Here is a 140224-nt window from a genome sequence, read left to right on the forward strand (position 1 = left end):
GGTGGTGGGAAAGAATAAATCAAAGACATAATGCTGTATAATGATGGACCAACTGAAATATGCATTCATTATTCAGTGATCATTCAAATGTGCTTGGGGAAAAAAGATTAGTGTAATTTTCATTCAAAGGCACCTCCTTGATAAAAATTTTATATATATAAACAGTTTGCATCATTTGTATTCACTGACTTATTTCATATTTGGGTTATGCTAAAAAACTAATGAAATTGCATTTAATCAAGCAAAAATAAAACACACAATAAGTGCTTATCATTACCTTGAATATCATAAGAAGAAAAAACCTTCAACAGGAAAATTTTAATTTAAAATTGGTAGATTTACTGGAGCAGCAGGGAGGAAAAAACATCCTTTTAGTAGAAAGAAACCTCCATCAAAACTGAAGACAGACATAGGCCTTGATCACTTAGGGATTGAGGGAAAATAAAAGAGAAAAAAAAACAGATCATAGAGAGGACAAAACACGTAGTATGTGAGAAAGAAGATAAAATTCAATTTCATGGCTGCAGTGTAAATATATATATAGCACTAATCATGGCAGCACAAGAACAAGCTCTGAGTACAAGATCCATAGAGGCTGGGGTCTATCACACCAGGCAAGACCCCAGGTGCAGGCTGTGTAAAGATGCCCCAGAGACAATCCAGCACATAACAGCAGGGTGCAAGATGCTAGCAGGCAAGGCATACATGGAACGCCATAACCAAGTGGCCGGCATAGTGTACAGGAACATCTGTGCCGAGTATAACCTGGAAGTCCCGAGGTCAAAATGGGAGATGCCCCCAAGGGTGGTGGAGAATGACCGAGCTAAGATCCTGTGGGACTTCCAGATACAGACGGACAAAATGGTGGTGGCTAACCAACTGGACATAGTGGTGGTAGACAAACAGAAGAAGACGGCCGTAGTGATCGATGTAGCGGTTCCGAATGACAGCAATATCAGGAAGAAGGAACACGAGAAGCTGGAGAAATACCAAGGGCTCAGAGAAGAGCTCGAGAGGATGTGGAGGGTGAAGGTAACGGTGGTCCCCGTGGTAATCGGAGCACTAGGTGCGGTGACTCCCAAGCTAGGCGAGTGGCTCCAGCAGATCCCGGGAACAACATCGGAGATCTCTGTCCAGAAGAGCGCAGTCCTGGGAACAGCTAAGATACTGCGCAGGACCCTCAAGCTCCCAGGCCTTTGGTAGAGGACCCGAGCTTGAAGGATAAACCGCCCGCAGGGGCGTGCTGGGTGTTTTATATATATATATATATATATATATATATATATATACAGTGGGGCAAAAAAGTATTTAGTCAGCCACCGATTGTGCAAGTTCCCCCACCTAAAATGATGACAGAGGTCAGTAATTTGCACCAGAGGTACACTTCAACTGTGAGAGACAGAATGTGAAAAAAAAATCCATGAATCCACATGGTAGGATTTGTAAAGAATTTATTCGTAAATCAGGGTGGAAAATAAGTATTTGGTCAATAACAAAAATACAACTCAATACTTTGTAACATAACCTTTGTTGGCAATAACAGAGGTCAAACGTTTACTATAGGTCTTTACCAGGTTTGCACACACAGTAGCTGGTATTTTGGCCCATTCCTCCATGCAGATCTTCTCGAGAGCAGTGATGTTTTGGGGCTGTCGCCGAGCAACACGGACTTTCAACTCCCGCCACAGATTTTCTATGGGGTTGAGGTCTGGAGACTGGCTAGGCCACTCCAGGACTTTCAAATGCTTCTTACGGAGCCACTCCTTTGTTGCCCGGGCGGTGTGTTTTGGATCATTGTCATGTTGGAAGACCCAGCCTCGTTTCATCTTCAAAGTTCTCACTGATGGAAGGAGGTTTTGGCTCAAAATCTCACGATACATGGCCCCATTCATTCTGTCCTTAACACGGATCAGTCGTCCTGTCCCCTTGGCAGAAAAACAGCCCCATAGCAATATGTTTCCACCCCCATGCTTCACAGTAGGTATGGTGTTCTTGGGATGCAACTCAGTATTCTTCTTCCTCCAAACACGACGAGTTGAGTTTATACCAAAAAGTTCTACTTTGGTTTCATCTGACCACATGACATTCTCCCAATCCTCTGCTGTATCATCCATGTGCTCTCTGGCAAACTTCAGACGGGCCTGGACATGCACTGGCTTCAGCAGCGGAACACGTCTGGCACTGCGGGATTTGATTCCCTGCCGTTGTAGTGTGTTACTGATGGTGACCTTTGTTACTTTGGTCCCAGCTCTCTGCAGGTCATTCACCAGGTCCCCCCGTGTGGTTCTGGGATCTTTGCTCACCGTTCTCATGATCATTTTGACCCCACGGGATGAGATCTTGCGTGGAGCCCCAGATCGAGGGAGATTATCAGTGGTCTTGTATGTCTTCCATTTTCTGATGATTGCTCCCACAGTTGATTTTTTCACACCAAGCTGCTTGCCTATTGTAGATTCACTCTTCCCAGTCTGGTGCAGGTCTACAATACTTTTCCTGGTGTCCTTCGAAAGCTCTTTGGTCTTGGCCATGGCGGAGTTTGGAGTCTGACTGTTTGAGGCTGTGGACAGGTGTCTTTTATACAGATGATGAGTTCAAGCAGGTGCCATTCATACAGGTAACGAGTGGGGGACAGAAAAGCTTCTTACAGAAGACGTTACAGGTCTGTGAGAGCCAGAGATTTTCCTTGTTTGAGGTGACCAAATACTTATTTTCCACCCTAATTTACGAATAAATTCTTTACAAATCCTACCAAGTGGATTCATGGATTTTTTTTTTCACATTCTGTCTCTCACAGTTGAAGTGTACCTCTGGTGCAAATTACTGACCTCTGTCATCATTTTAAGTGGGGGAACTTGCACAATCGGTGGCTGACTAAATACTTTTTTGCCCCACTGTATATATGGGGAATAAAAACGGGGTAGTGGAGGAGTAATATATAGTGACTTATCCAGCCCTAAATATAATGATTATTAAAATGGAAAGCAAACTGAGAGCTGGTTCTATAGGACAGTGTCTGATTAGCTATGCCTCCCATTCTACTTAAACCTACAATCTGAGACTGAAACGTTCTATTAGGGTAATATAATACTAGGAGGTCTTTAAGATGTGATGGGGCCTGATTATTGTAAGATGGATTTTATATTCTATTTAGGATTTAACAGACAGCCAGGGAAGATAAACTAATATGGGAGAATATGATCTTTCTCCCGTCTGTTACCACTCTCACAGCAGTATTTCTGGATAAGTAAAAGCTTTTCAGGGAGCTTTCAGAACTGCCTGATAACAAAGAATTGCAATAGTCCAGCCTAGATGTAATGTGTGTGAATTAGCTTTTCAATATAACTGTTAGAAAGAGCGTTTCTGATCAAATGGTCCTACATACTTGTTTAGTATATGTGCTGAAGGACATATGCTAATCACAAAAACCCACCAAGAATTCTCACAGTGTTACTGGAGGCCAATGCGATGTCATCCAGAGTAAGTTAGGTACCATGTTTTGAAAATTTGTTTAGGGCCAATTATAATACCCTCAGTTATGTCTAAATTCAGAAACAGGAAATTACAGGTCATCCAGCCATTCATGTCTTTAACACATCCCTGTAATTGTAGTAATCAATTTGTGTAATCTGGCATCAAAGATGATTACATAATTTGGTATCATCTGTATGTGAATGAAAAAGTATAAAGTGTTTTCTAATAACATTACTGAAGAGAAGCATGTATAATGTAAGAAGTATTGGTCCTAGTACAGAACCCTGTGGAACTCCATAACTAACTAATGTGTGAAGAAGGCTTCCCAAACTTGATCAACTAAATAAATATAACTGAGACTGTTTTAAGTGCATTTAATTCTTCTAGAACAGCATTACTTGGAAACTTACTAGGAAACTTTATACATTTACTGCGCTTTATCACTTAATTTGACTATCTCAAGGAATTAAAAGCTCTCACCTAGCTGTAACATTAAAGTAGTGTTTATGTGTTGATAGTTATCATATTATTTTGACTCATTGTGCATAAATGGTTTATTTTTTGTAGTTTGTAGATTATATGCACATACTGAAAATGGCCCTGCAGGTGAAAACCACCTAAAAAGTAAACAAAAACAGAAATGTTACTTTAATAGTAATATGTGTTTTATCACATCAACATTCAATGCTGTCATATTAAGCATGTCATATTTTGATTCTGTATATCAAAGAGGAAGAGTTGGGTGTATAAATTGTTATACACTCATGGCCATGACCCCCCTTTTGAATCCAAAATATTTACAATTTGGTGGAAAGATTCCTCTGAGATTTTGGACCATGTTGAGATGATAACATCACACATTTGGTGCAGATTTGTTAGAACAAACATCCATGTGAATCTCCCATTCTATTGCATCTCAATGATGACCCTGAGTACCCTGTGGTTATAAAGGGATGGGAATGTTCATTAGGAATACTCAGGTTGGTTGTGGTGTTTAAACCGTACTCAATTGGTATAAGGGTGCCAATCTGTGCCAATAAGATTACACCAGTAAACACCATCACTGTCACCCTGAACTGTTGATACAATGCATAATCGATCCATGTTTTCATGTTTACATCAAATTTTGACCCTGAATGTGGCAGCGGAAATCAAAATTCATCAAACCAGGCCACATTTTTTCAGCCTTCTAATGTTTAATTTTGGTAAGACCCTGCGAACCGTAACCTCAGTTCTTCGTTCTTAGGTGACAGGCGCAGCACCTGGTGTGGTCTTCTGCTGCTGTAGCCCATCTGCTTTAAGGTTTGACGTGCTGTGCATTCAGAGATGATCTTCTGCATACCTTGACTTCAACAAGTGTCTTTCTTTCTTTGGTTACCGTCGCCTTCCTGTCAGCTTTTAGCAATCTGACCATTCTCCTCAAACCTCTGGTATACAAGGTATTTTTTAAATTACCACTCTCTAGATATTTTCTCGTATGGGCCATTCTCTGTAAACCCCAGAGATGTCAGGCCACTGTGTGTGGCACCAGAAACCATGCCACATAGTATGTCATTTAAATCACCTTTCTTCCCCTTTCTGGTGCTTGGTTTGAACTTAAACTGGTTATTTTCATTACTTTTACAAGTTTAAATGTGAGTGTATACATTTGGGTTTTTAATATTTTACAGACATATCAAGTCATCTAAAAGTAATCTAAAAAGCAAATAGTTATTGCTAAGAAGCACTGTTTTTGTATTGAATTGTAGTGGAGTACAAAACAAGTATATCAGCACTGTATCTAGTTACAGTGATTAAGAAAGGTTTCCACTATGATTATCCTTTAATAAAACTCAATTTCCACAGTATGTACTCAGTGAAAAGGGAACTTTATTACGAAAGTAAAGCAAACAAAGATATGCAGCTGTATTACTTCCAGCTTCATTGCTTTTTTAAACCCCCAAAAGAGACATTTTCACAAATCTTACCAGTCCTAGACAGTAAGGCTTCTAAAGTTTGACTGTAGACTGTAGTCCTTTTTGTACCAATTTAGATTTCATTTTGAATCATTGTCATGTCTGTCTCAAATAGCATTTTTATGCAACCACAAAGGCAGAAGTGAAAGTAGGACGTGACTCCACGAGCCCCATATATCTGCATGTTTTTCTTTTGCTTAGGGAAACACAGCGAGAAGCTCTCGGTTGGAGCACCATGATCACACATCCACATTGACCAGATGCTCATGCATAGTCAATGAGTACAAAAATCGCTGCTTCTCTACACTGTTAACTTCATGAACTGGACGATCATGTGAAATAAGAGATCATCTGGGATGTGGTGGTACAGCTCAACTGCGTTTTGGCCTCTTGACACAAATACAGCCATTTACATGCATGAACTATTAATAAATCTGCACCTTGGGGCTACTACTGCTTTGAAAGTATAATGTTAACTGGGAGTTTCTTGTACTATCCAGATGATTCAAACTCCACTAAAATGCACAAATAAACTGACTCGGTTTTGAAAAAGAAAGAAAAAATACCACAAGTAAAAAACCTATATATAGACATATATAATGTAATTCAGAATTTCATGAAAATATCAAAGACAAAACCTTACAATTCCAAAATATTTTGCACAACAGAAATTATGCCTGAATAGCAATGAGGAAATCAAGCAGATTTTTTAAAACATTTCCTTTTGATCAATATAAGGCATCATTTATTTGTGCTGCCATCTGTATAATGTGCCCACAGGCTCACTCTGGGCAGCATAGGTAAATAGTGCTCAGCTCTCCCTTGCAGAATCTCAATTGCTTTTCTTTCTTTACTTTTTCCATGACTCACAATTCGAGTGCATTTTATTGCCATGGTGTCCTATCTACTGTGATTCCAGAAGAGGGAAGGAAGAAAATTTACTTGTTTCTGTAACTCAAGAAAGCGTCCACCTGAAAAATGACTGTCTCAAGGTAATTTTTCCCTTGAAGGTTTCCCCTTCACTACACACTACAGAAATGTAATTTCATAGGTCTCTATTCATCAGACTTATGCTGTAAGGAACCACATGAATAGAATGACTCCACGTCAAGTTAATGCACCATTTTGCTGATAAGTCAAACTGTTATAGAGAAGAGGCAAATGAATACATATTTTTAGTTGTTTAGTTTTTCAGTTGTAATTATTTAAAATGAAATTTGTCTTTAAGAATATTATTTTTTGGAAAGTCTGTAAAACTTCAAATCACTGGTTTTTCTCAGTAACATTAAAGCTGCTATTATCAGTGGAAAATAGCAGCTTTGGTTATTTTTACGTAATTATTTGAAATTAGGAAAGGAAATAATCTGCCTTGATGAGACTATATGATTGCAGCTTGATTACATTTGATTCTAATGCGTCAGGTTTTCTATTCAAACTCTTTAAAACTGTGAATGAAAGTGTGCAGATACAGTAATGTTTCAAATCATTGAGAAGTGATAAGAAAAAACACAAAGACTGAAATCTCTTGTATTTAATGACCAGGACTGTGAAAACATCAGATCTGAAGGGACCACTTTACTGAGAAAATGAGGAATAGGCAAGATTTTGCCTTAATATCCTCAGATAATATCCAACGGCGACTCACATACTTGAAATGTGCAATTCCCTTGTATTCTTCCATCCATCCATCCATTCGCTTCCGCTTATCCTTTTAAGGGTCACGGGGGGCGCTGGAGCCTATCCCAGCTGTCACAGGGCGAAAGGCAGGGTACACCCTGGACAGGTCGCCAGTCTGTCGCAGGGCCAACACACAGAGACAGACAACCATTCGCACTCACATTCACTCCTAGTGGCAATATGGATTATCCAATTAACCTATCCCCACAAGCTGCATGTCTTTGGATGGTGGGAGGAAGCCGGAATACCCGGATGGAACCCACGCAAACACGGGGAGAACATGCAAACTCCACACAGAAAGACCCCAGCCTGATGGTGGAATTGAACTCAGGACCTTCTTGCTGTGCGGCAACAGTGCTAACCACCATGCTGCCCATGTATTCGTATTCCTATTTATTCTATTTATCCCTTTTGTATACTCTGTATTTATAGATGTGTATATATGGTATATTTCTGCTCACATTCTGTATATTCTGTCGGTGCTGTGCTATTGGAAACCGAATTTCCCGGAGGAACCCACCCGAGGGATTAATAAAGTTTCATCTAAACTAATCTAAGATTTTGATATAAACCCTTTTTTGATATAAAACCTCTTGGAGTCTGCAAAAGACTTGAGACTGTAATTGCAGCAAAAGGTGGTTCTACAAAGTATTGACTCAGGGGGCTGAATAATTACGCACACCCCACTTTTCAGTTATTTATTTGTAAAAAATGTTTGGAATCATGTATGATTTTCGTTCCACTTCTCACGTGTCCACCACTTTGTGTTGGTCTTTCACGTGGAATTCCAATAAAATTGCTTCATGCTTGTGGCTGTAATGTGACAAAATGTGGAAAAGTTCAAGGGGGCCGAATACTTTTGCAAGCCACTGTAAAAGCTGATGTGTACCATAAATCAACGCATACGAGTGAGTATTTAAGGTTTGACACCATCATCCACTGGAGCAGAAACTGGGTGTCATCAGGACGCTACAACACAGAGCGAACACCATCCCCACAGACAGAGTGGCCAGGGAAGCAGAAGAACATCACATCAAGAAGGCCCTGAGTAAATGTGGTTAGGCACCTAAAGAAAGCTCCAGCCGATCGAGGAGAGAAGAAGGACAACTGGTGTTTACGTGAAACCAGGGATTCCTTTTGTGTCAAGGGTATCGGAACAGCTGAGATGGATTTTCTCTAAACACTAAGGTTGGGAAACCTACAGTGAGCTGAAACTGAAGAAGTCACTTGGATGAGTGATGAAACGTATCTCCCACTGAAAACGCTACGTCCAAATGAACAGAATCAACTTTTTGGGTGGCGTCTGAGCTTCTCTGGGAATTGCGCCCTAGCATCTGCATGTAATAAACATTTGAATTATTTATCACTCAATCAGCCACCACAGCACTTTCTGTCACACAGAGTTGTCACAGACTAACTCTGTGTGCTCAGCTCATCAGATTTAATTGCGTTGGAAGCAGTTTTATTTGATAGGATCCACTTGAACAAAGCTTGAAAATACTGACCCAATAGAGAATAATAAAGCCAATATCCTGTAGTGGATTGAAATTATTAGAGTTGAAAAGAAACGTTTCACATGGAACACATCTCATGTGTTGCAGTTTGGAGATAATCTTCCAATCTAAAAGATGTGAGGTTGATGGAAATCAAGAAGAGGATCTGAGACGTCAGAAAATATGCAAATTCTTCTGGAAATATGCAAATTTTCTGGGTCGTGAACAAATCTTTCTCGAGCCTCTCTTTGAAGATTACTAAATTAGCCCATATGGTATTTACTGGATGTGTTACTTAGGTAATCCAGAGGGGGAAGATAAATTATAATGACGAAGACTGCAAATTGTGTGAGTAGTACAAGGCCTTTTTAGATCAAAGGTTTTAGTGTTCCTCGGACTGGGATGGCGGAGTGGGATTTTTTTGTGTCTTTTCTCCCATATCAAAGCCAAAACAGACAGGCAGTGATGTCTTTGTCACTCGCTGAAGGTCTCATCTAAATGAAGGAGCAGTGTGTGGGGGAGAAGCACAGAGGACTTTAATTTGATTTGAATAACAGTAGAACAATGTGCACCTTGAAACAAATTGAGTTTTCAGCCTTGCATGGATCAAAAGCAAATGAAGATCCACTCCTCTGAGTTACTGAATTTGTCACAAGAAACATGATAAAAAACCAAGCCTCTGAAGCTTGTAATGAAATGGCTCCCAGGCGTAGCTTTTAACCTAAAATATTTAGGTAATTGTTTTTTATTTAGTGCTCTTCATATCCGGATGAAGTCACACATTTAACAAGAGGGTCTTCCCCAAGCAGTGCTTCTCACTTATTAAAAGATCAATCAAATATTTATTAGACAAGCGCGCGCGTTACACAAGAGAGTTGAAAGTGCTCACGAATTTTCAGCCTTGAACTAGTTTGACAAAGACCATAAATGATTCTGTCTGCTTCACTAACTCTTCCCTGAATTTTGTAAAAGATTTAATAGTCCGTCATTCAACAGGAAAAAAAAAAACCCATGAAAAACTGAAGGACAATTATTCATTCAGAACTGTATTTGCTCCTGAGGTGCATCATCTGCTAATGTGCGCTGAGTGATTTTGCATTCACAGTGGTGGGATTGTAATTCAAAGGGTTTGAAAAAGTCTTGGTGGGAAAACCCAATTAGACTGCCAAGAAGGGGCATGTAATCAGATTCTGCCACCCTGTAATAGAGTGACAGGACTGGTAATAAGTCGGGCACACGGTGAGTGTTCCCTGCGAGCAGATTTTAGTCAGGGGTGCCCTGGGAAGCATGACTTGGTTCAAAAAGAGCACACAACATCCTCCCCTGCTAGTCTGATAATTATGAGATACACACTGTGCAGTTTTAAGACAGGAGATATTGTGTGAAATACATTCAAATCACATTTTATTGAACTAACCTGACAAAAAACTCCCAAAAAACTAATTAGTGAAATGAATAAATTATCACTGTTTTGACAGGCGGTTGAAAGTCATTTATTTATATTCAAATTATAAACAAAAAATAAAACCATCCAAGCGAGAGATTTTTCTGCTTTTCTCCGTTACACATAACCCCAATCTCTTGAGATCACTGCAGATACGGGTTACACCAAGGTAATTAAAACAGGCCATAGTCTAAACTTTCTATTGATGCTTTTTAAGTGCAATTTTACACAGTTGCATAGTAGCAGCAGGAGTATATGTGCATACATCACAGAACTTGTTAAAGACCGGCTAATACCTGATTCAGCTGTGTCTGATATTTGTGTTCTCACATGTACCTCTGTCACAGAGGTAATCACCGAGCAGTAGTGACTCTTGAAAATACTGTAATGCAAACCAGAAACCGACTGCTCACCTTCAAGGGAAATTTGTCCATTACTGCGGAAATCGGCATCTTTCAAAAGCTGCAACTTTTATTTTTAAAAGTTAACAACTTAGAAAGTAGATAGAGGGTATTTGCAGACAACTTGGCACCCACTACAGCCACCCACAGCAGTTTGCTAGTGACTAAAGCAATCACATACATTTGGTGCAAACCAGTCCAGCGCCATATACCTACTGGGGGTTCACTGACTACTATTCATTAAATCTGTGTGACTGAGGCCTGAAGTTGTCATGTTTCTGTGGACATTCATGACAGGCACTGTTGCAGTGTGAGGAGCATCATTATTCCAGTGATTATATTACACAATCAATGTTTTTTCCACAGTCTTATATTAAGGCCTGTTGTGCCCCTACTTTACTGTTCCCGGTCAGAATCGACCAGTCCGTTTTAACTGCTCTTAAATTAGCACAATACCCATTTATCACCACCAAATTTTTATTCAATATTCTTTAGCTGTGAACAATGTCTCCAAGTGGTGTTTCACATGAATTAATAGAATTAGACATAAAATAACTGCAGTGAAAATACAAATAGACACTGAGAATGTATTACAAAATGAACATGTAATGTAAAAAACTAAATGGAAATAAATGGAAAACCAAAGACCAAACTCAACATGTGTGTGTGTTCATCCACATGAGTGGCATGTGACACTCAGATGAGAGTGGCCTTTGCAAACATAGGCATCACATTTGCAGCATCTCAGGCTTGTTTTGTTGTCTCTACGGGCACAGAGCTCACACCACTTCCTGTTCATGTCCTTGTTGGGGGAGAGCCAGAGCAGTGGCTGGGGCTGGGGCTTGCACCCTTTTAACCAGGCTAGCAGAGGCTGGTGTGGGGGGAATGTGCTGGCGCCGTTGAATAAGAGGAGTCACCAAAGCTTTCCCCAGCTCTGCTAGGAAAAGTCTCGTACTGAAATGCTATCTGTGATTTGAAGGTTGGGTCCATCCATCCTTCTTTATCTCTACTTTAATTTCAGGGCCCTCTTCATGTCCAGAAACCGGACCAGAACCTCTTTGACAGATAACCACTTGGTCAGACGCCTACTCATTGTGGTCAGAGTAAAAGGAGTGCAAGGCAAACACTCCAAACAGACCCCTATATATATGGGGTCTGTGTGAAGATGATGGAAGGTGTGGTTCACATGGGGGATAGGCACATAATTCAGTGGGTCGATCAGTGGATTGTTCAGTGGGTCGTGGGTTGAGTGAATTCCCATTCATTTCCTATGGAGGCAACACCACACCACAGATGTAACAAGGTTGATTAAAATACTCAAAGTTCAATGAAAGAGATGCTCATCACTTTTATATGTTCAAGTGCATAGTGTAGAGGATCCCATAAGGCCTTGAGGCAATCAGATGTAAAACACAATATTTATGAGTGTTATAAGTTGTAAATCGGGGCGATTTGACCGAATCACGACAGGAAGATTAAATCTGGGACTCTCCACCATTTGACCTTAGAACTGAAGAAGCTTCTCGGATGAGAGGTGAAACGTCTTCAAGCAATTTAAAGTCCAGATGCTTGTCTTTCCAAGATCCTTAGACTAGAAGCCACCCTTCTACTCGAATGATAGTTACCTTGAACGTCTACGTTGATGTAACACTGACAAAAGAAAGGAGGAGAGAAAAGACTTTTTGACAAATCCTGGTGTGAACAGGTCTCTTGACCCATATCAAAGGCACACGATTTGAGACACTGCACTAGGTCACCAAACCTCCCATGGTGGATACCTTTAATGCTCATTTCATTTCATTTAAGCCCTGTAAGAGACTTTGCTTGACCTTGGTGGTAGGTACACGGTGAAGGAAAATGGCATACGCTGTAGATTTCCCAATATTATTACACTGTTTTTCGATCTTATTATCTATCATGGCTCTGTGACTAGTTTGAAGTATACTGACCAAATGCAGTAGTTGTGCTAATTGGAGAGGTAAGAAGTCACTCTTTTGTGCCATAGTTTTCATAAAAGTAAAAAGTGAAGAGCAAAAACTACTCCAAATTATGCCCACAAATAATTTTGTAACAAATGTTCCTTTACACCAGAAGACAAGGAACACTCGGGTTTGCTTTGTAATCACGGATGGCCATCTCCCTCACTAACTGGAGACTAATGATATTCCCCCAAGTGCAAGTCTTGTCAGTGCATTAGCTGTTTTAGCATGCCCATCAGCTGCTGGCACTCTAGTCACAGATGGTCAATGTAAAGTGTAGAGGAGGATTATGTAAATGATAAATGGTAAGAATCAAAATTAAAGCAAATATATTCAATAAAATTTTTAACATTTTTTTTAAAGGAGGCAATTTAATTCATTTTTTTTAGTTTAACATCTGCATCTGGACAAAAGGAGTACTGTTACATTTAGTCAATGACTAAGGGTGTAATTAAAGAGAATTTCCATGTATTTTATCTGAAATTGTTAGATATTTATTTTTTTATTTGTATTTTTTTTATTTTTGCTTTTTGTCATATGTTTACCTTTTGTGTGAAAATGAACGTGAGGAGGAAGAGGAAGGTTCTCTGGCCTTTTTCTTTGACGAATGAATTCTCTCTGATGAAAAAGAAAACAAAAAAACTAAACTGTACCAATAAAAGTATTGGTAGTATAGCAATTAGGAACAGTTTCTATAGTTGTGGTTTTGCATATAAATAAAAAAAACTAATTACTCTATAGCAGTCTTTCTTCATTCACATTAATCCAATTATTTTGTACTTTTCTTATAGTTCCTTTAAAAATTCTGCTGCACTGTTTGCTGTTTATTTTTAAGAAAAGAAGAACAGTGGTTTATATAATAATCTAAGAGGAGAGTTCAATAGTGGATGAATGATGCACACTTATATAATGCATAATAAAAATGGAAAAGACAAGGATAAGCCCGTACCCCTAAAACTACAGCATGTATGCCGCTTAAGACGGGGACATTTGGTTTTACCTGGAAATTACTCATTACTTAGTATGCATAATTTATAATTTCTTCTGTCCAATAAAAACTCATTATCTCTTCATAATAGTATTATAAGAAATATCAGTCAGTAAATAGTGGAGTTACACCCTTAGTCATGGGCTGTATTATAAAGTGATGCCATAATAATTATATAAATCAGTTGTAACTAGTGGGAGACATGTACAGTATCTGTTAGCTTGAAATCAGCTTTCCAGCCAGAGCACTGGAGAGTCAATAAGCACTACTGTATCTGCTGTTTTCTGAGTGATCACCACAGGGACTTGCAAGGTAAATAATGCAGAACTAATTGACTGAGCTACTCCCAACTGATTGGGGATGCCAGTGCCAGTGTAAAACACTGCAGAGGTCACTGCCATTGCCATGTGAGAAGAAGACATTTAATAGAAGCTGTTGCATCTTTTCAAAAACTATATTAGACATATATATAGGCCTAATGTGCCATTCTCTCTCAGGTTAATTTAAACCGTGACTGTGGTCCAGATTCATATGAGGTTTTTTCCCCCCTCAAATGCTGCTGGCTGTGCAGTGCTGCTGCTCTGCTCGCAGCTATTACCCTGAAACCAGAATAATCTGCTTGTGAAGTATGGTGAGAGGTGAGGTCAGCATTCATGGTGCAAGTGACTCATTTTCCTGCCTCACCAATTTGTCCCCAAACCATGCAGTGATTAACCTCACCCAGAGGCTGTAAATCAGACTGGCAGGCGTTTAAGGCTCAGGGTGCATACGTATGCAGCGTCTGCTAGTGCTGCATCATTTCCCAGAAGACAGACTGGCATTGTGGCCAGTCTGGGACATGTGCACTCAACGTTTATGCGTTTGGCAGACTGGAGAGCCTGTTTGCTCAGCTGCTTTTTGGGCATTTTTTCCCTTGAAACTGGCAAATGTGTGAGACAGTGTTGTATTGGTTATTATTCTGCAGCACAAATAGCAAATCTGTTCCCAGTTTTGCAATCAAAGGCTTTTAGTCGTGACAAGATCCATTTTCAAAGACTGTCAAAGATAACTAAATGACCCAACTACCCCCTTTTTATTTATTTTACCTAATATAAGCTCTATGGGAGTGTGCCCCCAAGAGGGACATGGACCCCCTAATGATCCTCAACCTAATCACACGAGCCAAGGTGTGAAAACGGGTGTAGGTCACAATCAGCCAAGGTTTCAGGTGACCCCATTGTGAGACTTTGCCCCACCCTATCATGTGATGTCTTGAGGTCAAAAGTCCCAGGATGTGAATGGGCATTAAGGTGTCTGGGAAGGGATCTCTACACTGCATTATAGATGGCAGACAGTTGGTGTTGTAAGCCACCGCCTCTGTTCAAAGAGGATCATTCACAGTGGACATGGATGGCTCGCATGTTAAAATGCACAGCATGCATTTACGGTTTATGCTATGACAGAATGGCAGATGTGATGTTTTTAGGCTATAAAATGTGACTTTTGCAACCATATACAAGCAAACATTCAAGGTACAACTCATAAAAACACAAATCTTTCATAACCACTCTCATCACCATGGAGATACGAACATAAAACTTGACTTTAATGTCATGTGTGCTTGTTTGAAAGAAGCATTGCCTGACAGGGTAGGCTAAAGCACTAATTTACTTTACAATGAAATCCCCTCAACAGCCAAGCATTTTTGTGCATTACACAGACAGGCTTTTAAGTGGCACAATGAGCTCTTGTTCATTACCTGCGGACTGTACTTCAGATTTCTACCACCTGGTGTTGGTTTCCCCTTTAACCCGAGTCTCTCTGTGTATCACAATTGCAAAACCCAGTCCTAGAGACATCAAAATAAAAATCAAGTTTGATGATGGGTGGGCTCTGAAAACTCTCCAACACCGCTCCACACACACAAACTTTAATAGGTACATATTTATAGGTACACGTAAGCAAGAGAAGAACTTTTAAATGCATTGATCTCAAAATGAGATCCAACAGAGGCACAGGAAGTGAAAACAGTGGCTAATGTGACACGAAATATCTACACAGGAGATACTAAGCAGACATTCGCTGTCATTTGATGATTTCCAACACTAAGTGGATTTACTCTTTAACTGACTCACTTCCAGTTTTGCACGGAGACGCTGCAACTCCTTCGCTCTCATCAGTATTCACAGCGTCTCCTGTGTCCTGAAATGCACTTGATAAGACTTGCCACGCTCTAATTTACCATAGAGGGGAAACAGGCAAACGAAATTGCTCCTCAGAATATCATTCCCATGACAAATCAATATTCCAAGAAAAAGCCTGGTACTTTGATTTTTTTCTTTCTTTCCAAGATTGACCTTTTGAACTTTTAACAAAAAAGATGTGAAACCTGTTTGGATGCACAAAGAAATAAAGTGCTCAAGTGCAGCACACTGGCTAAGAGGCTGTTTACGAGTTTTTCAGTGTTTAATTCAGAAATTGCTGCAGTTTTAAAGAGCCTTTTGGTTTTAGGGTTGTGTTTAATTTGTTCCACATGATCAGCAGCTTATGACTTTAGTTTATAGCAAGTATTTCCTCTAACAAAAAATAATAATGAAAGATCACATCTACATAATTGCTGAATTCACAGTGCTTTTTATGAAATCCATAGCATCCTTCTCTGTGATAAAGCCACTGCAGAAACATTATAGTATATGCATGAAATAAGCCGTGTTTTTACACCTTTGTCCTCTCCTAAGGGTGTAAAGTGTTGTTTCACAGAGAGTGCAAGCTGTACAAAAACGAAGATTGAATGAGTATCATGTTTTTTATTGGTTTGTGTTCTCAACTCATATTTCAGGCCGCCTTTCACGACTGAGGTAATCACTCATGTCAAAGGTTCCTTCAGAGCTCAGGACAGTGTCAGCGAAATCTGTGACAGTCAAGACCTGTGATGTTTGCTGACTGACTTATCTACATCCACACAAATTAAAAAAATTTCGTTTTCTCTCCGTTTTGGGCTCCCGTCCACACTGAGACGGCGTTTTCACTCATTGAAAACACAGCATTTACAAAACGCTTTCGAAAACGCATACATTTGAAAATGGTGCTTTCGTGTCGCAGTGTGGACAGCGAAAACGCAGACCTTCTAAAACGATGACGCATGTCAGTCATATGATGCAGTCATGTGACCAATAAAACTAGGATAGTGGAGGGCATTATGCAGCAGTTGTTTTGTTTGCTCTGATTTATGACAGTCCTATTAAAGATTAATATCAGTCTGTATGTGCTCCAGATAGCTTTTCTTCAAATTCTTTAATTCTCACTCACTTTTGCAACTTTGTACTTTTGGGTTACTCGCAGCAACAACTCCACCTCATTGTTAGTCCATTTAAAAAACTCAGTGCTTTCCTCTACATTTTGTAAATAAACGGCAGACAGAAATGAGGCGGGTTGAATCTTCTTGCGTTTCACGCATGCGCAGTACTGGAACGTAACCATTTCAATGTGGACGCGCAACTCTGTGAAAACGCCTGAAAACGCTAGTGTGGACGCGGAGCGTTTTCTAACGAAAACGGCGTTTTCGTTTTCAAATCTATCTGGGCTAGTGTGGACGTAGCCTTAGCAAACATCACAGTTTGCTAAGTCTATGACTTCGTCCTGTGGTGTTGTTACTCGTGTTTAGCAAGTGTGTCATCAACACTGTGACAGTTTTGTGAGTCCCTGGTTTTTTGCACACATTAAGGATGAACCTTTTTGGAGTTTTTTGGTGCCTCCAGTTCTAACACACTAAAATTAAACTATTTAAGGGAAACTTTACATTAAAAATCATATAAGTCTAATATCAAACGTCTCTACAATAACCAGAGGTTTTTATTTTGTTTCCAGATGTGTTGCACACTCAGTCTCCTACCTAAGTCCAACTGCGTGTCAAGATGAGACGCTTAATTCTTAAAGACAAAAATGAAAATAAATTCATACTGACACTTGAAGCACTTTGCTGAGAGTAAAGATATGCGTTTAAATGGAAGTAAAAGCGACCAGACCAACTACACCGCTCTGCATCCTCACTTTCTGACTGCTGAGACTGTGTGTGTAGACAGGTTACATTCATTTTCATTAAGAACGGACAAATTACGTTTGGGAGGGACTTAATCAGATTGTGTGTTCTGTGGAAGTCTGTGGTTTCTTATACAACCTTGTGTTCCATCAGCTGGGTGAAATTTTTAGATTTGATTACTTGATTGATTTGATTACTCTGATTTAATCAACAGAGTAACTACTAAGAAAATTGCTGCAGCTTGTTAAGACTGTCCTTGACTAGGGCAGGTAACAGAAGGAAATTTATGAAAGTGGTTTTTTTAAAAAGCAAAAAAAAAATCACGTCTTTTCATATTTATTGCCAATTCTTGATATTTGATCACCTTCAAAGACCAAAAACTAAACAGATTTATTAAAATTCTTTGACAATGAACTGTTCACAAAGTGAAAAGCAGAAGGAGAGATTTAAGGATGTTTTCACGAGCGGGATAATTTGATTGTTGTTGATCGTCTTGTCCTCAGGTGACCTCGAGTCTATTTACTGTAAAACTGTTCAAAGACACAAGTTTTTTGTGTGTGTTTCAAATCTGATCAAAAATTACATTTCTATGATGACCTGAAATCAACCTCAGAATCACAAATTCATAGTAATGCAGTACTGCGCAAAAGTTTCTTTAAATTTGTTTTCCAAGCAGCAAGACTTTCCCGTCATATTTCAAAAGTGGTTTCGATAAATAGTTCTTCAGACTTATTTTTAGTCAAACCCTCATAAAAAGCCGACTCTAATCAAGGGATGAAAAAATGTCATTTCTGCATATTGTGGGGGCTGCATTTCTGCCAGTGGTGTTGAAAATCTTAAAATTAATGAAATCATAAAGGCACAGAATTACCGGCAGATTTTGATCAACACTGCAGTACCATCTGGAAAGCATGTGATTGGGAACAACTTCATTTTTGAGCATAATAGCGATCCCAATCACACTACCAGTGCCTGGATAGAAAAACACTCTTAGTCATGGATTGGCCTCCCCTGAGTGAGGACTTCAACATTATTGGATCAGTGTGAGATCAGAAAAAGGAGGGCTTTGAACGTTTTTCAAGAAGCCTGGAGAGCCATTCCTGAAGGCCGCTTAAAGAACTCACAAGAACGCGTAACTAAGAGAGTTCAAGTTGTCTTGAAGAATAAGGATGGCCATGTTAAATATTGACTTTGAGTTCATTAGAACTATACAAACTCTATTTTGCATTACATACTATACATATACACATTCCAATAAATCGCGGCATTAGAAAATTATGCCTGCTAAAAAAAAAAAAATATATATATATATATATATATATATATAAAATCTGGTGCATGTTTTTTGTATGTTTTGTTTTCTTAATCAGTAAGAAGTGTTAAATTCTATGTAATTATTTCATGTGTGAACAAAAGAATATGGGAAGATTACAGACACAATGAGCAAGTGATTATTTGAGACAGTGTGATGCAGCATGGGTAATCATGTATAGAAAAAATGAATTATGGTAGTGTAGCATTATTGAAAATCAAACAACATGCAGTGCACAAAAGCAAGATTCTTAAGATAGCAGTGCACCATGGGGAATTTGCTCATTTAGTAATAAGTCACATAGCTCTCCTATGTTGCTTCTGAGGTTACTGCTCCCTGTGCATTAAGCCAACTACATTATGTGATATATGAAATGATATATAAGGACTGCTCTGCAACAACTAGCCAGGATTCAACTAGTATAAGGATGTTACCATAGGAGATCATCAGCCTACATACAAACTGATTCCTCCAGGTCCTGCTATTTCTGGGCACTTAGTTCAAAAGTTATTTGAAGAGAAATCTAAATGCAATAATCACTTAAAATATTGGCCTTGAAACATTGCATTAACCCTTTAAGCCTTTGTTAACCTGTTAAAAGCTTTTTTCTTCTGGCAGTTATATGTCTGTCATCATCTTTACTGGTAAAATATTCAGATTTGATGAAAGTTATCACTATTACAAGTGCAGGACTCAAATGCAGGACTCTGAATGAAAAGTCAAAAGGTGGTTTATTTAAACAGGTGTCACCAGGTGAGATATATACATATATACAGTGCTGGGGGGAGGACCAGGGCAACCAGGGGAAGGTCCAAACTCCTCTTCACACAGTCTGTGACTCACGACAGTCTACACACTAATCCAGTCCAAACTCACGCTCACTCACTCAGGCCAAGTGTGGGAGCAGTCACTGATAATGGACAGCAGGTGAGTAATTATTCATCATAGGTGACAGGTGAAGAGGCTGCACAGGTGAACACTGAGGTGGGGACCAGGGCCAGACTCTGCCCTGGCGGTGAGGATTAAAGGAGAAACAACAACAAACAATCCAGAAAAACCTGGGAACATGACAAAGTGTTGTGTATTTTCAATAAAAAAAGAAAACAAAAGAAAACAAAAAAACAACTGTAAAATAAGTCTTTGTATGAGGGGAAGATGTTGCAGGGCCATCTGTTCATAAGCATGTCTAACCACATTCTTCAAAAGAAAAAAGAAACAAAGACGGACAAAGACCGAGCTGTACTTCTCAGGTGGTAAGAGACAGTCTGACTAGACTTCTATTGTAGGTAGAAACAGCGCTGATGTGCATCCGTCTATATTGCAGCTTTTATAGTCTCATAGTTTTGACCAGGGAGATGATGCCAGGGTTTCAATCCATCTAGAAGTTGAGAAAGTTCATGCCAGAGGGACAGAAATGAGTGATTACACGTATTAAGTGAACTGAAACAGTGCAAGGTTATTTGTGATTTCCACCTTTATTCAGATGTTTTTTTTTTCCTATGCTGGGTGAGCTATAACAATCTTTTCACAACAACTTTGTTTTTTACAGAGATGTGAGAACGGGTCAAATGAAGCCACAACCCAGGAAAAATGAGAATCTGAGAGGCTTAATGAATAACATGGGGTCAGACTCAGAGGCCAGTCTGGAAGTAGTTTTCCGAAGAAAAAGCATGACTTGCTCCTAAAACTGAAGGAGCACTACTTAATCTTGACTCATTCAAGCACTCTTCTTCAAGGTCGACAAGTCACACATGATTTGACTGATTTAGCCACAGTTCCAAAGGCTTTTGTATGTTTTTTGTGATGAAAAAACCCATCTGTTTTCTTGTGAAGCGAATGTGAGATAAGATTTAAAGATATATTTTATTTATTGCAAAAATAGGGAGATTATGCTGTCACAGCAGCCAAAACATTAAACACTTCTTTACTGTCTCATTGCACAAACAACCTTTGCTAAATAAAAACCACAGTCTGCCGATCGTATGGGGAAATTTCTAGAATTTTGGTTGCAGTGAATTTGTGCCTCAGCTTGACCTTCTAGATGTGCTCACATAGCATATTTCCATTAGTATTTCAAGGTAAAAATCCCCCGGTTCAGCGAAAAGAATGAAAGGTCGTCTTACCCGTAGGCTCGGAGACAGTTGGTGATTTCTGGTCAATATTCATGTCCCATAAGCTGATGTGCTGCAGCATGCTAATAACTTCATCGTTATACCAGGGAGCAAGCAGACCTTATGACATCCTTGAGAAAAGCTGCTTTGGCAGACAGGACAAGGCAGGAGAAGATCGGAAGACTCTGAAATATAAACACAATGTAATTATATATATATATTTTTTTTTTATTTCATTTATAGATTTTTAATTTATTTATTAGATTTGAAACAGAGAGTTTCAGAGAGTTGCTGATTCCTTTGTAGGGTAAGATTTAGTTTGGGAACATGTTTAGAAGTGATGAGGTAATTGCCATTACGAGAATTGAAAAACAAGAAGCAGAGGCACAGACGGGGAAGACTAGAAACACTTACAATGCTTTCAAAATTCATTTGTTGGATTGTTAGAAATCCTAGCAGTATTTCAGTTACAAATTTCTGCATCCCCTTGAGCCGAGAAGCTAGCATGCTTAACCTCAGGTTTGTACTGGCTTATTTGCAATCAGAATATTAAAATATTAGATTTTACTGATTAATTCCTTAAGTATAGATGCACAGCAATTTATCCTCTTTAAAGGTGAGGTATTCATATACCCAAGAATCTGGAAAACCAAACTATAAGAGAAAAAGCATAAGCACAGTGCATGTGCTGTAGCATATAAATATTTAAAAAGGCACATATATGCTTCTTACACAACGCTGGGTGAGAGGTGTAACACAAGACGTCTCCACTCTTCTACCCTTAAGGCCTGAAACAGCTGAGGCCACGGGAAACAGATTAAACCAGAGATATTAAAAATGGAGACATTTATACTAAATACAAGAAGTGCTGTTTAAAAATGGATTACCCATAAAGACATGTTCCTTTGTAGCTTTGGCCCCGAGAAAGAAAACGTGTTTTGCTGAGAGCTTAGAGCCAGCGGTGCTGCTCTGGCCCTGTAGGAGATAACAGAAGATTGCTCAGGCGAATCAGCGGGTACAGCACCATTTCAGCTGACACTGGTTTTGTCTCTTTCTGTCAAGAAAATCTATTTGTAAGCTCATTGCCAGATTTCTGCGAGGTCCTAAGGTGAGGTGTAGAGTAGGATGTGTCGGTGTAGTCGGGGTCACTGCCTTTGAGAAGCTCTAATACTTCCGTCTGATAAAGCGAGTGACTTGAACTGAAACAACATGAGTCAACCACCAGCGCTGAAGTTGCTACTGCAGTGTCTGTTGTACTACGGAAAGCAAAAGAAAGAAGGATGTACTCCTTCACGCAATTGGTTTGGTGCTATGTTTAACTGCTTAAGGTAATTTGAAAAGCATTCACCTTTAGATTTCTTTGCATAACACCTTTCAAGTTGCTTCTGAGTTTTCTTGTGCTCCCAGTTTAGCTTCTTGTCTGCTAGGTTCCCTTTTGTGCCTTTTTCTTTGTGTCTCCTATGAGACTCTGTCTTGTCGTTTGTGTTTACACATGTCTTAGTCATGTCTTTGTGTTTCGTCTCCCTCTTCGGTTTCCATGCTCGTACATCCAGGTGTGTTCTCCTAGACCCCTCTCTCTCCGTTTCCCTCCATGTCTCTCGTTCCCTCTCCCCCGCCCTCTGTGTCTAAATCTTGTCACTGTTTTGTCTTCCTTACCGGTTTTCCTCTTCCTCTCCGTGTGTTTCACCTTTTCCCTCCCTGTTTGTTTATCCCCGCTCATGTGTCAAGTTTGAGTCTTTGTGTACTTCCTGTTTTACTTTGGCAGTCTCGTGTCCGGTGTTCAGTGTGTTCAGGTGTTGCTTCCTCATGTCTTGTCATGTTTAACTCGTTCCTGCTGTGTTTCCCGTGTGCTTCCACTTCCCTTGTCACCTTCGTGTGTATAACTGCAAAGCTCTCCAGCGAGTAGTGCGGTGCTCTGAACGGATAATTGGAGGTGAGCTTCCCTCCCTCCAAGACATCTACAGGAAGCGGTGCCTGAGGAAAGCGGGGAGGATCATCAAGGACTCCAGTCACCCCAGCCATAAACTGTTCAGACTACTTCCCTCAGGAAGGAGGTTCTGCAGCATCCGGTCCCGAACCAGCAGACTGAGAGACCGCTTCTTCCACCAGGCCATCAGACTGCTGAACACGTCATAGACACCTCACACAGCAAATCCAGCATGTCCAAATTAACACTGTCGGATTTGATTTCAACACTATTAAAGTGTCTATATGGGTCCACACCAGAGAGTGTTAATTTAACTCTTTTTGGTACGTTAACTCTGATTTAGTGTTAAACACCAAATCTGTCTGGAGTTGATAATTTAACACTTGGTGTTAAGAGTTTATATATTAACTCTCAAAGAGTATTTTAGTTTAACTACGTAAGAGTTATCTTCTAATTCATTCTAAAAAGCGGGAATTTTACTGTTCTGAACTTCTAGAAATTTCTTTTGGAAATAAACATTTACTAAAAAGATGCAATGGTTTTTGAAAAACATTTATTCTGAACTGTGCACCACAATTTCAAAACATTTTCTGAAAGATGTAACAGTGTACATGTTCTCACTTTCATTAGAATTTTGTTTATCAAAAGGTCTGACACGGTAAATGCAAATAACAGCATTCTCATCACTTATTTCTTCAATACAATATGCATGTCCTTCATTCATCCCTTTGTGGAACTTCAACGCACTTCTGCCCCCCCCCCCCCGTATTCCATCTTCACAAGCATATCCTGTGTGGAGATTGAATAAAAATTAGTTGACGCTAATTAATAGCACAAATAATCCAGTAAACAATTGCAGCACAGTAAAAAAAAAAAAAAAAAAAAAAAAGGAATCCTCTTTGAGCCATTACTTGTGTAAAGTATTTTCCCAAAAGACAAGGACACAGGCAACAGGTAATACTGAACTAAATGTAAAACCTCAACCTTTTTAATTTTTACCTAAACCGTGTGCACAAAACTCTGGAGGGATCTATGCTAACATAGAACCCAGTCAGGACGTCTGCTACTCTGCTGTTTGCTCGTTTTTTGTTTTTTTTATGGGCGATCGTTTTCAGGCTTCAAGTAGCACCATTATACCAACATTTCACATTCTAGACATTGTTTTAGGTGTATTTGACCAAAAGTTTGACTGAAAATTCACATGCAAGCTTTTTTTCAGTCGTCGGCCAGTCGTGCACCTCTCAACTTTTGTAACTATACAGTTTAGCCATTGCCACTGCAATTGGACAATGAACGGGTTTGAGGCATGGCTGTGTGAGCAAGTCTGCTTGCACAGACATTTCATGACAGAACAGGGATTCCCAGATAGGCCCTCAGGGAGATTTCTGAAATAGTGCTGGAGAAGATAGACAAATAGACGAAAGCACCACGGTCACATAGAGTATAAAAGAATGTGGTCATGGGCTCTGCATAGAGGTAACATTTTAGATGTTAACCAAACGAGCACATCTTCGGACTGTGGTAGGAAACCAGAGCACCCAGATCTGCTCAGGTTGAGGGAAAACGTGCAAACCTCCACTTAAACCAGGAGCCTTCTTGACTTGGTGAAATTGGTTGGTGGTGCTGGACCAAAAAACCTCCTTGTGATTGTTTTGGTTGTTGGCAGACTGCTATGGTTTTTCATACTAACTAGCTACCAGTTCAACATTAGTAAAAGTTAAAAAGTGCAGCACAAACCAGAAATGGTGAAGGTTAGCTAAAGTCACTTAAACTTTAAATTAAAAGTGATGCCTTTTGAAACATGTTGGCAGCAGCAGCTTTACACTTTTTACTACAGCTGGGAGATTACCTGACTGTAGCAATATGCTAGCAAACAAAGTAAACACAAAGAGGTTTTTACTAACAGCCATCAACCTCCAGCAACCACGCACATTCGACAACTGGTAATTGTCAGATAGTGGGCGGAGCAGTCTCTGTGTCACTGGGGCCTCATTCTTTTGATCCTACACTGATACACAAGATTGTCACACATGCAAAATGACGAATGAGTTAACATTGCATGGTTAAATGCTGCATGGCAGGAAAACCTCAACATGGAAAACACTCAGGCTTGACTGTTTGCTCTCCATGCAAAAATAAGCTCTCAATGAACAGTAGACAGACATCTAATGATAAAATATAACAAATACATAACACGTTGTTATGAAAATAAATGTCCAGTGAATGGGTGATTGACATTTTAGCCTAATACTGAGGTTACTTTCAAACTTTAAATGAAGCTGCCTTCATGGAACCTCTCAGCTCTTGTTCAGACAATTGGTTTATTTGAACAGAGCAGCAGAGAGGTGCAATTATCCAGTAATTATAAAACATTATGCTCTTTGGGGTCATGTGAATGACCTGGTCCTTCAAGCTAACTGGACAGCATATTGTCCAAAGAAGACATAGTAATCAGCCTGGGGGCACCGTCACACAATACAGGTCTGAAGCAATTTACTAGAATTTAGGAGATCCATTAGTTAAGTAGTCAACTAAACAAAATGAGCCACAGACCTGCGGTTTAATAATGAGATGAATGTTGACACTGAATAGCCTACAGTTAATAATGCTGCCAAAATGAAAATGGAGTGCACAAAGCATTCCCAGCTGATATATGTATTCAGCCAGTTCTTCATTTATTATTAAGTAGTATGAGCATCAAGGGTAAATTATATAAGATTACAGTCCAGTTATGGGAGCTCAAGAGGCATGTAATTTGTTTAGATACCACCAGATCCCAAAATTCTTCACCACATGAGCGTAAACAACCTAATGAGGAGTATCGCTTTAAATTTAATGTTTTGCTCTTACTCAGAGGAATATTTTGAAGCTAGGGAAGATAAGGATTTGTTCCGAATGCATCAGTGATTAATTAAACAAAAGAATCAAGGCCTGTGTCTTTATAAGACGCATTATTGGAGGAGGCTGGGCTTAGCAGTGCTGCTGCTGCACAGCAGGAGCGTATTGAAAGTAAGCACAGAGGTCTGGTCTTATATGCAAAGCATACACTCCCTGAATAGCTACATACGCACATGCTCTCTCATCCAGAACACATACTGTACATGCACACAAGCTTTGCTCTCAGAGGTTAACTCGCAACCACTGTTCATTCATGCATGTATGAAACATATTGTTTATCAAGGAACAGTGCCCATGCACCATCTTTAACTGTAAACACTTATAGTTCATGCAGATCCACACCTGATCTCACACTCTTCCCGTTTGCTGCTGGAAGCCGCAATGAATGAAACATGAATTCTACAGTTTCCAAGCTCACTGTTCATTTCTGAGTGAAGCATGCCTCATTACTTCATTTGGCCTCACAAAGAAAACAGTGATATTCATCATCTCTTACTGAGAGATTCGCTGTGTCTGAGAAGTGAACAGCTAAATGGAGTTTCGGACTCAAGCTGACCTTTGAACCTTGATGTTTACCTGCTGAAGGTTGGAGGCAAAGTGATGACGTCTCTCTGTTGTCTTCTTCGTGTGTTACTCATCCATAAACACAGTGCTCATTAATAATGTAACAGGTGCACAGTGTGCTTGGCTTAGCTGAGGGCTTATACCAAACTGTCAATATTGCACAGATGAAGCCCTCTCCATGTGCATGTTGGGATTTCTGGCTTTGTGAGCCTCTCTATGTATGTCTGTCTAATCCAAACCTTTAAAAGGTCTTTCCAAAAACCGTTTTTACCCTCAAAGTCCACTATGTACGGCCTTACAAATACATAAAATACACATGCACACACACACACCGAATAACCTGGAGATCGTACATCTTCCCTGTTCATGCTTGTCACAACTGTTTAGTGTTGTTTGTCACAGACATTAAAGCCCTAATCCATGAAGTTGTTGTATGTTTGTTTCACTACATACTAATATTTCTGTTCTTGATTATATACAGTTTTCTGTAATCTGTGGATTCTCCACAGAAGTCGAGTACAGCGGAGAGAGAGACTATCCTTGTAGGGCACCACAATTAATCACATTTCAGATCTGAATCATAATTTTGGCTTCCCACATTTAAAGGAAAGAAACTGAACAATATTGAAAATGTGTGCTCCACCAATAGAAAGCGAGCACTCCCTAAATCACAGCCGTTCCCTGCACCGTGCAGCTTGAAATATCCTGGACAAGTCTAGATGTGTAACACTATGTTAAAAGGCAGATATACAACAAAATTCAAATGTCTGGCGCAGCCGAAGGCGAAGAGCTCGTCCTTCAAAGCAGTTCATTATCCACTGTTTGAAAATACTGTTGGATTTACTACAAGCTTTGTTTAACAAGAGCAAATCCAATGCAAAGAGTGATGTAGAGTTATGTCTTATTCACCCAGCTGTCAGTGTGTTTATCGGCTCTCAAAGACACACTGAAATCACAAATAGGTCTACATGCCCTATATTACTGACTGTGTTCAGTGGACACGGTCAGTAATGAAGGCTTCAGGAAAATGCTCAGCACAGTGGACAGCAGCTGTGTGGCTCAAGAGTTGGGTGTTCGTCTTGTAATCGGAAGGTTGTTGTGTCCTTGGGCAAGACACTTCACCTACCGCCTACTGGTGATGGCCAGAGGGGCCGATGGCGTGATATGGCAGCCTCGCCTCTGTCAGTCTGCCCCAGGGCAGCTGTGGCTACAACTGTAGCTTGTCTTTACCAGTGTATGAATGTGAGCGTGAATGAATAGTGGTATTGTAAAGCGCTTTGAGGGGTCCCAAAAAGCGCTATATAAATACAATCCATTATTATTATTATTATTTATTATCTCCTGAGGCAATTATTTTTCTAAATAATTGCAATATCCACACTGCATCCAAGATTTAGTCACATCCAGCTGTGAATGGAGTGAAAGACTATTCTGCTTCTACCAGGTAAACTCAAGTCAGGGGACTAAAGACCTGATTTTTTATGATTTTATTTAAATTAACAAAACTGTAGCACAGTGAAAAGATGCAATCAGTGCCCTTTTGCTCAAGATTTTTCTGGTACAGTATTTAAAATGTGTGTGTGTGTTTTTTAATTTTTCTTGTGCACTGTATTACTAAGATAAGATGAATGAGGAATATTATTTATTTTGATGCATTTGTCTCATTATCAGGAATGCACCACTTTTAACATGGATGTTAAAGGACATTTTTCACCACTAAAATCAACGAGTAAACACACTGAAAGCAAATCACTTTCCAGTCCAGTGGGAGATGGTGGTACACCTTACACACACCAACACAGGACTAACACAGAGCGGCAGACAAGCATTTATCCTCACATTCACACCTACTGTCAATTTAGAGTCGCTAGTTAACTTAACAAGCATATCTTTGGACTCTGCACCTTGTTCCTGTGAGGCAGCAATGCTAAAGTACTCTGTGCTCTTTGAGGCAGTATTATGAAATTTGTGCAGCAGCTGCATTTCACCTGGGACAGCTAATCCTCCTTTACAAAGACAAACACGAAAATCAAATGTCAGTTTAATAAAAATCATGAAAAATAAAGTGGAGGCTGGTATAATCTTCTGATACGTGACACTACCATATGGCGTCACATGCTGTATTCTCATTTATGCTTTTCCAGAATTTAGTTGACTATTATTCTTTTCATAGATTTAAAAGAAAATCCTTACCCTTGTGTTTGTTCAAAGTTCTTTAAATTCAGTACAAACCTTCATTGTGACTCAAGGATGAAGTATTAAAAGTTTGTTGGTCAAAAGTAAAGGTCATTATGACTTCAAAAAAAAACCCCTTTTTAACCAAAACTCAAGAATAAATTCCTCTTATGATGATAAAATGTCACACAGATGTCTAAGAGGATAATATGATGAAGCGATTACAGGCTTTTTCAAGCTGTTATTTAAAAAAATACTCCAGGAACAGAAGGGGAGATTGTGGCCATATTTCACATTTTCTTGGATAATGGCCAATAATCTTTGGTGCCAACCAATAAAAGTCCTCCAAAGTCCATAAAAGTTTTTACTAAAACTATATAAACACTACATATCCGTCCTGAGATCTCTCATCGTTGGCAACACTTTTTCTCAACATCTACTGCAAGAGTAAAGCAGACTACGGCAGTGAAAGACCAAAGCAATCTCGCAAATGCCTAAAACTCAAGTGAACTGTTGTGATTGTCCACCAGGGGAGCTGTTGTATTGAATCTTCACACTAGTTATCTAGATCTTAAATCCGAGTCACTGCGGCAGCATTTATGAGCGAAGGGAGACCCAGTTCACGCACACGAAAGTACAGTATGAGCTGAACGAAAACAGACACTCAGTGACTCATGAGTAAATAACCTTAATTATGTCCTCAGAGCAAATGACAACAAAGGCTGGCACAGGAAACCACAAAACACACAAGCAATAATATGGATTTCATATGAAGGAATTGCAATAGGCAGGGGATGAATAAACGCAGAAACGGAGTGAGCGCTAATTCCCTGTTATACTCCCACCCACCCCACCCCATCCCCTTCCCCACTTGTCGATGTGCAATTAGATAAGCAAGTGTTCGATGAGGCACTTGGCGCCCACATGCTTCCATTTCAGAGCTGCTTTCATAACAGCAAAGCTCAACTCTACCAGTCCACTTTGACCAAACTCTATCAAACAGAGCCCCTTATCCCTCTCCAACGCAGGGAGTCACATCCCGGCCGCCCACTCCAAACTAACTCATTTCCCCCTGCTGTCACACATCATCCAACCTAATGGAAGTGCTCCCCCCTCCCTCTCCTGTAATTCACTCGGATTCAGCTAAACCACCTCGTGTTATGGAGCAGTTCAAATTTACTTTGAAAATCTAATTCGCTTTTCTTTTTTTCCCTTAATGGGTGCAGAAAGTCAATATTTGAGAGCTGAGCTGTTTGATGGTTTTGATTAGATTTTCATTTCCAAATGTCATCACTGAAAACATCTTTTAATAAGGTTTTGGAAAGGAAAGTGTTTAATTTAGCCCGAGGAAGAATGGGCCAATCATTCAGTGAATTTAAAATTCACTTTTTAAAATGTAAAGCATCATTTAAACAACGTTTTGTTTGTTTGTTTGTTTGTTTGTTTGTTTTTTAATTTTCTTCCCAGCATTTGTAGTGAGACGAGATAAAATGACTCCTCCTGAAAAACTGTTTCTTATCTCTGAAATGTCAATAAGCAATTTTAAATGTAGGCAGTAATTGTCTATGTAGGTAGACAATTACATTTACCTTAAAAATACAACTAACCAAGTACAATTTTATATCCCTTAATAAAAGTGTCAGCCTGCCTTAAACTGCTCTGTTTTCCTCATTTGCACAGTTATTAGACAGTGATCCACTACATGTGCAGAGGTTAAAATTAAATGCTCCCTCCAGTCACTTTTCATGCATTCAAAAAAGTGCAGTAGCATGAAGACACTGGAGGACAGTGTGCCTGAATGTGTCCCCTGTTGTCCCCATTTTGATGACTCATCTCACTGCTCAGTTATGGCAGTTTCTCTCCCACCTTCAGCTATAAACAGTTCTGCCCTCAGGCGTGTTTAGACACTTCACAGAAATTATTAAGGCTAGTTTGAAGACTCTTAAAACTATAGGTGTTACCACCACAAAAGGAGGATGACAAACCTGGGATGCATCGATGGTACAAAAGCCTGATTGCTTTTATGTTTTGCATAAGCCCCTTGCAGACATGAGCTCCTTCCCATTAATCTGACAGGATCTGAACATGGCTTTATGTCTGAATGTACCGAGCTGCAGTGGAGGGAGCTTTTGATGGCTGCAAAACTTCAAACTACAGCAGTGAGCAATATGCAACATTTGCAGTGACAGTCGGAGAGACCTGACCTCCCTATGGGGGCCCCACTTGACCGCACTCACTTCAGTTGCAAGTGGCCTGCATGATTCTGTTTAAACAAACCCAATTTCAATGAGGAAAGCCACTCAATGAAAACGAAGGGTATTATCTTTCTCAGAGTGATAAGAGAAAGGATAAAAAGAGAAAGAGTCTGGGTGTAAAGATAAAACTAACTAACTAAATGCTTCTAGTCCAGCTTTAACTGTTAAGGCTAAGTGACAGATACTTGAGTAATGTAAGTTCTACGAGCATCACATTACTTCTTCTGTTTACTTTGATGGTCAGCATCAAACATAGGTTAGCTAAGTTAAGGTAGTTAGCCTAAGTCAGGGGTGCCCAATCCCGGTCCTCGAGAGCTACCGTCCTGCAGCTTTTAGATGCATCCCTACTCCAACACAGCTGAATCAAATGGTTTGATTACCTCTTCAGCATGCCATCGTGTTTGGCAAAGGCCTGATAACAAGCCATTCATTTGATTCAGCTGTGTTGGAGTAGGGATGCATCTAAAAGCTGCAGGATAGTAGCTCTCGAGGACTGGGATTGGGCAGCCCTGGCCTAAGTTATCCAACCTAGCAGAGCAGCAGTGTGTCCAGTACCACAGATGACTTGTTAACATCACAGAAACACTGTAAACGGGTTACTGTCAATTTTAGAGTATTCACTGGCTGCTAGCTGCCAATAAAGTTACTGCAAAAAACTATTTACAGTAACTTCACTGTAATTTTATATTTTTTGCTATACTGTCATTTCAGGCTGAACGACAGTAAGCTTTTAGTAACAGTAATCTACATCTGACAGTCAGTCAGACAGAACTCCAAAACACAACCTTAGCAACATAGTGTATGCTGTACAGTGTAGCAAAGAATGCTCAGACCTCTACATTGGAGAGACCAATCAGCCACTTCATAAACGCATGGCACAACATAGAAGACAAGACTTGGTGGGCTATATGGTGGGGCTAGGTATCACAACGGATTCTCCCGAAACCTTGGCTGATTGTCACCTACACCCGTTTTCACACCTTGGCTCATGTGATTAGGTAGGACGTCCATGTCCCTCTTGGAGGAAACTCCCATAGGGCTTAAATCTGGGACTGTCCACCATTTACCTTAGAACTGAAGAAGCTTCATGGATGAGAGGTGAAACGTCTTCAAGCAACTCAAAGAAGTCCTTTTCTTTCCAAGCTCCTTAGACTACGATAACCTGGATGACTGAGAACCTTCACAGACAGTATGCCACATCGTTTGATGGAAAGAAAAACTATCAACTTGCAGAGGGATGAATTTAAAGACATCACGAGAGTCAAAGTAAAAAACTGACATGGTCGGCATTAGATAGATTGAATCAAAATGTCAAAGGTGTCCTGCTGGATTTTTGTCAGGTGTGCTAGGGGCCAGAAAATGGTATCAGTTCATTCATCATGCAGGAACTTACTGCATATTCTCACCACTTAAGGCCAGGAATTGTGTGCAGGAACCCACAACCCAGCCTAGAATTTGGCAGTGGGATCAAGGATTTCATTCTGATAGCTAATGGCAGTCATGTTGCTGTTGCCTGTAAAGGCCTGTTGGTGCTCCGCATGGATATGCCTCCACAGACCATCACTGAACCCCTGCCAAATCGGTCATGCTGAATGATGTTACAGGCAGCATAATTTTCTCCTTGGCTTTTCCAGACTCTTCCACACCTGCCACATGCCAATCAGACTCCATGGTGCCAGGTAGTGAGCACAGGGCACACTAGAGGACAGTAGCCCCTAATGAAGTCTGTTTCTGATTGTTTGACCATAGACATTTACACCATTGGGCTCATGGAAGTCCTTTGGTAGCTCTAGCAATCAGCATCCTTGTACAAAAGAGCAGAGACTGGTCCTCCAGATGAGTTGAGTACCTTCCACGGCCTTCTCCAGCCCTCCTAGAGCAACTGCCTGTCTCCTTGAATCTGCTGCATGTTCTTGAGACTATGTTGGAAGACACAGCAAACCTTCTCACAAAGGTATGCACATGTACCATTCTGGATACCTGTGCAACCTCTGTAGGGTCCATGTATCGCCTCACACTACGAGTAAGGACACTGGCCCAACTCAGTGGCCTCTACCTGTAAAATGTTTCCTGTTTGGGGGGTTGTCTCACTGTCACTATCACTGTCATCAACACTGAAGCAGCTGAAACTGATCAGCACCCCCATCTGCTACCTGACCGACCAGATCAATGTCTCGGAATTTTAACTGGCCTGATGTTATACTGGCAAAGCAGTTTTTGTGACTAGTCCTCTCCAAACACTTTCCTACTGAGCTAATAGGCTTAGTCATTTGTTTTGGGTGAAATTAAATAAAACGCATTAAGTCCATTTTGTAAATCCTGCTCGTACTATGTTTCAAAATGGAGACGTTCATTGATATTACTGGGCCTAAGAACATTTTAATATCATCATGTCATGATAATAACAACAAAGCTGCAGTAGCAGAGAGGTGTAAACCAATAAGTAAATCCTAAACCCTCATGCTGTCCTTAAGTTTCTGTAGTTTTTGTTTAATGACAGCAGGGACTCTCTGTGATGACATTAAAAACACTGATTGGCTGAAGCAGTATTTACCCTGGGGGAAATCATACAAATGTTAATTTCAGGACAGCAGCTTGGTTGAATCAGGAGCTGTGAGAGACAGTAATATAAAAGTGACCTGTGCCAATGATGCTAACAATGTTATGTATCCTATGTCTAAAAGGAGCTATAAAGATATAGCTCATAAAGACTCAAGGGTAAAGTGACCTTATGCAACTGCACACTCTTGCCTGACTTTAAGTGATCCTGAGTCACTACAAATAAAATTATCAGAAGGTGTGGGCATCATCTCCTCTTCTGTAACATAAATCTAAGTAAAAAATTACAGTAAGGAAGATAATTGTGTTCTCCTGTTAGCTATGCCCTTCTTCTGCCTCTCCCTTTGTGTCCATCTCATCACATTACCCAAGCAGGGGACTTCTGTCAGATTTTACCATAACCCGTGTCTCACACCCAGTCATTAGGTTGCTTTCTCTGCTGCTGTCAGCTGTCATTTCAGTGTCATATTGATGCGGTGCTCTCCCCTTTCACCTCCAGTTTTCATCACCAGTGATGTCCATGTGTCCGTCCAATCAGCTTCACGTCACTATCTATCTTCAGCATCATTCTGTTTCTAGACGTCATTGTGTGAATATTTCTGCACATTGCTACCCTGGATGATATGTTAAAATACATTTTCTCTAGCCTAAACACTGAAGGTTGCATGTGGACAAACCTTAAACAATGCTGCTCAGAGCTTTAACGCCCGGCGAATTTGCACAACCTCTGTCGACTCAGTGCTCCCTCTTAATGAATCATCTTGTATAAGTCAGCATAAAATTAGCCCTTTTGATAGTTTAATTCCCACTGCAGCTAACCCTGAGGAAGGTGGATGCACTGCATTGCAGGATACAATGAAATGTGTTAACTGTGATCCCCAGAGGCCGCAGATCCTCTCGCAAACTTTATTGCACTTGCGCTTTAGATCCTGGCAGTGGCAGATGAATGTGTGGAAGGGCACCTTGAGGGTCGATGGAGGGGCCGCTGCCCTTCCAGAGGCTGACAGAGTCATTTGTCAAACGGAGAAGGCCGTGAATTTACTGCACTCGCTGTCTTATCCGCATGTTTAACCCCATGTGCTCCTAACACACATACACATATACACACACACACACACACACACGCACGCACGCGCGCACGCACGCACGCACACACACACACACACACACACACACACACACACACACACACACACACACACACACATCTCCTGCCCCTGCAATGTACGCAAAGGGATCCGGATCTGATGGAATTAGAGTGAGACAGAGGGAGAGAGCGGGCTATGGAGCAGACAGGGAGAGACAGTTTATTTAATTATAGAGACACAGGAAGAGAACTGAGTGACATCATTTCAATGTCGCCTCTGTCGCTCTCCCCCCCTCACCCCCAAACTGTTCACTGTCAAGAGCTCCATCTGGTAGACACATGACGCACACACACATTCACGTCCACACGTATATTCACATGGACAGACTCATGCTCTGATACTCTGCGTGCTCCTCTTCACTGAGTCAGTAGTTCAAAAAAGAAAAAAAAGAAAGCTTCTGCATTTCACATCCGAGCTATTCATCATGGGTTTCACTCCCACCACACAGTCTGATTTTTAACCCATGTCCCTGTTCATGGAGGGGTTCATAAAGCCAGGACTGTAAGTGACACATGTGACACATTCATGCAAGATGCAGGACTATGAGGATGTCTCATGGATCAATATGGGAATGGAGTCTTATACTGATAATGTTCTTGTAAGTCTGCACACTCAATGCACGACAGACACGACAGAGTTGATCAGCCACTTCGTAATACTGGGGGGTTAGCATCTTGCCCCAGGACACTTTGTCACATGGACTTGATCAAAACACCAACCTTCCAATTAGCAGGCAACCTGCTCTGCCTACTGAGCTACAGCTGCACCTTTAATAAAACATATGACACATTTGTAATGAATTTTTTTGGTGATGATAAGTTAGATCTTGAAAGCTGAAAGTCAAAATATTATTTATTGGAAAAATGATATAAAGATACATATCTGTGTTCAAAACATTTTAACCGTTTTTTTCAGCAATTAATTAAATAAGATTTAATAAATAATTGTTGCCAGCCCTGGACATCAACCTAAAGTAGTTTAAGCTCATTTGTTTTGTCTCCTGATATTCCACCACATGACAATTTCTTCAGGACTCAGTTCACTGATAGGTGCTCTGACATTTTCCCATAGAATTTGGTAAATGGACTGGTGCTTGTACAGTGTAGTGTGTTTCAAACTGAGCACTCAAAGCACTTTACTACGCAAGTTTTACTCTACGCCTTTAAATGCTTTCCAGCTATCACACATGCACATATTCACACTCTGATGGATGCATTGGGAGCAGTTTGGGGTTTTCTGGGTCAACACTTTAACACCTTTGTGACAACACGCACCCATTTGCTGGTATAATTCATTGCTTCATCAGAAATGGTCGCCCTATATATGAAGCAAAACAGGCTCAGACCATGACATCAACACCACCATGGTTCGCAGGTTGAATGAGGTACTAATGGTGGAATTCAGTGTTCGCTTCTCTCGAGACATAAAGTACAGATACTTTTGACTGCTACGTTATTTGCAAAGGGTCACAGCATGTTTTGATATGGCAGAGTTTTATACTGGATGCTCTTCCTGGCACAACCCTAGAGAGATTTTTGTCTGCTCTCAGGGTTGAACTGAGGTTCTTTTTTCCTTAGTACCAAATGTATAAACCATGATACAACGAAAAAAAATTCTCATACAAAACATTGTTGACGTTCAACAAACTCTGGACAAAGCTCTTTATGGAGGCCAGATGCTTTCTCCTGTCTTCCTGCCAATGCATGTGCAGCACAGTAACTTATTCACTTTTTAAAAAATTATTATCATTTTAGCTGTGGTTTAAAAAGACTAAATTATTATAATTTTTAGTTCTTAACTTGCTTTGACATTTAGTCACAGGCTTAAGTAAAGTGAAGTTTGTTAAAGCCTGATCAAACAAATTTATATCTGTATATAAATTTATGTATTAGTACAGTCAGCGTTAATCTCGTTAAAATGACAAATCTCTGTTAGCGAGTTAACGTGGATCGCCCCGTGCGTGGGGAACAATCAGCTGAGACTGCAAGACCAGACTGACAAACCTGTGCACTGCCTGGATTGATCACAAGAAGGCCTATAACTCAATGCCCCACATATGGATCCTGGAATCCCTAGAACTATACAAGATCAACAGGACCCTAAGAGCCTTCATCAGGAACTCAGTGGGGATGTGGCGTACAACACTAGAGACCAACTTCAAGCCCATAGCACATAGCGGTCCTGAATGATGGCAAAATCAGGAAGAAGGAACACGAGAAGCTCGAGAAATACCAAGAGCTCAGAGAAGAGCTCGAGAAGATGTGGAGGGTGAAGGTAACGGTGGTCCCCGTGGTAATCGGAGCACTAGGTGCGGTGACTCCCAAGCTAGGCGAGTGGCTCCAGCAGATCCCGGGAACAACATCGGAGATCTCTGTCCAGAAGAGCGCAGTCCTGGGAACAGCTAAGATACTGCGCAGGACCCTCAAGCTCCCAGGCCTCTGGTAGAGGACCCAAGCTTGAAGGATAAACCACCCGAAGGGGCGTGCTGGGTGTTTATATATGTATGTGTATGTGTGTGTCTATCTGTGTTTTTAATGTTCCTCATACATATCTAAAAGATCATTTATGGGGGGAAATGCCCAACAGAGTACTGATAAAGACACTGTTAGTTCATCTAACATTTAGCATCTACTAACCAACAATAAACAATACATATCTCAAAAACCATGCCATTCATAAAGAGGATACAGCTGTCTGCTAAATAGATAAAAATTAAATAGTAAATATAGGACTAGGAAAAAGTGGAAAGAAATGCAACAATAAAAAAGGGTTTGATTAATTCTAGCTATGTGACACTAATAACTGATCTCCAGTAGCCCCCAGTTTGTATGGAGTACTGTGATAGTGAGGAAATAATCAAAGCATAAAATACATAATAAAAATAACCTATTATCTGTTCAGTTCTAAGGTTTTGCACATGAGGCTATAATGAAAAATTATCTGGCCCTAAGCACGTCTTAGAATTAGGTAAACACAACCTCAAATGAACAAAGGCAGATGAAATGCTAAATAGAAAACAAGAAAGGATGTAACATATGTTTTTACCAAGTTTTAATACCTGCCAAGATCATATATTTCATTTGGAAACAACACCTCAGTACCTTATTTTGTTAGATTTCCATTAAAGGTGTGTATTTATCTTCTGTGTCATATGCAGATGGAATGAACAGCGTTGTATTTTAGACTCCAACTATCCCAGCCGCACTGCAGAGCCATTGTAGCATAGCAGCACTGAGTCCCAGAAGCGTACAGCAGTGAATCTTCAGACAGTGAATCCTGCAGCACCTGCTGCATGAATGCTGAAGCCATTCTCTATTTCAGGGCAGTAAACACATGTGTTGTGTCAACCAGCATCTCTGCATGTATAACCAAGTGTGTTAGTAAGTAGTGTAAGTGAATGTGGGGGTGTGCATGTGTGTCATGTGTGTACATCTCAGCACGGAGTGGGTAGGTTGAGAACCACACAGGACGTGAAGTGTGCAGTGAAGTGTGGAGCATGTGGTGTGCATGTGTTACATGTACAGTATTAATGGAGGAGTGAACCTCCCATGGCTGGATCAGTAGCTAACCGCAGGGGACGAGGTGTCCAGGAGAGCTGTCAGTTTTATCCAGCACGAGCGCATTTGACGCATGAGCAGGTGACATTTATTGGATCAACTCTGTTTACACAATTGCCAAATATAACACATTTGTTCAAGACTAAGTAAGTAAAATTTATACCTTGACAGAAATCGCATTAACTGTTTGAGGAGATTTCAAAACCAGATTTGGACGGACTGAATTGGATATATGTTATACCTGAAGCATGTTACGAGGTTACAAAATCTTACAGGTAACAAATTAACAGGCTCTGTTCCATTTATCTAATCTCTACAAAAACCAAAGGACACAACTGACAGTGATAATGTCAGCGTCAGTTTGTCATTGCTCAGTGTGCTACACCTGGGAAGGCTTCATCATTAAACTCCCATACAAGCTCTTTAAAATCTATAGGCTCCTCCTGTTTGTATTTTAAAGTTGGGCAGATAGAACCAAATAGCAATAGTATCAATACCAATGCTGTTATGTGATTTAGTGGACATTAAAATGTATTCAGAATTTGCAAATTGATCATGGTTCATCTCATGGATCATGACGCACTGCTCTCCTCTTCATAAGCTGCCTTTGTGGGTTAAAAACTCTCAGTATCGGTATTGGTAGTGGCAGTATCAGCCCTATATTTAATAGGTATCAGATCAACACCAAAATTTGCCTTATTGAATAGCACCATTGTAGTTTTCTTTTTCTTTTATTTTGTCTGTTTATTCATTTTTATCATCATCCACAGTGTAACATGGCAATGCCAGAGGTGACAGGAAGGAAAAAAGTCCGGCTGTCTCTCCAATAGTTTGCACTTTGTCCGTTCTCCCTCTGCGCTCTTTCCCCGACCTCTAACCAATTGCAGTGATTGGCTGCCCCTCCCTGAGCCTGGTTCTGCTGAAGGTTTTTTCCTTTTAAAAGGGAGTTTTTCCTGCTCAGCAGAGACTCACTGCTCCAGACCAAGAAACTGTCATAAAAAAAATCCTGACTGTCATCTTCATACTTCATTTAATATAAACATTGGCATGAAAGGAAATCAACACAAGTATTTCTTTAATGAAAAGGCAAGTTATTAGCATTTTTGTTGACCACTGAATGTCATAAATGAGACAGCTTCAAAAAGCATTTAATGCTGAAGGTCTCATGAAGCTTTGTGAATGTGAAGCATGCACTTCTAAATGCATTCAGACTTCCATACAAGAAGTTCAAAGCTCCTCATTGAAGTTTTTATTTAAATTTCTATTTATAAGAAACTTCAAGAATGACTCTAAGGAATTTCCAATACAGCCAATAATTTAATAACGGGAAAACTTTTTTTGTTGTTGCTGCACTGCTCTTAGGAAAAAGGTTGGATACATGTATTCATAATAGATAAATGCCCATATGCATGCATGTGTGCGCCCTATAATGTATATAAAAGATGGATGATGGGGCTCCACTTGCTGAGACCATACATTTCATAGTTTCAGACCTTGCTGTCTTTGGCTTCCAGGGTCTGTGCAGGAGTGCTCCGGGCTGGACTTTATTCATTTGAATTCAAATTGATGGCAGTGTATACTAACTATACTAACTACTAACTATTTTAACAAGGCACAAATTTGTACATACTCTTGTTTTATGTACATAATTTATTTAGCTCCTGCTGTCAGTATGGAGCTGGTTTGGCAGATGTGTTGAGAAGGTTAACAGGCCGTATTTCAATGTATTTCATTCAAAACTGTGATTAAATTATAGTTGCCTATAAATAATAAAAAGTAGACACACAAGAAAAAGGGGGTAACAACTCTGTTTTTTACAGGAAACAGAAATGTTTATACCGTAAGTAGATTTAAGTACTGTTCAAAAATGTTTAATTAGTGTGCAGTTTCATGTTAACTTATATATAATCTTACATGATAAAGACGCTGTACATTTCGGGGGGCGGGCCATATTATTGAGTGGATTTATCTAGCCTTTTTGCATTTTTATTTAATATTAATTATGTTGATGTGTATGTATACTGTTCTCTCTTACTAACGTACATGAAAAAATAAACACTATCACATTTCTCAGGTCTATGTGATTTTATAACAATGGAGTAAAGTCTAACTTAAATTTTCTTTCACAATTACTGTTCAAAGATCAAAAGGAAATACCTAAAATACTTACATAATAATATATGTACTGTATACTTTCCTGTAAATTAAATGAGGTTCTACAATACTTAAAATTACTTGTGATTTATTCAAAATTACCTGCAAACTGTTTAATTTTACTTATAGTATAATGATTTTTCCCTTTCAAAACTTAAGTTGCTACCCCTTTATTCTAGTGCATATATCTTTAACTAATTGTAGATAGATATAATTACATTGTAATTTAATTTAAATTCAGGGGTCTTGCAACCCTACATACAGGCCGTATTATAAAGTGCTGCTGAGTCATTGTGGGATTAAATCTGTGTTTCAAGTGTGACCAGCAAAGTGATTCAGATGGACTTTTCCAACCTTTGATTGTTTGCACATGGGCAGGAATCCCTAATTACAAGACCAATCCAATGAAATGTGTTTTGTTGATGTAAATGAAAACAGGAAGTGGAGTAAAATGGGTGGGGTTTTTGTGTCCAGGATCAAACAGACTTATGTTTTAACCCTTTGCACTGACATGTCACAAACTCACAGAATAGCCTTCTTCCCACATCGTGAAATCTCTGCCCCAGAATTACAGGTCGACCTTGGGGTCAGGCTGAGATGGATCAGGGCCATGTGTAACGAAAAAAATGCACCCAGGCAGCAGGAGTAGAAATCACCAGGGAGGCTGTGAAACAGCAGGAAATGGTTTTGGTCATAACCTCTTGTCAGGAGAGGTCACAGCACAGATTATTTCACAAACGTGTCAAAGTAAGGAGGTGCTATTATGGGAAATGTACGCTGGCAGGTGGAAACAGAGGTATGACTGTAATATATTTGCCTGCAATAAACTTCTTTGATAGTGTAACCTGGACGTGTGTCCCTCTATCCCAATAAAGTGATCCACCCTACTGGCCCCAAGTGTAATACTTACAGCCCTCATCTGGTAGTTTAATTTCCGGGTTTGCCCTGGAGGCATCACCTGCAGCTCAGGTGGGGCCGAAAAACAGGAGTACGAGCGGGGAGAGCGAAGGGAAGCACGGGTTGTCCAATTCGTGGGGAAGGAAAACTTTCCGTGGAGTGTAACACTTACATTGTATGGGTCTAGGGCCTTCCAGTGTAGAATCACCACAAGGCTACTCCGATTCGCACTCACTAACCCACTAGGTTCCGAAAGGAGATTGGCCGTAGCCGACTAAATGGAAGCAAATAAGGCCTCCAGCCCACACAACACACGCTGATGAACAGGAAATTTCTTTATGATGCATTCAAAGAACCCTGTACTTTTGAGTGCTGTGAATCTAACCAGGTTTACAATAGCAAAGGGTTGTAATGAACACCGCGAGGGTGGGACAAAGTGAGGAAGAGGAAACACAGCAGCACCACAGAGAATACCAACTGGCTCGCCGGAGCTGAAATTGAGTTTTTTCTCGTACCAAATTGTCGCCGTTGTATCACATTTATTACATCACTGTGATATATAACACAATAGAGGATTCTGCCAAAGCAAATCTCCCTGAACATTTGTAGATATTAAAGAGAAAGCAAATAATGAAAAATCTAAATCATCTTGCAGACGTCTCACCTTCACATTCCCTGCTTAAACATGAGTAGTCGGCGTTACAAATAAAAGCAGAGACGCGAGAGCCAAGACGTCACGCCGCTTGCAGAAAATTACACTCGGGGGAAAGCTGAAGTACAGCAGAGGAAATAAACAAAAGGTTTTGAGCTGAGAGCAAGGGCTGGCTCTTTGATGTCATTAAAGTTTGTGATGTGCTTGTCTGAGGAAACACTTTACTGTATCCATGTTCTGCAGATATGTGAAGATGAACAAAGATTAGGAAAGAATGCATTCAGCCTGCTTCTGTGTGTGTGTACAGTGTGTTAAATATTTTGCAATTTCGCCTGCTACCCGTGTGCACTGATATGTTGGGGGATTTGAGTTGATTGCTTGAGCTCAACACTTCCTCACGAGCTCAGAAAGGATCCATTATCCTTCAGTCGGGTAATGTCAGTCGTGCCAATTAACACAGAGCTTAATGCTTCACTGTTACACACTGTGACACCTCATTCATCACAATTACAGAGCTGCTATCATTTTAAATCGCGCTGTGATCCTCATCAGAAGCGTGCAATTAAACAATGATTTCTTCTTTTTTTTTTTTCACCCCCACTTCTACAGCCTGTGACACTTTCAAACACATTTTTCACAAATGGGAAAAGTCTGTTAAGGGAACCCATTCGAGGCAATTATAGAGCAGTTTTTGACGGTAAATCAGATTAGCGTCTGATTTAGCGTCAGACGCTAATCTTTGTTTCTTGATCAAGCAACAAAGAACTCATGCACCCAGTTAACAAAATCCAGTGTCTCAAGAGAAACCCGAGGCCTTTATGCTGCACAAATGAGACTAAAGTCCTCCTATCCAGGGAAAGACTCTTTGTCAGAGGTGTAAGAAATCAAGAAATCAAGGCTACATTATGTTTTTTTCTCTGATCTTAAAGTTCAGATGCTGGGGTTTGGCATGGAGCTAGAAAATAGTTTTCAACTGTTGCTGCCGCTGATTGTTAAAGATTCAGAGGAGATGGAGAAGGCGAGCATGGAGGGCAAAAGAAAAGAAGATGGAGGCTGACAGATTGAGAGAGAAAGTGAGAGGCAAAGAGAGAGAGAGAATAGATATACAAAGATTGAAAAAAAATGGATCGGGTGGGGGAAGATGAGGTGGTGGGGAAATGAGAGGGAGGAAGAACGGATACCAGAGAAAAACACTTTTGGAAATGATACACATAATCTGGCTGATGCACTGTGAAACACCTGCAGGGATGCTGAAACTCATATAGCTCAGATAAAAGAAAATACGCCCTCTTTCATTTCTAATGTTTTACATATCAATAAAAAATCATCTTATTCTCAGCAGGTCTTACAATTATTCCAGCACAAGCTCAGACACCGAGTCTTTACTTATTTTAAAATCATGCATCCTTACTGCCTCCATAGGAGTTAAGATGAGGGTAAGTAGGAGACGTGAGCACTTCTGTGAAAGGAGATTTTTTTGGGCTGTTTGCTGGTTTGGAGCATACGGGTGTGTGTTAACACAATGCCAAAAAGGAAAGACATCACAAATGATCGTAGAGAAGAAACTGCTGCTGCATGCCAATCTGTAAAAGGTTACAAGGACATTTCCAAATAATCCAATTCCATCATTCTACAGTGAGAAACATTATTCACAAGCTGAAAACATTCAAGGCAGGTATCAGTGTTCCCGTTCACTCACACAAGTTAGGCCCATGCAATATTCAGAGAATCTGAATCACAATTAGAAAAACACTGAACAAGTGTGGCTTGTTTGGAAGGGCCGCCAGGAGAAAGCATCTTCTCTCTAAAAAAAACAACATGGCAGCACAGCTTAGGTTTACAAAGTTGCATCCGAACAAACTGCAAGACTTCTCGTCTGTCCTTCTAGAGTCAAATGTGAGGCCATCTGTCTGACAGCTGAAGCTTGGCACAAAGTGGGTCATGCAACAGGACAATGATCCCGAGCACAGCAACAAATCTACAACAGAATGGCTGAAAAAGAAAAGAATCAATGTGCTGCAACGGCCCGGTCAAAGTCCAGCCCTCAGTCTGTGGCGGGACCTGAAGAGACCGGTTCTACAAGCTACTATGAGGTGTGCTTGTGTTTACACACACTACTTGGCTTTTAATAAATAAATAATGACACTATGTAATATCTCATGTGTTGCTGTTCATCTGAGCTTGGACTTAAATCATTTTAGCACCTGGTAAAGACCAGAAAATGTTTTATTATTTCCTGATATGTAAAACGTTAGATACGACTGGGTTGAGTTGTAGCAGCATGAAAGTTTCTGTTTCAGTACACGAGTGTAACTGTGTGCAGGTAGTGAACCACACAGGCGAAGGTAAACAGAACTGTAAAGGCAATTTCACAGCATCTGCATGGGCATTTGTATAAAACCACAGGAGGGATATAAAGGTGTGCATACTGTTGATACAGATAATTAGGAAGTCTGCTGTAAGAGATACTGGAAAATAAGGCTAATGTAGGAAGAAACATCAAAGCACTTACCTACAAAATAGATGACTACATACTAAACACACACACACACACACACACACACAGATTTTATATGCATCTGTCCTCATTTTACACTGATTTTATTATATTTAATAAACAAGCTGTCACCAAACCCTCAGCAGCTTCAAATGAGAAACCCACCATTTTTGTTTGTGTGTAAAAATCCATGAAAAAGGAAAAAAAGTTTAGAGTGTTTTGAAGTGCAGATCAGATTAAATGAAATGCTCATTTAAGTCAGTCATGTATACAAATCAGTCAATTAGGCTATATTATTTAGTATACTTCAACACTACTTCTTCTTGTGAGTTAGCTGATAGCCTAAATAAATCATTCAACTTAGCATTAGACTGAAAACAGGTTAAGAAAATTCACCTATTTGACAATAATTGCAAGAGCTGTGACCCACCTGATAACAGGTTATCGCCACCTCTGCTCAAGAAGCAGTCTGACACACACCTTGGCACCGAACAGTCAGGCTTGCTGTTTTCAGTTTTTAAGTTAAGCTAAGATAAGCAGTGCAGGCTGTAATTATCATTTTAATTAGTTTTTTTTATCCCAAATTTTAAGATATGTGACATCATAGGCACAAAACAGACAGAGGGATGATGAGCAAAGTGGATGATGCTGCCATGCACAAAAATTAAACACTTTTCATTTTACATGATTGCTTCTGAGAGCGTTTGCTCGGGTTGAGGAGTGGGTGACACGGTGCAGAAAACTGTTATTTTGCAGTAAAACAGTTCATGTAATAAACAGCAAGCAGAGAGGCACTTCAGGATGAGGGGAGTGACAGTGAGTAAGAAAGACGAAGTGATAGCAGGACAGCGACGGCGCCCTCACAGAAATAATTCAGTTTCCTCTGCCACGCTGAAGGTCACTCAGTAAGAAACAGTGGACAACCCCGTTTAGCTGTGCCAAAGACCCAGGTGTGCTTAGTGAGAATTAGAAATATCAAGCACATAAATCTACAGACAGAACAAGGATAGGCGAGACCCAACATCGTACGGAGGTTGTGGTTTAATTACAAAGCCGTCTTTTCATATTAAAACCCCACAGAGACGTGTTGGCCTGGGAAGAACTGTATTAATTTCACATTTTTCTCAGCCTGCTTTGAACCTCTGAGATTAGCAAAGCTCAGTGACAGCAGACTGTCTGTTTCTATTGGTGTCAGACATACATTATAGTAACACGTCTTACATTATAGTAACTGAGGTTTTGATTGTCACCCTTGTGATTTTCCATAGTTACAGTCACAGGATTGTTTTTAGACAGTGCTTTTATTTATTCTTGCATTAGCCTACATTTACTGTGTTGGAATGTTTGATAGAACTTTATTATATAGCCCAGGACTCCTGTAGAAATCTCAGAGAATTAAAGGGAATTTCAAGGAATGTTACCTGAAATGAACAGAAATGAATGACATCATGTAATCATGCATTTTCCTACATATTTCCCAGCAGATACACTATAATAACAATTCAGGTTTTCACAAAAAGGAAGAAAAAATAGATTGTAAGTAATTTTAAGAACTGCATAAATAATAGTACTGTGTAATTTGAAGTACCACATAACTTCAGGAATTGCTGCTAAATTACCCACAGTTACACACTTATTTAAGTTACTTCCTGCGTCATTTTTTCTATAAAATATTACTTTTTTCTTCCTATAAAAGGCTGAATTGTTACCCCATTTTTTGAATGTACCTATTGGTAAGGCTTTGTAGTTAAATATAGTAATTTCAGATAAAATACAAATACATTTGTAGGGGAATTAAGCCTTAAATGTGTGCATGTTGATGACAATGGTTGTTGTCATTGTCAGTTAAAAAGATAAGCAGCTCTTTGCCACAGTGCTAATAATATCAAAGCTAAACAATGTTACTTTACAAGTATAACTATGTTTAGAATGTTAGCATGCTAGAGTTAGGCATGAAGTAAGACTGAACCGGTGGTGATGTCATTATTTTGACAAGCACTGAGTCATTAACCAGCGTTAGAGAAACTTACATTTTGAAATGAAAATTGTGCCAGACTTTTCCACATACTGAATGCGGAATAGCTGTTGCTAGTTCCTGGTACCAGCTACTGTTTTGGTACCTACTCCACCCGGCTTCCAAGCGATCCGAGGAGATCCAAAAATGTGACATCAGCAGACTGCATGGCACTGATTGGCTGGTCGGTGGTGTTACTCCTTCACCAAATTTAAAACCGCTGTTTTAGAAACTTGGCAACGAAGGAAACAGCTACAAAAAACAACGCTGTGGGGGATGCCACAAGATGGGAGGTTGAGGGGTTGAAGGTTCCCAGAACTTTGACTGTTTTCATCATTTCTCCGCTTTAGAAAAATGAAACGAGCACCAAAATGTAATTACAGCTGCTAAATCAAAGTGAAGAGTGCCGAATGCTGCCTTCAGCGGGATGTGAAAGAATGCACCCGTGTTTCCTTCTTAGAGCTGGTGTCAGCAGATCATTTACCTGTTTTTGTTCCAAAATGATCCAAAATATTTGAAAGCCAAGGAATAAAGTTGATGTAAGCAGCACCTGGCAGTCGCCCCTGTCACAAACTGCATCCTGATCCTGAAGGAGGAGAAGACCACAGGCAACTGTAACAAACAAACCAGTAATTTTATGGTAATTCTTGAGGGAAAGTCAGGGCTTCACACAGTAAACAGTAAATATTGATCCCTGGTGGTTCTAACATCATATCATGTGTTGATGATTTGGGATCAGATGCTCCCGATTCCTCTGGGGACATTTTCCCAATCCAGCTAAAAACCTGTGATGTTTCAGGATGAAGAAAAGTGGCGTCTGTCTGACGAACACTACCATCCCTAAATGGATAAACTACGACTTCCACTAAGCATGATCATGGATATTAAAACGCAGCCGGCTGCTTTCTTCTCTACTGAGTCAGTCTCCCACATAATCTGTTCACATTTTCTACTCATTCCACTGTAAACCACAGAAAGCTGTTCTTTCAGCAGTCTTTTAGCAATATGCACATCACACCAGTAATTTTCAACTAAGGCTCTATGGCTTTGTTGTCCTCAATGAAGGAAATAATATGCCAACCAGAGAAAAAAAAAAGTTTTTTAAACCCTTCTGCAGTGCATATGTGATTTTAGGTTCTTTTTATGAGCTCCATTATTTTCAAGGCTGGAACAAGAAGCTGTACAGCCTCGACCCTGCCACTTCTTCTACTGGACATCTTTTAGTGACCTGCAAGTTTTTCTTGTGCTAGTGTCTCTGAATAAGGGCCTTTTAAATCAGCATAGACAATAAGGTCATGTGTGCTTTTAAATCCTTCTGTCCACGAAAACTGACGCACCAAATCAGAAACAAGAGCACCAGATGTTTGATTTCTGCCTGAAATGTGTGTAGGATGGACAAAAACAAAATAAAGAACTGAAATATTTTAGCATTTAAAAGTGCCTGTACTGTTTTCAATTCAGAGCATTATATTAAAGTTCGTTTTTTTAACGTCAGCTCGTTGGCTGAAAACGGGATCTAAAAACTGTTTAAAAAAGAGATGTTAAAAGTGCTGCTTTGGTTTATTCAAATCGTAGTCGTTTAAACAGAAAGAAGACAAAAAAACAACAACTTGCACATCTCACACACACACACACTCACATGTTTGGGATTAGTAGAGCTGCTTCCACTGAGCCAACCGCTGAAGTGAGCATTTATATTGTGTGATGTAAAATGTCAGCGGGTATTTCCAGGCAGCAGATGGTGACAGTTTGCCTACTTAACTTTAACACAATGCATCTGAACACACTTACACACACACGTAAGCACAGGGACCCAAACTCCAACTTTCACCATAAAAACAAAACAAAAAACCCCTATACGTTCTCAGTCCCATATTCCCATCTGAAAATAGCAGGTACTGCATGCCATTTAAATGCAAACACCCAAACGCACGCGCACACACACACACACATTTACCAGCGACAAAAGCCTGCCTCTATCGACCATGACATCAGTGCCGTTTCCCACAGATGATACAGGAACTGCAGATGACAGATTGATTGAAAAGATCTTCCTCTCTCTCTCATACATCACTCTGGCCTCTTTATCATCGTCTTGCTGCTCAATCCATCTGCTGGAAAGAGAAGAGAATTCCATTTAGGCCAGCCCTGACCACCAGAGCAGCTTTATGCATCATATCCAAAGCAAGACAGCCATGATTTCTTCTCCTTTAATTCTACTTTGCCCTCCTCCTGACGATGGAAACGACTGGATGCTATTAGCCTTGTGAAGTTTGAGCTGCTTGATAATCTAATGCCAAAAGTTCTGTACTTTTGAGAGGTTGGGAGAAGCCTAAAATTTAATCTAAAGTCGTGGAGGGATTTGTCTGAGCTCCTCTGAAATGTTTGGAAGTTTCTTTTTAAAAATCTATTCGCCTTGGCAATATGTTTAGAAAAAACGAGAGAAATGGAGAAAATTTTTATAATGCAAAGAAGATACAATATACCGTATGTATATATGTGAGGCGAAGCTCTAACTTCTGTATCACACTTATCTCTGTTGTAATGTCACCATAATGAGCAACTGCACGGATCAACACAGGCAGACTTTTGGAGATGACAGAAATGAAACACCTACGCAGCAACTCTGCAGGCAAACATATGCAAAATGATTCAGTAGCTACAAGCAAGTTTAAGAAGACTGACTCTTTTGGATTAACTTGGCTTTTCACTGTAATGCTTGCACATCATTTAAGTACGTCTGAGCATCTTTAGATATTTTGTGGACATGTGACCACTTATTATGTGACGTTAACTTCCTCTGCTATTTTGCATGTGTGACAACTATGGTGGCAGTATATGATAATATAAATAAGGTCTCATAACACAGCTGGTCTGTGACCATCTGGCAATCAACAATCAGGAGGGAAAACTGAGTAGTTGCAGCCAGTACCCAAGTGGTTGCTGTAATGGCAGTTGCTGGAAAAATGATTGCTATAAAGCAACATTTAAGCAGGCCTACAGACTGGTCAGTGACACTCTGGCAAAAATATGCAATCCTCAACTGGTTTGGCAAGTGATTGCAACACACTGCTAGCTATCACAAGGTGCAAAAAACCCTCCTTGTGATTGTTTTAGTCACTAGCAGATTTCCATGGTTGCCAATAGCCAACTTATCTGCGAACGCTCGCCATTTAATCTCTGAGCTGCATTGAAGATTGTGTAGTGTAAAGCACTTTGGGGTCCTTAGGGACTAAGTAAAAGAGCTATACAAATACAGGCCATTTACCATTTAAGATTGAAAAAATGTGCTGCAAACAGGAAACGAATAAAGTTCACCTTCAAAGTAAAAGTTCTTTATTTCCAATTTGCATGGTGCATTTCACATTTTTACTATTGCTTGGCATGTATTTGATGTTTGCAGACAAATCGCCATCTTCCATGCAAACTGGTGGCCATGAGGGCACCAGTTTAGTTCACTGGTTGAGCTGGTGTCTGTATTACCCAAGGCTGAAATGCAGCAGCCTGGTTATGCCTGGTCTGACCTCTGGGTACGAGTCTGAAAAAAACAACAACCCAAAAAACCAAAAACGAAGCAGTGACGAAAAACCCTGTAGTTTTTCAGTGCATAAAGAAATTCCATTTTGCAATTGGTTTTGTGGTACTGACTGCCAGCAACTGGCCGTACAACATAGTTGCCAGGGGGAATACAAATTTTTTACTGACCAGTGGTTGCCAAGTGGTTGCCAGACAGTTGCAGACTAGTCTCTGTATCAGTGTGACTGTAATCACAAGGACACCCTCTTTGTGATTCCACTGAGCAACCAACAACACATTTTTCGCCAACTGTTTGGGTTATACCCGAGATTCCAGAGGAACTGAAGGTTTCCACAGGATCAGTGGCTTCTGATTCTCCTTTCTGCAGTTTCATGGAAACTAAAAGAAACTACTCTGATGACACTGACTAGAAAAGAGACAGCAGATTTTTATTCATATTTCTTTTGTTAATATTCCCTTTAATAGACATGTGATGCATAACAATCACTGTAAGATAAAATTCAATGTCTTGAAAAACTTTCAGACTAATCTGAAATGGTTCGAGGTGTTTTAATATGAGTCATACCTCATAGATCAAAGCATATTGTGAGGAGAATGAATTAGACAGCTCCGTACATTAATCCTGCAGCTCTCCAGCAGTCTCAGAGAAGTTACTAAATTTCATCTCAGTAGCAGAAATCCAAAGACAGAGCACTGCTGGGAGAGAAGCCAGGGAGCAACATTGATTAGCAGCATTATCACCTCTATTCCTACCAGTTGTGCGCACACACATCGACACACACACACACACACACACACACACAGGCACTTCCAAGGTTATTGCAGGTTTCTTTCACTTTGATATTGGCTGCTGCACTCAGAGTGACAATGAATTTTTCAAAGCGTTGGATTTCTCACATACAAACAAGATTTTTTTTTCTTTCTTTCTTTTTTTTTCTCCTTTCAAATGAGCCAGATAGAACTGTTTTGTGAGTTATTAAAATCTGAAGAACTCACTTGTCTTGTCCATAAGGGGCTGCTATCTGATGCTTCAAATGATATGCATGATAGTATAAGAAAGCCTCTAAAAAGCCAGAGTGTAAACATACAGTCCACAGCATATGAGGATTGATTGGCTCATCACACACAATCAGTTCTTCTAAAATGTCTCCTGGGAAGACTTTTGGTGGAGTGTTTTTTCTTTTGATAGCCTGTTATATTGATGTTCTCAGCTCGTGCAGAGCAATTAGATAAGATAAGATAAGATAGAACTTTATTAATCCCTCGGGTGGGTTCCTCTGGGAAATTCGACTTCCAAAAAAAGCACAGCAACGACCAAAGTTACAGTTACAGAACTGTTATATATATATACACACACACACACACACACACACACACACACATATATATAAATACAGAGACAAATATAAATAAATTATGACTTCATCCCATCTTTCAGCATAAAAGGTAAACTAACTAAAATGAGAAAAAAAATACGCTGAGGCTATTTTTGTATCCTTTGTAAGTCTTGCAATTGGAACACAGAGCTCTGCGTTCACTTGGGAACTGATCACAAGGATAGCGTTAGCAATTTGAATGGCTGAGGTAAAAATGCAACAAATAACACAAAAAATCCAGTCTGGCAGTGGCAAAAGTAAAAAAAAAAAAAAAAATACTGGTAAAATTGTAGTGTTACACATAGTCTCAACTGTTTTTATTTATCCACTTTTTAAGACAAAAAATTAAAATAGGATTGGTTTGAATTTTTGATTCAAAGCTACTTTACAAAAATATAACAACAAAACAATGAAAGTAAGCATATATTTTAAGGCTCTGTCCAACAGCCAGATATTTAACATAGTTCAACTGTTTGTCAGTAATTTGGTTAAATATGACATTTATCAGATTTTAAAAAAAATTATAAACTGAGATTAGAGCAGTTTCTTGGTTGGAAGCAGCTGACGGCAACTAGCTAAAACTCCAGGGCGTTCCTCATCCAGGCCCAAGATATAATCTGGGAATGTTTCATTCCTGCGCTTAAGTTTAGTTTAGAACTTATTGCTAACCAGTGAGCTTACAAGTGCTTGTAGGAAAATTACAATATCTTTAATTGGAGGTAGGCTATAACACTTTAAACAAGTGTTTGAGCTAAGATAAGCTAAGCTAAGTTAAACATGTACTAGCTGCATCTTCCTGCATAACCTAGCTGGGTGTGTCCTTATGAACTGGATGGGCAACAAACGTCGACAGAGGAGTATTTGTTTCTAGTCACTTGCACATTGTATATGTACAAACTCGGGGTGTAAAGTAAGAACTCTTAAATTTTCTTAATTCTTAATTTCTTCTTCAGACTGAGTTTAGTTCATGTTTTTCCAGCTGAGGCCCAGCTCCGTCATCTAACATCCAGGACATCATTAGTCAAGCTAATCTGCTTTGTATTAGCATCGGCTTTGTTTGTCTGCATGTCAGCCACATCGTGGGCTGCTGTGGCACCTGAGCCAGAAGGCAGAACGATGCAGGTGATTAATGCAAGCCACAGTTTATGATAAATAAACCCACCGGCCTCTCATCTCTCTGCTGTTGGAGGAGCAATGACAGCATTCTGTAATCTGTTGTAGAGAAAGCTTTACTGCCGCATTCTTGTTGGCGTCTATATGAAATGAGAATGTAGATAAGCGATGAGGTGGTGAGTGTGTAATCCATATGGTGCACATCTATCTGGGTTTGTTTTGCTTGTCAGTGACCCTGAGAGTGTGAGGCACAGATGTACTGCATCCTAAATGAGCAGGTGTTGTCCAAAACAGCTATTCCAATGCATGAGTCAGGCAGGCAGGCATGACAAATATTCATGACTGCTGTTGACATGGTGTTGAAGAAATTTCCAGAACATCCGCCTACAAATGAAACTTTCATCTGGCAAGTTTGTTTTTAAAGTTTCTTGTTCTGCTCGTCAGCTTTTAAATATTTATGAACGAAAAGGCTGGAGAGATTTGTAGGGGGGAGAAAACACAGTGTTTAAACAGGAGTGAAGGTTGGCCAGACAGACAGCACCCTCTTCTGGTCACTTCTAAAAACTGCAGATTGCAAAGGCGTGTCAGAACAGACAGGTCTCTGGACATCAGTATAGTGGTTTTAAAAATAAGAATCTATTAAATTAACATTTTTGTTTAATAGTGTTTTGTTTAATGACTAACATATTGACATGATAGCATCACACAGTTGCTGCAAATTTGTTGACTGCACATCCATGACCTCACTCTTCTCTATGAGGTGCCGTAAGGGACATTATTACTGAAACGCTCTCACACACACTACTGAAATTTTAGCTCTCACACACACTACTGAAATTTTAGCTCTCACACACACAACTGAAACGCTCTCACACACACTACTGAAACGCTCTCACACACACTACTGAAATTTTAGCTCTCACACACACTACTGAAACGCTCTCACACACACTACTGAAACGTTCTCACATACACTACTGAAATTTTAGCTCTCACACACACTACTGAAACGCTCTCACACACACTACTGAAACGTTCTCACACACACTACTGAAACGTTCTCACACACACTACTGAAATTTTAGCTCTCACACACACTACTGAAACGCTCTCACACACACTACTGAAACGCTCTCACACACACTACTGAAACGCTCTCACACACACAACTGAAACACTCTCACACACACAACTGAAACGCTCTCACACACACTACTGAAATTTTAGCTCTCACACACACTACTGAAACGCTCTCACACACACTACTGAAACGCTCTCACACACACAACTGAAACACTCTCACACACACAACTGAAACGCTCTCACACACACTACTGAAATTTTAGCTCTCACACACACTACTGAAACGCTCTCACACACACTACTGAAACGCTCTCACACACACTACTGAAATTTTAGCTCTCACACACACTACTGAAACGCTCTCACACACACTACTGAAACGCTCTCACACACACTACTGAAATTTTAGCTCTCACACACACTACTGAAACGCTCTCACACACACAACTGAAACGCTCTCACACACACTACTGAAACGCTCTCACACACACTACTGAAACGTTCTCACACACACTACTGAAACGCTCTCACACACACTACTGAAACGTTCTCACACACACTACTGAAACGCTCTCACACACACTACTGAAACGCTCTCACACACACTACTGAAACGCTCTCACACACACTACTGAAACGCTCTCACACACACTACTGAAACGCTCTCACACACACAACTGAAACGCTCTCACACACACTACTGAAATTTTAGCTCTCACACACACAACTGAAACGCTCTCACACACACTACTGAAATTTTAGCTCTCACACACACTACTGAAACGCTCTCACACACACTACTGAAATTTTAGCTCTCACACACACTACTGAAACGCTCTCACACACACTACTGAAATTTTAGCTCTCACACACACTACTGAAACACTCTCACACACACTACTGAAACGCTCTCACATACACTACTGAAACGCTCTCACACACACTACTGAAACGCTCTCACACACACTACTGAAACGCTCTCACACACACTACTGAAACGCTCTCACACACACTACTGAAATGCTCTCACACACACTACTGAAACGTTCTCACATACACTACTGAAATTTTAGCTCTCACATACACTACTGAAATTTTAGCTCTCACACACACTACTGAAACGTTCTCACATACACTACTGAAATTTTAGCTCTCACATACACTACTGAAATTTTAGCTCTCACACACACTACTGAAACACTCTCACACACACTACTGAAACGCTCTCACATACACTACTGAAACGCTCTCACACACACTACTGAAACGCTCTCACACACACTACTGAAACGCTCTCACACACACTACTGAAACGCTCTCACACACACTACTGAAATTTTAGCTCTCACACACACTACTGAAACGCTCTCACACACACTACTGAAACGCTCTCACACACACTACTGAAACCCTCTCACACACACAACTGAAACGCTCTCACACACACTACTGAAATTTTAGCTCTCACACACACAACTGAAACGCTCTCACACACACTACTGAAACGCTCTCACACACACTACTGAAATTTTAGCTCTCACACACACTACTGAAACGCTCTCACACACACTACTGAAACGCTCTCACACACACTACTGAAACGCTCTCACACACACTACTGAAACGTTCTCACACACACTACTGAAACGTTCTCACACACACTACTGAAATTTTAGCTCTCACACACACTACTGAAACGCTCTCACACACACTACTGAAACGCTCTCACACACACTACTGAAATTTTAGCTCTCACACACACTACTGAAACGCTCTCACACACACTACTGAAACGCTCTCACACACACTACTGAAATGCTCTCACACACACTACTGAAACGTTCTCACACACACTACTGAAATTTTAGCTCTCACACACACTACTGAAACGCTCTCACACACACTACTGAAACGCTCTCACACACACTACTGAAATGCTCTCACACACACTACTGAAACGCTCTCACACACACTACTGAAACGCTCTCACACACACTACTGAAATGCTCTCACACACACTACTGAAACGTTCTCACACACACTACTGAAATTTTAGCTCTCACACACACTACTGAAACGCTCTCACACACACTACTGAAACGCTCTCACACACACTACTGAAATGCTCTCACACACACTACTGAAACGTTCTCACACACACTACTGAAACGCTCTCACACACACTACTGAAATTTTAGCTCTCACACACACTACTGAAACGCTCTCACACACACTACTGAAATGCTCTCACACACACTACTGAAACGTTCTCACACACACTACTGAAACGTTCTCACACACACTACTGAAATGCTCTCACACACACAACTGAAATGCTCTCACACACACAACTGAAACGCTCTCACACACACAACTGAAACACTCTCACACACACAACTGAAACACTCTCACACACACAACTGAAACGCTCTCACACACACTACTGAAATTTTAGCTCTCACACACACTACTGAAACGCTCTCACACACACAACTGAAACGCTCTCACACACACTACTGAAATTTTAGCTCTCACACACACTACTGAAACGCTCTCACACACACTACTGAAAAACCAAGTCATTTCAGTGAACAGGAAGGCATTTCAGTTAAACAGGAAGGTGTTTCAGTTGAACAGGAAGGCGTTTCAGTTGAACAGGAAGGTGTTTCAGTTGAACAGGAAGGCATTTCAGTTAAACAGGAAGGTGTTTCAGTTGAACAGGAAGGCATTTCAGTTAAACAGGAAGTTAATTCTTGACAAGGAAACTGAAGGAAAAAGTGTTAGATTTCAAACAAACCACTACACAGATGTCTACTCAGCAACCTGTTAGTTACGGGTGGGTTTTTATAATCGATTAAAATCGATTCTGGCTTGGATAACGTGAAATCGATTCATTAAAATCCTGAATCGATTTTTTAATATAAATTTATTTTGCCCGAAATGCCAGAATCTCTGGTGAAACCTCACAAAATTTCAACAACCACCAAACAGCTAAGACAGTAAATGAGAGCAGGTACACGGCTTCTGCACAAAGACGTAAACACACAGCGCGGACCCGCGGATCAGAATCAGTGAGATGTCGCCTTTCTCACCCGACAGCACGGACACGGTCGGGGCTGAAAGCCGACAGCTCGCTGACTCTGATCTGTCGGCAGGTCCGCGCTTTGTTTTCACGCCGTTTTTTGCGCCGATTCTAAAGCTGTTAGTTTTATCTCTCTCCAAACAATATTGACTGAACCAGCAGCAAAAGAAGATCCAAACTGCGCTTCACATAAACATCGTCATGAATTCCCTCACTGTTTTGCTTCCACCACGATAAAATCGCACGTCATGCACAGCCCTCTCTCTCTCTCTTTCTCTCTCTCTGTACTTCAAGAACAGTTTCCCGTCTAAAAATCTGTTTTCTGTATTATTCGCTTGCTTGTTAGGCACAAGTCTACTGTTGTTTACAGCGCAGTCGGCCGCTGTTTTTTTTTTTTCTTTCATTTTACATACTTCCGAAAAGAAAACCTAATTTCTGCCATTCAATACTGAATAAATTTAAACTTTTTAAAATTATGCAGAATGCAAAACGTTAGCCGTGTCTCTAATAAAACCGCTGTAACGTCAGAGGTAACGTTCATATGTTGATTAATGGTTTTCTTTCGTTTTTGATGTACTGCAGAATATTTTTTATAAAATCCCAGGTCAGGAAAACCACCTTCATGTTTTTATGTGTTTTATCTTCAGCTACTTTGACACAAAGGCATCTGCTGTGATGCTCACACCTTTGATAAAGTCTTGCGTGTGTCAGCTTCCTTTTTTTTAAATACAAAAATATGTAAATGTACTGATCTGAATTATAATATTTCTGACTGTCAAAATTCCCCATAATCGAATTGAATTGAATCGAATCCTGGAACAAATCGATTCTGGACCTTAGTGAGACAGCTGCATTACTTAACAATATATTAGCCTCAGCATAAGTCAAAATTTAGAATAGCGGGAGACGTGCATTATCCTGGTTATTTTTTTGGCATATGTGCTTTTTGTCTTTTTTAGCAAAGAAAAATATCTTAAAATCATCAATAAAACCAGGGAGAGAAGGCTTAGCGTTCCTCCATTTAGCACAATGGATATGATATTTACTCAAAAGTATGATGATGTTAATAATGTCTGAGACATCCAATGCTAGATGATCCATATAAAAAAAATTATGATGTAATTCAAACAGTGGCACATCATTAATATTTAGGGAAATCCAATTTTTTAAGTTGCACCAAATACATTGTGTGATAGGGCATAGAAAAAAAAAGATGTTCTAGGGTTTCATTTTCATCAGTACAAAAAGAACACTGATCCACCTCAAAGCCAAATCTCTTTTTTTAGAAATTCTGCCACAGTATTAGTTTTGTTTAAAGTGTGTTTCTTTAACTTTAGGTAGAATAGGCTATTTCATAAATTTTTAGTATGCTTTATCCAGTGTATATGAAATAACTAAACTAGAACCATGCCATGTAACCATTCTGTTGTAACTATGAAATATTTTGTCTTTGAAGAAACTACTAACAAATTTCTTATTGCATTTTTATCAAACAGCTGACATTGCCCTAGCAATAAATTTGGGAGCACTGATGAGAAATTATTGTATATCATAAAAATTTTAATCAAATGAAGCAGAGGCAGTGGGACCAGTTCACAAAATTTGTTATATTCTCTTTGAGAACAGTTTAGACAATATTTTTCTGAAAAGTCTGTGTAACTTAGAATGACACCTTTATCATCCAACAAATCTGTTATGAATATAATATTTTTGTTCAAACCAGTCACTCTTGAAAATAGATTTTTGATTAAGTGTTATTACCCTATTATTCCATAAATGCAACAAAAATGCAACGTCTGTTTTGGAAAGTTTGATATCTTTATGGGGATTTTATTTGCCGCAAAATCACATTTCAAAATAAAGTCTAATCCTGTATACTATTTTATTAAACAAGAATCATGGGATGTGGGGCTAAGTAGAGTCTGGCTGTGACAGACAAGATTTTAACCATTTAATTCTAAGGGTGCCAACCATAAATTCCAATTCTGGAGTTTTGATACCACCTTTATTGTATCCCTTCACAAGCTGAGATCTTTCTATGTAATGGGTTTTATTCCTCCACAAAAATTCGAACACATTTCTATTTATGGTTTTCATGGTATTTATCGTTTTTTTATTTTTATATCGTTTACGTGGCGCAAAAAAGGTTGGGGACTGCTGTACTAGCAGGTTGCTGAGTAGAAATCCTTGTAGTGTTTTGAAATATACCACTTTTTCCATCAGTTTCCTTGTCAGGAAACAACTTCCTGTTCAGCGGAAATGCCTCTGGTTTCAGTGGTGTGTGTGAGAGCGTTTCAGTAGTGTGTGTGAGAGCTAAAATTTCAGTAGTGTGTGTGAGAGCGTTTCAGTAGTGTGTGTGAGAGCTAAAATTTCAGTAGTGTGTGTGAGAGCGTTTCAGTAGTGTGTGTGAGAGCTAAAATTTCAGTAGTGTGTGTGAGAGCGTTTCAGTAGTGTGTGTGAGAGCGTTTCAGTAGTGTGTGTGAGAGCGTTTCAGTTGTGTGTGTGAGAGCTAAAATTTCAGTAGTGTGTGTGAGAGCTAAAATTTCAGTAGTGTGTGTGAGAGTGTTTCAGTAGTGTGTGTGAGAGCGTTTCAGTAGTGTGTGTGAGAGCTAAAATTTCAGTAGTGTGTGTGAGAGCTAAAATTTCAGTAGTGTGTGTGAGAGCGTTTCAGTAGTGTGTGTGAGAGCTAAAATTTCAGTAGTGTGTGTGAGAGCGTTTCAGTAGTGTGTGTGAGAGCGTTTCAGTAGTGTGTGTGAGAGTGTTTCAGTAGTGTGTGTGAGAGTGTTTCAGTAGTGTGTGTGAGAGCTAAAGTTTCAGTAGTGTGTGTGAGAGCGTTTCAGTAGTGTGTGTGAGAGCGTTTCAGTAGTGTGTGTGAGAGCTAAAATTTCAGTAGTGTGTGTGAGAGCGTTTCAGTAGTGTGTGTGAGAGCTAAAATTTCAGTAGTGTGTGTGAGAGCGTTTCAGTTGTGTGTGTGAGAGCGTTTCAGTAGTGTGTGTGAGAGCTAAAGTTTCAGTAGTGTGTGTGAGAGCGTTTCAGTAGTGTGTGTGAGAGCTAAAATTTCAGTAGTGTGTGTGAGAGCGTTTCAGTTGTGTGTGTGAGAGCGTTTCAGTAGTGTGTGTGAGAGCTAAAATTTCAGTAGTGTGTGTGAGAGCGTTTCAGTTGTGTGTGTGAGAGCTAAAATTTCAGTAGTGTGTGTGAGAGCGTTTCAGTAGTGTGTGTGAGAGCGTTTCAGTAGTGTGTGTGAGAGTGTTTCAGTAGTGTGTGTGAGAGTGTTTCAGTAGTGTGTGTGAGAGCGTTTCAGTAGTGTGTGTGAGAGTGTTTCAGTAGTGTGTGTGAGAGCTAAAGTTTCAGTAGTGTGTGTGAGAGCGTTTCAGTAGTGTGTGTGAGAGCTAAAATTTCAGTAGTGTGTGTGAGAGCGTTTCAGTAGTGTGTGTGAGAGCGTTTCAGTTGTGTGTGTGAGAGCGTTTCAGTAGTGTGTGTGAGAGCGTTTCAGTAGTGTGTGTGAGAGCTAAAATTTCAGTAGTGTGTGTGAGAGCGTTTCAGTAGTGTGTGTGAGAGCTAAAATTTCAGTAGTGTGTGTGAGAGCGTTTCAGTAGTGTGTGTGAGAGCTAAAATTTCAGTAGTGTGTGTGAGAGCGTTTCAGTTGTGTGTGTGAGAGCGTTTCAGTAGTGTGTGTGAGAGCTAAAATTTCAGTAGTGTGTGTGAGAGCGTTTCAGTAGTGTGTGTGAGAGCGTTTTAGTAATAATGTCCCTTACGGCACCTCATACTTCTCTTCCACGACATCCCAAAGGTGCTCTATTAGATTGAGATTTGGTGACTGTGGAGGCCATTTGAGTACAGTGAACTCATGGTCATGTTCAAGAAAACAGTCTGAGATTATATAAGCTTTGTAAGATGGTGAGTTATCCTGCTGTAGGCAGCCATCAGATACTGGATATATTTTGGTCAGAGATGGAAATGGTCAGCAACAATACCCCCAAAAAGTGCCAAGAACATATTCCCAATATCATTACACCACCACCACCACCAGCCTGGCTATATGGCAGGATGGGTCCATTCTGACCCTACAATCCAAATGTTGCAGCAGAAATTGAGACTCATCACACCAGGCAATGTTTTCCCAACCATATGTTGTCCAAATGTGCTGACCTTGAGTGTTTAGTCTTACTTTCCTGTTCTTAGCTGACAGTCTGGTCTTCTGCTGCTGCAGCTCATCTGCTTCATGGTTTGACACGTTAAGGCTTCAGAGATGCTTTTCTGCACACCTTGGTTGTAACAACTGGTTAGTTACTGTTGCCCTCATTGGAACCCATTTTTGCCCAGAGAACTGCCACTCACTGGATATTTTCTCTTTCTCGGACCATTCTCTGTAAACTACAGAGATTATGTGATCAGTAGATCAGCAGTTTCTGAAATACTCAGAGGAGCCCCTCTGGCTTCCAACATTTTAAAGTCAACAGATCATCCTGACCACATCACATCTACATACCTAGAAGCACCGAGTAGCTGCCATGTGATTTCCTGACTAGCAGATGAATAGGTTTACCTACGACACGTTCTCATCCTGACGCGTAAAATACAGACGATTGTGACAAGTCGATATTTTACACGTTGGGAATGAGAGCTGGTTGGAATGAATCTGTTTTACGTGTGAAATGAAAATGATAAACCTGTCAAAGCATGATGTACGTTAAATCTGTTCACTTTCAGATCCTGAATCACTATGTGATGGCCACAACATGAAGCTATTTTATTGTTGAATTATGAGTGATACTTTGTGTTTGTGTTGGAATGGACGGCTGGAGCCTCTGCTCGAAGCGTCTCATCGTATTATCACTGGATTGTGCAGTTTCCCCTCTATATCTATCTCTCTATCTACTTTTGTTTATGAGGCTAACAATGAGAGTGATGATGAAATTATTCCCAATACTCTGAATAATTACATCAGAATACATAATTTTTTTAATACATTTTATTTGAAAAGGGAATACTGAGCATCTCATTTCCAAACCACCAAACTTATTTTATGTGCTGGCCCCAAACAAATCATACAGATCTTATTTAATCACAAAAAAGATGCATATTGCAACATAATGAATGCATGATTGTGAACACCATGCAGAGAGTGTTCTAGTTCAGACGTGACAGGCAGCTTTACTACCAGCATGCTGTATATACCATCATATCATTACAGGGAGTACGTTTGCATTACAGGCAGTTATGCAGCACAGTTTCTCTCAGTCTCTCTTCACAACACACACCTAATACTTTTAAAAGTTGCACCCTTGCTCACAAAAAAAAAAATCACACATACACAGAAAAACATAAATGAGACAAAGCTTAGATTTGGTCCCAGATAACCAGAGGGGCAGTTAATTATAAGAACAAACTAATCGATATTAATGATCAACGAGGAAATTTTTGGGGGGAGAGTTTTGCAGATTGCTTTGTTGCTCATGCGTCTGCACAAATTTAAAAATGCTAAAAACTGAATATTTTTCTGTGTGTGAATCAGACGTCTGTATCAACACTCTGGTTAAAGAGCAGCAGAGAATCATAGATTACAGGAATTGTGCACAGACCTTCAATTTTTCTTCCTCTGTTCTCAAAATATGTCGATATGTCATATTTCTGCTGTGCAATTGTTTTTCTTAACACAGAGGTGGCTTTTCCATGATGCATTTCAAAAAAAAAAAAAAAAAAAGAAAGAAAGAAAAGGAGTAAATAAAATTCCCAAAGTATAAAGACCACAGGCATTTTTTCATAAACAAACACAGTTTTAAATGAGAAATAAAACTGATAAAAAACATTTATGGTATATTACATATTTATAATATGAGGATAAATGTAAAACAAAACATTTCTATTAACCCTTGTGTGGTGTTCGTATTTTTGTTACTCAGCCAGTGTTCATGGGTCTGGTGGACCCGCTAGAGTTTTGGCTTTCCAAATTAACACTATCAAACAATTTTATGTTAAATTACTCAACAGATGTTTACTTCATCCCAATTACAAGACATATGAACAGCAAACATGGTTAATTTTTTCCCTTTACCTTTGTTAGATCACATTTATGAATTAATGTGCTTCTCGTTTTTCTTTTATATAAAATGTTATAAATAAATCAGTTATAATCAAGTGGAGTGAGTGGAAAGACACAACACATTTACACGTGAAAAAAATAATTAATTGTTTAATTTTTCTTTTGAAAAAAACTGAACACGGGTCTCACAGACCCGAACACCATACAAGGGTTAAAAAAAAAAAAGGTTAGCAATTGCACATAGGCTAGAATGTTTCACTGATAAAGGGGGAAAATGGCACTGTTTTTTAAAAATAGATCAACATTTGAACAAAATTGTACATTTGCTTTTCCTAAGTCTTTCTACAAAATGAGGCCTGTTTGTTTTTAATAAAACACGTTAAAAATAAAAAAGACCCAACAGATACGTGAAGAAAACGATGCGGTTTTAAAACAGACCCTTGCTTTTCTTCAGATTCTTTTGCTTCCAGTTTGGCAGAGCGTTGAACTCAACGCGACTCATCTCAAGAAGTTTCTATAAAACATTAAAAGTGAGCGGAAAAATAAATGTCGGCATTTATAACATTTTTCTTTATTTACTGAATTTAAATGTAACAAATAATTCTAATGGCCACGGAGCGAGTCCTACCTTGAAGTCCTGGTCTGAGAGGTAATCCTCCAGACGCAGAGGGTCCACTCCCTCTGGCAGCGGTTTCCTGGTCAGCTCCTCGATGGAGTACTGCTGCTTACTGAGCTTGGACAGGGCCTCTTTCACCAAGATCACTTTTTTGGAGAGCCCAGCCTGTGAACACAGAGGCAGAAATACTCTACTTTCTATTTTTTTCCCACATTTAAGCTCAAACTCTGTCTTTTTGCAACACATTTAATCAAACATAACACCTGAATAAAAGGATAGAAAACAGCACTGCACTCTTGCTGCGATGCTTAGGACAAAATAATCTCCAGTTCAAGCTGTGACAGCTCCCTGACACCAACACTTCATAAGACAGACTGCAGTAAAAGACAAGCCATCACCCACCTTTGAAGCGATATTGGGGTCCTTCTCCCAGTATGGGAAGATGTTGGTGAAGGTCAGGGGTTCACAGCCTGCTAGGATCAAATAGGCCAGAGGGGGGCGCCGAGGATTCTTCTCTGTAGGTCAATGTTGTATTGAAAAACAGAAGGAAAACATAAGCCAAAAAAGAGACCGGACATTTAAGTACAGAATATTAGAGACTTTACATAAGAACAACATTACTCAGACAAACACGTTACTACGAAAATCATTCCTGCATGACTCGACTGTTAAAGTGAAATCTGTGATCTGAAGATTTTTATGGCCTCTCTCTTTGATTTCTCTTCTTTTCTTATATTTAAAAATGATGATGAAGTATTTGTGAAGAATATTGCAAAACTTTAAATAAAATGTTCAAAATGCTTGTGTGTGACCTCTGACCTTTGCAGTACTGCAGCACAGTTTCCATGGCGCACTTCCTCTCGCTGTCCCAGCGCATTTTCGCAGATCCGGTGCACTGTGTGTCTTCAGGCTGCCAGCCCTGCCACAGATACACCTCCATACGGTTGTCGAGCAGAAACAAGGCTGAAGAAGAAATAGTGATGTGATAAGATAGCAAGCCATAACATGATTACATTGAACTTTTGTGTTGCGTTTGAACTGTTGCAAAATATTTGTGATGCATGTGGCATAAGCAGGCGTTCCTCTTGATTCCATCTTTCTTCATATCTGTAGATGTTTGCTGAAGATAAGCCTGAACTTGCTTCGCTAACTTTAAACTTTCTTTAAGAACTGAAATGTAGAAATAACTGAAATGCGACATTGCTCGCAGCTTGTGTTACCTGGTTGTTGTGCTGCGTAGAGGTTCTCCTGCAGGAAAGGCATCGCCATGACTCCTTCTGCTACCCTGGCGGGATACAGCACCTCCTCCCCTTCAAACACCCCGGAGCTCGCACTTAAGCTGAAGAGCCGCGGTGTGTGGTTGTACTTTCCTGGATCTGCAACACACACACACACACACACACACACACACACACACACACACACACACACACACACACACACACACACACACACACACACACACACATTATCTCTCTATCTACATTCTGCTAAACACCTGGATAGTTGCTAAGCAGCGCATGTTGGGCCGTACCATCCAGCATACAGTCGTAGGCCTTCTTGTCTTTCAGACCCAGAGCCTTCACAAACTCCGCAGGTTCAGATCCTTCCTCCACCTCCTCCACTCTCACGCTGCTGCTGAGGCTCAGGCCTAACTCTGATGGATGCCTTGAAGACACAGACACGTGTTGATCCGCAGCCGCAGCCAAACATCCATTCATACATTTACACATCCTGTGCCTTACCTCTGGGTTAGTTTGTCCACTGCTCTTTTGGCCACCTGCTTGGCGCTTGCATGAGCTTTGCAGCCGTGCCACAAGTAGAGCTGGCCTTTCTCAGCATTAAGCAACACCAGGCTGCCACGAGAGCGCAGACTGCTATGCTGGCAGTCCACCTCCACCAGCAAGGCCTCTGACTCTGCCTCACCACGGACACAAAACAACCTCCAGGCTTCTGCAGAGGTGAAACAGACGTGGCATGCTTTCATGTTTTCTACCAGAACCACCTAAATAATTCATTCGGTTTATGAAGTATTGTGAGGCTTTAATCTTTTACAACAAGTCAAAGTTTCAACATGACATTTTTTTGGTTACCTGTGTTGTTGGTGTTGTTCTCTCTGCTGCCCTTATGGATGATCAGACCTCCCTGGAAGAGCTGCAGGAAGCAAGGAGGTTCTTTTCCCTGAGTCACCAACACCTGGAGAGCCACCCGCAAAGAAAAAGGTGAACAAAGCTGGATCTAAATTTACTTTCAACAAGCAGGGATTGTGATTCTAACACTTATTGTGGTTATTTTTGGTGCATCTGTGACTCACCTGTGACCCCCTGTGGCTTCCGAGCTCCACCGTCATGAGAGCGGAGGTTCCTTTCTCACTGGCGCTGGAGTGGCGGCCCTGCCAGAAAAAATACGCAGCCCTCTCTCTCCCAGGACCTCCAGCGCTCAGCTCCCCAGGTTTCTGCCGCTTCCCCACTGGAAGAACAGAGCACAGAAAACCTTCTGCTTATTCGGTTCAGGCTTTCAGTGACATAACAGTCAGCTTTTCTTCACATGCTGTTCTGATGAATGTGTGCCAACATGGTAAGCATGTGAAGCCACACAAATTTATTATTATTATTTTTGCTCGCATCTTCTTCCACTATTTATTCTGAGGCTGTGCCAAAATGTGACTCACCGAGCGTGGTGACAGAGTACTTCCAGCGGATGATGTAGGCGTCGCCCTCGTGCAGCTGGCCCAGGCTTTCCTCAGGCACTTCCTCCTCTCCGTGCTCTCTTATGTGCCACGCCTCTACGGCCACGGTTGCTAACTCTGCCTGCCTCCCATCCTCCGTCCTCACCAGGCCGTGACCCCGCTGGACATTGATGCCCTCCAGAATGGTCTTCACCGGCTCCGGCTCATTGTTCAGCAGATCTTTAGCGTCACATGGGTGGAGCTCCAAGTCAAGTGGGGCGCGCACAGTGGAGTGGACTGGGCTCTGAGCAAACCAGGACACTTTTAATTAGCTTTAAATTTGTTACTTTAAAAAAAAAAAAAAAAAAAACAAACCCAAACAAACAAAACAAATCTCCTCTACCTTAACTTCCTCAGCTTGAGCCGCTTCCTCTTTCTTCCTCTCAGCCCAGTCCAGGAACTTCTCTCTGAACAGGGACGTCTCATTGTGCTCTGACAAACGACCAAACAGAGCCCAGCTCGGACGACCTTCCCCTTTCCTACATGTCACACACATGAAAGTTACCTTTAGTATTTTTAGTGTCTTCTCTGTGTGGCTGTACATGCACAGTGAGACCACTAGGGGCTGCAATATAACTAAAAATCTAACATAGCTCCCCGCTTGAACAGACAATAGAGGTTTCTGGCACAACTTCACCTACTTCCAAAGTGCATAGAGAAGAACAAGAGTCTGAAGAGGTTGAAGCTCCAGCTGCGCATGCAGTTTAAAGAACAGCTTTATTACTTAACCAAACAATAAAGCTGTTCTTTAAACTACGTGTGCTGCTGAAGCTCCAAACTTCTTAAACCATTTATAGCTGCTTTAAATGTGAGATGACCACATCATGCATTTAAAAAGCACCCCACAGAGGACAGAATACAGGATTAACATGTCACACTCACTGAGGCGTGTTCTGGTCTGTGCAGGAAGCATCCAGCGGGTTGACTCTGCAGTGGCTGTAATCGTAGCTGCCGCTGTAGAGCTGTTTGCCTAGTTTGACGGCCACTTTTCTGTCACTCAAGGGCACATCTTTCCCGTGCCACACGTACACTTCGCTGCCAAAATCAAACACCAACACCTGGTGTGAGACAACAGCAGCAAGAGGAAGGAGGAGAGAGAGACCTTGGTTAAGTGTTTACTGAAATCTCTGTCTTGACTTTTATGGACGTGTCCTAAAGATCTTCAGCTTCCTGTAAGCTTTTAAAGACTTAAGGCTTGTAGGAGAATGAAATGGACTGAGTTTCTATTCCACTTATCAGAACTTCCCAGACATATGAGTGACATCACCTCTTTAGAGTCGAGCAAGGACACACTTGGGATAGAGGCCCAGGCGTCTTCGTGAGGCACCAGCTTGTCTCCCTGGAGTCTGTACACGCCATTAGAGTCCACCACGCCACTCTCGTACAGCTCATCCTCCTCTGGCTCTCCCGCCCCTACAATCAAAAACAGGGTAAGCACATGTGTGTGGTGGAGTGGGGGCTCAGTGGTTAGACAGATAATCCTTCAAGAGGATAAGAGAAGTGCTCTAAGGAGAGTTTGACAGAATATCTACTGGTACTAGTCAGTATTATTAGAGATACAGATGTCAGAGACTGTGTTGGTGTTTACTTATGAAAATGTGTGCACGTACCTCTGTATTTGGTCTTTCCACCCAGCAGGGTCCAGAACTCTTTGGCCCATCTGCTCTCAGTGTTGATGCCCTCCTCCAGCACCGTCACCTGAGGGGCCTTACAGCCGAGGTCCCTCTTAGCCTGAACGAACGCCGCCATCTCCGACGCCTGTCCACACAAAGCACACGTTACAGCAAATACACAGCAGTCACATTTTTTTCTAAATGTGTAAGAGCAGACACATATTAGCTCATTTAATCCATCTGTAGTGATCGGACTTTGTGAAAATGAGAACACAAAGCAGTTACACTATGCTAACTTGTGTGAGAATAGCACAGGCAACACTTGTGGCTGTCCCACATTCTGCAGGCCCTACTCAGACAGGGCCCTCACCCAACCAAATCAAGTATTCCCAGTAGTGAGAAAAGAAATGATGAAATAGAGGTGGAGGAATCATCTGAACCTGTCTCAGCCGGTGTCTTATTAATTCAGCAATTCTCTAACCACAAGAATCCGTCACCCTGTAGTGTCAGCTCTCCAGCTCAGGCACAGCCTTTGATCTACTGATGAAATTCAGCTGATATAAACACTGACACCATTGTCTACTTACCTGTATATGTTTGAGGGTTCAACGTATCCCTGTTTATATATTTTATGTTTTTATGTTCAATATTTTACATTTGGAAACAAACATGTTTTAGGTTGAACTCCTAAAACCAAAGTGGTTCTCTGTTGCATCTCTTTGGTGTGATGATTGTTTGAGTCACAGATCAAACAGTGTAAAGACGTCTTTATGTCAGAGACCTTATTTTGGTTTCATGGATTTTAAGATTTTTGGTTGAGACCTCAGGATCTTCAGAGACAAATTTGTTAAACTCATTTTTCACGTGAAGATACTGACATATAATAACTGAAAAAGTTCACATAACATGAACGTCTGACAAGCTTTTTTGATTTCAGTGGCAGAAACAAGCTTTCATACATTACACAATGCAATAAACACGAGAGCAGCAGAGATCACCTCCCACGGGACAGTGTCCCTTTGGTAGGTATAGTTAAAGCCTTTTATAATCCGTTTGTTTCAACTCTGAATATATCAAACATCAAACTTGATCCTGCAGTTCATGATGGAAACAGCCCGTCAATGCACAACATTATCTGCTCTGAATCTCTTTGTTTTTTCAAATGTGGTCATTAGGGTGCTGATTCAGTGTGTGAGGTTCACTACCTTTGCTTTCTCAATGACATTGGCGAACTCTCCACTCCACATGTAGCAGTGCTTTGGTGTTATCAGAAGAAAGCAGTCACCACTGTTTAGAGACTGAGCTGTGGGCTCCACCAACCGAACCTGGACGTGCCTCCGGCCTTCACAAAGTAACAAAAAAAGACCTTTTACTTATTTGAAACATTAAAGGGATTTAAACTGTGGAAAAAAAGAAGTTGATTTACCAAATATTTTTAAGAAATGAAACAAGAAACATTTTACTGAACCTTTGATCGCTTCAATATTCAACACGTAATCATAGAAAGAGTTAATCCCCTCGTGTTTCCTCACCTTTGATGCGGATAAGCATGAGCTTATTGAAAGGAACTGCACTGTTATTGGTCACAACATCAGTGGACTTCACACTTCGCAGGTTCACCTTGCGAAAGTTTTCCTTGCTGGCCAGACCGGCCAAGGCAACGTCAGCCAGGTTCGAGTGTTTTGCCACTGGACAGGTGAGAAAACAAGAACAGGGACTCAGTTACACATCAGCTCTTGAAATATTAAACTGTTTTGAGGTTTTGATGATTTTCTGTTCCTTTTTCTAATTCTTCATAAACAAAGAGACGAGACACACTTTAATTATTTCTTTCATGTGAGCTATACTAGCACACAGCACACGTAGCTGTGGTGCTCACTTCCTCTTTTGTAAACTGTGAAGACGTCACTGTGGTCAGTCAGCAGAGTAGAATACTTGTTCAAGCAAACATCACACTAATATGATACAATAACCGGCTGGCAACAGCCCCACAGCTTTACCTGAACATCATTTTCATATTTTCTTCTTACATACAGTGTGTTTACGTTACGGCTGATTCACGACATAAACAAGAAATTCACTCTCCAGACATATTTCCTGTATAAAATAATTCACTGACTTTAATGTGATTTTTTTCTTTTTTATAAATAACCCTTTTTGTGCTCCTTTAAAGCTATCCAAGACTTTCTGGCTATCTTGGGTGAGAATATACTGTAAGCACTGCTACAGTAGGAAAGTTTGAGCACTTACTCCTCTCCACTTGGATCCTCTTGGTCTCCACGGTGGCTACGTTAAGCCTCTGCTCGGTGTAGACCTGCCTGATGTCATTGCGGGCAGCTAAAGCTCGCAGAGGGTTCCTGGAGCCTTGGTTCCTTCTGGCTGGTCGCACCGCTCGCTTGTGCTCTGCTACTGCTGAAGTGAGCCTGATGACAAAGTTTAAGACTTAAAAATATTATAATACTAAAAAACAAAGGACAAAAAACCCATTTATGTTTATTACAAACTTACTTTGGCGACTCAGTCGGGATCTGGCTTAGGTCTTCCTCAGTCACCACCACGCCGGTGTCCTGGATTGCTGAGGGCGAGACGGATCTGTAGAAGTTGCCGAACGTCTCTTCGTCGTCCAGCTTCATCACTTCTTTCTCCATCTCTGCTGTCACCTCGATGGTGGATGTCTTGCTTTTGCTCACACCTGCGCCCACAAGCCATAACATCGGCAAGAAGAAAAGATGGAAAAGGAAGTGCTACAAAGACTTTTTGTGCATAACATTTCTGGCATTTTACAGGTCAAAGGTCACATGTGGTGATGGATGTCCTGTGATGTCTATAGCTCAAATGCTTACACTAATTGAAAGTCAACTTTTTTTAATGTTATTAAATTAGTGTGTATTATATTAATAGGATGAAACAGAGAAGAGCTTACTAAACTGCACAGGGATAAAAATTTACTTAAAAAAATAATAAACAGGGCAAAAAATAGATGAATAGAAGGAAAAATAACAATTCTGCAATTTTACTTGTGCATTCATTTATTTTTGCTTTTTTTTTTTTTTGTTTAAATTCCTTAAAGTAAAAAAAAGCTCCAAAATCTTAATTTAATCTGAAAAACAAATGTTCTGCCAATCTCATCGTTTCCACTAATCCACATGGTGGCCCAAACATTTGTGTTGGCAGTTGCTCTGCGTGATTCTTAAATGCTTAAAAATATGTTCCTGTATGTTGCCTCCACATGTTGAAGTGGTCAAAATCAGGTTTGTTTGTTTTTTGGCAAAGACACAATTTTTGTAGTTTTGCCTCAGCAAACGATCAGCAGTGGATTTTAAATCAAACATTCAAGATGTGATTGAAATGCAGACTTTCAGCTTTATTTCAGTGGGTTTAACTACAGCTCTAGATTTTAACTTTGGAATGACACATTTTTACCGACTCGGTATAATCGTGTACTATACGATTGTGCAATACATCATCAAATTCAATACTGTGTACAATAATCAGAAGCAGAGAAAGTGTACCTTTATTGTGGAGCTTGTCTAGGAAGGACTCCAGCTTGTCGAGCCGTTTATCTCCTTCCACCTTGACATCAGATCGAGTGGAGATTTCTGTACAGCAGAGAAAAACTCATTTACTTTTCAGTGGATTTTCCAACTATCTTTTTCATCTGTAATTAAGTGGCAGTTTGAGCCATATTTAATCATGAATATACTTTTAAAAGACCTTTCAGTGAGGTATTAGAAAGATTTACAGACCTTCAAGAGGTTTGACGGGTGTTGCATTAGCCTTCTTCAGAGCTCGAATGGGTGACTCTTCTACTCCTGACACGAGACCTTGCAAAAAAAATAAAACGTTTCAGTATTGGTTATTTGTTTGTTTCTTTTTTGGTCTTTAAATTCAAATGTTTGGTTTTTTGTGACTGTCTGGACTACAGAGATATTTGTATCTACTTTACAACGAGTGCATTCAACCCGACGGCTTGGAAACGTCCTATTCAAAGTAGTACGCTTTGTGTAATCAAATATAGATCGTCTGCGTCTGTTGGGAGGGTTGGATTTCTGTGTATAATGTTATAAGGGCTGCAGTTATTAGGATTGTTGTCAGTGGAAAACAATGAGCTTATTCAGGCCAACTAAAGCCCAGAGTATAGTCTCACCTTTCTTGGCCATGCGTCCAGCCACAGTGAACTGGTTTGAGTCGTTGGCCGCTCCTTTGCCTTTGCATTTCCACTGCTCCTCCTTCTCCTTGAGAATTTTCATCCTGTCTGCCAGCGACATTTTGGGCTCCACATCTACGTTGGATTTCTGTTGAAACATTCAAACACTTTCAGCTTTGTGTTTGTTTGTGTGTGTGTTTGAATGCAAATCTGTTAAGGCTTACACTCTGATAAACTGTGTACACAAGAGCAGACACACATGAAAACTTGGTGCAGTAACTATGAGAGAGAAAAAAGTGTTGCATCAGGAAAACAGAGACTTTTTTTTTTTTCTCTCTCTTCCCCCCCCTTCTCACCGTCTCTTCTCCCCTTTGGTTTTCTTTCTTTCTCTCCCCCTCTTTCTCTCATTCATTCCCCCTGTCCTATTTATTAAAAAAAAAAAAAAAAAAAAAAAAAAAAAAAAAAAAAAAGGAAAACAGAGACTCCGATGAGGGTGAAGGAAGGAGAGTGAAACACTCATACAGGCAAATATTACTCTGTCAGCGAGTTAGGAAAATTTAATACTGGCAACAAAAACCAAGACCTTTTTTTCTTTTTCAAATCCATCTCTCACCCATTATTCAGCACACCGTTTCTTCTGTGATTTACTCCTGCTGCCATTTTTGCACCTGAACTCGACCATTAAAAGGGAATCGGCAGTAGTTTACTGGCCTCCCTACAGCCGAGGAACTGTGTTGCGGTAATTAATGATTTTCCAGTCTGAAATATTTAGGTTGTTTCTGTCACACTTTCCCATTGCTGTCTAATTAGTAAGTCACACCGTGCGCAATGTGTGCCTTAGTTTTTGCAGTTGATTACACACAGCTTAGTCAGTGACTGCACAGATTTAAAAAAACAAAAAAAACAAAAAACAGAATTAACTGCTAACCAAGCATGAAAGGTCATAAAAAAGGTCTACACGATTAGATTTTACATTCATTTATGCATGCAAGCTGTACGTACAGCATTTAAGCAGCGCAGGATGAAAGCTAATGTTTGGGATTCCCCACACCAAACAGCTGGAATGTTCTCGGCAGATGAGTAACGATCTGTGTGATCTGTTGACTCTTACTCTATAACTCATCGCCTCATTTTTACTGTAAGCTCAGAAACCTTAAACTCTTACAGATGCTAGAGGCAGCTTTAAAGAGAAAAACATATTTAGCTAAATTTGGGATTAACAGAGGTTCAAAACAAGCTGTCGGTGCAGTTTATTGTTGTTTTCATTATTTTTCTAACACTGAAGTGACACGAAATCATTTGGCAAAACAATTTGAAAAAACTACCATCTTCTTCTTCCAGATGTTTCGCCAAAGCAGATCATCTTCCTCCATCTGTTCCTATCCCTCGCATCCTCCTTAATCACACCAACTCATATCATCCTTCAAGGCATCCATGAGTAAACGTCTAATAGCAATTTAAACTTTATTATGTACCATAAATGTACCATTAGGTCTCTCTACAGTTGTTGTTGCAAATTGCTAAGTACAGTTAAAAGAAAACGTATGCAGACACAAATCTCTGTGAGGGCAGGTTTACACTCAAGCACCACGTCAAGCCAGTCAGTTAGGAGACAATTATGTTTTTAGGTAACATAAAACAGAAATCAGAGATCAACAAAGTGCAGTCATCCAGTTAATCCTCCATTTTCTTTTTAAATACTTGGATTTACAGCTTCTCTCCCATGTAGATAAGACAGCGAGGTCCTGTTCAGTGTTTCATATGAGATAACAGACTTTTGTTGATGCTCCAACAGGCACAAAGTTGGAGACCCAAGGTCAGATCAGCACACTCCAAGAACAATCCATCGGGCATTATCTCATTACCTTCAGACATCACTTAGTAGGAAAAAATAATCCTTTTGTGAATCAAGAAAAATCATTTTTGATCAGCCAATAAATCGCACATCTATAGAGCACATCCAGTCTCATATTTAACAATATTAGAGATAAAACATATCTTTGGCCTCTGCTATATTTAGCACACTGAAATATAATAAATGTGCTTTTTTTACTGTGTATGAGAAAATGGAAAAACGAAGGGGGAAAAAAAAGCATGCTGACATGCTCAAACAATTATCCACCAAATCAAATCGCACGTTCTCTCTCTCCTTCCGCGTCTCGCCATTTCAACCTGAACTTTATTTTGTGCTTTCATATCGAATGTGCTGCCATATGTGCTCAAATATTTGCCTTACATGAGACAAAAGCTCAAAGAATTAAGACTGAACCATGCTGGAATGCACAGACACCTGGATAGGCTAATAAAGAGCTTTTCTACTCTAACAGACAAATCCCTCTAAAACATTCCTGCTCTTTTGCTCATCTCACACACTAAAGGGTGAGAGTTACTCTACAAGGTGTTCTGTGTTTTTCTTAAAATCACTTCAAGAGCCAGAAAGCCCGAATAAACATTTCTGCATACCAATAACACACTTTTGGACTACAGGACTAAGTAAAGTCTGCTTCTTGCAGTCAAAAACTACAACTTCAACCCCTTCCATATTATATTTCATGCCTGCTATAATACAAACAATATCTCCCTAATCACAAAGTCTTGGAACAACTCTCACACACTTGCACATTGCGATAGCCCTTCAAGCTAGCACGCTCCTCTGGAGTCAATCAGAAAAGGGAAATACCTTGGCCTGACAGGACCCCGGAGAGAGTGGAGGAGAGGAAAAGACCTCAAAGCCCCACAGGAAACCACTTTTCCACCCCCGCTTTACCGTACAGTGTGGGCAGCTTTTTGGGCGAACCACTAACACAGATATCAACCACCTGTAGTTCAGCAGACCGCATTCATGTAGCGAAAGAAAGTGTGTCGACAGCTCTGAGTTCTCAGTGGGACTCGGTGAGGGCGAGAGGCTGTCCGGGACACAAGTTGAGAAATACGAGCGAATGTTAAGCAGTTAAGTCCATGCATTGTATGTATGTGTGCACGCACACACAAACACACGCACACTCACCTGAAGGGGTGGGGAAAAGATGCCAAAGTCAAAGAAAGGGGAAGAGTCTGCATGTGAGGACAGAGGCCATAGGAACACAGCAAGACAGAGGAAACTAAGGGAGGGAAAATATAAGAGGAGAAGAAGAAAGGAAAAATATAACAAAAGAAGAATTAGAAAAGAAGAAGGGCAACAGTAAAGACAAGGATTATTTTTATAGCATAAAGTGGGTGAAGCTGAGACTGTTTTAAAAGCTGCATTAAGAGACAGCACATATGAGTCTCTGTCGATCGCTAATAGACTCTCTAATAGACTTTCTGGGAACAACACACATAAGTCTAATGACTAGTTAATGCACTTAAGTTTCTGTGTGGGGCCTGCACTGTCAGTGTGTTAGCTTGTGGAGGGATGCCAGACTGTTCTTTGTTAAGTCATCTCTGAAACATGAAACCCAAAAACTTAGCAAGCCTTCAAGGATTATACAGCAAACAATTTTAAACAATCTTCAAGAGTCAGTATGTTTTTGTAAAGGACACCTAAAACAGCTTGGTTTCTTATGTTATTAACCATTAGCTCGAAACGTGTAGCCATCACTCATTGCAATTTATGACTAACAGGCACAATAGACCCTCTTTAAATTAAATTTACAACAAAGCATCACTTTACAGCACCACTGTGTACAGATCAGCTTAGCAGGCTTAACAGGAAACATCTGGAGCCGATCATGGCCTGTACCATGCGTGTTACATTTTCTGGTCTTCCACATAGTAACCGAAGAGTAAAAACATCTGAAATAACTTGGCAGCGTATGAGATAAGAGAAAGTGTTTAACATGAAAACTCGAGTCTGACTGATTCTGGATTTTTGAGGCTGTGAGAAAAAACAGATCTATTAGACAGGATTCTTTGGACAAACTATGTGAACGCACATGTCCATTTACTCAAAGCTTTCCTCTGTCTGAAATTGAATCACTAGACACTTTATTAGATGCATATGTTCAACTGCTTGTTCATGTAAATAACCAGCCAATCACATGGCAGCAACTCAATTCATTTATATATGCATACATGCTTAAGATGACGTGTGCAAGTTTAAACTGAGTATCAGAAAGGGGAAGAAAGGTGATTTAAGTGAATCTGGACAAAGCATGGTTGTTGGTGCCAGACAGGGATTTGCTGTGATTTTCCCAAACAGTCATCTCAAGGCTCAGGGAATGACATGAAAAGGAGAAAATATCCAGTTAGTGGCAGTTCTCTGTGTGAAAATGCTTTGTTTATGTCAGAGGTCAGAGGTGAATGGTCCGACTGGTCTAAGCTGATAGTTTCAAAAATTACCACGTTATAGGATGCAGAAGCGCATCTCTAAACATACAACACATCACACCTTGAAACAGATGGGCTACAGCAGCAGAAAACCATACTGGGTGGGGTTCTCTGCTGTTGGCATCTGTTAGTGAAGAAAAGGAAACTGAGGCTACATTCAGAGGGACTCACCAATACTGGACACTAGATGCTTAGTCTCATGAGTTTCAATTTCTACTGTGACATTCGGATGGTAGGGTCAGAATACGGTGTAAAAACCATGGAAACATGAATCCATCCTGGCTCAAAGGTTCAGGGTGGATCAATGGTATGAAGTCAACAGATCACAAACTGATAGAGTACCTTAGGGATGTAGTGTAACATGAGATTTGCATCATGGATGCAATGAACTTGCAGCAAATATGTGATGCCAAGGATGAAAATCCCAGAGGAATTTTGAAGCATCTTCTTGAATCAATCCCAAGAAGAATTAACGCAGTTCTGAAGGCAAAAAGTGCGTCCAACCCAGTACAGGCAAGGTACAACTAATGAAGTGTCTGACAACTGCTTGTGCATCTGCTACATTTCAGACAACTCATACCCCAGCGTAGATATATCGGCAATAGGCCAATATCAGTTGGTAATATTTGTCTGGCTCTAATGAAAACCGATGACCTTTCCACATGAGAGAGACATGTTCCACATGGGAGTAAATGCCCCATGGCTAATGCAGACATGACACTAATGCCGGTAATTTAGTCAAACCCTGTATTAGCTGCATCCGTGACATAAGTTGGTTTCCCAGACCTCTACAGTAGCAGCCACAATAAACAGTAGGTTCCAATTCACAAGCCTCAGACAGAAGTAAAGGAAGCGATCCAGAGACATTTCAGACACCAGCTTGGCACCCGTTCATGCGTGCGAGTGTTGAGGATGCAGTTTTTGTGCCATCACTGGAAATACACTAAAAAAAATTTTTTTATGGCTTTAGCATGGATTTATCAGAACGAATAAAGACCACACAAATATGAAATGACATCATGCTTCAGTATTTGGGGATTTGCTCAAATTTTGGCTGCTTGCACTCACTCATAAAGTGGCTTTTTCCAGACCTGGATTTGTTCTAACGTTAGCTCATATTTGGATGAACCCAAACCAGTAATCCCCCGAGAAAAAACACTGATCTTGACAGACACCTAGCCAAAAATAAAAAATAAAAATATATAAAGAAATATGACATCATTTCAATCTTAAGAGTCCATTTAACCGTTTTGGGGATGTCCATGCAGAACACACTGGATTTTTTTCACTTGTGCAGTATCATCCAGTACAAGCACTTTCAGTGGACTGGTTTTTGTATGGTGTAGTCTTGTGTTTCCACTTGAATACTTGCTTTGTGTGGGTGGTCATGTTTTTGTAGAAAAGAAGAGCGTGTAGAAACCTGCATAAACTTGCATCACTGCCAAGTACGACAGTTGCTTTAGCATGTATCTACTAGACCGTTTACACTGACCTGTGCAAAACCGTATGATCTGGATGTTTATATATATTTCTGAGAAATGAAAGTCTGTTAAGAACAAAAAAGCTAACCCTGTGGAGGAAATTATTGTTTTAACTTAGAGAAGTGAAGAAGAAAGGAGTGCAAAAGCCAACAAAGGAAGGAAGCATAAGCTTGGAAGGCTTGCAGGTGTTTGGTCATGGTGTAGGATTTTATTTTTACAAGGGGTAAAAGGTGTGTCCTTCATTCTCTCTGGCAGGCTAGCTAAGCCCTGGATCTCTGGCTTTAGCATCGCCACTCCTATATCCGCTGCACCGCCAAGCCCTCCTGACCTCACACCTCTTTGGCAGCAATTCAGGCAAACAAGCTGATTCAGCAAAGGAATACATGTGTCCGCAGCCAAGTCTTTTCTTTGCCTTTACACAAAACTGATGGTAATCTGCAACATATGGCTGTTTTTGCTCATTACCACCCTTTTCCCAGTGAAGAAAAAGCCCTGCAACCCTGCCAACACAATAGCCTCCAGCAAAAATGACCAATATAAAGTTTTGTAGAGGTGCAATTTTACAAAGTGAACAAGTTTGCGACCAGCAATCACATATTTGTTCAGTAAGTAAAAACTCACCTTTTTCTTCCAGGCACCTTCAGCATCTTGGAGCTGGTTGAAGCGGTCAGCCAGTGACGTCTGGAGCACCTGAGATGGCCTCGCCTTCTTCGGTGTGTCCTTCTCACCTTCTCTACCGAGCTCAGCCAATCTAAAAAGAAAACAAGACACATGAATCCTTTTTGCTTCTCTTTAAAAGTCTGAACCTTTCAGTAATTTTAAAGAAGTTTAAATTTCCATCTTATGCATGATATTGATTTTTTTTTGTCTCAATCATGTTTCTCCACATGCTGACCTCTGTTTGAATGACGAGCTCTGACTTCCATCCAAACTGCTCTCGAGCTCCTCGACATCTTCTGACATTGTGGAGGACTTCTCCAGGCTCTCATCAGGGGAGGGACTCCGCATCTCCTCATAGCTCCCTCCACCGCTACTGCTGCTGCTCCCCCTCTGATATCTGTTGATACTGATGCACCCTCCGTCTGGGAACTCATCTGTTAATGACTCATCCTCTTTGCCATTTTCCCCATTAACCTCTTCTTCCATCTCTTCTTCCTCCTCCTCCTGCTGCTGCTCCACCTCTTCCCGCTCTTCTTCTTCTTCTTCTTCTTCTACCTCCACCTCCTCCTCGTTGTCTTCACTCTGAGGGTGGCTTAGGGTGACACTACTTTGTTGTGCTGGAAAACGGTCAGGCATGGAGCCGTCGCTGTGGTCTGACTCCACACTAGTAGAGCGGCTTTTCTTTAGGATTCCCTTGATGCCTTGAGGCCCCGAGTCTTGGCGCTTCAGCACAGCGGCAGACTGGCAGGGAGGACTGGGAGGGGGAGAGGTGTCTCTGTTTCTGCTGAGTGGGAGAGCTCTGTCAGAGTGGAGACTGGAAGACTGTAGAGGGGAAACAACACAGAAGGGTATTTTTTAATTTATTTTTATTAGCAGCCATTATAATATGAAAAGAAATACAACTTTTAAATCTAACAGCTTTCTCAGTTTTTCGGCATTTATAGTGAAAATCTATTTTTCTTTCTCCCTCTCTTCTCCATATTTGTACAACCTAATACAATCAACACAAAGACAGATTCAAGTGCTTACTCACTGCTTTCAGTGACCTACTCCCACGTTAAGGTTAGTGAGTCACATTAAATATGACGATGACTTAGCCTCACTCCCCCCCCCCTCTAAGAATGTCAACATATCAAATACGGATATTGTCAACAAATCTGAAAGAGTTTTTTGTCTTTTGCAATATAAGGAAAAGATTCCGATAGAGAAACTGGTGTCAGAAAGCAAAGCTTTTTGAAAATATTAGAAATTCCAAGGCCAGACCATGAATTTCTTCCCTGCAAAAAGAGGAGGCATGATCATGTCTTTAATATGCTATAACTTAGCAAAAGCAGCTGTGACAGCAGACGCTAAGAGGTCAAAGGTGATGAGAGGGTGCTGATTTAGGAAGAGACGCACAAAGAAGTAAGACTGCAAAGCCAGCTGGGTGTAAGATTAAAGTCCAGTGCTAATTCGGTGGTCTCCTTTAATGAACTCCAGAGTTCGATACGTGTGTGGGCATTTACACGAAGAAGTATGTGTGTGTACTTCATCTGATTACTTTCGAGAATCAGTTTGGGTCACGTTATAATATTTTGTCCAGATGAGGGATTTATAAATCAAGTTTACAAAAACAAACTAAACTAAACTAAACTAAACCAGACCAGGAAAAAACAAAACCAAGCAAAGAGTTTTGGAACTAGAAATTGCAGATGTCTAGAAATAGGATATTATTAAATCCGGTTCTTTTGGATTCTTTAGAGCCAAGAAAGACACGGCTGAAAAGTGGTCCTTTTACTTTAAAAATTATCTTTATTTTACATATCCGGGGTATGGAGACCTGACCACAAAACACACAACCCAGAAAAGAATTCACAGAATTTCACTTTTATAGGTTTGCCTATCGACTCATGAGAATCACTTCTTATTTTTATATACCTTCACAGTTTTATGAGTGCATTATTTTTCATTTTGGTAAGCTGACCTTTTCCTCTGTAGTGGCAGTGTCCTCATGTTGCTGTTTCCATGAAGGTTTGTCTGCAGACTCCTTCTCTTCCATGACTTTGCCTGGATCAGGTTTATGGAGCCTATAATATATCAGAAAAAAAAAAGACAGAAATCACAAAGATCTTAGAACAAAATTAAACATTATATAAATTTGCTGGATTAAACTGGCAACACTGATATGACTTTAAGCTTACTATAACATAAGGCTGCCACTGTGACAGCTTACATGGTGAATCCACAGTAATAAAAAGGAGCTGATGATACTCTCACTGTTTGTATTTTATTAATTTATAACTTAAGAAGCTCTTGAAACAGTAGTCTGATGTCTTTGAAACTTCAGCCATGTTTAATATGTGCATGTATGAGTATAATGTATACAGAAGATATGAGATTACATACAGAAGACATGTTAGCACAGCAGGCTTGCCCCCGGACTGTTCAAACCTTTTATTTGTGAGGGGCAGCCAATCAGAAAAGAGGTGACGACCTAAATAGACTTGTTTCAGACAGCAGCTAATCTGAGGGGGCAACACCAAGGTCCAGTATAAGAGAAAAAAACATCCTGAAATCATCTGAATCATGCAAAGCTACTCAAGAAGAATAAAAATATAGATGCAGGTGTAAATAAGAATCTAACCATTATTCACTATACATGTTGCAGGCAGTGATGAGGTTTAGTTGGAAATGGTAATGCACACACATACACACTGAAACAATTCCTGACTTGGGGAGAAGCTGAGAACAGTTTGTGGGATTCATTCAAACTCCACATGGACCAGAAGGGCCAGGAATGGTTTCAGTTATACCTTAAACTGTCCACACAGTGGTTACAGTGCTAAGTACAGTGTGGCTCTCACTGCAGCAGCTATTAACTTCAATCTGGTTTGAATCACTGTGGCTACCACTGACACCTGAGTGCTTGTGTGTTGATGCATGTGCACGAGCGTGCGTGCGTGCAAGACAGAGCAGTATTAAAGGCAAGCCCTGCAGGTTTATCTGGTTTATCTCTGCAGCTGTTTACAACATTAGACAGCCTGTAATTACCTCTGTGCTCCATTCAGTCTGCTCGCCCTGCATGTCACCGTGTTTCAAGGTATATCTAACTATTAATGTTGTGCTGTATAATGTATCACAGCCCACAAGAAAGACACTACAGCATTTAAACGGTTAATATCGTTCATCTAATAAAAGCGTTCGACCTGGCTGGAATTGCTTACCTCGTAGAGGTTTCCTTTTCCTCACTGTCGATTACCTGATGCTTTCCTTTAACATCAACTTGTCGGCCGCTGCTTCCATCTTCCATCCCCTCCACCTCCTACAGGTAAAGAAAAAATGGAGGGAGTAGTATCTTAAAGGCTAGGTTTAAGTTTTTAAACACATACTTCTGAAGTCCTACGGCAGCTGTAAAGGATTTCTTGATATAGGAAGTAAATAAATGAATGTGGCTCCACCTCCCTCTATTTGAGAAAAGCAGTTAACCCCTGCAACGCAAACAGGGTGTTCCAGGAAAAAAAAGATAAAAGGAAGTATGTGATGTCAAAGAGCAGGTATGACATATTCATCCACCCTGTGTACGTGCAGTGTGAGAATTAAAAAGAAAGGAATTAGCTGGGCTATATTTTTCATGTTAATGCAAGGGAACCGCTGAGGCAGGTTTCTTGTTTGTGTTGTTTCCAATTCTGCTTGTGTGCTTATTTTAAATGCTAATAAAACAGCATTAAGAAAGTATGACTACCTTTAGACTGAACTATGGTAACTCTTCACCCAAGCTCGTAAACTAACAGGTTGTATATGTTGTGTTGTAACATAATAGCATCAATTTACTCATCAAACTTGCCAAGAAAGCAAAAGTGAAAGGATTTACATGTCTTCCTTTATATTTCTGTCTAATCGGCAGATTTGTTTTTTCTTTAAAACCTGCAGCTGTGTGGGACCTTTGTCAGTAAACACTTTACTGAGCCCTGAGGTAACCTGGTGAAGATAAGTGGATCTCCAGCAGTGAGGAAATTAAACTCCATCGAATTAGAGAATTAGAGGCTCCTTACAACCTAGGCGATGCTCACTGATTACAAAGAAGGAACACATTTTTCCACCGGGGAGGATGTGCTGCCTTCTGCAGAACAGATTTTTATACATTCAGGAAATTCAGTCAGGAAATTCTAAGTATAAATGAGCTGAATCTCTCTTTTATTGCTTCCATCCGAGCTGGAAGACATGCTGTAACCTCACTCCTACTCTGTCTCTTCTGATGGAGACACTGACTCACCTGCTTTTTTCAACAGGAGGAGAAATGAGTGATAAGGGAAACGTGAAGACAGAAAATGGGCATCTGTCACTGCTGCTGACAGTCGAGTGAGGCATCTTAAAATAACAGATCTAGGTCAGAAGAACGGATGGAGGTGGGGGTGGGGGTGTACTGTGATTTTCAGTTGGGCTCCCAAAGAGAGGCTACTTTCCCAGCAATTTTTTGGTTCAAGCAACTTGCTGCCATCTGGGTTCACTTGGCCAGTCTTGGCACCGTCCCTAGTTTGCAGGCCCAGTTAGAACAGCTATTTACATCAAACATCATGAAACCTAACCACTTCTGAAACCTTAGCAGCCTGGGAAAGACCAACACTCAGTTCATTTTAAGAACACATGTGAAACTCTCCCATAGGATTGAGGACATTATCGACATTTTTGTTTGAGTGCATCTTTTTATTTTTCCACCACCAATTCCACTGCCTGTGTGAGCTGAAGTCATGACTTTGGCCAAGCATGCATCCAGGTGCAGGACATCTCTGTGCTGTATGGAAAGGCTCAATTTGTTATTAATGGTGCAAACCTCCAGAGGGGAGTTGGAGTGCACACCAGCTGCATTGGAAAGCTGCTGTGAGTAAATCAGCAAGGGGGCTGAAAGGGATAAACCAAAGACAAACGCACCCTCAAAAAAATAAAATACACATACATTGCAGTACATACGGCAACTGTTCTACCACTAAACGAACAGCTGATTGCCTAACCTTGATTTCCAATCTGTCATCTAAAGCTCATAGCCTTTTATTTTCATGAATGGATTTGATGTTTGTTCCCTAAAAAGGTGCCAGGTCCTTAGAACGAGGCAGTAGAAACAGATTTATGTGTCCACAACAAGTGCAAATATATACAAACAGACAAATGCATGAAGTGAGACAGATGGCAAACCAAAATACCGTACCTTAAAAAGAGACACGCTGGAAGTTGCACTTCTCTTGGAGTCCACAGGCTTTTTATCAACTAAAATGAGCACAGCGAATAAAAGAGTGAGAATTAATTGCTCCACAAGTGTCTTTCTTTCTGCCAGTGCAGTAAAAAACGATCAGTGGGAGTGTATGCAAGGGAAAATGATTCAGGACAGTGTGTTTGGCACAGAAAACATTGCATTTTTAAAGCTTGTACAAAAGTAGACATAACAGGTAATTTAATGCACTACACACCAATCTCTCTCTTGGTCAAAAAAAAAATAGTCATGTCAAAGGGCTCATGAGCTCCACTGGCTTCAGGGGGAGTCTGAAAAGTCAGTGGGAAGCGCCACAGTGAATTCAGCGAGTCTTTCAATAATGCAACAGTTCAACATCTGATGAGAGGAATACGTTTACTTGAGCATATGCGTTAGAGAGAAATAGAATTGGGTCTCATGTGAACTCCCTAATCAAGAACAGCCCTGAGAATATAATCTTCTAATCTTAACAAAAGGAAATCATTAAATTTTACAATACTCCAAAACAACACACACTTCTTAAGTCAACGCACTTAAATTCATCCCCGCACTCTAAATCTGTTTTTATCGCCCCGACAACGTGACATTTTTACGCCAAAATAACAGCACGTCTCTGACAAACTCACTGTTTCCAATGAAAGAAAAAATAAAAAGAAAGCTCCACTTTTAATTTATGTTTCCGAGCTCCCCTGCTGTCGAGAACATAGTGTTTCATCATCTGAATTAAATCATGCTAAGCATTGCAGACTAGTGACTCCACTCAGACTGTACTCTTATAGCTTTGACTTTAGTCCAGTCTTTAACATCATCACCCATCCAAGATCCAAACTAGAGAGAGGGAAAAAAAACTTCCACTGAAGTTTAAAGACTCGTCAGGTAGCGTTTCTTACAAGACTGCGATCTTTGTTCTACTGTTGATGCCCAGGTCAAAGGCTCAGGTCAAATGTAAATAACAGCCAGGCACTACTACCATTTTTAGCTGCTCCCTTGTTATTGGGGGTCGCCACAGCACATAGCTCCAGATGTTTGACACCAGATGGCCTCTCTGACACAACTTCAAAGCAAATTTCTGTCACTGTCTGGAATTAAACCAGCAACCTTCTGCTTGACAAGTGTAAACAATCACACTACAATACCAGGGAACATCAAAACATCAGATTTGTAAAATCAAACTTGCAGCAGAGGTGATGTTTAGCCAGTATCAGCAAACATCAAATGGAGTGTATTTACTGTGGTGGGCATCACCTATTTTGTAGAGTTTAATAATTATGTGGGTATCAACAGTGCTGCATCTTGGTTAGGTATTAAATTTGAACCAGCTAGCTGTTTGCATACATGCATTACTGACTTGATGAGAGGTCAGAGAAACCTTTCATGTAAATACAAGAGGTGTTCTGCCTGAGAATCGACTCTTCTGCCAACATATCATTTTTTAATGTTATTCTGTGAATATTTTGTTCCCAAAATCAAGATTGAAATGAGCTGTTTAAAGCTATAACATGGTTTAACTGAAATAACATAAGTAATGGTCATGTAATCCTGTTGTTTCCCAGCTGGGGTACATTTAGCTGGGAAACACAATGATTCAGTGTCCTGTTGGTGTTGACAGAAAAGAAAAGTCACTCAATACTGAAGAATATGGCAGTTTGAGACAGTCAGCAGAATACTGCCTGCAGCTCGTTTCATGCTGGGTTTTAAATTTCAAACCCTCTCATTACAGATCAGACCGAGTTCACTGGAGAGAAGTTACAGCTGGTGCAGGGAATAAAAGCAACACCAGTGATAGCCAGTGTGTGTGTGCACCTCAGTCAAATACACTATGGACACAATAGTGCTATCATTTATAATTTATGCCTGCAGTGCACCTTTTACACTGAGCAAGTCCAGGTTAAAATTTGTTATATGTTAAAATGAAAACAATCATGGGAAGAATATATTTAGCTCCATTTCTCTTCTCTAACATATGATTTTCATGATTAAATAACAACTTTTAATTAAATCTAAAGCTAACTTCCAGAATTCAAGCACAAAAAAAAACAAGGAAACATGATCATTGTGTGAGCCAATAAGATGCTACACAACATTACTCTGCTGTGAAACACAAAAGTAACTGTTTTGCTCACTGCACAATTCTGAAAACTTTCACCTTCTACTTTCTTTGTCTAACCCAGCACTTACACTTATCTCTAAATACAAGGTAACCAAACGGAAGGGACAACAAACATGTAAGCAGAGAAATACACGGGTAAGTGGGCCAACCATGGACAAAGAAAGGCATGGTCACAGATTGTTGCATGCATCCACACTAAAACACCTCAAGCACTTATCTGCACAATGTCATACAAACACACCTTTAAACATCATGTTACCTTTTGCACAACGTTTCTGTCTTTTGCACAACCCACTGTGATTTTTGCACTTTTCTATTTCTTTATTCTGTGTCTGTATCATTCTGTTCTGTCTGGTGTTGCACTGGTTATTTGCAATTTTTGCACACTTTGCACTTTATGTAGTCCTGTCTTGATTGTCTGTTATGTGTAGCAGCATGGTCTTGAAGAAACGCTGTCTCGTTTCACTGTGTATGGTACAACTGCACATGCTTGAAATAACAAAGCCACTTGACTAGACTTGAAAAAAGTGTTTTTGTTTAAAATGTGGCATTTATACTACATTTATGGCTAGCATCCTACTTCCTGTATGTCTTTCACATCCACTAACAACAGTCACTAAACTGGACCTACAGACCGTGTTTATGCTGTTGATGCCTTTTGTACCATTTTAACAAAACATCTTAAAAGAAACAAACAATGTGCTGCTTGGTACAGACCATCTAAACAGGTTTATGCTTCAGTTTTAATAAGTAAAATTATAGTATTTTATCAGTCTGATACTTAGCATCAAAGCAAAGACTGTATATGTGCCTGTGCACTGCTAAGGCACATAAATGGTTTATGAATTCCTTGCTAACCAAGTTTGCTGGCATTAGCTGATTTAGCTGATGACTTAGCACTCCACCCTCTCATTCTAATATAGAAGCTTCCAGATGGCAGCAGCCCAAATGCTAACAATAAAGTGTATAATTCAAAGTACAAAACCACTGGATGATATAAAGTATAAAAAGGGTTATCAGCTAATAAACTTGTTTATATTGTCAATTATATCAGTTAGTAATATTTAGAGGAGAATAATAAGTAAACAGAAGATAAAAAATTACTTCTCCGTAGCTTCTTTTCCACAGTGGACACAAATAATAATCCTTGTAACTATACTTGTATGTAAGATATGTTTCTGTGTTTTATCTACACACCTTGGACACAGCTTTAGTTTGTAAAGCTAGCTGGTTAGCTGTCTCATCAAGTAAATGACAAACAGCTTCTCTATTTTATTTATTTATTTATTGGAAAAAATATCAGTTTAGAAAACCTAAAGCAATGCTTTTTTAAATTATACATCAACCACAAACTGAGCAAAGAACATTTCAGATGTATTTTTCTTCACTTCTCGATAAAAGAGTATTAAAAAGCCAACGTCTATAAATCAGGAAGGTAATCTGACATCAGCAATGAGCTCAGTATTCCCTTCACACTGAGTAATAGAACTTGAATGAGCTTAGTGATAAGGCAGTGTGTGGAACAATAGAGGATCAGAGCGCAGTGAAAGTACGAGTTCATCTTACCCTTTGGCTCCTCTGTGTCATCAGTTTCCAGCAGCCTGGGAGACAGAGAGAAATGAGGTCACTCTCTAATGCAATAAAGAGATGACAGAAGTTACACGTTTTTTACAAGTGATGCTGGCAAACAGCACAAAATATATGTACATCCCTCTTAAATACACTATTATAGTCCACATATGCACACTTAAGTCTAAAATAAATTGCAAGAACTGCAGCAAGCAACTTACTGCGTCTCATATGACATAAATCCATTTACTCATGCTGCTCTTCCACTCCTGTGTCAGCTATGATATAACAGCAAAGCCTTTCTTGCATCTGAAGATATGGCCATTCATTTCCAAGTAATGGGCGTTAAAAATGGATGGGGACAGCAGCTGCCTGTGGGGTAGCAGCAGTGATGTAACAGGAGGAGGGGAGAAATGCTTTAATACAATGGAGGACATCTGCAACGGGTCAAAGGTTATTGGAGAGAGGGAAGGCAGAGGCTACACAAACCCTAGTTCATTTCAGATGCATCATTCAAGTACATCCCACTGTGCTTCATTAAAAGCCCGCAACCACACACTGTTGTGAGAAAGTGAACCTCAAAGTTCACACTATAAACAAGCAGCAGCAAGCGCTTCCAATTAACTGCATCACAGAGTGCTTCTTGAGAACGAGGGAGTGTGGGTTTAGCCTCTACTTTAAGAGTCTAAACTCTTAAGTTCAGTTGTTCCTTCAGTGTACATTTGTCACCAAATACTTTCTGCATAGTGGAAATAAAAGGAATCTGAGATAAGCAAAAGTAGTAGTTTTAAGCAAATAAAGCTGATTAATTGGCTGGTTTCTTCCAGCCCTCTTTTCCTCAAAGACAGACTTGACACAGTTGGATTATTATCAGGATTTGATAATCTTCCTAAAGCTATTTTGAGCAAATATGGCTACAGATGAGCAAGTGCCAGGTACCATACTATAATCAAATGTCAGTTTATGAAAGCTGCCTATGCCCATCAGTCCAAAATTGATAGCATGCCACACCCAGGCATAAAGGATGTTTGTTTCCTCCTTTTTCTTATTAAGTAAGCAGTATATCTTCTTAGCTGACACTTAATGTTAACCGTTTACATGCACAGGAGCTACAACTACACTATGCAGCTGCAAAAGGGAACAAAACAACATTTAAACATTGGCTTGGACTCCGTATTATTTCGCTTTTCCCTGTACTGCTGTAATTTGTGGGCCTAAAACTACTACAGAAGTGTTTTTTATTGCAGTTTCTTATGAGTAATTCTTGGCTTGGATTTGTTTACTACACAAACTTTTGTCAGTTCTTAACAGCCACGCTTCCTGATAGTTTTGTGAAGACATCATGCTACACTGGCCAATATATTCTTTGGCCTGTATTTATGTAGTTAACAATAAACTGAAGTGATGCAATACTCAAAAATCTCTGGCTGCAGAGATTTAAATTTAACACAGACGTATAAAACCTATGTTGTGTGTAAGCAAACCACGAACCCCTCTGAAACTATTCTCCGTCACAACATGACGTGCGCCTTCGTAGATCTGCAACCATACGTCAAGTCAACACAGCTCCAAACTATTTTGAGTGGCCTGTTCAGTACCGTTGATTCCTCCTACGCATTCCCAGCTATATTTTCTTTTTTGGGGCCCCAGTTTTTGATTGGATCAATGAGAGAATGATCATAACATTATAATGTAAGGACTCACAGATGTCAGCTCATTTGTGGAAGGAGATTGCCAAAACTATTGGAATGGAGACAATGGATTGTACAAAGAAATGGAAAAACTTGAGGGACGAAGATGTTTGTTTCTTGAAAACAAACAAAAGAAAAGAAAAATTGACCACAACAAAGAGTGGGAACGCAGGAGGAAAAAAGTCCCAGCACTTTGTTTCTGCTGTGGCTGGCAGCACATAAAACATCAGGACAGGACCACAAGGTAATTAACACATAATGCACCTCACACAAGTATGAATGCTGGTAATGGTGACGGCAACTTGCGTAGATTATGTTGTAGACTCTACAATGATTTGCTGCAGAAGTCCAAATCGGTCATTGCTCTGACTTGCATGTATTTGTAGACCTTGTAAACCTCATTGTTTGATCTCGGACAGCCCATTTTTAACAACCAACCTTATAAGTCTCAGAAACACATCACCTTTGCTACCCACACGTTGACGGTCAGCTGAAAGTAGATGAAGAAAACCGGAATGCAGTTTAGTGGGCGAAAAGCAAAACAGAGGGGAACTTTCCAATCCAGCTGGGCACTTGTGTAATCAAACAAACACTCACAGTAAAAGTGTTCACATAAATTTATGTTTAGCTTTGTGTGCATCATATTAAATTATATCATGAGAGAAAATGAAATAAGAGCATAAAAACAACACTTGTGGCTGCAGCGTTGTTAAAAGCTGTAATTTTATTACATCTGATTTGTGTGCTTAACTTTTTGAGGCATTTGTCTTTGCTGTGGCTCAGTACTGTAAACAGTCCTTAGCCTTAATCCCAATTCTGTTTTGTTTATAAAGAGGTACCAACCCCATCATGTCAGTAGCATTAATAGTTGTGGTTTGTTACACATGCTTGATAGCATAGAGCACTTTCAAACCAAGATTACTATGACCTATGCAGCAACTTGTCCTGGAAATTCTATGTATACTATCCCAAACTCATATGATAACACACACACACACACACACACACACACACACATTAAAAAATAGATACTGTTGGCTTTTAACCTTATGTAACTGAATATAACTTGTGGTAACTAAATGGTTGCCCAGAGTGTTTCACACTCACCATCATGTTAGATTGCACAGTTTACCTGATAGGAGGCAAACTTTCTGGAAACAGTCACAGTCTGGACTGAGAGCAATCGATCTCAGAGAGATTAAAGGTTTGCAAATAACTGATGTCTAATTTATCAATTCAGACAGATTGCCAGCATGTTGCCATCAGTCTGAACGAGTCTTTGTCAATGAGCACAATTCAAGGGGACTGGACTCAATTGGCAGCAAGCTGGTTGTATTCTGGTTATATTCCTATAGAATGAGAAGGATGCTGAGGGCAAATGTAGTGGTTACATTTGCATTTAGCACGGGTCATTGCTATGTTATCAGAAACAGATTGTTGAAGTGAAGTTGAAGTTGGCAACTTGAGCTCATTTGTCTGCAGTCAGACTGATATTAGACTGACTCTGTCTCAATAGCAGGCTTTAGTTACAGTGTTGACAATCACATTTTGCATCAAAATAATAGCTGAAGCGAACGTTATCTTATCGAACATAACAGATATCGACAAAGTTTAACTTGAGGACATAATTTAAAGTTGATATCACACAGTGAGGAAAGTACTGTGATAATATTGTATTGTGGGGTGATTCCGATTCCTACCTCTATTAAAAACCAGGAGTCTTTAACATAAAATTTAAAAAAATAAATCATAATAAAGGGAGAAAGAAGCCAAAGAGTGCGCTTTCATGCACACAAACGCATCAGATGTTGGATGACAAAGCATTACCAAACGGATTCTTCTTAAATTGCTAAGGGTGCAATGTAACAGTTTAACGTCAAAAAGCAGACTTTTGGAATGTCACCCTTCAACTGCAACTTCACGAGGAAAAGATTCGTGTCTGTTGCAGATAAATGCCTGTTGACAGCTTTCATTATCACCGAGACAGCCAAGCTCCAGTTTCCTGTACGCTCTTTCTGTAAAAGACTACACAAAAATGTTGCTCAAGTTTCAGTAAATATGTGTGACCCACTAAAGACATGAGAGTCAATGCTGAACGCAGATGTCTTAAAATAAAGGAAAATATATGAAGTACTAAAAACCATTAATATATGGGAATACCTAGACAACAAAAGCTTCTACAGTACCATACTTATGTATGTTGTGTAAGCGTGCACAGCTGGGCTGTGATGTGTAGTGAACATCATAACAGAACTTACAAAAATAGTAGCTAACATGACAGGCATGTGACACAAACACCTTAAACTGTCAACCTGCCTTTCTGCTCTCTGTAATTAAAAACAGTCCATAAACTGCACTCTGTACTTTCCCCAAACACTCTTTCTGCAGTGGTAAGCCGACGCACTGAGAGAAGTTCCTCTCACATTTCATAACCTGTTTACAAAAAAAAGAGAGAGAAAGTTCTAATCCAAATAAAGCCACAAAAGCAGAACGATGATCACTGTTAAAATATGCATGTAGAAATAAAAAAAAGACATATATTTATTTTAAAACGTAATCAAACTAGCCAAACTTGCCATAAAATATGATAACGTAGAACACTGAAACATGCCATGCTGCTTGTGCTCTATTTTTATTTTAAGGCCATAACCCAAGTCATGTCTTTTCCAGTGTATAAAATAGCTTGTCTATAATATGCTTAATTAAGCGCAAAGCATGAAAAGTTGGCAGAGCTCAACAGCTCTACACTCATTCCCTTCCAACTCTGATTTTATCTCAGCACTCTTATCCATCTCTGTTCTTCTCCTCACCAGCATCACTCCCTCAGGCAGCTTTATTCAGGAACAGACAAGTCCAGTTATGTGCATGCAGCAGAATCCGCAGCATGATTACAGCCCCAGACCCACGACTGGACATGTTTTACTCCGTCTGTGTACAATTCTCAGAAACAAGCATTCCTCTGAGAAACCTCCAGGTTCTTCATCCAGTCAAGCTGACAATAGAGGTTCATTATTCGCTGGTTTTGTGAGCCCCTCATATAACTGTGAAGTGAACCAAAGCAAGCAGCATGTACGTAATCACAGCAAAACACACCATGGCAAAATAAACAAGGTAGTCCTGTTCTTTGCACACATGGCCAATTTTGGAAATGCTAGCACTTGTGTTTACCTCAAACAGAAGATAGCACAAAGTGTTCTCCAAATGCGCCGATTTGTTACCTCCTTTTCACGTACTGGGAGCCAGCAAGCCCATTTAAAGTTATTTAATAGCTGAATAAAAATGGCCCAATTGTTGCAAATGTTCTCTAAATCAAAGAAACCTCAGAAAAGCAATACACTACGTTTTCTTCTCCTGAAATTAGTTTTAAGAGATTTACATGTGCATCAGTTATCTGTTCTTAGGGGATTTTCTTGCACAAGTCTGTGCAGCTCTGTTTCATGACCCTGGCCAATTTTATGTCACCATGAAAACAACAATGAGACTGGTCTTGCACAAACAACGGGTTAGTGTGTGTTTAATATCTAATATTATGACAATGTGGATAAACTCACCTGGAATGGGAGGACATCTTTATGGAGGGCACAGCTTCTGATTTTGAGGATGTAGTCGTTTCTGTTTTGGGGTGAGCTGTTCTCTTTGTGGGCTCTTCATTAGCAGGCTCCACAGGTTCTGCTACTTTACTCCTGAAGCCCCTCCTGGTGCATGTTTGCTCTGCTCCATTATCCTCACATTTCTCTTTCTCCTTTGTTGTTAAAGACACTGTTTCGGATGTGCCTGCAGTTTTCCTGTCCTTACGCACGTACTTTGAGGTGAGCTCCTCTGTGTTGCCATAGCGCTCAGCCAACTCCCGCCTTCTTTCTGCCTTGTAGCGAGCAATTCGCTCAGCCTTGGTCTCCGGCGCAGAGCTCTGTAGGGTGTCTATTCCATCCATTACGCTGTTCGACTCGGTTTAAGAGACTAGTTTCTTGATATGTGATCCAACTTTTTTCTTTAAAATCTCCCGTGACAGCAATGTCTCACTCCATCAAAATCATTCCAGCGCTGCAAACAAGGAAGGAAGACATCATTAGTGCATCCTGCAGATACAATTTCAGACAACTGGCCCATTAAAGCTGGTTAAAACCGGATGTACCAACACATACAGTAAACAAGAGAAGTGAGGGCACTCCTGTACAACATCACTTAGACGTCCAATGCAAAACAGATGGGTAAATGCTTCAGACTTGGCACAAGAGGCATCAGTGCATATCAGTAACAGCTCAGATACTGCGGAGGACATTTTGCACAACTTTGACCTCAATAGACTGCATCCAGAAAAATAATAAACGTTGCTAAAGCACATCAAAGAAGGATTGTGAACTCTGAGATAAGACGAAAATAAATTACTTAGTTAATTATTTGTTTTTTGAACGTGTAGTATGCACAGAGGTGGGATGTTGGGGGAGGTAAGATTACCATGCTAGCCTGTGGAAATATCGAAAATACTGACTGACAAGACAAACTCAGGAATCAGAAACACACACATTGGTGCAGCTTTCATAAGAAACTAAGCAAATTGCATCTCTCTCAGCCAAGCCCTGCCGTATCACATCTGGCCCCCACCTCATGAAAATGATGTCAGCCAGATCAAAGACGCCCGACCACCGCTGTGAGGCTCCGATTTGAACCTCTATTACATCGGCCGACTTTGAGGTGGTTGGAAAGTTGAGGTGGGGGTATAGAGTGGTAAATGCACATGCAATATTATCTTAATCCCATGTTATTCCTTACAGCTTTGCACCTAGCTTATCTGCTCTCAGAATTATTATCCAGAGTAATGACTGTCTTTACAGTGCATTGAAATCTCTATGTTGTCCATTAGTGTGTATCAGTAAATGTTTATTTTCATCTCTACATGTCCATGCATGCTGAGACAGGCTTCAGCTACCCGTGTCTGTGAAAAGGATCATCTTTTAATCATCTCCTTTCCACATTCTTCAGCACCCCCAAAAAAGCACTATAAAATAACTTGACTTTTCAATACCAAGTGAGTCACAATGATTTAGGGAGAAAGAAAAAAAAAGACTGTTAAGTTCAACTCACTTTGTTCCAGTAAGTATTCACAGAGGAGGGGAAAAAAAGCCACACACGGTCTGAACGCAGAGCTCTGAAAATGGCACTGCCAGCTGACAACAGCAATAATAATTAGGCACCGTTTCTGACCGCTGGACCAAAAGCACTGGGGCTTTTCCACAGACGTTTCTCACAGCACAAGTATGCTCACGATGCTTTGGAAAAGTCACAGAGAAGACAGAGAGGGGCGTGAGGTATTTTTATTGGGGAAACAAAGAAACCGTCATTATACAAAAAAAAAAAAACAAAGTCTTTTAGAGGCTCGTCACACCATCTCTAAACATTTAACCAGAGCAAAGTCGATGTGACACCACAGATAAACGTTAGCCAAACATCTTCATATTTGCCGATTTAGCCAATGCACGTGCATGACCAGTATACGTATCCATACATTAATCACAGATGCATATACCATAGAGGGGCACATGTTAAACATAGCCCCCCGAATTCCCTATAAATACAGAGCATGAGTTAATTAAGAACATCAGTTCTCACACTTCAGGGATATGGGAAAATAAGTGTTCCGCATCTGGGCAATGTTAGTAATGTGAGAGGCAAGAAGAAAGAGGAAAACTGAGGAATGGGTCAAGGCAACAGGAAAAACAAAGGTGTGTCTGATCATAAGGTAGAATAAATGCTCTGACTCTAAGAGCCTATTCTGTAACAGTGATAAGCTAGAACAAATGTTGAGTGCTTACAATCTCTGACCACCTTTTAGTTAATAAATGACTCCCTTTAAGAGAATACAGCTTTGAAATATTACATAGGAAACTGGTGTATATTATACAGAATGTGTATGTGTACTAGGTTGCCACAAACAATTATTTTGATAGTCGACTAGTCACCGATTATTTTTGCGATTAGTCGACTAATCAGATCATGCGTCCATTGGACGCAAATCGTACAGCTTATTGCACCAGCATGCATCTGCTTTTATATATCTATCATTAGCTTACAGATTTAAGTGTTTAAGGTATGTGCTAACTAAAAATAAAGACAAGATGATAGTTTATTAAATTTAAATGAAATTTGCAGATTGTTTCGGTGGAGTTTAATAAACTCAGCCGTCTGCTCCTTGCTATCTAAAATATAATGGGACACCAGAGTATATTCTCGAGCATCTCACACTTCTGATAATCAGCTGTCTGCTTGACGTTTATTCAGCTGTGCAAAAACTATAACTTTAATCTCAACCAAACCGATTTACTCAGGAACAAATAAAATACTTAAAAAAAGCCAAACAATAACATTTTTAAGTTTTCTAAGTGACTTATACATGTTTAACCTGAGTAGCGAAAGACGGCGGTGGGTTTCAAAACGATTTGCCGGGTGTCCGGTGTTCTCACCGGCTCTAGTGAGCCTTGAACCCCGGCTAACTATCGAGCTAGTGGGTAACAGACGTCTCCGAAAATGTCGGAGCGCTTTTGAAAATATGTGGCGTCTTGATAAACTGAGCAGATATTTGAAGTTTACACAGCTACATTCTCGCCTGAAAATATGTTAAACGTTTATTTTGTGACCCAGAAAGAATAATAAGAGTAACATTAAAACTAACTAGCTGCCACCACTGTTCAAAGTTGGAAACATTGAACAGTGAATTCTGGGACACAGTTTCTTCTTCTTCGGGGTTTAACGGCAGCTGGCATCCTTGTACATGCTGTGCTGCCATCTTCTGTTTCAGTCCGTTATTACACTCTTAAATCCTACTACTTATTCCTGCGTCTTTTGGGATCTTACAAAGCTTTGACGCGTCGACTATTAAATTAGTCGTCGATGTAATCGTGACTAGTCGACTAATCGTGGCAGCCCTAATGTATACGAGTGCCATCCAGTAAGAGAAAATGTGTCCGTTGGTGTTCACCTTGGCCTCCCCCATTCCTCCTCAACCTAAAATAAGAGATTTTCTAAACACTGAGCGACCACAGTGTCTCCCTTAGTTTACTTTGCGACTGTGTTGGACGGCTCCATGCCGTCTGAGCCTTCTTACAAGCCTGCAGATGTCCTAGACACCTACTATTAATCTGCTTTGTGCAGAAAAGATCCCAAAAATTAGTCAATGAGTACAGTTCACATTGATTCCGGTTAGTCTGATGTCAAACATCTGTGCTCATTTCACCGTTTCTCCTGCAGACGCCCAGGTATATTAAGTGCTACAAACTATGCTTGGCAACTTATGTTAGTGCTTTAGTTTTCATTCTGTCACGCCTTCAAGAAAATGTGCCATCGACAATCAAATTACACATGGAAAAGTCCCCTGCATCTATTTTAAAAGTTCAGTGACTGCCCGCATGCTGGTCCGAGCTCTTCCTGTCTTTGCGTTTTTGGATCACAGACTAAGTCGCTGTTTTGGTGGTCTTTGGTAACTTTTAGCTGCCTCTCCAATTAGTGTTTTGCCTTATGCCTTGACAATAATAACTTTTGTGTACTGCATTCCTGCTCTTGTTCTGATGAGCAGCTGCAAGCTGGAGGGCCGCTGTAACCAGAACTGCAGAGCTGAATCAGGACTACAGTTGCAACCAAGTGCAGTCTTGGCTGAAACTGGTTTCTTGTCCCACTGCATGAGACAAAGAAAAAGAAAGAAAGAAAAAATTCACTGTCACAAAGTGCATGGGTATTAAGGTATTTAAAGGCTAGCTTCTTATATATGAGGTGCCGTAAGGGACATTATTACTGAAACGCTCTCACACACACACACACACAACTGAAACTCTCTCACACACACACACACACAACTGAAACGCTCTCACACACACACACTACTGAAACGCTCTCACACACACACACACACAACTGAAACGCTCTCACACACACACACACACTACTGAAACGCTCTCACACACACACACTACTGAAACGCTCTCACACACACACACTACTGAAATTTTAGCTCTCACACACACACACACTACTGAAATTTTAGCTCTCACACACACTACTGAAATTTTAGCTCTCACACACACTACTGAAATTTTAGCTCTCACACACACACACTACTGAAATTTTAGCTCTCACACACACACACTACTGAAATTTTAGCTCTCACACACACACACTACTGAAACGCTCTCACACACACACACTACTGAAACGCTCTCACACACACTACTGAAACGCTCTCACACACACTACTGAAACGCTCTCACACACACTACTGAAACGCTCTCACACACACACTACTGAAACGCTCTCACACACACTACTGAAACGCTCTCACACACACTACTGAAACGCTCTCACACACACACTACTGAAACGCTCTCACACACACCACTGAAACCAGAGGCATTTCTGCTGAACAGGAAGTTGTTTCCTGACAAGGAAACTGATGGAAAAAGTGGTATATTTCAAAACACTACAAGGATTTCTACTCAGCAACCTGCTAGTACAGCAGTCCCCAACCTTTTTTGCGCCACGTAAACAATATAAAAAATAAAAAAACGATAAATACCATGAAAACCATAAATAGAAATGTGTTCGAATTTTTGTGGAGGAATAAAACCCATTACATAGAAAGATCTCAGCTTGTGAAGGGATACAATAAAGGTGGTATCAAAACTCCAGAATTAGAATTTATGGTTGGCACCCTTAGAATTAAATGGTTAAAATCTTGTCTGTCACAGCCAGACTCTACTTAGCTCCACATCCCATGATTCTTGTTTAATAAAATAGTATACAGGATTAGACTTTATTTTGAAATGTGATTTTGCGGCAAATAAAATCCCCATAAAGATATCAAACTTTCCAAAACAGGCGTTGCATTTTTGGGAAAATGAGATTTACCCACAACTTCTCCCCATAATTCAACCTTATGGAATAATAGGGTAATAACACTTAATCAAAAATCTATTTTCAAGAGTGACTGGTTTGAACAAAAATATTATATTCATAACAGATTTGTTGGATGATAAAGGTGTCATTCTAAGTTACACAGACTTTTCAGAAAAATATTGTCTAAACTGTTCTCAAAGAGAATATAACAAATTTTGTGAACTGGTCCCACTGCCTCTGCTTCATTTGATTAAAATTTTTATGATATACAATAATTTCTCATCAGTGCTCCCAAATTTATTGCTAGGGCAATGTCAGCTGTTTGATAAAAATGCAATAAGAAATTTGTTAGTAGTTTCTTCAAAGACAAAATATTTCATAGTTACAACAGAATGGTTACATGGCATGGTTCTAGTTTAGTTATTTCATATACACTGGATAAAGCATACTAAAAATTTATGAAATAGCCTATTCTACCTAAAGTTAAAGAAACACACTTTAAACAAAACTAATACTGTGGCAGAATTTCTAAAAAAAGAGATTTGGCTTTGAGGTGGATCAGTGTTCTTTTTGTACTGATGAAAATGAAACCCTAGAACATCTTTTTTTTCCTATGCCCTATCACACAATGTATTTGGTGCAACTTAAAAAATTGGATTTCCCTAAATATTAATGATGTGCCACTGTTTGAATTACATCATAATTTTTTTTATATGGATCATCTAGCATTGGATGTCTCAGACATTATTAACATCATCATACTTGTTGAGTATTGCAGCATCGACAGCGATCAACTCGAAGGAAAATGACGACGGAGGCAAAAATGTCCTTAATATTTTTGGGAACTTTATTCCTCATCAACATGCGGCAAAACTTTTCTCATGGGTGCCATTTTCGTTGTGGTATACTTTTTTTTTTTTCTTAGGGGCGTGATGACGCAGCATCCGTGCTCTTACAATGAAACAGTGCCTCCTTGTGGTGGCAACTAAAATACTGTCTCTGTTAAACCACAGTAACCATAATGCAGTTAAACACTGTACAACATGAGTACACACAATGAATATCTTAACAATACTTTTGAGTAAATATCATATCCATTGTGCTAAATGGAGGAACGCTAAGCCTTCTCTCCCTGGTTTTTTTGATGATTTTAAGATATTTTTCTTTGCTAAAAAAAAGACAAAAAGCACATATGCCAAAAAAATAACCAGGATAATGCACGTCTCCTGCTATTCTAAATTTTGACTTATGCTGAGGCTAATATATTGTTAAGTAATGCAGCTGTCTCACTAAGGTCCAGAATCGATTTGTTCCAGGATTCGATTCAATTCAATTCGATTTGATTATGGGGAATTTTGACAGTCAGAAATATTATAATTCAGATCAGTACATTTACATATTTTTGTATTTAAAAAAAGGAAGCTGACACACGCAAGACTTTATCAAAGGTGTGAGCATCACAGCAGATGCCTTTGTGTCAAAGTAGCTGAAGATAAAACACATAAAAACATGAAGGTGGTTTTCCTGACCTGGGATTTTATAAAAAAATATTCTGCAGTACATCAAAAACGAAAGAAAACCATTAATCAACATATGAACGTTACCTCTGACGTTACAGCGGTTTTATTAGAGACACGGCTAACGTTTTGCATTTTGCATAATTTTAAAAAGTTTAAATTTATTCAGTATTGAATGGCAGAAATTAGGTTTTCTTTTCAGAAGTATGTAAAATGAAAAAAAAAAAAAAAAAAAACAGCGGCCGACTGCGCTGTAAACAACAGTAGACTTGTGCCTAACAAGCAAGCGAATAATGCAGAAAACAGATTTTTAGACGGGAAACTGTTCTTGAAGTACAGAGAGAGAGAAAGAGAGAGAGAGGGCTGTGCATGACGTGCGATTTTATCGTGGTGGAAGCAAAACAGTGAGGGAATTCATGACGATGTTTATGTGAAGCGCAGTTTGGATCTTCTTTTGCTGCTGGTTCAGTCAATATTGTTTGGAGAGAGATCAAACTAACAGCTTTAGAATCGGCGCAAAAACGGCGTGAAAACAAAGCGCGGACCTGCCGACAGATCAGAGTCAGCGAGCTGTCGGCTTTCAGCCCCGACCGTGTCCGTGCTGTCGGGTGAGAAAGGCGACATCTCACTGATTCTGATCCGCGGGTCCGCGCTGTGTGTTTACGTCTTTGTGCAGAAGCCGTGTACCTGCTCTCATTTACTGTTTTAGCTGTTTGGTGGTTGTTGAAATTTTGTGAGGTTTCACCAGAGATTCTGGCATTTCGGGTAAAATAAATTTATATTAAAAAATCGATTCAGGATTTTAATGAATCGATTTCACGTTATCCAAGCCAGAATCGATTTTAATCAATAAATCGATTATAAAAACCCACCCCTAACTAACAGGTTGCTGAGTAGACATCTGTGTGGTGGTTTGTTTGAAATCTAACACTTTTTCCTTCAGTTTCCTTGTCAAGAATTAACTTCCTGTTCGACTGAAACGCCTTCCTGTTCGACTGAAACGCCTTCCTGTTCGACTGAAACGCCTTCCTGTTCGACTGAAACGCCTTCCTGTTCGACTGAAATGCCTTGGTTTTTCAGTAGTGTGTGTGAGAGCGTTTCAGTAGTGTGTGTGAGAGCGTTTCAGTAGTGTGTGTGAGAGCGTTTCAGTTGTGTGTGTGAGAGCTAAAATTTCAGTAGTGTGTGTGAGAGCGTTTCAGTTGTGTGTGTGAGAGCGTTTCAGTAGTGTGTGTGAGAGCGTTTCAGTAGTGTGTGTGAGAGCTAAAATTTCAGTAGTGTGTGTGAGAGCGTTTCAGTAGTGTGTGTGAGAGCGTTTCAGTAGTGTGTGTGAGAGCTAAAATTTCAGTAGTGTGTGTGAGAGCGTTTCAGTAATAATGTCCCTTACGGCACCTCATACTTATACATGTATTACTTAACAACAAATGATGTAAGCGCCAGAGGTTGTGGTTTGAAGTTCACATACACTCATCATCCTGTCATGGTAATTTGGGGTTTTTTCAAGCGGTTTTCCATGGTGGAATAATTGTGCTGCATACATCTTCAATTACTTCAAAACACAAGAGTTGGGGCACACTGGGTCAAGATTACACATACAGGCTCAAATGAATTCACGCAAATCTTTTCACAGGTGCTGAGGATTGACAAATAAGGCCTATTAAGTTCTCATTAGTCATCATGATTGACTACAACTGCTAATTTCTCTTTGCTGCCATAAAAAAGATTTGTTTGACAGGACTCGTTGGATTGACCAATACTCAGGAAAATGTCCAAGAAACTCAGTTTCTCCTTCTTCGATCTGCACTAAGCTTGATATTTGGTCCCAAATGAAAAGACGTATGTGAGTGGTGAAATCTTCAGCCAGAATTATACCAAAAGCTTGTTGATGGCATCAAAAGCATCTGGTTGTGGTACAAATTACTAAGGGACATTTAGCCAAATATTAGTTGGGGGTGTTTGTATGTATTTGAGGCTGTATGTATACTTCTTTTCTTGTGTGGATTGGATTTATTATGGATTTTCTCTAAACTTGTGCACCCAATTTGTTATTTCAAGTCATTGAAGATATGTTGTACAATCATATCCACCCTAGAAGAAAAACGGCTCGAATTAATCATTAAAAGCCCCAAATTACCATGACATTTATGCCCATGATGAGTGTATGTAAACTTCTGACCACAACTGGAACCTAGCTCTGTGGGAAAAACTGCAACTAAACTAGAACAGACTCTGGGTACACATCCCAGCTTAGACTAGGCAAAAGCTTTTAAAGCAGAGTTCACAACACAATACGAAAACCAAATGAGAAATTAAACACGCACGCCTAATCAACTGGGAACACCGCTTCCAAGACTGAAGCTTTCCTGGGTTACAGAGCTCAAAAAGAAACAGATATTTATGATTAGAGTGTATTAGACTTCTCATCAAGCCTAATTTGTTTTAGGGTATTTCACAGTTTACATTCTTATAATATGGTAAAACCACCAAAATCAAAGTAGAACCAAAACAACCCTAAATTGTGACGTTCCCTGACCTGTTTGAAGCAAAGAGCCATTTTCGCAACAAATACTAACAAAGAAATCTTTAATTTGACTTGACCTTTAGGTTTGAACTCAATGCTACACCAAAACAAAGCCTTATGAAGGCAAAAAGGATCCTTCATTTAGATGTTGATTTCAGGACTGCACGCACGCGTGTGTGTGCGCTTACGTAATTCACCTAGGTCACTACCTATAAAAGGAGAGCTCCACAGTGCACTAAAGCTTATCCGTGGAGACCCAGAACGTCGAGGCTGCTTTGTTTGGAAGCCGCCTCTGTTATTTTAAGCAACAAGGGGACTCAAAATGCAGTTGTGAGTCATACTTTAAAAATCATCACCCCCTCTATCAGCACATGTGGACTCACCCAGAATATTTGTTTTGTTAGGTGATTTACAACACCAAAACACTGCATGGTGCCTTTCCCTATTTATGGTTATTTCTTGAGTAATGAAGACAAGAGCAGCTACCAGGATCAAAAAAAGCAGTAAGACAGGCCTGCATAAGTGAAAGGAGTAATAGCAGTCGACATAACAATAAAAAAGGGCCAAAGCTCCCAACAGAACAAAACATCTGTTCCCATCACAGCAGCTAAGTCATCTGGTTCAGTATGATTGTCCCTGAAAGGGGATCACATCACATATTTGAGAGCAGCTTGTTAACAAAGACAAAAAGAAAAAAAAACATCTTGTTCTTTTGTTTTGTGTCACTGGTGACAATGTGTCTGTCTTGTTCACTATGTAGTTATACCAGTCCTACCGGCTAATTTATGTGGGCAATAATATTTCTGCTGCTCTAGGGCACGCAAACAAACTGAATCATCGGCTTCCAATCACTAGAGTGTTCTCTGACCTTTTGTTGCCCATTGGGAGCTGTTACTGTCTACAAGAGGAAGATCTGTCTCAACACAGGCCAAGTATGTCACTTCCTGGCCGTGCCCCATATCCTTCTTCCTAAAAGCTTTTTCTCAACCCTGGCAAATGTCCAGTGCTCTCTTAAATAGAAGGGATGGGTAGTGAGAAAAACTTTGAATTGTTTCAGGCAGCATCTATTTTGGACTCAAAATATCTTCAAATCATTTCATATTGTAAGTCTAAGTACTACATGACAGGGCCATCTTAAAATGTTTACTCCTCTCAAGTAAGGAGTTACTTGAGATTACATAACGTCTGTAAGAAATGCAATATACCACAAATGCAGAAGTTACAACACTTAAACTCACTGGATAAAACAATTATGCTGCCTGCAGTTAAACTGTCAAGTGTTTTACTGGCTGGTATAAGCAGCTCAAATGAGAAAACCCAGTTAATTTTCACCATGTCACTGTTGGTCACTGATGATTTGAGTTACAGGAAATGAACACCTGTTGACATATTCATAAGAACAGCATACACAGAAACTACTCTGAGATAAGGGCCAGACAGAATGCTGCCCTAGAGGCAGATATTGACCTGTAGTCTACCAGACTAGATTTTGTCAGAAATCACATGTCCAAACAAGAGGACAGAGCAGGACTGTGGTCAACACTCTACTCTATGAATAGTAGATTTGTATGGAAAAGGCTTTTAACTGTGTATATATGCAAAAAAAATACATCACTGGTAAAGAATGAACCAAAGTGCATGTAAGCACTGTTTAGCAAACATTTAAGGTGTTATGACAGACAGTCAGTCAGCCTTTCACCAAAAAGCCCACAGCTCTGTAAGTCATCAACTTAATGAGAGAAGTCACAGGACCAATGAAACATATTGAGCTCGCAACCAAAGACCGATATGAACTCGTGTCCAACCTTTCAGTATTGTTTCAGTTCAGCTTTGCCAGAATTCCCACAAGTCTTCTGTTTTTTCTCATTGAAACCCTAAACACCACATACATTTACACCTGACAGCCCTAGACTGTGACAGCGCTCAGGTTTCAAATCTGCCAAGTTGTTTTATGGCCATTAGTACACAGGATATACATGTTGTTTTGTATCATCATGAAAACATTTTAGCCACTTCACAAATTCACATAAACAGTAAACCATCAGAGAAATGTTCTTTTCCTAATTGTACAAAATCGGGGGGAGCTGCTGAAGACAGAGCCAGCCAGTTGCTGACACAGTCTCTTCCTGAGGGAAGAGGGTGGAGAGTGGAAACTCTGCTCCACTAAGAAAGCCAGGTGCCAGTGGAAAAATAAACTGGCCTTCCAATTTTGAAATAAAGAAGAAAAAAAGGATTTACAGCTGGTGGTGTGCTGAGAAATCCTCAGCCAGCATCAGGAGCCATGAAGGAACAAAACAAAAGATGGAAGTAAAAAAGTGTGCTCTTTAGTGCAGAGGAAGGAAGCATATGCGAGCAACTTCCAAAAGTATTCCTTCCTTTGAGATTTGGCCATCTAATGTGAATCCCCAAATTTTACTGATGAATTCCAGTAAAAGTAAGAAAAGATCAGTGTTTACTGCCTCTGAGGGAGACTGTGACATCACCCATCCAGCCCTCAAGAAAATGTACCCAATTTATGCACGTCTCAGCTCAGTGTGCAAGTCTCTACTGCATTTTGGACTCATGTATGTTGTGCAATGGTTTCTATCGTACTTCCTCTCCACAGGTGTTAACATGAGGGGGGTAGGGTTAAAGTGATACATGCACACATAGAGACACGTAATAATATTAAATCCTTAGCCCAGTTAAGTCCAACAAACATCTGTAAAGGAAGCCCTAGGCCTGGTTAGCCCACCAGGAGCTCTGCTGCAGAGTCACAGGTCAAACACCCGAGAGGACAAACTTCCACCTTCACTGCACTTCAAAAGCAGTCAAAAAGTCACTGGCACAAAAACAGTTAGTCCACAAAAATATTCTTACCCAAAGAAGTAATATAGTAATATCAGATCTTACCATTATTGTGTTCTTTTTATGTCCAGAGAAAGCAGCATGTCATCCTACCGCTGTCGACAACAGAAAAATGACAGGAAGCACAAGAAGTCCTGTGATTTGTTTGGTATACAATATGTTGCATTGGGTGTGTATGACTACAACCAGGTCATGTGCCTTTCCACTGAAAGCAGACACAGGTCACTAGTCCTAATGCAATAACCCCATGTTTTATACGTATATCGATCCATGCAAGCAATCAAACCAATGTTTTTCAAATGGAAAAAAATGCACCGTGATGTGGCCCGGGAGGACGGTAGATGGAGGGTGTGTTACTTTTTTTTTTTAAGCAACCCTCACATAACAATTAACCACATAGTGAGTGTTCAATGTGTGTCTCATTAAAAAGCAATCTTTCAGCACTTAAGGTGGTTTAAGTGCCCTGCCTGCAACAACTGGCAAATTTGAACCACAACTCCAACTGCTCGCATCCCCGTCGCAGCTAATAGAGTCCGCTTCAGAGTTTCAATCTGACAGCAGGGTGTGTTTGTCTATCTTGGCAACGGGGTCTTCAATCACATGACTAAACTATCCCTTTGATCTGTGAGGGAAAAGAGGGAAATGGAGTTAAAGTGACAGAGGAAGGAAAAGCAGCTGTAGACAGAAGAAGAGTACGGAGGGCAGAGGACGATACAAAAAAGGGATTGTGAACGGAAACAAGAGGGTCCAACAGGAAAATGTGTGGGGAAAGAGGACGGGAGATGGGAAGAAAGCTGGAGAAAATGGGCTTTTGTGGGGAAGGGGGGGATGGATGTGATGGCTTTGTGGGGCATGTGTTTCCAGGGTGCCGAGAGGCCTCAGTCTGGTGATATGGGGGTGAGGAGCAGAGGGAGGAGGACAAAATCTGCTACTGCAAAAAAAACAACAGGGTCTGAGACTAATCCATCTCCCCCTCTCCCCCCCCTCTTTCTCACAGAGACACAAAGTCCCTTAAATCCCTTTTACCAGAAGTCCTGCTGACTGGAGCCAGTAGCCTGAAAAGCAGTTGACATAACAACCCTGTGGGTACTCGTGCTGTAGAAATGCACTGACCCGCTTCAGGCAGCACTACTTATGTCACCAGAAAGACAAAGAAAGCGTGCAGCTTCCCCTCCTGGAAATATTTAATTTGGCTACATGTCATTCAAACACAATCAAGCCTCAAAGTTACACTGGACAGCGCGAGTGTGTGTTTTTTTCTCTATTTACAGACTACATTTTTGTCCAAGCCTTCCAAGCTTTCCATTTTCCTCCATTCAGAGAAGCCATTAAGCATTGCATATGGGGAAAAACAAACAAGCAAACACACTCACACAAATGCACTGTGCACATGCAACGAGGGGAACACAAGAAAAAAGAAAAAAAAAAAAAGAAGAAGAAGATAGGCGAGGAGAAACACACACACTGCCTCTCCAACAAAATACTGCAATCATGGAAGCTGCAGCGGTGAGAAGGAAGGGTGGGGTTTATGCTACTTTATCTAGCCAGGAGATCATATACGTGCACACACACAAACACACACACATGCACAGCAGAAGCAAACACCCAGACAGATGTTGGGGTTTTTTTTTTGTTAAATGGGATACATCTAGCATAGTAGCTGCAATTAAAGCCACAACCCCCAGAGCAGGCACACAGAAAGAATTTTAGTGCTCCAGCAACACTTCCAGCACATCGGTTTTGCCAACTTACGATGGAAAATGTGAAAAGTAAATGACTAAAAGCCGTTTCAATTTTACAAAAACCTCTACTGGGTCAGTTAAGCGAGGGAGAACTGATGTTTGCATCCATTGTTCCTTCTCTTCTGCATGCACTTCCACGATTTATATCAGTAGTTCCTGCTGTGAGGCCACTTTTGATCGAATGCAAATATTGTTGCACAACCAAAACTAAATTCAAAAACTGCCCAGAGGCAGGACATTTGACAAATAAATGGGTTTGCACATGTTAAAGTAGCAACTTCAGTAGCTAAAAATGACATGACCTCAACTACATGAGAATTAATCCACTCTCTTTTCAGACAGCTGTTCGATAGCTGTATTTGAAATAAGAGCATGTAACTATCTCTGCTGTTGTTCTTCCTCACAGCTGAGTTGAAGACCCTGACAAACCATAATGAGATTTTTCCGCTTGGCAACAACTTATCAGCATAGAGTTCTTCCACAGAATAGCAGCCTCTGAGATACCGAGAAGAAGAACAGAGAGAAAGAGGACGCAAAATGAGGACTGAGGGGGGGAATTAGTGGGGTGGAATGTCTCATCCTGCCAGTGGGGTTTCTCCCTCTCAGCTCTGTGGTGTCCACTGTGCAGGGCAGACACCATCTGGCCAGCTGGAATGCTACTGAGCAGGGGGTGAGTGGAGGGTTAAAGGGGGCGTAGTATCTTGCAGGGGGATGGGTCATGGCTGAGAGATAGAGTATTAACAGTAGTGGTATTAACCACTTAATGCCAGACAAACTAAAATGTGTCAAGTAAGGAGAAAAAGCAGAAATACGACATTAAACGCTCATGAAAAAAGTGAAGGCCCCCCCCCCTCCGAATTTTCCAAAAATGCTGTTTTGCAGTTCATTCCAAAGTTTATGGCTAATTACATTTACATAACGTCTACTGCCCCACATATGACATGCATATATGATGAACAAGAGGCCTTATTTGGATTTGCTCTGTAAGCTTGAAAAACCTCCATGCAAACTTTGGCTCAGAACAGGAAGTATTGCTGCCTTTAAACACTCCCCCCAAATATGGTTTACCAATAACTGTGCATGTTTTATTCATGGGTATTTCATGGTAACATCTGCCACTCATATGGGTTTGAAGGCAATAAAAACGCTGGCTGAAAAGCACAGAAAAAAATAAAATTAAATTTAAAAAAAAAAAAAAAAAAAACACCACCGCAGATACACTAACTACCTCACTTATATTTTACTCTGAGGCTTTGTTGTCAGTTGACGGTGGTGTCAGATGAAATTCGGCTCTGACAGCTAAAAAAACAAAGCGAAAGGCAGTACGGAGAAATCCCCTGTGCTCCCTCAACGCATGGAAACTATTACGCGTTTGTGCAAATCAAACGAAACCCTGAAGTATAACCATATGTTTATGTGCCATGCAAATATTAAATTGGTTAAACAGACGTCGTTATTGAAGTTGGTCCCGGTGGTGGTGGTGCTGACCAAATACAGTTTGCATCTTAGCGCTGAAGCTGGAAGCGGTCCACTCTAACTGCTAGCAAGGTTTATAAATATGTCTTAGTAGAGATTAGCCCAAGGATAACCCTCTAGCATCTTCCCAGTAGAGTTCCTATTCCTCACACTGTCACATCCCGTCTGGTTTATATAAATATTTGTACTGCTGAACTTTTTGGCTGTGCAATTGACATCAAATCCTACTGAGAGCTGAGGAAGAAAAGATGGGTCAGCGCAAGAAAGAGGAGAGCAACAGGGCTGAGTGGAATTGTGCCTGACTTTCTCAAGTACACTATAGCTAAAGACTGAGAAATTCTCAGTATACTTAAATTCCACTGACCAGGTGAAACAATATCTACTCTAATAACTGTCTTATTTACACTGCACACGTTCCCAAAACAGCTGAGAGTTATAATCTCTCCGGCATGTCTTGGGTCTGTCCTGTGGCCTCCCCTTATAGGACTTGTCCAGAATATCTCATCCAGAAGGCATCCTAGTGCCCGGACCACTTCAAGTGGCTCATTTCAATGAATCCCAGAATGACCAAACTCCTCACCCTATATTTATGGGAGAACCCAGACCCACTACGGGGGAACCTTATTTTAGCCACTCGTATCCACAGTCTCATGCTACCCAAAGCACTTGGACATAGCATCTTATACTCAGTTCTCTCTTCATCACAGCAGACCAGTACAACATCCTCATTACTGCTCCAAGACACTTAAATTCCTCCACTTGGGGGAGCAACTTGTCCCTTGCCCAGAGTGGGTACCCTCCCTTTTACATATAAAACATTAGCACTCAAATTAGATGGCAGAGTCATCTTTTAAACTCTTAGTTTTAGCCTTTTGGATGCTGGAACATTGTTTTGTTTTCATTTTATTCCTGAACCCAAAGTTATTGGTTTCTGACATGGTTAGCCAGCTGTGTCCATGCACTATGTATGCACACTACAGCCAGAGATACCCATCTATTAGCACTAAGTACCACACAATTAAACGGTAGAATTCCCCTCACCATAACTGAGGGGACCTTTTGGACAGACTGTTACATAAAGTGTGATAAAAACTACCTATATCAGCGAGTACCTGTCAAGTTGATTTAATTTAAGTTAGAATAAAAACCAACGAGTTTGCACAACTGGTGTGAAAGGGCGAATTAGCTACAGAGACCGAAAAACGTTTATATAGTAGGCTGGAAACAAGTTATATTATGTTTAATACAGGAGTCTATGAGGACTGATTGGCTTGTGGGATTCCGCCTCAAGTGGCCGCCTGAGGAACTGCAGTTGTTCTGCACCATTCAGCCTAATTTTTTCAGCCCTGGAGGTTTGTGCCCATCTGTACATGTACACTTTATCCTGTCAAAGGGGATATTATTGTGAAGTGAGTAAAGCCTTCTTCAGTCATAAGATTGTGATTACAATGTGGCAACAAACTCAAGGAATGTCCATACCTGCCACCCATTGCTTCTGTCACGACCAGACATCTCGGAAATTCCACTAACGTATCAAAACCCTGTCATATGACAATCATCAGGATCCTGGGCTCTCAGTAGTTGTCACTTCACTCGACTCAAAGTTAACAAAAGTTTAATTCGGGACCTTTCCAATTCATAAAGGTCAGGGACATTGTCTTGAAATCACTGAATTTGATTGACCACTTTTCTGCTAGTGGTTTCCTGTGTGGGTTTTAAGGTCCCAACGTAGCACTGCACTGGTAGTCTGTTGGTGAGACACATGTCAGCAAGTTGTAGTTGTAGTGACAGTCACCTGGGGGCACTGTCATAAATATGTGGAATAACCGGTTGTCCCGTTAGCTAAGCCTCTACCACAGAAAAAAAACAAACAAAAAAAAAAAAACTAGAAGTGATAGTATGAAAATAGAGATAACAATAAAATGAAGCCAGGGTTACAAAAACTGTCAAAAGAAGTAATTTAACTCTTCTTCCTATTTGTGCTTTGTTGATTTTTGATGTTTTCTTCCACACTTCCTCCTCTTTCCTGATGTCCTTGTTGTTGTTCAAAACAATGCTTCAGTCATTCAGTGTTTTACCACTGTCAGGCTACGTGAAGTTTTCTTTTTGTAGGACCTGCACACATACCGTATTATGCAAAAGCCTTGAGCCACCCCGTCATTCCCTTATATTTTGCTTGGGAAATAAGAAGTAGGTGCAATGATTTATGGAAACATATGCAAACATAAATGGAAATACAGTAGACAAAGCAAAACAGAGTGAATCTGAACTCTTAGACAAGTTTTCCTGTAATTTCTTTCAGTAGTCTTCAGGAACAGTTTGCCAGCATTGTAAGGACATTGAAAGTTCTGCTTTGGATGTCGGCTGCCTCCAAAATTACTATTTTATTCATTTTAAACTGTGTCAACTTTGACATTTTTCACAGATTAAATAAAATAAAAATTAAAAATAAAACATCGATCTTCTTTGAAGTGAAACTAAATACCAAAAGATATAATTTAAAACTCTAAGGTGTTGTGTCTACTCATAGCAGACACAACACTGGTTCATATCTTGAGTTTTGCCTTTATGCTTGAATGATTCAGAGCAAACAAGAAAAACAGGAAAACATTTCTCTGAAAACATTTCTGTGAAAGGACTGGACCGAAAATAAGTGAAAAAGCAGTCAATGTCAAGAAGACCTTCAGAAAACCTGGAGAACTATTGCTCAAGATCACTTTAAAAGAATTACAAGACAGAAAGACTCCTCGGAGAACTGAAATACAAAGCAATGTGATTTTAGTCGGTTGTTTCTTTTTTTTTAAATTAATGTGGAAATCTTGGTGTGCTTGTTTTGGTATTTTGCCTTTAGAGTCTTGTTAAAACAGTCATTGCCCAACTGACAGCTCTAACTTTACAGATTTTACTTTATTTTTTTTAAATAAACATCCCTTAATTACTTTTGAGCGAAGCAACACTCTATCGGAGGTGCAAACACCAAAAAACAAAAAAAAAATTTTGACAGTGTTCACAAAAATGCAGAACAAGCCTTAATGACAGGTCTTCAACCCATCTGTCGCTTGCAAACAAGAGGGAAATTTCTCTGATAGCAGAAAAAAAAGAGAACAAGGAAAGAAATGCGCAGCCACCAAGTAGCAGGGCAATGTCCCACGGTCTTTGATTCTGCGGGATGATTCCAGGGAACTGGCCCATGGTTAAGAGCCTCGTACACCTTGTTATTGTTTTCTTGTGATGGCAATGATCCAGGAATTGAGTTTTCTAGAAGAAAACAAACAAGTCTGTGCAGCAAAAGCCCTCATCCACGGCACACTTCTCCACTAGTGTTGAGTAACAAGATCCCTGCAGGGACAATCCATTACCACCCCAAGACTGACAGGAGGTGTTTGGATGAATGATAATACCTCCCAATGCCACTGCAAAACACTTACTTTTGCTTGACAACAATGGAGTCTCTGTCTCTCTTTGTTTATGGTCTTTGCATGGCTCAAAGAAAAGGCAGGTAATGTGCGGCAGCACTATGCAGATGAGAGAGAGGAACTGTAAATAAAAGCAGGATGCATTGTTTGCTGGTCTCATAAACCCATATTTTATTCACAATAAAAAACAGAAGAAAAAAAATCACATGTTTAATGTGAGACATTTTTGCTATTTTACAAAAAAGAAATTTGCTCATTTTGAATTTGATTGCATCAACATGTCTCAAAAAAGTTAGAATTGAGGCAGCAAATGGCTGGACAAGTAATTGGAGCTATAAAGAAAATAGCTAGAGGAACACTTTGCAGCTAATTAGGTTAAATAGCAACAGGCCAGTAAAATCCTATATCAGACATACCTGGTAAACCTGGCAAAACATAGGACTCAAAATCAAAAAGTACCCCCCCCCCCAAAAAAGTACATTTTATCAATATAAACATTTGATGTGTTTCCTATGTTCTATGGTAAATAAGATATGGGTTCATGGGATTTGAAAAGCATTTTGCTTTTATTTAGATTCTGCTAAGCATTTCAACCTTTTCAGTGTTGGGTTTATTCCCACAGAGAAACAGGCCCCATTACAACAGCGATTAAGAGCAATGCTTTAACATGTGCCATCCTGTTCTGCGCCTGACACACAGCACATAGTACATCTTATCAAGGCATCAGGGTTTTTTTTCCCCTGAGTTGCTCAACACCAGCTGGCTCATGATGGTCCTGGGAAGCCTGTTGTGACACAAGCCACTGAAATGCCTTACAATGGGAAAATTACAGTCAAGCCTTAAACACAGTACCCCTGGGATTCTAAAAAAAAAAAAAAAAAAAAACTTTAGTTCTATTCATAATTTCAGAAAAAAATAACAGCGACTCTTGAAATCATACATCAAACCCTTTTTGACAGATGAAAAACATGTGAACAGAATGTAATCAACTCTAGGGTCATCTTTCCATTAAAAACCAAAAAAAGGACAACATTTTGAATTTAAATATGCTTCGTGGCATGTGACAAGAACCAGACCCAATCATATGATCAAAAAAAGAAAAACATACTTCAAAGACAATCATACACACCTCCCCAGCAGTCTGCGAGTATTTGCACAGCCATGGTACTCTGACACAGATAAACACGACTCTGGCTCCAAACTATTATGTGCCAGCTGGAGTGACATTACTGTAACAGCAGTGGGCCCTGAAGCCTTTTCATTTTTATCGCTCTCTCTCTGTCTTTTTTTTAATCACTTTGTTTTCACAGGTGGTTTTGCAGAACAGGCCTCAAATGTTCACTCACTGCGCCCAGGGTTAGTTCCCCTCTGTGGAGAGTGAGCTCAACAACTCTCTGCTGACTAATTTGCCGAAACCTAAGTAAAAGAGTGAGGGGACGCATAAAACCAGCTAACTTTAACATGCAATTTGACATGTCACACTTGAACTGCCTTAAGGGGGGGGGGGGAACCTATAGATGGAAAGGAGCGTTTGGAGTCGTTTTGCTCAATGAAAACAGTTAAAGGGAACAAGCCGGTAGTATGCGTATTCAAGTGCAATATTAACCAGAAAGATTTAAACTGGTGTTATAAAAAGCAACATTTTACTCACACTGAGTAAAATACGAAGCTAAATATGAAAAAGGCGATGACAGCCGATTTACAATGAGTGTTTCGACCCAATGCATGCATCATATCCTTGTGCGCAACATTTTTTTTCCATATACAAAAATGCACGACTATCAGAGATGAGCATTTCCTCAAACAGCCATTAAATGCTTCAAATTGTTCACAGGAAGTACAGTTTGTGCTAATGCCTTCAAACATCCAGCGTGACAGCACCGGAGTTAGTTACGCCATAACAACACGGTCATTACAAAAAAAGGGGGGAAAAATAACCCCCTAACTTGTAAACATACCTGCGACCCACCGTGGAGGTCTCCTTACGCGCCAGCAAACAACCACATACACGTCGAGATATTAGAGACCCTCTGTGATACAGCTGTTCAAACACTCGCTCTGTTTTGGAAAGTTTGGTGGCAGCACTAACGTTAACCTGAGCACGTAGTTCAAGCCGTCAGATAGCGTTTCACCGGCAAGAGCGAGTCCTGCACGACAGACGGCATGAAAGCAAAGTGAGCAATGAGTCAGCACTTGCCTTCTTCAGAAGACAGATAGGCTCTCCATACCACCCTTCACCGAAACTGAGGGGTCAGCACGGCGGAGTCCTGCCTGGTCAGTATGCAGAGAGAGAAAAAGCTGTGATAGCGGCTACTGGAAGCAGGTCGAGTGGCTTCAAACTTAAAATGCTATCTCTTCTCTGATTGGTTGGAACCAAACGGCGGTGCGTTCGCGTCTTTCCAGTAAACGCCCCTTTTCCTAGCTGTAATGTATAAATTATGACTGTGTGTGTGTGTCTGTGTGTGTACAGTAAGAAAATAAAAGTAATTATATACCAAGAAGTTAAATTTAGTAAATGCCAAAAGCTTTACATGACTACATTATGTGTATTCCTTATTGGGGCATTTCTTGTTTGTGCTGCTTGATACACCGCATTGTACCGCACTGATTAAAATAAAAACAATAATTGAGCCAGTGGCAAAGTCTATGATCTGTTAGTGAGGGACTGAAAGCTTTAACACTATTTATCGATCCATAAACTAAAAAATGGGGTGGGGTGGGGGGTATACAAACCCAACACTTTAAAAACACACTCTCCCCTCTTTCTCTTTGCGTGTCACTGTCGCTGCTTCTTATATGTTACAGATTTTGTTACACATGCAACCACATAATGCAAAGCAGGTGAGTTCTATATCTGGCACTCTGGTTGCTCATTAAGCGAAGGCCCGCTTTGATATCTTGCAGCGCACCCTGGTGTTCATTGAAAGGCACTGTAGGTACAGCATTGTGAAATAGTCATGAACCAACCCTTCATTTCTTTATATTTTGCAAGGAAAATGAGAAATAGGTGCAAAAACATGTGCAAATACACATCGTAATACAGCATCTAAGGCAAGAACTTAGTTTGAAAACTCTTAAGAGCTTGAAAATCAGAATTTGGAATGAACACCTTTATTCTAACCACACACTGAACTATCATAGGCAACTTTTCATTTGGATTGAGCACGTAAGACCTTTTGCCCCTGATTTTCAGTGCAGTTATCGTGTAATGTGCCATATCTTAGCTTTTTCTTCCTGTTTCTCTTTCTTAAGACTGGCTTCTTGACAGCCACCCTTCCACTGAGACTGAACAGCTGCAGAGCTAGATGCATCTCTCAGGTCCTGTGTCAGGTCTTTCCTGGATTTTTCCCCTCTTTCTTAAGGAAATGTAGGTTTATAAGGCCTGCAGTTTCTTCCTTTGTCTTCCATTTGTCTGGTTTATGCCAAGTTTACAGCTAACAGCGCTTTGACCTTGTTGGTGCAAAAATTGGCATTTTTCATAGATTCAACTAAAGAACTGGGAACAAATTATGTGTTTTGCAACAGGCTCCTAGTAGCAAAGTGCTTGAAGACACAATTTAAAATAAGGTATTTGCTAAGTTGTTTTGTGCAGACACAACTGTGGTTTGTCCCTTGAGTTAGGTATGTCTTTATGCTTAAATGATTCATAGGTTGGAGTTACGAGGCTTAACAAACAAACAGAAAGCAAGAACAAAAAATCCAGTTTCTTCATTCAAGGCCACCTGAGCAGTAGTTCTCAAGTAAAGGCAGAAAATATTTTAAAAAATGAGGGAATGCTTAAAACCTATGTACAATGAACAGCTTTTACACTGTACTGCATTCAGGAGAGAAAGTAAAACAAAAATTTAATATGTGTAATTTGTCTTTTTTTCATCAAACATAACAAACAGGTTACAAACAGGTTATTCTGAAGCAATACGGTCAGCTCTTGATTTCCAGAATGTCTAAGATGTAGAAAAAAACTAAACTTCCTGCTGTGTGATAGATACAGATTTATAGATTGTGAGAGCATTGTTCACTTTACAGCATTTACCTTTGGCTTCTTTGCTGACTGTTAGCCCTACAGAGAAACCCCCCCAGAAATGCTCATTAATGTTTCACTTTCACACTTCTGGAACAAATCATGCCTAGTTGAGATTTAACTTGAATGGCTTCATTCCTGTCATGGTGTACTTGGAAACTAAAAGGGAATAGCAAGAGCAGATAAGAAGACAGACTGGTTTGTGTACGTGCGTGTGTGTGTACTGTGTTTACATATCTTTGTGGGGACCAAAAATTGGAAATTTACTGTACTTGTCGGGACCAACATCCCTTATGGGGCCAAAGTCCACGTCCCCATGAGTTTGAAAGTATTTTTGAGACTCAAAATGTGGTTTTAGTGTCAGTGTTACAAATAGGTTATGGTTAGGGTAAGGATTAGGGTCAGGCATTCATTTTTTATGGTTAGGGTGTTAGGGTAAGTGGCTAGGGATATCATTATGTTAATTAGATGTCCCCAGAAAGATATGAAAACACAACTGTGTGTGTGTGTGAGTGTGACTCTAATGCCTTTGTCTTCCAATCATGTTTTTGTGCTGGTTGCACTCTAACAAGAGTCATGCCATCACAGGTTATATGAGTTTCCTCTATTAGTCAGAGGCTAATAGACTAATACAGCGACATGCCCTTCTGCGAGTGTGCGCGCGCGCACACACACACACACACACACACACACACACACACACACACACACACACACACACACAGGTGTTAGGATGTGCAGGGTCTATCTACTGAACAGCACAAATTCTCCTTTACGTCAAAAACAATTTGTCCCTGTTACTAAAAAACTGGACCCAATGAATAACTGCCATAAAAATCAGAAATGCATCTGGAAATTTAATTCAGCCTTTATTCCTCTTCTTGATTTTTTGAAAACATGTGTTTTGCAGTTTTCCCCCCCGAAACCCCAAATTCCCCTTTGCTGATACTGATGCAGTTTGACGTCCAGTCTCCTGAAAGTCCTTTCACTCGCTTCACCGCTCTGCCACTCTGCCCTCGTCCAGTAGCAGGTCAGTTTGGGAACACAAGGCCAACCTGTGAAGCACACGTCCATTATATGAATTACTGATGAGCAACAGTTATCAAGGACAGGAGACACCTACACTGAACCTTACAGGGTGGACTCGCAAACATTTTTAAGCAGTTTCTGACATTGCCATTTTATTTATTTACTTTTTATACCTGACAAGACAAAACGGGTGAAAAAACGGTAACGCTGTCAACTCATAATGTAGCAACTTGTCAAACACAAAGTATTCACATCCAGAATCATTTATTGTCTATTTTAATCTAAATGGGATTATACTTTATAAAGTAAACATCATGTTATAATAAACCTGTCTTGAAAGTTGATTTGAGGCCATGAACTAATTCAAAAAGTATACAACAAGGTGTTAAATCAAGTGAGACGTAGCATCATTTTCTCGTTGTCCTCACTATAATCTTAGTTGTCTAAAAAATGTGCATTTAAGGCATTTGCAAGCACTGGAATCCATTGGGTCCTGTTAAAAACGATGTATACCCAATGATTAAATAGCATGTGGAACAACTTTGAGCAGCAATAACCTGCAGTAGTGGTTTTCTCCACATCACCGTGGAGGACTTCTGTCCCACTTTTCTTTACAGTTGATGCACTGAACCCACAATCTGACCCAAAGCAAAACTCATCAGTGCTTTGACCCAAGATTAGACAATAAAGTGGTGGACCATTGCATGTAAATGTAAAAAATGACAGTAATGGCTCTTAACTGATTGCAACATTAATGCACTGAATACCTTGTCTGGGCTCATATTAGGACACATCCAGTTGTACAAGTAGTAATGAACACTCTGGTCAATGACACTGAACTTGAGCTTCTCCAGGAAACTCTTGTTGTCCATCACATCGATGGCAGAGAAGACGTCACAACCTTTCTGTTAGCGAGGGGATGAAAAACAATAACGTGACCATTATATGCACAAAATCAATTATACACAGCTTCATAGCTTACAGCATATGAAGTGGAGTGACACATAATGGCACATAATTCAGTTTTTAGATGATAAATGGTTATATAAAGTGGTCATAGGTGTGAATGGGAGTGTGAATTGTTAGCCCTGCAACACACTAGCAACCTATCTAGGCATTACTCCACCTTTTGCCCTACGACAGCTGGGATAGGCTCCAGCCACCACCCAACCAGAGACCAGAGACTAGGGTAACGAATATGAGGATGTACTTTGGCCTCTGTAAAGGATCCCTGGCTCCCATGCTTTATATGAACTAAGGTTTTACAGTGACACACTCACAGACTTTGCCAGGACCAGGGTGTCCTCCATCAGGTCGACCAGCTTCGTTCTAGTAGAGACAACATAAAGGAGGCGAGCTCCTCTGAGGCTTGTGTGGACCGGGTGATTCAGCACTCTCGAGGAGAAGCTATAGAAACTCACTATATCTGTCAGGGCACCATTATCACCCTGTGTGGGAGGAGAGGAGGCAAATACATTTTTAATGACTACAGCATAATATCATTTTAAATTCCCCCCAAAAAAGAACCCCAGCGAAAAAAACTTTTTTTTCTTCTTCGATATAATTTAAAGTAGAGATACAGTGAGGTCAGACCTCGACCACATAGGTGTCGATCACATTCTCCCTCGGCAGCAACAGATGCTCTACATCTTGCAGGGATAAGATGGGGCTGAGGTGAAACTTGCAGAAGTTTGTCTGGAGTAGTGAATGTATCCCCGGGATATCTTCTCTGGTCATAGGGCGCAGACCTTGCACTTTTGTCACCTTGGAAATAATTTGAGCAAAGTGAATGAAAACAGGAGAAATGCTTTCGAGAAGTGCTGCAGTAGCAACATGCAGCAGTAAACTTCTGTCTCTAGATGGCGGCACAGACTAACCTCAGGTAAGCGGTTGAACTTCAGAGCTCTCTGCAGGTTCATGCTCTGTCTCAGTGCTGGGTGGTTGACCTCCATCAGCTTACGAGGATTAAGTGGGCGATGCCAAAGTCTAAAAGGATTTATTTGACAGAGACATTCCTTCATAAATAAAACACGAAATGTAACCTAAGTGAAGCATACACAAACACCTAAATGTATAATTAGTTATTGTAGATAAAGGCGGAAGAGTCTGGCATCCATGGCAACGTGACAAAAACGTGCTGATTTTATTCCCTTTTGCACCGTGCCTTTAAATTGTGACTCAACTACGTGTGGCAGCTACTACCTGCAGGAGCTTATTGGTGTGGGCAGTACTATGCCAGTGGTGTAGACAGCCTGGCAGAGCCCCTGCTGGTTGACCCGTCTGGCGAGCTCTCGGATCAGCACTGGAGTCATTCGCTTGAGGCGGAGCTTCTTATGAACACACAGGAATTTGACCTGTACCACCCGCCTCTCCCTGCAGAAACATTTTGAATCCCAGCTTTGAGATGTTCACGAGGAAATTGCCACGGTTACGTGCTCTGAATGCGGACATCACTCATCAGACTTCACACAAACACACATCTTTGCATATATTTATGAGCTACTCACATCTCATAAATGCGAACATCTGCAGGAACAGCAGCGATGAAGCCGACTAACTTCTTATTGGCGTCTACTCTCACACCGCAGTGCCAGTGAGCCACCCAGTTAGGAGGCTGTAGAGCCCTTAAGGGAAAACAAATAATGCTGTTTGCAGCACAACACTCATTTCATATAGACATAGTTCACAACACCCTGAAAAAAAAAGAAAGAACTCAGCATGATGTGAATTCAGAGGCTGAATGAATGCAGCAGTTTTTTCAACCTCAGGGCCAAACACTTGTGCCAATTCCTGGAAAGATAGCGCTAATTATTCATTTCAAAGTAAATGTTATTATATTTAGTAGCCCCGAAGGTACTGCTTTATGGAGATCACTGCCAAAAAAAAACCCAAACAAAAAAACCAAAACAGCAGTGACGACATTAAAGCAGAGGCTTGTTAAAGATATGATGTGTTAGGTCAGGTTGGGGAAAAAATGTCCTTTAAAGACATTTAGTGTTTTAATTCGGTGTAATGCAGAGGCTGAAAGCAAAGCACTGTGATTACACAGAGCAGAGTCCAGCTGTGAATCTGTAAAAATCTATGAAGTATGCCTGAGCCGTATGTGTGTGTATGTCTGTGTGTTTCTCTATTAGATAAGAGGTTTTAAAAGGTATTAATGCTAAAAAGTAGACATCAAAAGGCACTACATCTTTTCGGAGCTTACCACTGCAGATATTCCAGAGAGAAGTCAAATCTGGTCGTGTTATCATCTTCTTCCATGTAGTTCTCATTTAGCAGACTGCATAGTTCTCTCAACTGAAATGATGGAAAACCGCTGAATTGGATTCATTTTATTTTAAATAGCATTTGATTTTTCTGAGCCATACACTAAGAAGTTGGTCCTTTACTTCTGAAATGCTAGCAAAAGACTGCCATATATTTTCTGTTATTGCATACAACAACCTACAATAAATAACTTACCACTGGAGGGCTGCTCGGGTCCAGAGTGTCCCAGGAGAAGCCCTGAGGTAGTGAGTAGGGCTCCTTCCGGATACTTGCCTCACCCTCTACTATTGGGCCATGAGTTGTAATGCTGTCACCTGAGGGCAGAGAAATAGACATGACTGCATCGAATGACATTCAGATAACACTATTCTCAGTACAAGTGAATGAAGGAGTGATGTACAAATGTACTTTTTATACTATCTACTATAAACTTACAATATATTCTCAAAAGGTCAACACAAAGTCAGTGTTTCAGGACTTCTTATCATATGTAAAAGCAAAAGGAAGGTCAGCTGAGCATAAAATTTTATATATGTATATATATATATATATATATATATATATATATATATATATATACATATATATACATATATATATATATATATATATATATATATATATATATATATATATATATATATATATATATATATATATATGTATGTATATATATATATATATATATATATATATACACATATATATATACATACACATAATGAGAATGCAGTATCATACAGATGCCAGAAACAGTGGAAGAAAAGAAAAAACACTGTTTTCCAGAAGAGGTCCTGTATCTTGCCGACTAACAATCCACATGTGTAGCTGTGATACGTTTTGCTGTAAAATGTAAGAATGCACCAATACAGTCCAAAACTACTTCTTTCTCTGTATACAGACTTTAGTAAGCAGCCAGTCCAGGCTGTATGTAAAAGATAGACTTAGCCCCCCCCCCATATTGGTTAGCAAAACCCCATCATGTAACCTTGCTTATGGCTCCCTCCATCTTTGTTTCAAATCCAGACCTCATGAGTGAAGGGTGGAACTTACTGAAAACCCCAAGGACACTGCACACTAATGCTGTAGTGAGTGTGAGTGAACCGAAAGGAATTAAACCAGTATTACAATCAGATGTCACAACCACTGCACAGTTTACTGTGCTGGGCTAGAAACCATTAGCAAGGCTTCCTTCTGTATAGCCAGTTTCATTTACTTATAGCTCTGTTTTTGACTCAGCTATGGGCCATAATTTGAAAAATCAACATTTCAGTCTATTCAGTAAGGATTGAAACTACAAGTGTGACTGTGAACTCAACAGAAGACAGTCACTATACTTTCATGTACATGGAATTATTGTTTTCCTATTGACTCCTTTGTAACTGGAGTTATTTTTGCAACCACGGGAGTTTCCTGTTGGTGAACAAGACTCTGACTCCACTAAGTCCTTAATTGTATATAGCCAGTTATCTTACAGATTAGCATAGAAACTGGACACAGAAACAAGTAACCTAATCATATTGGGATAGCTAAAGCTCCATAATTACCTTGACTATTAAACCGCCTTTCTTATAATGCCTTGTTTGTCTAGTCTGCTAAAATCAAAGTTTATAAAGATTTTGCTATCTTTGGACACTTGGACAAGCTTGTTTAAATTTTCTATTTGTGCTAAGCTAAGCTAACCCACAGCTGCCAGAATTATAGCTGACAGACGAAAGAAAAAGTTTAGTGTTTTTATTAGTGCTTTCTTAGGTAGACTTTTTCTAAAAGACGGATTACCCAGTTTAGGGACAGGTTGCGTGTCCCAAAAGCAGTAGGTGTGTTTTTTGGCCTGCTGCAGGGTCTTTGGCAGACCTGGCTCCAAGGAGAAGAGGTGAAGGGCTCTCTGGATCTCCTGCTGCTTGTTCTCTGGCAAAGCATCCAGCTAGTACAGAACAGGACATTGAAAGGACAGGTCATTGTGCAAATATCCCACCTAAGAAAGTAAAAGTTTGACCGTCAAAAAGAAAGAAAAATCAGCTACAGCTAGAATACAAATGCACTGAAAACGAAATGTTTCCAGCAGCCAAATATTCATAGTCCACAAACAAAACATATTGAATATCACAGTCAACCATGCACAAAAAAACAAACCATGGCGAATGGGTCTCTTGGCCCCTGTGGTCTCCAGGCATCGTCCCCCTTTTTCTTCTTTTTGCTCTTCTTAAAGCTACTATTCTTGTCATCTGGCAGCTTCTCATCACTGAAAGACATTTTTAATGCCCTAAAGTTCCCGTATATTCCTCTGTACTCAATACTGAAACTTTAGATGTTCAGTTAATGGAAAACAGAATTTATTGCTGTACTTACTACTTTGACTCAGCCATTGTAAGCAAGTGTGACTCCCTTAAGCTGAGGGTGACTGGTGGTGTTTTGTGGTTTTTTCATCTCTTATCTCTGCAAGCAGTGAGGGGAGGAGGGCGGACGCCTCAGTTACCCAACCCAGCTCCCACCCAGTGGATAGATAACCGAGAACAATACGGACAATTACGTATGACTTCTCACGGTCTTCATATGTCAGACTGCTGCTAAATAGAGTCCTCTTGTAGATTAAAGCTTACAGCAGCTTGATCCAGGTAGAGGTTTTAATTGGTTGGGGCTGTCTAATTGCAGAGTTCCCATACAGGCGCCCTTTTAAAATTCAGCACTTTTCCAGAACTTTATATCTCCTGTGGACTTGACAATCTTTGTGCTTTTTCAGCACAATGTAAGAAAACACGGCTAATTTGACCATATAATCTCACTGAGGATTTTTCTGCACACAAGCAAATGATAGCGATTGAATTCAAATATTACCAAAATATTAAAGTAACATCAGTTTACAGTTTAAAGTACTAGGGAGTAATAAGAGCTCAGTGTGGCTGAAATACATTCACTTGCCAATTAATTAGGTACACCTGTTGGACTGCTTGTAACTCAAATGTCTATCAGCCAATCAAATGGATGCAACTTAGTGCATCTAGGCCTGCAAGCATGATCTCAATGACCTGTTGAAGTCTAAACTGAGCACCAGCATGGGGAAGAAAGGTCGTTGAAGTGAATAACTAGTGAGCGGCAGTTCTTTTGTTGATGCCGGAGGTCCAGACCAGACTCCTTTGCGCTGAAGGCAGCAGTTACTCAAATAACCACTTGTTACAACCAAGGTCTGCAGAAGATTGTCTTTGAATGCACAGCATATCCAACCTTGATGCAGATGAGCTGCAGCAGCAAAAGAGCAGATGTCTTGTTTATCAGAATAAAAAATGTCCTTAAATGAAAGGAAATGTTGTGGTAAGGAATGTTATTGTTGTTGTTACTGAGTTTTCACCTTATAAGAAAAAGTGCCTTGAGGCATCTGTTGTTGTGATTTGGCGCTCTGTAAATAAAACTGAATTGAATGAAACTGAATAAAACCCAAATCCCGGCATAGGAACAGTTTCTGGGATGAATAAGCAAACTTTTATATAATCATCCATGCAGCCTATTGATCCGGGCTGACAGAACAATTTCCAATAATAATAATATCACAATATCTACAGATTTATTTTAATTAATAAGTAATTTTTTTAAGGCTATCGTCAGATTCATCTAGAACTCTGTGTTTTTCCGTAGCCAACACAAGACTTCACAGGTATATTTATAATATTATCCTACTATGTGTATTATTGACACATCATTGATATTTAATTTAGAAATACCACAATGTTCATCAACACACACATCAAGAGATCTGTGCTCTGCATATAAGATCAGCAGAGAACAAAATATTAAGGTACCGATTGTTCTAATCCAGGAAAGACGGAGAGCTATTCCTTTTTTCTTTGAAGAGAAGGGAAGTCTTAATTGTTTTGTAAGAGAGCAGAAAAAGGGGTTTGTAACTTCAAAAAAGATTAATCTAATATGTCATTCTTACACTTGAGTTTTTTAAATAAATAAAAGATCAAATAGTTACATAAAATTATGAGAGAGATACTCCCATACAGCTTATGACAAAATTTAATCCGAAGTGATTGATGGCCCTAATCACGACCTTTTGACCTCCCCCCTCCCCCCCGGAAGTGTGTAATGAGCGTGACGAATCGCATCCGGAGAAGGGGGGGTGAACCCCGGAAGCGCGCCATCTGTTGCTAAGCGTGTCGAATTGCATCCTGAGAAGGGAGGGGGGAAACCTCCGGAAGCGCGCCATCTGTTGGAGGAGAATAAAAAAGCAGAGAGGTGGAGTCCGTCACAATTTCTAAGGCACAGACGCAAGATGGATTTCCTTCTGCAGCCCAGCAGCGTTCCTGTGTCCGATGAGATCTGCTCTCCCAAAGAAGAAGGCTTTGAATATGACATATTCAAATACAGCATATTTACTATGGAAGGCCTCGATCCGGACCTTATGACCCTACCGGAAATACTCCGGAAGTGTCTAGTCATTTTCAGACCTGATGCGTCATGTTCCCTAAGCACAGCGGTGATGCAGCAGCTGATTCTGTGCTGTATAGAGAGACAGAGCGGCAGCTAGTTTTCCGCAAACTCATAGTCTGAATTCTGTTTCAATATTATGACAATTTTCTCTGTTTTTTTACAATAGCGGGTGTAATTTTACTTTCTTAAGCTGCACCGGCGTTTGTAATGGAAATAAAGAGTGACTTCCTGTAGAGATTTCAATAGTATTTTATTTTCCTATAATACAGACGCTGTAAAAAACCTTTAAGATACACCATAGCTTGTGATGAAAAGAAGAACTTTCTATCCGCTTGTAACCTACAGGCTGCCTATGTGTAAAAAATGAATAAATATCCCTTAGTGAATACTACTTTTCCTTTTGAGAGACTGAAAAACAAACCATAATTGCCGCGACAGGCGATCTTGTTTCACACACACACACACACACACACACACACACACACACACACACACACACACACACACACACACACACACACCGCGGGTCAAGGAGGAGTGAGACGGCGGAAGAGTTTTTTTTTTTTCTTCATTACTTTTACAATGGGTTTTCTCAATAGATAGAAAATGATGACGCTGAGGAGTCAACATCCGATATTAAAAAAAAAGCTCATATTCAAATAAGTTTATTCCCCTCTGTGGGAAAGAGTTTTTTTCTCAGAGTCAACCATGAGGCGAGTTTTGTCAACAGCAAGAACAACTGTTGCCCATAAAGTAAAACAAATATCCGCCTCTAAGTCGTATTTTACCGTTGCAGAATGTGGAAAACAGACAGCCCTCACAGGAGGCACCCAGGGGCCCACCTCACACACCATAGTTAAAATATTTAAATTTCAACTAAATTTGTAGTAATGATCGGATTTCCTCACTTATCTACACCACACTCCTTGTCCTTGATTTCTTATCGTTTCTTATCGTTCCTCTGTCCCTTAATAGAAACCACATATATAGAAACTATCCTCCCTTTCAGTTGTCTTTTGCACTTCCATATCGCAAAGCAGTTACTGTAGGTTATTTTCTGCTTATGCATTAATGTAATTAATTAACTTATTTATCCTTAAGTAAGGTAATGACTTGAGTTCTAATGCTTTTTGTCTCTTGAGTTAGCTGTCAATGTGGGATTTTTTTCCCCTTTTGTCCAGTTAAAGCTGCCTTTCATTCTTCAACACAGCTTAAACTCTAATAGGTAAGCTTTCTTGTAATTTCTTAGTTCTGCAGGCTTCTTGAAAGACATCCGAGACTCTTCTTTGGATGCTGGCTGCCTTTTGTTTTGTTTTCTGTCAAGATGATCCCACACTGCTTCGATTATCTTGAGGTTCGAACCCTGGAGAGATCAATCCATGACTGATGCGTTGTTTCATCCAGGCATACTTTGACTACATTGGCAGTATGTTTGCGATCATTGTCGTACTGAAAAATGAAGTTGAAGCCAATCAGACACTACGTGGTATTACATGGTCGATCAAAATCTGGTGGAACTTTTCTACATTCATAATTTGATTAATTTGGATAAGAGCTCCAACAACACTGGCTGAAATCCAGCCTCAAAGCACGGTAGAGTATCCACGCTGTGTTAAAGACGGCTATAGACATTCACTGTTGTATCTCTCTTCGGACCTCTTCCATGCATATTTCAAATTTGGATTCATTACTCCATAAGACATATTACAGCTGATTTCTTTTTCCAGTCAATTTCTTGTGTAATTTGGCACACCTCAGCCTTATTTTTCTCTGTTCTCCTTCCTTAAGAATGGCTTATTAACAGCCACCCTTCCAACTCAGATAACTTTTGATGAGGTTTCATGAAATGTTTACAGCACTTGAGTTACTCGCCACGGCCATCCTAAATGCTAAAAACACTAAACTTTAATTCTAAATTACGTAATTAACGTTAACCAGAAAAAACAAGCCAAAGTCGAAATGTTGCTGAGCTGACCTGTGGTATGCTATGTCTTCTAAAGCACGTATAATGTAAACAGAACTGGTCTTTGCACAGAAGCCTGTGGAGCTTCATAATTAACCTCAGTGTGTGAAGAGGACTCTCCATTTAATAATAGCTGTAATAAAATGTTCTGGCCGACGGTGTTAAACGCTGCACTTGGGTCTAGCAGGGAAGATTTCAACTTTTCAATACGAATGAAGGCTGAAAACTGATTAGATTAATGTCTGATGATCTTTTCCGTGCTTCTTCAAGTTTGTAACACCAAACATATTAAAGGATGATGTAAGGCTCACAGGAAGAGTTTAATTAGACACACATTTACTATTTTTCTTTATACTCTTTCTTTCTTGACATGTTTAATATGATTACTATCAGAGGAGAAAATGAACCTTGTGTAGTCTAAAAACTTTTTTATTTAATCAAACTGTAATGTTGTTGAACTCTGACGGACGTGTCTTTTAATCTTGTCAACAAATCCTTAATCATCTAAATCTGCCATTTATCATCTAGTAAAATGTTCCCTCTGCTTCTGCTGCACATCTCCCCCCGACACTCTCTGCTTCACCTGTCCTGTGCAGGTGGTCCAACCCCTGCCTGCCTCCTTAAACTGGGGTGTTTAAATCTCTTTACCTCTGTTGTGAACTTCACACAAAGTTTGTGGTAACAAAATCAAACTGACGAGGATCTCGTTTGAAAAACACACACACTCACGAGACAAAATAAAAACAGACTGCTCAAAGCAAAAGCAGAGCCCTCACAGCTGGTAGTACAAACACAGTGACAACATGCGTATTAGATACCCTCAGTGCCAAAAGCATAAATATGAAAAAAATGTGATCACCAAGAATATCCTAAAAATGGCATTGAGGTGCGTGTTACAGTAAAGAAAAAAAAAAAAAAGTAGCCAAATTTTCATCGGAAAATGTTGAATTTTAGTAAAAACAATGCTCTGTAGTTTGATACTGTCGTTACAGACAAAGCAGATGTTTAAAGCCTTTGGACGCACATTTGAAATGCACTCATTCTCCTTATCAGCTGGAAACATTAAAGCCGTAAAATGACTTTTTCAAACGGATAAAAACTATTGAACAGCAGCAATGTTGAGCCTGTTCCAAAATTTGAATGTACATGTGTTGAAGGTGCGGGTCTTGTTGAATTATTAAACATACTTTCTTTAATTTTTCGAGCCACAAAAACAACAACTTTTAATTTCTTCTGCTTGAGTCTCGGCCTCGGGTAGCTCTACTTATCATTGCTCAGTCAGTTGTCTGTTTGCGCTACTTTTTCAAGGAGCAGCGGATTATTGGTAAGGGTGACTTTATGTGTTTAGCTACTTAAGTGGAAGTACTGTGGATAGTTTTACCTTACATACATAAGGCTGACAGTACAGCTTCTGAGGTAACTGTTTACAAAATGTTATATTCTATCCACAAATTCTTTGCAATTTTACATTGATAAACATTATCCTTAACACATTTGGCCCACATAAAGTACTATGGCCATCACACGGTCATTTAGAATAGTTTAAATAACTCGTGTCTTAAGTCCTTCCATCAAACAGAAAAAAAAAAAGTCGCATGGTTCACTTTATATTTCTAACATTTTGTGATATAAAGTCGTTCATAACAAACTGAAAGGCCGGGAGTTTAAAATGCAAACCGATGGAAGCAGAAGTAGAAGACTATAATGTCTCAGAGCACACGGTGTCTATTAATGTGTAGACATGTATAAATAAGAGCTTAATAAAGATGCTTAATTTCTTAAGAAATAAACAGGTGGAGTGATCTTTATCAAAAGTGGATGTTGCATCTGTGGCTAAACCACTGTACCCAAAAAAAACTTTAAAAATCTACTGTGTGTGAGGCTGTGTAAGTAAAGCTTGCCCTTCACACCTGCGTGTAATAAACCATTTGTTGGGGGTTGTGGATTTGGCACCTCAGCATTGTGAAAGTGGGGAAACATGTTTCTGGCTGTGCATAAGATTCCTCCTTACAACTTAGAATCTCAGTTCTAAATGAAATTCAGATGTTTTTTTAAGTATGGCTAATGTATTATTTGACTTCTAAGGCACACACACACACACACACACACACACACACACACACACGCACACACACACACACACACACACACACACAAGAACAACACAGAGAAGAAGAAGAGGGGGTCGTTTTACTACACATCATAAAAACGCAATCATTCATCTTCCAACTGTATCTTTCTGTTCTGTCTTTAGACTCATAGGTTGTTTACTGAGCCGTACTTTGGGAGTCATACTATTGTGATACTGGGGAGAAAAGGGTAAGGTTTGATAGACTAAACCCTTACACACACACACACATAACTTGAAAAACCTAAAGAGTGTGTGAGACTGCTAGCTGTGTTGTTCAGCATTAAACTCATCTACAAATGTGTTAGTAAAGAGCGACTTGTACTTCTGTCCCATTAAGCAACGGTTTAACAAATTTCACTGCAAACTATAAAAGGAATCTGGATTTATATAGAACATAGTAGTGATGGATTAAGTGCAGGAAACACTAGTATAAGGTGTCTATTGAACAAATCTCCTTCAGCGTTCAAAATGACCAAAGTGAGGCCTACAGGCGTTTCTCTCGGTTGGTTGTGTTCAGGGAAAAAGCAGCTAAATACACTGAGATTGCTCCCCATTGTTAGTGGGTTAACTCTGGATATCTGTAGGTTTTGTCAAACTTGGAGTGAACAAAAGCAGAAAAACAGTAAAAGATGCAGACAGTGAAAGTCTGGTTTATTTCATGAACACAATGAAACATTTTACAGTCCACAGAGCAAAGTAGCATACATGATAAATAGATACACATAACATGAGAAGTAAAACTCGTCGTCTTACCACATGTTATATTCTGTAAACTTAAAATAACCACAGAAATTAGAGTTTAGTGTTTTAAAGTCATTATTAAAAACATGAGTCAACATTACTGAAGTGACGCTTTAACGATGCGTCTTATCACCGTGTTTATGATGATAAAACATGTTCTCTCGTTAGTAGTTGTCTGCGCTGTCACTTGTCATGAAAATGTCCAGAGCCAGGGTTCCTCTTTAATCACCATTGATCATTAATAGGGTCACAAAAGATTTGTCACATTATCCCCATAAACAAAATGCTTTTATAGAAATCATTGTGATACAAATATTTAGATTCTTGATTCACAATGTGCACGAACTCAAAATCTTTAGAGGTTCATATTTATAAAGTATCGCAAATAATACATTTATACCATTGTATGAGCTACACTTCTTGTAAAAAACTGATTGAAAAAAGCTCCTGTCGTGACCTTCCTTCTGTGAGGACACACACACACACACACACAGAGAGAGAGAGAGAGGGGGAAGATCATTAGGATTGGAGGCGTTTTTGGATTTTCACTTATTGTTGGCTTTACAGTCACATAAAATTCATTCCAATTTTTTTGCCTTTGCTTCAATTAAGGTGTTTCTTTAAATCTACAGCAGCTTCCTTTTCAAAAAGTTTACTGACATAGTAAGGAAGTAGCTAGGGAACTCAGTAAGTATGAGCAACAACAGCTTAGGGACTGTTTCTACAATAAAGAGGAATTCATCATCATCTGCAGTTCATCAAAAAAAAAAAAAAAGTGCCATTAAAAACAATTCAGCAGATCCTCAAAGTATGGATACAATCTGTTTTCAGCTGTAGAGGTACGCTTCATGTACTTATCAACATGCAGTTTAGAGGCTTGCATTAGAGTGCTTTGGTACTTGGGCCTCTTTTATTTAGCACGGTTATACCATTGTGTATTTAGCTATATAAATATGCTCAAGAGTCTATTGTATGTTTGTCATGCAATTAAAAATTCAAAAATATAATTTTTAAATCAGTAACTTTGCAAATTTAGCGCGGACCCTCACCCCTCCCTCCGGCTCCCACGGCCCCGCTGTCACCGTAAGACTCATACTCTTCCCCCACGTATGCTGCTATTTCCCCGCGCCCCAATAATTCTTGTCCTGTTTCTGTTGCAGCCTCCCACAGTCCCGTTTTCGGCGTTCCTGCGCGACTCATCTCCCGGTCCTTGGTTTCTCGAGTTTCACGCGTGTTTTCCTTCTACCCTCCCGGGACACCTTCAGTTAAAATAAAGTTTATTTTCTCGTACTCCTGTGTGTGTTGGCTCTGCTTCTGGGTCCAGCTTGTGCGCTGAACTTCGGTTCATGACACTAATAGTTTTAAATAGAGCACCACAAACAACAGGTATTCCTTTAGAAATAAACTTTTCTTGTGTTACTTCTAAAAACTACAGATTCTTAACTCTGCAACAGTTAGACAGAGTTGGTTACAGTTAGGCCCTCAACAGTCAGCAAAACAAGTCATAAAACAATAAAAGAGGCTCCCTTATCAAGAGCATCCCAGCACTGTAGTTCCATTACAATCAGTTTCCTTTATTTTATCTTATCATGTCAGAGGCCAACTGAAACCAAGTCCACCTATATAAAAACACCCCATCAGACACACAGTAGTTTCCTCAGCACTTCACAACTGCCGCAAGGTATAGCGTTTTAACTTTTTTTTTCGGATCCCAGACACAGCGGTGTGAGGTAGTTAGCACACAGTTTGGACGTGTAGAAAACATTGCTTGTTTGGAACACATCAGCAGAGAGGTAGAGTTCATAGCTGTTCATAAGAGTTTAATTTAATCAAACCTCATTTTACGGATCTAAGTGGCTCCTCATCACTAGCCAATTCACCATTTTATTTAAATATCTGAATTTTCGGAATGAGGATCCAAGCGGGACACAGAGGCTGCTTTAACGCACCAGAATGCAAATATAAATAAAAGCCTGACTATCCTGAGAGCCTAGCTGCAGCGAGACCTTTCTTTCACACGGATTCCTGGATGTGCGTTGGATCCGACTTTGCTACCCGCACAGAGCGTTTCTGACAGTCGGGCGCTGCTTATACAATAGAGAAAAGCAACAATACACCGTGTTTCTCTGCTCCAAGGTAAGGATGTCTGTTATACCCAGCGCATAAATGTCTCTGTGTTAACGCTGATTATTCAAACCCTGTTTGAAAATGTGACACATTTGTTATCCAAAAACATTTCCTCTAAATTTGCAAAGTTACTGATTTAAAAATTATATTTTTGAATTTTTAATTGCATGACAAACATACAATAGACTCTTGAGCATATTTATATAGCTAAATACACAATGGTATAACCGTGCTAAATAAAAGAGGCCCAAGTACCAAAGCACTCTAATGCAAGCCTCTAAACTGCATGTTGATAAGTACATGAAGCGTACCTCTACAGCTGAAAACAGATTGTATCCATACTTTGAGGATCTGCTGAATTGTTTTTAATGGCACTTTTTTTTTTTTTGATGAACTGCAGATGATGATGAATTCCTCTTTATTGTAGAAACAGTCCCTAAGCTGTTGTTGCTCATACTTACTGAGTTCCCTAGCTACTTCCTTACTATGTCAGTAAACTTTTTGAAAAGGAAGCTGCTGTAGATTTAAAGAAACACCTTAATTGAAGCAAAGGCAAAAAAATTGGAATGAATTTTATGTGACTGTAAAGCCAACAATAAGTGAAAATCCAAAAACGCCTCCAATCCTAATGATCTTCCCCCTCTCTCTCTCTCTGTGTGTGTGTGTGTGTGTCCTCACAGAAGGAAGGTCACGACAGGAGCTTTTTTCAATCAGTTTTTTACAAGAAGTGTAGCTCATACAATGGTATAAATGTATTATTTGCGATACTTTATAAATATGAACCTCTAAAGATTTTGAGTTCGTGCACATTGTGAATCAAGAATCTAAATATTTGTATCACAATGATTTCTATAAAAGCATTTTGTTTATGGGGATAATGTGACAAATCTTTTGTGACCCTATTAATGATCAATGGTGATTAAAGAGGAACCCTGGCTCTGGACATTTTCATGACAAGTGACAGCGCAGACAACTACTAACGAGAGAACATGTTTTATCATCATAAACACGGTGATAAGACGCATCGTTAAAGCGTCACTTCAGTAATGTTGACTCATGTTTTTAATAATGACTTTAAAACACTAAACTCTAATTTCTGTGGTTATTTTAAGTTTACAGAATATAACATGTGGTAAGACGACGAGTTTTACTTCTCATGTTATGTGTATCTATTTATCATGTATGCTACTTTGCTCTGTGGACTGTAAAATGTTTCATTGTGTTCATGAAATAAACCAGACTTTCACTGTCTGCATCTTTTACTGTTTTTCTGCTTTTGTTCACTCCAAGTTTGACAAAACCTACAGATATCCAGAGTTAACTCACTAACAATGGGGAGCAATCTCAGTGTATTTAGCTGCTTTTTCCCTGAACACAACCAACCGAGAGAAACGCCTGTAGGCCTCACTTTGGTCATTTTGAACGCTGAAGGAGATTTGTTCAATAGACACCTTATACTAGTGTTTCCTGCACTTAATCCATCACTACTATGTTCTATATAAATCCAGATTCCTTTTATAGTTTGCAGTGAAATTTGTTAAACCGTTGCTTAATGGGACAGAAGTACAAGTCGCTCTTTACTAACACATTTGTAGATGAGTTTAATGCTGAACAACACAGCTAGCAGTCTCACACACTCTTTAGGTTTTTCAAGTTATGTGTGTGTGTGTGTAAGGGTTTAGTCTATCAGACCTTACCCTTTTCTCCCCAGTATCACAATAGTATGACTCCCAAAGTACGGCTCAGTAAACAACCTATGAGTCTAAAGACAGAACAGAAAGATACAGTTGGAAGATGAATGATTGCGTTTTTATGATGTGTAGTAAAACGACCCCCTCTTCTTCTTCTCTGTGTTGTTCTTGTGTGTGTGTGTGTGTGTGTGTGTGTGTGTGTGTGTGTGTGTGTGTGCCTTAGAAGTCAAATAATACATTAGCCATACTTAAAAAAACATCTGAATTTCATTTAGAACTGAGATTCTAAGTTGTAAGGAGGAATCTTATGCACAGCCAGAAACATGTTTCCCCACTTTCACAATGCTGAGGTGCCAAATCCACAACCCCCAACAAATGGTTTATTACACGCAGGTGTGAAGGGCAAGCTTTACTTACACAGCCTCACACACAGTAGATTTTTAAAGTTTTTTTTGGGTACAGTGGTTTAGCCACAGATGCAACATCCACTTTTGATAAAGATCACTCCACCTGTTTATTTCTTAAGAAATTAAGCATCTTTATTAAGCTCTTATTTATACATGTCTACACATTAATAGACACCGTGTGCTCTGAGACATTATAGTCTTCTACTTCTGCTTCCATCGGTTTGCATTTTAAACTCCCAGCCTTTCAGTTTGTTATGAACGACTTTATATCACAAAATGTTAGAAATATAAAGTGAACCATGCGACTTTTTTTTTTTCTGTTTGATGGAAGGACTTAAGACACGAGTTATTTAAACTATTCTAAATGACCGTGTGATGGCCATAGTACTTTATGTGGGCCAAATGTGTTAAGGATAATGTTTATCAATGTAAAATTGCAAAGAATTTGTGGATAGAATATAACATTTTGTAAACAGTTACCTCAGAAGCTGTACTGTCAGCCTTATGTATGTAAGGTAAAACTATCCACAGTACTTCCACTTAAGTAGCTAAACACATAAAGTCACCCTTACCAATAATCCGCTGCTCCTTGAAAAAGTAGCGCAAACAGACAACTGACTGAGCAATGATAAGTAGAGCTACCCGAGGCCGAGACTCAAGCAGAAGAAATTAAAAGTTGTTGTTTTTGTGGCTCGAAAAATTAAAGAAAGTATGTTTAATAATTCAACAAGACCCGCACCTTCAACACATGTACATTCAAATTTTGGAACAGGCTCAACATTGCTGCTGTTCAATAGTTTTTATCCGTTTGAAAAAGTCATTTTACGGCTTTAATGTTTCCAGCTGATAAGGAGAATGAGTGCATTTCAAATGTGCGTCCAAAGGCTTTAAACATCTGCTTTGTCTGTAACGACAGTATCAAACTACAGAGCATTGTTTTTACTAAAATTCAACATTTTCCGATGAAAATTTGGCTACTTTTTTTTTCTTTACTGTAACACGCACCTCAATGCCATTTTTAGGATATTCTTGGTGATCACATTTTTTTCATATTTATGCTTTTGGCACTGAGGGTATCTAATACGCATGTTGTCACTGTGTTTGTACTACCAGCTGTGAGGGCTCTGCTTTTGCTTTGAGCAGTCTGTTTTTATTTTGTCTCGTGAGTGTGTGTGTTTTTCAAACGAGATCCTCGTCAGTTTGATTTTGTTACCACAAACTTTGTGTGAAGTTCACAACAGAGGTAAAGAGATTTAAACACCCCAGTTTAAGGAGGCAGGCAGGGGTTGGACCACCTGCACAGGACAGGTGAAGCAGAGAGTGTCGGGGGGAGATGTGCAACAGAAGCAGAGGGAACATTTTACAAGATGATAAATGGCAGATTTAGATGATTAAGGATTTGTTGACAAGATTAAAAGACACGTCCGTCAGAGTTCAACAACATTACAGTTTGATTAAATAAAAAAGTTTTTAGACTACACAAGGTTCATTTTCTCCTCTGATAGTAATCATATTAAACATGTCAAGAAAGAAAGAGTATAAAGAAAAATAGTAAATGTGTGTCTAATTAAACTCTTCCTGTGAGCCTTACATCATCCTTTAATATGTTTGGTGTTACAAACTTGAAGAAGCACGGAAAAGATCATCAGACATTAATCTAATCAGTTTTCAGCCTTCATTCGTATTGAAAAGTTGAAATCTTCCCTGCTAGACCCAAGTGCAGCGTTTAACACCATCGGCCAGAACATTTTATTACAGCTATTATTAAATGGAGAGTCCTCTTCACACACTGAGGTTAATTATGAAGCTCCACAGGCTTCTGTGCAAAGACCAGTTCTGTTTACATTATACGTGCTTTAGAAGACATAGCATACCACAGGTCAGCTCAGCAACATTTCGACTTTGGCTTGTTTTTTCTGGTTAACGTTAATTACGTAATTTAGAATTAAAGTTTAGTGTTTTTAGCATTTAGGATGGCCGTGGCGAGTAACTCAAGTGCTGTAAACATTTCATGAAACCTCATCAAAAGTTATCTGAGTTGGAAGGGTGGCTGTTAATAAGCCATTCTTAAGGAAGGAGAACAGAGAAAAATAAGGCTGAGGTGTGCCAAATTACACAAGAAATTGACTGGAAAAAGAAATCAGCTGTAATATGTCTTATGGAGTAATGAATCCAAATTTGAAATATGCATGGAAGAGGTCCGAAGAGAGATACAACAGTGAATGTCTATAGCCGTCTTTAACACAGCGTGGATACTCTACCGTGCTTTGAGGCTGGATTTCAGCCAGTGTTGTTGGAGCTCTTATCCAAATTAATCAAATTATGAATGTAGAAAAGTTCCACCAGATTTTGATCGACCATGTAATACCACGTAGTGTCTGATTGGCTTCAACTTCATTTTTCAGTACGACAATGATCGCAAACATACTGCCAATGTAGTCAAAGTATGCCTGGATGAAACAACGCATCAGTCATGGATTGATCTCTCCAGGGTTCGAACCTCAAGATAATCGAAGCAGTGTGGGATCATCTTGACAGAAAACAAAACAAAAGGCAGCCAGCATCCAAAGAAGAGTCTCGGATGTCTTTCAAGAAGCCTGCAGAACTAAGAAATTACAAGAAAGCTTACCTATTAGAGTTTAAGCTGTGTTGAAGAATGAAAGGCAGCTTTAACTGGACAAAAGGGGAAAAAAATCCCACATTGACAGCTAACTCAAGAGACAAAAAGCATTAGAACTCAAGTCATTACCTTACTTAAGGATAAACAAGTTAATTAATTACATTAATGCATAAGCAGAAAATAACCTACAGTAACTGCTTTGCGATATGGAAGTGCAAAAGACAACTGAAAGGGAGGATAGTTTCTATATATGTGGTTTCTATTAAGGGACAGAGGAACGATAAGAAACGATAAGAAATCAAGGACAAGGAGTGTGGTGTAGATAAGTGAGGAAATCCGATCATTACTACAAATTTAGTTGAAATTTAAATATTTTAACTATGGTGTGTGAAGTGGGCCCCTGGGTGCCTCCTGTGAGGGCTGTCTGTTTTCCACATTCTGCAACGGTAAAATACGACTTAGAGGCGGATATTTGTTTTACTTTATGGGCAACAGTTGTTCTTGCTGTTGACAAAACTCGCCTCATGGTTGACTCTGAGAAAAAAACTCTTTCCCACAGAGGGGAATAAACTTATTTGAATATGAGCTTTTTTCCACTAAGACTTGTTTTATGGGGAGATGTACGAAATTATTTACCGGGTTACAAGCAATGATAATATCGGATGTTGACTCCTCAGCGTCATCATTTTCTATCTATTGAGAAAACCCATTGTAAAAGTAATGAAGAAAAAAAAAAAACTCTTCCGCCGTCTCACTCCTCCTTGACCCGCGGTGTGTGTGTGTGTGTGTGTGTGTGTGTGTGTGTGTGTGTGTGTGTGTGTGTGAAACAAGATCGCCTGTCGCGGCAATTATGGTTTGTTTTTCAGTCTCTCAAAAGGAAAAGTAGTATTCACTAAGGGATATTTATTCATTTTTTACACATAGGCAGCCTGTAGGTTACAAGCGGATAGAAAGTTCTTCTTTTCATCACAAGCTATGGTGTATCTTAAAGGTTTTTTACAGCGTCTGTATTATAGGAAAATAAAATACTATTGAAATCTCTACAGGAAGTCACTCTTTATTTCCATTACAAACGCCGGTGCAGCTTAAGAAAGTAAAATTACACCCGCTATTGTAAAAAAACAGAGAAAATTGTCATAATATTGAAACAGAATTCAGACTATGAGTTTGCGGAAAACTAGCTGCCGCTCTGTCTCTCTATACAGCACAGAATCAGCTGCTGCATCACCGCTGTGCTTAGGGAACATGACGCATCAGGTCTGAAAATGACTAGACACTTCCGGAGTATTTCCGGTAGGGTCATAAGGTCCGGATCGAGGCCTTCCATAGTAAATATGCTGTATTTGAATATGTCATATTCAAAGCCTTCTTCTTTGGGAGAGCAGATCTCATCGGACACAGGAACGCTGCTGGGCTGCAGAAGGAAATCCATCTTGCGTCTGTGCCTTAGAAATTGTGACGGACTCCACCTCTCTGCTTTTTTATTCTCCTCCAACAGATGGCGCGCTTCCGGAGGTTTCCCCCCTCCCTTCTCAGGATGCAATTCGACACGCTTAGCAACAGATGGCGCGCTTCCGGGGTTCACCCCCCCTTCTCCGGATGCAATTCGTCACGCTCATTACACACTTCCGGGGGGGAGGGGGGAGGTCAAAAGGTCGTGATTAGGGCCATCAATCACTTCGGATTAAATTTTGTCATAAGCTGTATGGGAGTATCTCTCTATTATGGCTTTTGTTCATGTCATAGTGCATGAACAATGCAGTCCATCAGCAGCTGCAGACTTCTCAAAGAGCTGTTATACTCTTTATTATGCAGCTCTGTATGTGAAAACACAGAGTGGCTGGAATAACATTTTGCTATGCCTGGAAAGTATTAATAATTTGGGGACAACTTGCTTTTTTATTGAATAAAATACAAAGCTCAGAACTTCTCCCCCGCTACAGTAATTTTGGCAAAATCCCTTAAGGGGAATAACAGTTTGTTGACTGTAAAATGTGTTATGACACAAATATTTGTGCTCTCTGGTCTTAAGTTTAGGCGTTTTCTTTTTGTTTCATAAGCGCTGATCTCCAGTTAGATTGAAACTAATCAGCTGCTTTTGGCCATGCTTTCTCCCTGCTGCCACTTTTGCTAATAATAATGATAATTCTGACATCTCTTGCATTGTGCATGACAAATATTCTCTTCCGTTATACCCCAGGGGAGGTTTATTGCGGTCCCTGAGGAGTCTGTTGCATACTTTCTTGGATTCGTCTCCGGAGTACTGAGCTCAATTCATCTGCATACCGATTTGTGCTATAAATGGTCCACTCCGCTTTGATCCGAGTGTTTTTTAACCAAAATATACATGTAAAATAGATGCAGCCTGCATCTTTTATTTATTTTATTTTTTTAAATGTGCACCCTGGAGCTATTTTTGTCTATACTTCTTGGTTCTGCTGTGTTATTATCCTGCCACTCAAAGCTAAATGCCAACAGAAGGATGCTCGTAACACCTGTCATCTTTCAGGGTGAGGCAGTGGAGTTACCTCAGACAAAACTTCTGATGTGACAACAAAGAGACAGCGGGCAAGAGTGGGCACTGGAGCGTGCTCATCTTGAGTTTCAGGTGCTTTAACATAATGTAACAATTACAAATTACTCAAGGCCACTGCACTGCAGCTGCAAAACATGGTAGAGACAGCCGGTGGTAACTGGTGGCACAGCTAGCTCAGCTGCGCAACCTGAAGGCGCCAGTGGAACGGGAGGAAGACGAGCTGATGACATTTCCAACTGCTAGCCACACAATGAATTTCTAGTGAGCTGAAACAGCTTTTTAATAAATTTTATATTCATGTTCATCTTCATACTAGCATACTTTTTTCTAGTTCAATCCCATTTCTCTTATAAAGCTGAAGTTTCCCCCAGAAGACATTAAAATTTAATCTTCTAACGGAGTCGTAGTCCTATCTGAAGGAGTCTGAAGGGGTACACCCACACGTGGAAAACAATTTACCAGTTATGACAAGAATAGGTAAAGCTCGATGAACTAATAAATTGAATGTGTCTGTGATGATTTCTGTCATAAACTGACATCAGATGCATTTGCCGGTACATTTGCCAGTACAGTTTCTTGCTCAAGATGATAGTGTTCAAAATCAGCATGTGCCTGGTGACCATCGAGTGCTATTATGAAGCCAGCATGAAAAGGATAAGATTTGCAGTTAGATAAAACTGGAATCTTCAGCCCCACACCATCATATTCATGAAAGGGAATATTAGGAAACAACTGATGAGGAGGCCAAGCTCCTGTGAGGCAGACCTGTTACAGTCTGTGGTGTTTCTTTATCTGTTTCATTTTCTGTGTTTTTACTGCGTCTGGTAAGACAACAGCAAAATAAATCTCTTCATTGTCACTGATTGCGATTGATCTAATTAAATTTTGCCCATGTTTGTTTGGGGTTTTTATGTTTGGTATGATGAAAGTACAGAGTAACATTTTTTGTTTTGGCAGTTTGGCTGAAAAGTAAGACAGGCCAAGTTTCCCAGTTTAGGCTACATACACCCCATTTATCCTGCGGTCCTTGCAGTAAGGTGGTCAGTGCCAGCTGTAGCTGTAACTCTTGACCTAAATGGTGGACACCCAAGCTAAATGGAGTCATAAATCTGCGGAAGGAGTCATATCAAGCTTAGCTAACTTGCAGAAAACGGCCTTGGAGCAATTCTGACAAACTGACATGTGACTCTGGAAGGGGAACCAATGCTCTGCTCACACGTGTACTGCAGGGAGGTGCTGTTGAATCCCGAGAATGAAGGTTTAAGTACTTTGAGAATCCACTGGTGTGCCTTCTTAATGGAAGCACATTCTGGGGACAAAGGAGACGACAACGTCAGTGGTCGGTGAGGTTGCGGGCTCCTGGGTTGGACGAGATCTGTTTGAGGATCTGCTGTGGGGCTGTTGTGGTTGAGATATCTTTTCAACAGCGAGGAGGTCTGGAGGTTAAGCTATTGAAGAGGAGAGCGAGTCTGTTAGTTGAGCCTCGGATACTCAGAGTTTTCCATCCTGGTGATGGAACAGCATACCAGCTCTTTATCCTCTCAAGGATATCTGAGTTTGCCCAGGCAGTCTACATGTGTTTAGTGGACCAGGAGAAGAGCTGCTCGTTTGTCAGATCTGTTGCTGGTGGGTGTTGGACTCTGCCAGCGCTGTCATTTGTCACCAATTCTGTGAATAATTTTTATGAAAAGAATTTCTATCTGCTGCAAAGTGGTGAAAGGAACCAATTGAGGTGGGTTGGCCATCTGCATACGATAACTCCTTGACACCTCCTAGGTAATAAAATTGTGTATACCCTAATGGGGGGAGACCCAGGACATTGTTGAAAGATTATGTCTATTGATTGGCTTGGAATACCTTGGTGTTTCCACAAAGGAGCAGAAGAGGAACTGATGGTCCAGCAGGAGTAGCATATTCTCAGTCTGCTGGTCATCTGGAATTAGCCCGTCTAAATGCAGAGAGCTCTGTTGTCAGATAGAGACAGTATACAAAGTTGGTGTTACAACCGATCAGTGGGTAGTCTTGTTGTTGTTGGTCTGTCACCCAGCAGAATTATAACATTCAAAGAGCTGAATTGAAACTGAGCATTAATAACAATGAAGACTGATCACTGCAGCCACTGTCAGTGCTTTTCAAATTGTATTTTCTGATCTTTGAATTTTTTTTCTCTGTGAACTTGACAACCAATCAGAATTCTGCAGATAGACAGTCAGGATTTTGAAAGACTCCACAGGAGTGTGTCTGCAGCAGGTGCACATTTGCAGAACCATAAATTACACTTAAAAAGATGGCCAGGTGAAAGGGAGGTCTGATATCGCTGCTTAGACTGTTGCCCCCATG

At 40.1% G+C, this 140224-nt stretch overlaps 2 protein-coding genes across 4 annotated transcripts; both read right to left on the bottom strand.

The window, feature by feature from the left end:
• Positions 1 to 61312: 61312 nt before the first annotated feature.
• Positions 61313 to 113255, bottom strand: LOC147323340 (supervillin-like). 3 transcript variants are annotated; one of them, XM_086303643.1, is made up of 29 exons: positions 113121 to 113255; positions 92079 to 92568; positions 86834 to 86868; positions 83116 to 83174; positions 81137 to 81234; positions 79897 to 79999; positions 78169 to 78755; positions 77895 to 78024; positions 71485 to 71632; positions 71084 to 71161; positions 70850 to 70936; positions 69846 to 70029; positions 69588 to 69760; positions 68870 to 69025; positions 68543 to 68679; positions 67335 to 67482; positions 66992 to 67137; positions 66607 to 66782; positions 66068 to 66203; positions 65668 to 65968; positions 65311 to 65465; positions 65090 to 65192; positions 64742 to 64949; positions 64531 to 64664; positions 64217 to 64372; positions 63816 to 63959; positions 63399 to 63511; positions 63009 to 63161; positions 61313 to 62894 (listed from the first exon to the last, which is right to left on the bottom strand). In XM_086303643.1, the coding sequence occupies exons 2-29, from the start codon at positions 92456 to 92458 to the stop codon at positions 62808 to 62810; spliced, it is 4515 nt and encodes a 1504-aa protein (XP_086159769.1). In that variant the 5' UTR covers positions 92459 to 92568; positions 113121 to 113255; the 3' UTR covers positions 61313 to 62807. The 3 variants fall into 3 exon arrangements, with proteins under 3 accessions (XP_086159769.1, XP_086159770.1, XP_086159771.1); XM_086303644.1 differs by having other exon boundaries at positions 112882 to 113241; XM_086303645.1 differs by lacking the exons at positions 92079 to 92568; positions 113121 to 113255 and adding an exon at positions 91338 to 91549 and having other exon boundaries at positions 61314 to 62894.
• A 2575-nt stretch (positions 113256 to 115830) lies between these two features.
• LOC147323341 (glycylpeptide N-tetradecanoyltransferase 2-like) lies at positions 115831 to 121631 on the bottom strand. The gene is made up of 12 exons (XM_086304772.1): positions 121590 to 121631; positions 121374 to 121482; positions 121020 to 121164; positions 119436 to 119554; positions 119179 to 119270; positions 118481 to 118597; positions 118176 to 118346; positions 117851 to 117959; positions 117567 to 117737; positions 117254 to 117421; positions 116741 to 116878; positions 115831 to 115999 (listed from the first exon to the last, which is right to left on the bottom strand). Exons 1-12 carry the CDS (start codon positions 121604 to 121606, stop codon positions 115976 to 115978), a joined length of 1380 nt encoding a protein of 459 aa, XP_086160898.1. The 5' UTR covers positions 121607 to 121631; the 3' UTR covers positions 115831 to 115975.
• Between the last annotated feature and the right edge of the window lie 18593 nt (positions 121632 to 140224).

Source organism: Aulonocara sp. 'chitande type north' Nkhata Bay, linkage group LG8 (genome assembly GCF_057382095.1).
Source record: "Aulonocara sp. 'chitande type north' Nkhata Bay isolate Kocher_YH1m ecotype deep benthic linkage group LG8, A_spYH_male_GT1.1, whole genome shotgun sequence".
Classification (NCBI taxonomy): Eukaryota; Metazoa; Chordata; class Actinopteri; order Cichliformes; family Cichlidae; genus Aulonocara; species Aulonocara sp. 'chitande type north' Nkhata Bay.

Coding starts and splice junctions, on each gene's coding strand:
- LOC147323340 (XM_086303643.1), bottom strand. CDS start 92,458: ATGGATGGAATAGACACCCTACAGAGCTCTGCGCCGGAGACCAAGGCT. Junction 69,026..69,587: donor GAGGATCCAAGTGGAGAGGA/GTAAGTGCTCAA, acceptor TCACCTGTCCAG/TGGCAAAACACTCGAACCTG. Junction 65,466..65,667: donor GTACTCTGTCACCACGCTCG/GTGAGTCACATT, acceptor CTGTTCTTCCAG/TGGGGAAGCGGCAGAAACCT.
- LOC147323341 (XM_086304772.1), bottom strand. Junction 118,347..118,480: donor GATGTTCGCATTTATGAGAT/GTGAGTAGCTCA, acceptor ATGTTTCTGCAG/GGAGAGGCGGGTGGTACAGG. Junction 117,960..118,175: donor ACACCAATAAGCTCCTGCAG/GTAGTAGCTGCC, acceptor AAATCCTTTTAG/ACTTTGGCATCGCCCACTTA.